Source organism: Pelmatolapia mariae, linkage group LG7, assembly GCF_036321145.2.
Source record: "Pelmatolapia mariae isolate MD_Pm_ZW linkage group LG7, Pm_UMD_F_2, whole genome shotgun sequence".
NCBI lineage: Eukaryota > Metazoa > Chordata > Actinopteri > Cichliformes > Cichlidae > Pelmatolapia > Pelmatolapia mariae.
Window position 1 is genome coordinate 30696898 of NC_086233.1, and position 143770 is coordinate 30840667.

Below are 143770 nucleotides of genomic sequence, written 5' to 3' on the forward strand. Positions count from 1 at the left end.
GTAGTCTCATATTCTCCATTTCTTCCCAGCTCCTTCTTTTCCTACCCCCCGTTCCTCCCCTCTAGGCAAACACCAGTGTGGTTGTTATTGTGATTTCATATTTTCTTCTCATCCCTGCCTCTGCAGCCTCTGGACATTGACTACAAAATCCATTATCATTTGTATATTTTAATTATGCAAATGAGGATAGCTCAGCTGGCCTGTTGGAGGCTGCAGGGGAGAAAGCAGGAACTCCATTGCGGGTGATTACAATTCATCCGCTCGTCTCGCTTTAATTGTAACAAGCTAATTACCTTGTTTCCATTTAGTTTGAACAATGCCGAAAAGAAAAGGGAACATTGATAGCTTTGGCTAACTTACTTGGTAAAGCTAGCTGACAGGCGTGGAAAGGCTAGAGGGAGGAAGGGGAAAGAGGAAGCAAAGGAAGACAAAAAGATAGGAAGGAAGACACTGAAACTATTCTTAGCATGTTCTGAAATGTCAAAAAAAGCTGAATTTTTCTGCATTTCTTTGGCAAGCACCATTAATATCTCTACTAATACACACAGGTTTGTGCCCCAATTTTGTACTGTAGAGTGAAATTGTACTAAACTGTTACTAATTAGCAATGCAAAAATACAATCAACGGAGTTTTACAACCAAGCGTGTAAGCATTAGCTACTACCTTTGGACTCCAACCTTTTTTCCAACATCTGGCTTAAACAAAAAAGTCTTTACAGCCAAAATCCTAAAATGACAGTATCAAAATGCCAGTCCTCAAACCAATAGGTGACATCATATTGGATCCCTCTATGGTTGACATAATGGTGTCAGTCTCTGGCCACATGTTAAAGCGATAAGAGGCTTTTTCCATCTTAAACAAATAGCCAAATGATGAAAAAAAGTGATAGCTGATTACTTCTAAATACTATGTTATTAAAGAGTCTTAATTTTTCTAACTGATTAAAATGTACACAGGTAAAAATGATACTAGATGGTAGTAGATATGTGTTCAGATATTCTCTTGCTCTTTTTTATGTTTAGGCATACTTCTTTAAATTGTAAAATGTACACCATCTCACAAAGAAAGCTTGTCTCCTGAAAAAAGTTGGGTTTTTTGTTGTTGTTGTTGTTGTTTTTTAAGTACCCTCATTGCAGATATCAAAGACTATCATCTTGGACTTTCATAGGTTTAAAATCCCTCTGATGCCAAGCTTGCCAGAGGTGCTCAGTTTCGTATTCACTCTGTTCAGAGGTTTGTCACTGAAATGAGTCCAGGGCTTCTGGGGATCAAGACCAGGCCTCAACTGAACAAGATCTCATTATCTCTCCCTCACACAGACCCATGCGTACACATACAAAGGCACAGACTGTAAAAAGACATAGACACACACGCGTTTATGTATTCACACATGCACACACCTTGTCATGCCACACTGAGCAGCATGTCACAGTGAGGGACCATGTATGTATGTCACCGTGAACAAGATACTGAAGTATATCACATATTTAATTGAGATTATACATTCTGCTAAAGGAGCTCAAAGGCCCAATTTGTTCTTACACTGTGTCTCTTACACACACAAACACACACACACACACTTGCACTACAGGTGAAAATGTAGATTGGTATACTTGCAACCACAAGTAAATGAACCTGAACACACTTATCTGGAGAGACTTGTTTCCTCTAATTACTAATGGGCACTCCCATGCACGAACAACCAGCATGACTCTTAGAGATGTAGAGAAACACCTGTACCCGCACATCCACATCTATACACTCAGTATTCACCTTTTCTGCTGTCTCTACCAGGCAGACTGGCATACTCCTCACCGACTCCCACATTCTCCATGCCCACCTACTTTGCAGTGCCATCAGGGAGAGATTTGAAAGGTATTTGAAACTGTCTTCCTTAATCATTTCCCGGATCCCGCAGGACACTGCGTGACGCGATGGAGGAAGGACTAGGAGAAGAGGAGGAAGAACGAGAGGAGAGAAAGTGATGCCAGACATCAGTCAAGCCTTCTCTAAGGGTTCAAGAGGAACGCCCACTGACACAGTTGAGTGATTGAGTGAGTGAGTGAGTGAGTCTATTATTGACCAGAAAAATGTAATGTTTTGCACATTTCTAAAGGGAAAGAATTATGAATTCAAAATATTTTTAACATCAGTCATAATCCTTTTGCAATGAGAAATAAGCCAGGCCATAAACCCCCTTCAGCCATCACCTCCATCTCCTCCAGTTCCGTAACACAACTAATTATATTTCAAATAGATAACGCATCCTGTTGTGGGAAGCTGAATTTACTCCATGACCATTAAAAATTTAATAATTCATGCTTTTTGTTCACCTTGGTATACCTCCTCCTGATTTATTGTTCTTCAGGCACATTTCAGCCAAACACTCAAACAGGCACTCATTGATCCAAAGTAATTATAACACACGCCAAGTGACCTCCCCATGTAATTTCAAGATTATAAGCTTGAGGAAAAAGTTCTCAAAATGAAGCCCTCCCTTTGTGGTACATCGTGGTGAGAGTGGAGGAGAATTTGCATCCAGGTGACCATTCGTCCATTTTCTTAACCGCTTCTTCAATTTGTGGGTGCGGGAGAGGTGGAGCCTATCACAGCTGTCATACACCCTACACAGGTTGCCAGTCTACCACAGGGCTAACACACGGAAAAAGAAATATGTGAAGATATTTAAAATCACCAGTTAATCTAACGTGCATGTCTTTAGACTGTGGGTGGGCAGCACACAGGCACATCAGATAAATTAGAATTTTAATTGTCATTATACAACAAGAACAAGGAAATTGTACGCAGTCCCATTCAGTGAAAAGAAAACAATGTAAATTTCACATTAAACATGTTTTCTAAATAAGGGGAAAAAAAGGAAAGAGGTTGAAGCTGGTCAGTAGATTTGAGCCCAGGACATTTCTGCCAAACATCATACCACCCACCATCCCTGGGTGGGGATGGTGATCATCCCTGTGATCATTCAACCTTTATCAAGAGGACTTTTGTTAGGGACACTTTTGTGGTTCAGAAACTTCATTAAAAAAACAAAAACAAAAATAAAGACAGAGAAAAAAAGTATACTGGTACATCCCCAGATGGGTGTCTGGGTGCTTTTTGGCATATGGACTTCGCTGGCGCTGAAGGAGCTGTGAATCGGGGTAGAGAAAATTGAATTCTCTATTTACCAACCTTTTCTGAATCTCTCACTTGTTGAGCTTTGGGAAGTCACTAAAGATATATGATCACTCAGTTGCTCAAGAGCATGGAAAATTACTTTCACAGGATGTCTGGGCCTAGCTTAAGACAGAGTATGAAGCTGGGTCGGCTGATCCAGTGTAATCACAGAGCATGCATTCTTCTTAAATATGTCAGACATTTTGGGCTTGCTTGTTTTAATTTTATTATTTTTAATGCATTTCCTATATTCTGAAAAAAAAAATGAAAGCGCAACCAGAGCATGCTTTGCATGTAATGTCTTTCTAGCACTAAAGCATATCTTTGTGATCTAGTCTTTGTAGCTTGTAACTATGCTACAACAACTGTTAACAACTGTTTGAAATGAACATACAGTGTTTAGAAAATTTGCCACTATCAGTTGCCAGCAGATGAGCTGAACATGTCCTATAATATATGTCACAAAGGGATAAGGCTATAATAGACACCAGGACCATTCTTTTCCTTCTTACATGACGAGAGCTTTCTTGACCAATCACATTTGAGCAGGCTTTGGTGGCATGCAAAAACAACAACCAGTGGACTAATGTCCTGTAAAGTCCTGAAAAATGACCCATCGACCTAGAGGCTAGGTTAATGGGTTGCTGAATACTGGTTTCGCCTATTAACTATTTAAACATTGAAAATCAAATACTACAATCCAAACCTGAACACCATTTATGAACGGAAACTGCCAATTTACTAATCAAATCAAATGTGAAATACCAAAACAGGAAAATATTGCTTCTGTACTTTTTTTTAAAAAAATGAGGGGAATAAAGGAGAGATTATTTACATCTTGGAAGATCAGGGAGTATGTTTGACTATAAAACCCTGCATGGTCTATACAAACCTCTGTTGCTCTTATGATCCTCAATCACTTCAACGTACAGATGTCATACTAAAAGTTAGAGAAGATGTAAATACCAAAAAGTCTGTGCAGAGATGGAAATAGAGAGCATGTATTATCCTTGGCAAACAGAAAGCCATCACAGCCAGTAAAGCAGTTAAATGACTTGATGTCTATTTGACCTGAATAAAAGTTTTAACTGTAAAACACCATATGTCTAAATCTGCTGTCATCTTAAAAAAAAAAACCCACATGCACTGACATTTTTCATACACAAGTGTCAGTGCTGTTACAGTGTTTGGACAGTTGTTTGAAAACTACGACTTATTAATTACACATTATTCACTAGACTGGCTGCTTGTAAAGCAAAATAATACCTTACCCATTTTCTCCACTAATAGAATTGGATTAAGTCATGAGTTCAAACAGAGAACTCGTCTCTGTTTTTAGGCGCGCACTATGCGTGGGTGTTTATAAATTGAGGGCAAAGCACTGAGGGCGGCAAAAACACTTATTAATGAGGCAGTATATTACTCTCAGATATATTAATCAACTGAGAAATAATCAGGAATGAAATCTTTGTCATTTAATTAATAAGGTTTTGATTAGTTGCAGTTAATGTCACAATGCTGCATCAACATATTAACTAGATTCAAGGTGTGATATTATTAGATGCTGGGCTACATTTGCACACTCTGCATAGTGTGCATGATGTGAAACACATATGAAAGTAAAGCTCAGAAAAATATTTGGCCTCTGGCTGAGGATGAACTACAGACTGTACAAGCGTGTCATGTATAAAAAAGACAGGTGCGACAAGAAGGATTTGTCAGTCGATTAAGGTTGAAAGATGCGCAAAACAAAGTCGTTGTCATGCAGCAGTTTAGACATCGCTTGGGAAATTATATTTTCTGACAATTTTTTAATGCTTCAGGCTTTAAAAGGTTAAATCTAATAAGCAAAGTCATAGATAAAATTGGGATCTTGCGGTGATCAGTGGCTGAGTAGACGAGTTGGTTCCACTAAATAGCCCTAAGCCAAAGGATAATCTATAAATCCAACGTGAAACTTTTTGAATGCTCCTCATTTTAGAACTAAGCAAGAAATAAAGACGTGAAGATTGTTTCATTTTCAAAGTTCTGATCTGCGTAAGACTGACATCATTTTGGGATTTACACTTTTCACTTAGAAAAATCAACAAAATTGTATTTTCTGACTGTTACATCCAGGTTACCTATTTTATTTTTATAGGCTCATACCAGCATCTCTTCAACTAGAACACCACAATTGTATAGTTATCAACTCAGAACGCTACTACAGTGAAATACTTACTGTATCAGCATCCTTATAATGCTTTTAAAGGCTATACTGAGTGTATGTACTTTAGGTTTCAAGTGACTTTCAAAGGTTTATTGTAGTTTATCTGTGTCTCAATAAGACTGACCGTAAGTCTTGTTCTTAGCATTCAGCACACATCAACTTAATATTATTAATATTCAGGTTAGATTTATTTATTTATTTATTCAGTTTTATTCAACTTAATAAACAAGGTCAGCGCACAAGGTTCAGCTGGACACTCTCTGATGAATCTGGTGAACTGAACTGTTGATGCTTCTCAGGATCATACCAAAATATTTTTTTGTTAATGGACATGGTTTAAAACAATTTGTTGAGCAGCTTAAATACTTAGGCTTTCTCACACACAAATAAATTGCATAAGAACAACACAAAAATGCAACGACAAATATTTAAAGTCTCGTGGTTCCATTTGCAGCCTTAAATCTCTTACCAAAGAGAAGAGCGGCATAGAGTGCATTTAAAGATCTGCTTTTTCTTAAATATCTTATTTGTGGCCTCTGTTTTTCAAATACAGCTTAGAGGTTGAGCTTAAAGAGAGAGCAAAGCAGGAATGTAGAAAGAGTGAGAGAAATATTTAAATCTGTAATATTCACGTAGAGATCAGATACTGAAAGAGGATCAATTTAAAGCCGTGTCTCACATTTCCCTCCTGCACTCTTGGTTGAATATGAAACAAAAGAGTCACCTGAACTGTCACTTTGCCTTTTTTTAAAAGTTTTTATTTATTTACTCTATAATGAACAATGCTGCTGCATTATGCAAGTTCTAACATGTGTGTGTCACGTTTTTTGTCCTGGTGCACTGAGCACTAAAAATGTGCCTTTAATGCACCGCATTAACCATCTCATGATTAAAGTTCTGGGCCAATCAGATCAGCAGAAGGCCTGGGATTACACCAGCAACATCTGGGGACCATGCTAATGGACTGCATATGTTTTCAATTTTAAGAGTTTGAAGTCAACATGTTGCTCTTGATTTCATGTAAAAGTAGGGGAGTGAGGATGGTGGGTGTGGGTGGAGCTGAACGATAACTCTCCCTCACTTTCTTTCTTTTAAAATAAGTCAATCACGACTGAGTGCAGCTGTCATCATTAACCAAAGTACCGTTGATGACAAGAGACCCTCCTAAAGTGTGTGAGTGTCCCTGAGCACTAACAGAAACCCAAATAGCCCCATCTGTCAATTTTACACTCTATGATTTTTACTCAGTGCACATGGCTTCTGTAAGTGTAATATGCTGCTGGGATTTTATAAAAAGCAAATACACATGCTGAAGAATATTTACGCTCTCAGCTATGTTTTTAATCCACATTTTAGAGCGGAAGCAGAGTATTTTAAGAGTCAAACGCAGGTCAGCAGGGCCATTTCAAGGCAACTGGTATTATACTTTTTGATTTGGGGTGAATAGAAAAGTCCAGTTCTTACTAACAATCCACTCTGGTGTGTTTATGAAGCCATGAGCTTAAAATTTTAAACAAAGATGGTCTGGCAACTGATAACTTTTTTTCTTTTTAGAAAGGGATGAAAAATAATGTTTAATTACAGCTGTGTATGCAAAGCTGTGTATAAAATGCCAGTTTAGGGGGTATTTCCTTTTCACTTTTGCTCATGCAAATAAATCTTCCGAAGCTGGTGCTGCATAAATGTTCTTAAGTCTTTCTCTGGCTTATTGGTGCACTGAAGGAAGCTGTGCCACAATAATTAGAATGTAAGTTTTATAATAAAGTTAAACAACGAGGTCAAGAGTCACAAACAGAAACGGTTCTCCTTGAAAGTAATAGTTACATATTTTAAAGAACGTCAGCTGCAACAATGAATGATGTGGGACTCAAGTGGGACTGCCGCTAAAATGCTCCAAAATGTGCAAATTTTATTCTAAAGGCAAAATGTTTCAGCTTTTCTTAAAACTTGCCATGAGTACACAACAAACATGCTTCACTTTTTACTGGAATACAACCGAGCCAAAATAAATAAATAAATAAATAAAAAATTTTAATGATTTTTTGATAAACAGGAAATGTCAAACACGGCTATCCATGCATATGTAAAGTCAGCTTTAACCAAATTTCATAAACCAAATATAAAGATGAAAAAAATATAGAAATACATATTATGCTTCAAAACGGTGAATTATCTGTGATATGAGTGAGTGGTTTCACAGTCAGACATGGCACTCCATGTCATATCCAATTTTCTGAAACGAAAACGGCAACAGCGTGAATGCTCAACCTTAGACTTCAGAAATCAGTGGGTGATGACACAGTAGCTACTTCTATACTGTGGATGTTGTACAATTGTTAAGTCATGATTTAATGACCACTTGATGAGAATCTGTTTAGCTTTTTAGCAAAACTAAAGCTCAGTGTCCCAAACGCCAAATAGTTCAAGGAAACAATCACACTCAGGTCATAAAAAGTTGATCCTGTTCATCTGGATGTAACGTTTCATCATTTCACCCCCAACCTTATAAACGGCACATTTGCATAATGACTGAAACTAGCACCACTGACTGACAATGATCAATAATATGCAAACTGATCACTGGCCAACTGATCAGTTGTAAATGGCCATTGATCAATGATGTTCAGTGATGATCAATGATGAAGGGAGTTTTTCCTTCCCACTGTCGCCAAAGTGCTTGCTCATAGGGGTCATATGTTTGTTGGGTTTTTCTCTGTATGTATTATTGTAGGGTCTACCTTACAAGCACCTTGAGGTGACTGTTGTTGTGATTTGGTGCTATATAAATAAAATTGAATTGAACTGAATTGATGTCCAGATGAACAGAATCAACTTTTAGGGATTTCCTTACCTGGATGATTGAGCAACACCAAGATAAATCACTCTCAGGCTGAGTAAGATTTTAGGGTGCATATTAAGAACTGAAGGACTTTTGTCATGCATAATATTAATAACCTACTGCAATGCATGGGGTAATTTCAGGTGCTGTTTTGATTAAGCTTTTCTGTGTTTTCAGTATCTTCTTCTAGATTATCTGTATTGAGAACAATTTACCCCTCATCCTACATCTTACCTGTGTGTCTATATTACTCAAATACTGGCACTATATCTAGTGACAGAGTAGCAGATCATTATGTGAATGTGACAAGTCTTCACTAATCATCTATATGCCACACATATTTAGGTCCAAGTTTATAGAAGCGTGGAATACTTCAGGCCAGGTGCCAGATTAGCTCACAGGGTGAAAAAGCAGCCAAATGCCCGAAGGCTGAAATGCAGCAGCCTGAGTTTGAGTCAAACCCGAGGCCCATTCCTCTTTCCCCACTCTCTCACCCTCCTGTCAGTTTCCACTATCTAATAAAGGTGAAGGCCCAATAATAATTAAAAATTCGGAATCAGTCAGTAACTGGCATCTTAATCTAACTTACTGCTAACTTCTCATTTTGCACAACCTTGCAAATCCTCTATCATCATTGTCTGGACACTTCTCTTTATTATAATGCCTAGTAGAACAACCACATTGATCATTTTATTGGTGCTGATCGAATCTGGGTAGTTTTAAACTGTCAGCTGTGCCTCTGCATTTTTGCTTTGGGGAATTGAAAGGGAACTTTGGATGTGGAAATGGCTATGACATCATACTTAACAATCAGATAACAACATGTTCTCATCCCAGTATGACTAATACTCTTGTTTTATAAGAAGCCACTGCTGCCATCATAGAGATATGCACCAGGCGTCCTTTGGTGCTGGTGCCTTGGTACACTGATGGCAACAAGACTGGATGCAGAATTTTAAAATGTATGCATAGCAGTGGCATGAATCAAATGTTTGTCTACTAAAAGACTTTGCTGCTTGGATGCCTTCAGGGGTCTCCAATTTTAATTGCTGATTTTCTTTCTTTATTTTCAAGTTTAAACTACCAAGTTACAATTGGGATCAAAAACCTCATATACATCATACAGCACTATACACTGATTAACTCTCCCAAACCTAATCAAAACTTTTGTAAGTCTTGTAATTATGTGACAATAATGAACTACATATGAATGACCCTTAGTAGGTGACAAGTATAGCTGTTTTTATTATCTTCTTTCTGTATAACATCTGTCTGTAGGTATTGAAATATCCTAAAGATTATATCAGTGTTTGGGGCAATATAATCCATCAAAAATAGAGGTGGAAAAACATCTTGTTGGATCTCATGTTTGGCACTGTGTTTTGGGGGATACTTAAGTCAATGAGCATATCCTGTGGTGTGTGTGTGTGTGTGTGTGTGTGTGTGTGTGTGTGTGTGTGTGTGTGTGTGTGTGTGTGTGTGTGTGTGTGTGTGTGTGTGTGTAAATGTGCACATGTGGCACATGAGCTTGTTTGGATGTCATCATCGAAAACAACAAAGGCTTATGTTTCTGTCATCATTAACGCCCTTAACTCTGTCAGATCACTGCCATGCGTCCCTAATGTCTCTCAGTTAATCCCTCAGTTCACACAATGTTGTACAAGGGTATTAGTGCATCGGTGGTACGAGATCAGGCACAATAATAATAACAATAATAGCAAGAAAAACTGTTTTTGATGCTGAGCTTTAATATGGGGGGGATCAGGACATCACATACAATACAGATGTAAAATTGATCCATATGTGGCACGCTTGATCTCATTTAGGGGGGAGAGAAGAAGTTGTTGGTCTGTCATTAAAAAAAAGTGTTTTGATCGAGCGATTAAATGTGAATTTGTCATTTTTAGTGTAGTTGCATATTAGCTATATCATTAGTTGTGCTGAAATCGTCACATTGTTTTACTTTAAATACATTTTCCTTGAAACTAAATTTTGGGACAAGTTAATTAGAAAGTTACCAAAAAGTTATTAAAATATTTGAGCCTGAATAATTTACTTTGTAATAAAGAAAGAGTTTTCAGGAAATAACAGGCTGTACATGTTATTTCTTATCTTTAAAACCCGCTGTGTGAGTTTTAATCTCTGGCTGCATGTGTACGTACAGTACGTGTGTCACATTGCCCGCCTATCTGTGTCCTGCATATGCGATTCAACTTAAGCCAACCTCTTTCACACACACACACACACACACACACACACAGACATATACAGAGGGAGAGAGAGGGAGAAAGGCAGCTAATATTCATTGTTATTTAAACACCAGAGCAGATAAGCAGCTGAACAATAATTATTTTCTGGAACAATAATTATTACCATTTAATTCTGTTGTTTACCATTTTGCCCAGTGGCCCATCTTTAAAAGCCAGCCTCTATCTATAATGACAAGCCCTTGAGCAGAACTACATTTAACACAAATATCAAATAATTAAAAATCAAATAATTGAAAAGTAAAAGTGTGGCTTTTTTTTTTTTAACATTAATTGTCTAAGAATTTGCAGGCTGGTTCTTCTCAGTAGACTGCTTTTGTTCTTGTTTGTTTTTCCATAGTTTGCAGTGCAGTGAGTGCGATGAGCATTGCTGGAATCGCTTTGTGTGAACTCATATTTGTGTTTTGTCAAAAAAAAAATCCATAGAAGTTGGATTGTTATTTTAGTAAATGTTTAAGTAACAGGGCTTCTAGTTATTAAAATGACTTGTATCTGCTCCAAAGTTAGTTGACTGGTTTATATTTTATCTAAGACTTATGGCACTTGATCCATAAGTGCAGACTGATTTATATTTTTAAATTTATTGAGACTTGCTGCATTATGACCAATTACAAAAAGCTCTTTCTAGCACATGACTTGACAAAAAAGCAGCAAAACAACATAAATAAAACTATTATAAATAATAATGTTTGTGATCATGGCTGATTTTGATTTTACTGCCTCAGTTTCAGTCCTCATATTCTGCATTCTGCCTCATTGTCACACTGCTTACTGTGGAGTAGCAAACAAAGCTGAAGAGATGCAGGTAAAACAGCTTGTCGAAAGGAATAAACATTTGTATTTGTGAAGGATTGCTGTATTTCTGCTTTGAGGCCTATCCTGTTTACTTTCTCTTTTTTTTTTTTTTCAATAAAAGCAAGAGCAAAATCTGTTGTTTCCACTTTAATCTGTGATGTGAAGTTGTGTTTGTGAGTGCCTATGGATATGATCACCCCTGTACTGTATGTTTGAAAGGATTACAAGCCGGATCAGAGGATTACACAATTAAAGCTTGCCTGGGGTGAGGGAGGCACACAAATGTGATATTATGACAAGACGAACTGAGGTAAACTCACACAAACACATGGGCTTAGACTTATGTATTTGTTTCAAGTCATGCAAACACATGCCATTCCCCAAAAACATACAGTGTAGGTGTGTGGAAACAATAAGTGTCATAAAGATACTGTTAAATGTACCATATGTAAGTGCCACGTAAAGCTAAAAAATATATATCTTTTTTCTTTATGTTTACTATTTGAATGTGTCCCTGATATGCCTGTCCTAGCAACATCTTTATCTGATGCACTTTGAACTTTGCCCATCTATTGCATGGGACCTTAGTAAGTGCAGCGCAGAGTTTTTGGTATTTAAAAGTCATTTCTTTGTGACCTGTTTTCACAAGCTTGGCTGCTGCCATACTTTGTGTGTAGAGTTTGTCTTTGTTTAAACTCAGGCATGTATCTGTATGTGATGAGCGAGGAGTGAGACCAGGATAGAATGGCACTGTTGAAGCACATATTTGATTTCATTTGACATGCAGTGAGGCAGCTCAGCAAAGGGCAGTATATTCAAGTATATGCAATATTAAGCTAAATGAATTTTGTATTGAATAGCGTTCAAAACAATTATGCAAAGCATGTGAAAAGAAAGTGGGTGATAAGCTGGGCCAGAGTAAGCTCAGTTTATTCAGCAAAACCAAATTGTCAAGGTGTGGCTGTGTGGCAAGCAGAGGTTGGGCCCAAATGCAGAACTCCAGAGGCAAAACATGAACTTAAACAGCTTTATTGCTGATGTAACACTTCTGGAGTCGTTACAGTATGCTAGGACCAGTTAGGTTCGACTACTAGAGTAGTAATGAGTGTAGTGTGTGATAAAGACCACAGACCAGAAAATACGTTTAAATTGCCGGCTTGTTATTTTGAAAAAGACAGAGAAAAGACAGTTATAGACACATTACATAAAACATTCAAATTCACATTTAAGGAAGACAAGATATTTTCTTTCCCCTTTTTAGTTCAGTAACTTCTGTTAATTTATCCTATTTATTTCAAAACCTTTTATTTGGCTTTAAAGGGATGTTAATTTCAACCTAGGCTATTGTTTTATTCATTCCAAGTTCTAAGTTCAAGTTTATCTTTTGATCTATTGTCATTAACACTGTGTTATTTTAAATCAAGTTTAGTTCTTTTAAGCCCAAGATTTAATTTAATCTTGGTCTAAGTTCAACCTTTAAATTTCAACCATTCCTTATTTTGTTTTAACCCAACAAAATTATTTACATCTCCAATAACACCATTACAGCATTAAAATTGGTTGTCCAAAATAAATTACAAAAACATGTAAAAACTGAAAACAATTCAGCAAAAGGCTGAACAAATCCCTTAAACGAACAAATAAACAAAAGAAAATTGTCTCTGTGTCCTTTAACTATAAATCCTGGAATTGCTCTGAATGATTATCCAGTGCTTTGAAAGTCCACTGTTCTTTTGCAGAGGTGTATGGATTAATCCTACCAGTTTTTTAGTGAAAGAGTTCAACGTCCAGCAGGGGGCGGTTTTCCTTTTTCCTGCTCGGTACAGTTCAATGGGTCTCTGGGTGGCTCGCCATCTTGTTTCTCGCTCAGCGGATCAAACTCCGATTCTAGCTCGGCATTTCCCGATCCAAACCTTAATGGCCTACCATAACAACAAAGCAATATGCATAAACATTTGAAAATAACACACGGGTAGCCCTTAAATAATAGTAAAAGTCCGTTTTTTCCAGCTTATTCAGTCTTAAATGAGGTGACGCCAATATGGCGCGCTGAAACACCGTCAAAGGCCTTTGAACTGCAGCCTGTGTGTCAGTTAAGCACCAATCCACCGTTTTTTTAACATAAAACAACATAAATCTGCTACCTTGACTTTCCATTTGCATGAAATGAGCAATATAATACAACAAAACATTTCTTGCATGAAATAAAATACAATTTCTGAACTCACCAAGTCCCGTTCGGTTACGTTCACAACGTCACCAAGGCAAAGACAGGTCGGAAAAACAAAAATATATTCTCCAGAGTACAAAAATGGATTTATGTAGACTTCTAGCTTGTTTTTTTTAATATTTTTCCACTCGTTTAGGCAGCAGCTCCACAAGGACTGTCTGCATTTCTCCCTCTCCAGCTTCAAAAAGAAGGAACAACCCGATTGGGTGTGGCTATCACAGGAGTCACGCTACAGCGTACCCTTTCACAATAAGAGTCTGAACACATATTTTAGCCATTTTACCTGAATTAACATAAAAACACCATAAATTAGCAAGTTTTTTAACCTTTTAACATATGTTTAAACACAAATGAAATCCTATACCATGAATTATATCATTGCTGATGTTTTTAATGAATTTTCTAACCATTATGTTCTATTTATTGACTATTTATCACCTGTAATATGTTTCTTATGACTGTTTTTACTAACAGGCTTTTGTTTATTGACAACTATGTTAACCAGGGTTACACCCTCCCCTCTTAAATGTATGCAAGCCCCTTTGCATAATGCATAGATCAGACTACCTGGATATCATGGATTTCAATAGAGCCTGTCACAGCTTCACTTAAGCTTTGGAACAAAGATTGAACTATGCCAACAAGAGGGTTGCCTAATTGAGGGTATGTTAAGTGCTTGGGCTTTGTTCTCTCTCGGGATGATCTTCTGACCAATTGCTCTGCTTCAGGGTCATTTCTTTCAGTTTCATTGTTTACAGGTTCAGTTCCATTCACCTGAGTTTGAGTTGCTTCCTCATCATTAGTTTTCGCTGAATCCGATGCATCGTCCATTTCATTTTGTTGAGTCATTTGAGCTGTTTCCTTTGCAGGTTCAGGCACGTTTTCCATTTCAGGTGGTTTCTCCATTTCAGGTATTTTGTCATTTTCAGGTAAGTTTACAGTTTCCGTCATGTCCATGTGCTCTTGAGCAATATCAGGCACTGTCACATGTTCTGAGACTTGAGAATTGTCTGATTTGGGTTGCTCATTAGCATAGTTTGACTTAGCCTTGGGAGGAAAGACTACTTTGTATTCCTCAATCGACCTTGAGATCTCCTTGGGAGGAGGTGGAGGGTAATACAGAGGGTAGTTATCCTCCTCAGAGTGGTATTCAAGTTCAGGTTCATCAGGATCAGTTGTTGGGTGTTGACGTGTGCTTGGCCGATGAGGCTTTACTTGGACTGCTGGAGGATCTCCAGGGGCCGTTGGCAAGAACCCACAAGGTAACAAAAGGTCTCTGTGGAGAGTTCTAGTGGGACCATGGTGATGCTCGGGTTTGACTGTGTATACTGGGAGGTTGTCTTTTTGACTTACAACCACGTGGACGATGGACTCCCACTTATCGGCCAATTTGTGTTTTCCCCTAATCCGAACATTCCTTACAAGCACGCGATCTCCAACACCTAGGACAGATTCGGTTACATGTTTGTCATATCTAGCTTTGTTACGTTCAGCAACTTTGCTAACATTTTTGGTAGCCAGTTGGTAGCTCTCCTGAAGGTGAGATTTGAGGGCTTTAACATACTGTGAGTGAGATTGCTGCTGGCGATGGTTCAGGGGGACATTGAAGGCAAGATCAATGGGTAACCTAGGCTGCCTGCCAAACATTAACTCGTACGGCGTAAACCCTGTACTTTCATGTTTGGTGCAGTTATACGCGTGAACGAGTGGCTTAACAAAGTCACGCCAATGTTTCTTGTCTTCGTCTTTGAGTGTACCTAGCATGTTTAGCAAGGTTCTATTGAACCTCTCCACAGGGTTTCCCCTGGGATGGTAGGGTGAAGTTCTGACTTTTTGAATCCCAGCTAGGTCGCATAACTCTTTGATAGTTTTTGACTCAAAGTCTGCTCCCTGATCGCTATGCAACTTCTCGGGAAAACCGTAGTGGATTATAAAGTTTTCCCACAGGGCCTTGGCTACAGTTTTAGCCTTTTGGTTGGGAGTAGTCATTGCTACAGCATACTTCGTAAAGAAATCTGTAATAACTAAGACATCTTTAGTGTTGCTGCGATCTGGTTCAATTGTCAAGAAATCAATACACACCAACTCTAGAGGTCTGGTGACTTGAATGTTTACTAGGGGCGCCGCCCTCTCTGGCAGGGTCTTTCTGCAAACACACCTGCTGCAGCTTTTGATCTTTTGCTCTATGTCTGAGGCCATTTTTGTCCAGAAAAATCTGGTTCTGGCTAAATCAAGGGTCCGGTCAAGACCAAAATGACCCATGTCATCATGAAGGCTTTTGAACACCATAGGTCTTAGACTTTCAGGAAGAACCAGCTGGTACTGGGCCTCTTCATCTACTTGCCTTTTTCTGTACAAAATCCCATTCTGCAACTCAAGTTTGTTTAGCTCACGCAGAAGGATGCTAAGTTGTGGGATCTCGTTGCGTACAGTAGGAGGAGATGTTTCACCTGTTTCAAGCTGGTGTATGATTTCACTGATAGCAGGATCGTTTCTTTGACTTTGTCTTAACTCTTCTTCTGACAAGCTTGGAATGACAGGAAAAGCATCACACTGGTCGAAACTGTCGGGAACAGCATCAACGGACGTAGACAGAGATGTCACGAGTGGGCAGGCGAGAGCATGGTCTGTGTCAAGAGACTGAAGGACTAGATGTTTCTCACAGATTGCACTGACAGCTTGAGTGGGAACGTGAGTGAAAGGATCGGTGCCAGGCAAGTGGTGTTGCACAAACTGACGGATCCGCTCCTGTTCCTTCAGGGAGACAAGGTCATTTAATGGCTCGAGATGCGGACGACGAGACAAGCCATCTGCGTCCATGTTTTGTTTGCCTGCTCTGTACCTAAGCTGGAACTCGAAAGAGGACAGGGCGGACAACCAGCGATAGCTCGTCGCGTCTAACTTAGCGGTGGTCAAAATGTAAGTTAGAGGGTTACTGTCAGTTATTACTGTGAAAGGACTGCCATACAAGTAATCGCAAAACTTTTCCGTTACAGCCCATTTGAGGGCAAGAAACTCAAGCTTATGAGCAGGATAACGGCTTTCGCTTTTCGATAGTCCTCTACTTGCGTATGCAATTACTCGCAACTCTCCCTCCTGCTCTTGATAAAGAGCTGCCCCTAACCCAGTTGTGCTTGCATCTGTGTGTAATACATAAGGCAACTTGGGGTTGGCAAAGCCTAAAATTGGGGCAGAAGTCAGTTTGTCTATAATCGCCTCAAACGCTTTCTGACAACTCTCTGTCCATCTCTCCCCAAAAGGAGCTTTTGGCTGAAAGTATTGGATGTAGTTGGACTTAGAGCCATTGCTTTTCCGCAGTGGGGGGTATCCGGCAGTTAGGTTGGTAAGGGGTTTTACGATCTTAGAAAAGTCCTTAATAAACCGCCTGTAATACCCCGCAAACCCTAAGAAGGAGCGGAGTTCTTTCAAGTTCTTGGGACTTGGCCATGTTTTTAACGCTGCTACTTTTTCAGGGTCTGTTTCGACACCATTTTGGGAGACAATGTGCCCTAAGTACCGAACTGACGTCTGAAAAAACATACATTTTTCAGGCGATAGCTTCAGACCGTATTCTTTGAGACGATTAAGCACGTGGAGAAGGCGGGTCTCATGTTGTTCGAGGGTCTCGGAGTAAACTATAAGGTCGTCTAGATAGACCAGGACTTCCTTAAGGTTGATGTCGCCCATACATTTCTCCATCAGCCTTTGAAACGTGCTGGGAGCGTTCGTTATGCCTTGGGGCATCCGGTTGAACTCGAAGAACCCCATCGGACATACGAAGGCTGTTTTGTGCTTATCTGTCTCATCGACCTCGATCTGGTAGTACCCGCTTTTGAGGTCAAGGACCGAGAACCACTTCGATCCTGTCAAGGCGGAGAACGCTTCTTCCAAATTAGGAAGTGCGTAGGCGTCTTTGATGGTGTTCAGATTCAACTTGCGGTAATCTACACAAAGTCTTACGTCTCCATTTTTCTTCCTTACCACCACTATCGGTGAGGAAAATGGCGACTCGGATTCGCGAATGACACCTGCATCGCTTAGCTCCTGCAAATGCCTCCGTACAGCGTCAAGATCTTGTGGTCGTACGGGGCGAGGTCTGTGTTTAAAGGGGGTTTCATCGCTCAGTTTGATTTGGTGTTTTACTTTGTTAGTGCAACCAAAGTCTGTATCGTGTAGTGCGAAAACCTCCGACATAGCACTTAACTTTTGTGTGATTCGTTCTTTCCACTCAGCAGGGACTGGAGAATCAGCAAAGTTAAGATTAAGCTCAGCAGGGTTTGAGCTGGGAGTCTGTTTAGACTGCTCTGTGATCTGACTGTTTGGTATGATCTCTTGAATAGCATGCATTTCAGCAATGACACTTTTCGCAGGGATAACTATGTCATGCTTACTTTCATTTCGCAGGATCACTGGAAGCTTTTGTGAGGGTTTCTCAGCAAGGGTAAGTAGACAGTTGGTGACCAAGACACCACCTGGCAAGGACGATGCAGAGGGGGTCTCGACCACTACCCACCTGCCTGAGGGTTCAGTTTTTGCGTGGACTAAACCCTCTAAGACTCGACTTTGGCCTGCAGGAATGACTTCAGGCTCTTTCCCTGACAGAGTGACAAGACCAAGGCTGTCGTCCTCTTTTTGCTTGTGTCTTTGTTGTAACACGCTCAGCACTACTCTATAACCATAGGGCAGGATACTGAGGTTTGTATCAGCCAGGGAGAGACTTTCAAAGACAAGGTCAAGAGTGTTAGTGCCAATTAAGAGAGAAGACTGAACACTAGAGCGTGTGTCTGGAACAATTAATGCAAGAGAGGACACGGTAAGTTCAGTACCAAAACAGCTCTTTGGAAAGGTAATGTCGACACAAATATAGCCTGAATATGGGACATTCTGACCATTTGCAGCTTTGACTTCTAGCAGGTCCTGTATTGGATGGATTTCAAGGTCTGCAAGATTCTTTTCATAGAACGACCGGGACACTGTGGTCACTTGGGATCCGGTATCAAGAAGGCAGTTGCAAGCTTGAGCATTGATTTTTACTTGAGCAGTGTACTTAGCTCCAATTAGACCTTTGGGTAGTTTCACAGTGGCTGATTTACTGTTTGAGAATCGGTTTTTGGGCTTATCTGAAGGTTCGGTGGGACTGGTTTTATCCGTAGCACCCATTTGTCCCGCAATGAGGGCTCCCTTTAGTTTAAAGGCTGTGTTTGCTTGTTTTGTCTATCCCACTGTAACTGTTTTTCTTTCAACTGTTTCCTTTTGTCAGTGACTAAAGACGGGTTTGGGTCATTTGGGCACACAGAGGCAATATGGCCGTCTTCGCCACACTGGAAGCAGTATCCAGGCTTGGGCCTACTCTTCGCAGCTTGGGATGTCAAGGAGGTTCGTTCTGATACTTTAGAGTTGGTCTTGGCATTAGCTTTTGAAGGGTTGGACTTTTTCCTAGGAGGGTTCGGGGTTAATGTTGCAAGATGGCTTTGAAGCTGACTGATTTGTGTCTTTAGTTCTGTGACCAGATCTTTTTGAGCATCTACTGGTGGGTCTACTCTCTGGGGTTTCAATCTTGTCAGTTCACTCTGCAGCGCAGTTATTTGTGTTCGCATTTCAGTGAGATCATTTTGCATGTTGAGCGCAGGAATGTCAGCATTTGCAGCAATAGAGTGAGAGGCTACTTTTGGTCTGGTGGCAGCAAAATGTTTTTTCATTCGGCTTTCTTTTGCAATATGCTTGTCCTCTTCCACTCTCAACTGTAGCAGCAGCTCGGTGAATGAGGGGGGTTTGTCTTTTTTCCTTTCGAGCTGAAGATCTGTTAACAAGGCATTATCCCAACACCCCCGACAGAATTGACGCAGAAGGTGTCGGTCTGCTTCACCAGCTAAGACACCACCTCTTTTCAGAGCTTCTGAGAGAGCTGTTTGCAAGCGATGGAGGTAGTGTGAAGGCTTTTCACCTGCATCTTGCAATGTGTTGAGAAATTTGGCGAAAAGCTCATCGCCATCCTCCACAGTGCCAAAAGCTGAATGGAGTAGTTCAAGATAAGCTGAAGGCAAAGCTTCAGGGCCCAGAGGTTTCACCACGTTGGCAGCAGGCGGTACAAGACTGTCTAAGATTTTCCGCGAGCGTTGCAAGTCAGACAGATTGGGATCTTGAAGTAGGAGCTCTACACTGTGGCGCCATGTATCAAAGTCCACCTCATGACTAGGACAGGGTAGTTTACCTGAAAAATTTCTGAGGCGGAAAGAGGCATTCACTGGTGAGACAAGAGCTTCACTTCGCACAATGTGCTCTACTACAACCTTTTGCACCTCAGGGTGTGTCATAAAGCTCTGTGGAATGGTAGTTTGTAGATCTGGTTGTGTCTGGTTGACTGACTCAGAATCGCTGATGCGTTCGTTAGCTTTGATTGGTTCTGGAGTTTCACTCTGGATTGGTTGGTCACTTGCCCGTACCTGGGTTGTTGGTTCACTTTGTGCGTCTGGGGTAGGAGATTCTGTGCTGTGTGTGACTGATTGAGCACATTGGGAAAAGTGTTCATGTAAAACAGCTTCAAAAGATTTGCCACTAAGTTTAGCAATGCTTTGCAGTTCATTGAAAAAACTGTTGGTGGCGACGTTGGTAACAGCTGCGATGTACTCAGGTGACAGGGCTCGTATCTGATAAGTGACTTCATTCGGACATTCAAGTGTGTAAGGTAGTAAGGGTTCAAGTGTTGACAGAGCAGCTCCACTCTCATACTCCACAATAACATTTTTGTGGTAAGAAGACTTGGGATCATCTATCTTAAGGGTTCTTGCTGTTCGACCATATCTGTTTAAAAAGTCTTTTAAAGCTTCATCAGCGTCTGTGCCTGTAATCCCACTAACAATAACTGAGTTTGGGATTTTAACATTCTCTCTGTCAACTATTTCCATTTTGCCGGACTTGGCCTATTTTTGAGGTCTGGGTCAGGAAAACAACCTTGAGGAATCAATTACTACTCCTGGCTGGCTCGCCACTTCTGTAACACTTCTGGAGTCGTTACAGTATGCTAGGACCAGTTAGGTTCGACTACTAGAGTAGTAATGAGTGTAGTGTGTGATAAAGACCACAGACCAGAAAATACGTTTAAATTGCCGGCTTGTTATTTTGAAAAAGACAGAGAAAAGACAGTTATAGACACATTACATAAAACATTCAAATTCACATTTAAGGAAGACAAGATATTTTCTTTCCCCTTTTTAGTTCAGTAACTTCTGTTAATTTATCCTATTTATTTCAAAACCTTTTATTTGGCTTTAAAGGGATGTTAATTTCAACCTAGGCTATTGTTTTATTCATTCCAAGTTCTAAGTTCAAGTTTATCTTTTGATCTATTGTCATTAACACTGTGTTATTTTAAATCAAGTTTAGTTCTTTTAAGCCCAAGATTTAATTTAATCTTGGTCTAAGTTCAACCTTTAAATTTCAACCATTCCTTATTTTGTTTTAACCCAACAAAATTATTTACATCTCCAATAACACCATTACAGCATTAAAATTGGTTGTCCAAAATAAATTACAAAAACATGTAAAAACTGAAAACAATTCAGCAAAAGGCTGAACAAATCCCTTAAACGAACAAATAAACAAAAGAAAATTGTCTCTGTGTCCTTTAACTATAAATCCTGGAATTGCTCTGAATGATTATCCAGTGCTTTGAAAGTCCACTGTTCTTTTGCAGAGGTGTATGGATTAATCCTACCAGTTTTTTAGTGAAAGAGTTCAACGTCCAGCAGGGGGCGGTTTTCCTTTTTCCTGCTCGGTACAGTTCAATGGGTCTCTGGGTGGCTCGCCATCTTGTTTCTCGCTCAGCGGATCAAACTCCGATTCTAGCTCGGCATTTCCCGATCCAAACCTTAATGGCCTACCATAACAACAAAGCAATATGCATAAACATTTGAAAATAACACACGGGTAGCCCTTAAATAATAGTAAAAGTCCGTTTTTTCCAGCTTATTCAGTCTTAAATGAGGTGACGCCAATATGGCGCGCTGAAACACCGTCAAAGGCCTTTGAACTGCAGCCTGTGTGTCAGTTAAGCACCAATCCACCGTTTTTTTAACATAAAACAACATAAATCTGCTACCTTGACTTTCCATTTGCATGAAATGAGCAATATAATACAACAAAACATTTCTTGCATGAAATAAAATACAATTTCTGAACTCACCAAGTCCCGTTCGGTTACGTTCACAACGTCACCAAGGCAAAGACAGGTCGGAAAAACAAAAATATATTCTCCAGAGTACAAAAATGGATTTATGTAGACTTCTAGCTTGTTTTTTTTAATATTTTTCCACTCGTTTAGGCAGCAGCTCCACAAGGACTGTCTGCATTTCTCCCTCTCCAGCTTCAAAAAGAAGGAACAACCCGATTGGGTGTGGCTATCACAGGAGTCACGCTACAGCGTACCCTTTCACAATAAGAGTCTGAACACATATTTTAGCCATTTTACCTGAATTAACATAAAAACACCATAAATTAGCAAGTTTTTTAACCTTTTAACATATGTTTAAACACAAATGAAATCCTATACCATGAATTATATCATTGCTGATGTTTTTAATGAATTTTCTAACCATTATGTTCTATTTATTGACTATTTATCACCTGTAATATGTTTCTTATGACTGTTTTTACTAACAGGCTTTTGTTTATTGACAACTATGTTAACCAGGGTTACACTGAGAACTACAAACTCAATCACAAAACAATAAACTTCGGGCGTGGTAACTAAACCGCAAAACATGAAGCACACAGCACAGGGGGGAAACATGGTGGAAGGACATGAAGACTGACTACACGGCATAACGAGAGGATGGGCAACAGGTGGAAACACAGCAGGAACAAATCTGACTAACTGAACAGGGGAAGCAAAACAACATAACACACGAGATACGGTAGCTTCAAAATAAAACAGGAAGTAAATGGTAAATGGCCTGTATTTATATAGCGCTTTACTAGTCCCTAAGGACCCCAAAGCGCTTTACATATCCAGTCATCCACCCATTCACGCACACATTCACACACTGGTGATGGCAAGCTACGTTGTAGCCACAGCCACCCTGGGGCGCACTGACAGAGGCGAGGCTGCCGGACACTGGCGCCACCGGTCCCTCTGACCACCACCAGTAGGCAACGGGTGAAGTGTCTTGCCCAAGGACACAACGACCGAGACTGTCCAAGTCGGGGCTCGAACCGGCAACCTTCCGATTACAAGGCGAACTCCCAACTCTTGAGCCACGAGCCACGAGGAAGTGACACCCACTGTGAGACCCAGACAAAGACACGCGAGCTTAACACTAGGAGAGGGACACAAAGATGGCAAGAGAGAGCGACAGAGGGAGAGAGACACTAAGGAGTGTGCTAAAGACAGAACACAGAGACAATGAACGTGAAATGACAACAAGACTGACAAACACAGGAAACACTGTGGACAACAGACAAGGAAAACACTGAGGGAGCTAAACCAGCACCAATAGGGATAAACAAGAAAAACTAATAAATATAAGAAATACTAAACTAGGAAATATGAGTCTAGAAACACCATAATGATTAGTCAAGAAATCCATAAACACAAAGCAATTGATCAATGACCCAGAACCATGACAGAAATTGCTTTTAAAATTATTTTTAAAATTAATTTTCCTTGTGTTTTTCCATGTAGTATTTTTTTCTCATAAGGAACTGTTTCAAGGAGGATCAAATATTTACATTTCTTTCAAAATGACTCTTAATGTACGAAAAAGTCCAACTACACCACAATGGGATGATTTGATCTTTTACTTACAGAGATGATTAAATATTTGTGGGCAAATGCATGCTGATCGAGAACGCTGATGAGGTCAATGATGGCTGTTTCCCTTTATTTTTTCTTTATTTCACTTACTCTGTTTGATTTCCCTTCTTTCTTTTCTCGTCTTTTATTTATCCCCTCCATCCTCGTATCCCTCTCTATGTTGTCTGGTGATTAAGAGGTAGTTTAACCTCCAGTCCTCATTAATTATAGATGAATAGAAAAAGCCTGGGTTGTTCCACTTCCTGTCTGTAGCACTAATAGAGCCCTTAACATTCACATTAACATAGCTCTTGTTTACTCAGGGAGATGGACAGACAAGTCAGAAACATGGCCGAGTGGAAAGATGAGACACATAAATGCACCATGCCAATAGCGTAATGCATGCAAACTGCATGAACAAGCCTATGTGGGCACCTGAGTATTACACCCACATGTGTGCGATAACGCATTTAAAAATGCTCCTTACAGCAGCCTCCACTTCTCTTCACTTCTGGGATACTGGATGTGACCATGGGCAGACTCCTAATTGTTATCTGTAAGTTGCAGCATATGAGCTAAAAGGAATGTGTAAACACGCCCGCCCACACACACACAAGGCAAAGATAATCATGATGTTAATCATGCCTTTTATTTTTAAATGCACTCATATCATTTTGGAATTAAGCTCTTGTACAAGGTTAAATGAGCAATCTCAATCTAAAAAAAAAAAGAAGATCTCCCCCTCTCTGTGTCTTTCTTTCTCAAACACACACACACACACACACACACACACACACCTCTTTCTCTCATGCACGCACAGCAAGAAAATACTGTTTGCAGGCCTTATGGGACGACATTTGTGGTAATTCATTCAGAATCCATTTTAACACATTGTGCAGACCTAAGTGCCAATCTTCCTTTTTGGTGAGTTTCCATGATTTTATGTCCCATATAAAACGATGCAGTTTGCTCCACAATGGCCTATTTAAGTTACATTACTGCCGAATATCCCCCAGTAAAGAAAATTAAGCCGTGATACTGAGAGATCATCTTGGTTAGTTATCTTCTCCCCGCCGAGATGTGTCGCTTTGACACCCCACAGAGAGAGCTGAATGATTCTCTTGGACGAAAGATAATAGTCTTGTAGTGCGTTACTTGCCTAAGACCTCTCTTTCTCTTTCCCTCCCTCTCTCTCTCTCTGCTTCTTTTCTACCTTTTAACAAACCTAATCCAAAAGCTTTTATAATTTAAGTTGCATAATGCTGTTATAATAATTATCTAACACATCTATGGGTTACACAAGACAAACAATATTGCAACTTTACATAGTAACCTCTAAGAATCATAAAACAAATTTGTCAGTAGTGTGATAATGAAGCTGGGTCAAGTCACTGTTACTTCCTTTTGTCTTTTCTTTTTGTTTTTCCACTTTTAACTTGCACTGCTTAACATCATGAGAAAAATCCCCCAAATGCTCCAGTGTAAAAAAATCCACTCAGGAAGGGTGTTTCTAAATCCTGTTTCTGGATTATATTCGTAAACACACACAAACGATCTAAATGTACCATTAGTTCTACTGACTTGCTACTGCTTCAAAAGCAGCCTGCATCGCATCAATCTGAGCTATATTCAGAAGATAAAACATTTAAAGAACAATACCGGTGGTTTTACATGTTTTAGCTCGTTAACCACAAAACGTATTATGAGCACTGCATTACTGCAGACAGCTTTCTATAGCATAAGTTTTTAATAGATTTCCCAGCTTAGAATGGTATCCACGCTTCCCATGAGGGCGAAAGACTTTTATCAAAACAGTCCCACTTCTCCAGTCCATTATGATGCGATGATAATGCAGCTTTGACCACAAAAATAAAACCAGCTAAACGGCCAATAAAATACATTTCCCATGTCAACAAGCTCTTAAAGTCATCCTTTTGGTGGAAAGTGCACGTACCATTGTGCTCTAGCTTGTGCACAAATGTGTCAAACAAACCGAGAAAACGATAACATCAAGCCTGCAGATGGACACATACACACACACACACCAACACACACTCACACACACACACAAGCGTGCACGCACACACAGCCCAGCCCCTTCTGACCTTGCAGGCTCTCTGCTTGGCTTTAAAGCGCACTGTAGCGCCCAGCAGTCTGCCTGCACTGCAGAGCTAATTGGCTTCAGCTCAGTGTTCACTGTTAACGTCTCATTACTCATTCCACTTAAAATAACTTACACGAGTTTGCTTGTGTTCAGGGGTCATTAAAAGTCAAGCAAGCCTTTAATTATGGATCTGAGTCATTCAGTAAATAAAACTGTATCTTCCTACAGCTCCAAATTGTACAGTATCCTTTTTTTAGTCCTTCCTAACACACCTGTTCACACAGTGAATGCTCTGAAGGACCAAACATCGGTGAAACTTGAGATGATCATGGAAAAACTGATAAGGCTGATAAGTTGATAAAATATTAAATGAAGGAACTCCAGGTGGGACTTCCACAAACGTACGTCAAAACTTAGGTCACACTCGCAGATGAGTAAAAGCTAACAAAGAGCAGCGTAACAAATTAACACCGGAAGTGGTCAACTTCTTCTCATAAAACAACCTCTTTTTAAATAAACATACATTCATATGGAGACTCAAATCAGCAAGAATTATATTGTGAAAGATTATAGAGAGTATATTTGAACACACTCTGCTGTCTCAGAGAAAGGTTTGTCTGTACTTCCTTAATTAATTAAATTAACAGTGCAAGGGTTGTTTTGTTACAAGCTGTACTTGAACACAATGAGGGCCTCTGCACATATCTGAAGCAGGTAAAACATAGCATTGGTTACTTACACCTGCATTTGCCTGAAATGAATCTGCAACTTGAAGGACCATGTAATTATGCAGATTCATGTCAGGAATAATATTTCTAGGACTTAGAAAGCTACAGTATAGACACACTAAATTAAATTGTGTTTTGGGACTTTCTTTACTTAAACATTTGCACTAAATTGAACACCTTTTTGGGACTAAGTTTTATTGCTATGTCAGAGCAACGTTCACACACACACAAATCTCTGCAGAGCAGCACACAAAATATGATCAGATGAATGAGTATAAGGTTAGACTGGAAAAGAAGGTGGTGAATGTCTAAAAGGTGAAAACAAACCAGCGAGAACGTACATTATTTTCAAACGATTTAAAAGAGCGATGTGCCTTTTTGCTTGATTAAAAATTATTTTCTGTGAACACTGAGTCACGTGAATTTGGCACAATTATCATTTCTCAATAATTCACTGGCTAATGTTCCAGATCTTCGATGAAATATGGGAACCTTTAGTTGTTGGTCTGTTCTGCTAATTGGTACAAGCGCCTCGGGCAAGCTCACATCTAACAAACTGAGGACAGCATCACTCACAGGGCTGAGTCTTGATACGGGAGCAGTTTAAAAATAGAACCATGACAAATAAAATCTAAATTAGAACAGATGGCACCTGGAGTTGATGATTTACACCCACATATGAGAGCACTTGAAACATTAAGATTCCCACAGAAAAGAGAAAAAAAAATCGTGTAATACGTAAAAAGAAAAACTGTTTTTGGCCCACGGCTTTAAATAGGCGTTAAGATTCAGTGTAATAATGTAACCTAATAGGCTGTGACAGGGCAGCACTAATGCTGTAAATAGACCAGCACTGTTTCGGTATTCTTTCATTCTAGTCATTTATTTAAACTGGCAAAAAAATAAAAAAGTTAAACAAATTAAAAAATATATATAGAAAAAAAGCCAATATAATATTAAACTTAATTACTTTTTCGTATTCATTTAACATGTGTGTTAATTGTAATGCACTGTAAATCTTCACTGCAGAACTCAGTAGAAGGATTCAGTAGAAGACGCGAGGCATTAAGTGAGGATTTAAACTGGGGAGTGCAGGACGAGTGTGCGCCATATTGTAGCCTACATCTGCCTCTAAATCCGCAATAAATTAATATAAGCTCTGGTGAGTTGTTACAGAACCAACGTGAATATATTTTGTGGTTAAATATCACTTTTGTTTTAGATGCTGTCTCGTTTAAAAACATAAATAAATAAAATATTCGAACAGCTTGAAGTAGGATGGATCTGAATGGCAGTTTTAAAATGTATAAAATACATTTTGTTCTTGTTCTGTAAGTTGCATGTGTGCAACTGTTTCAAGAGAATGAGGGTTACTAATAAAATAATGAAAATCAAATCGATGCTGTGGGGTAATTCAGTCTTGATCCAGTGCCTTTTGAAAAAAGGAGGTGATGCATCTCAGTATGGTAATCACTCACCCGGGGCATGTTTCACTTATTGACAGATTTGATGTTAAATGTCTCAAGATCACTTAGTGTTGTAGCTCTTAATTTATTATGTTTTGGACGTGCAGCACTCGCTCTCCTTTTTTTTCATCCAGCTTTGACCCTCCGAGGTCACACAAGCATTTTTTTTCCTTTAACCGCAAGATTAATTTCTCAGTAGGGCGACCGACTAATGCATTACGAAAAAAAGTGAAATGTATTCCAACGGGACTAATAGCTCTATTGTATTCCAATACGTCTTTTCCTGCTTCACATGGTTTAGTCATGCTCGGATTTTGATAACATGTCAGAGACATCTCTGTCCTGGAGAAGGAAAGTTAACCCAACAAACGAGTAGCCATTCATTTACTTCATTGCTGTTTATCTACGCATTATTAGTGAGACCAATAGAAAACAAATACATCCACATATAAAAGTTATTTCATATTCTACATTATTTCACATTCTGCAGCAAATTGCCACATATTTATTTTAAATATCTGGTAACCACGTGGTAAACATAGATAATATAATCATATCTAAATTTTTATTATTTTAAATAGGCCACTTCGGGATAGAGTGTTACGTAAGTGTTTGCCAAAACGCATTTCTGAAGCAAGATTGGGTATCAGCTCTTGAAGGTAGGCCTACTTTACCTGGTTTTTACACTCTTTTATTCCTCTCGCCCTCTATTGTGACGTCACCAAGCACCATAACTGCGGCCCGTGCGTGACTCCGCTCTTTGCCCCCCTTTCCTACCAGCCCCAACCCACCTCTTGTCCCATTGCAGAGTGTTCCCGTGGCGTCCGTCCGCGAGACAAAAGCACGCGCAGTGACATCCTAAATTGGTTTGAAAAGGAGCAGATGGGGCTCTCGCTCTCCTCTGTGTCGCACACACACACAGGCGAGCACAGATTTAAAGCAGAGCCTAAAAGCGATTCTGTCATGTTTATCAAGATGCTATTGAGAAAAGATTGGGCGAGAATAAATTACAGGCAATCTCAATATCCGGCAGCCTTTTAACCAGACTGACAGTTGCTCAGACAGATGAATGCGTAATTTGAAACTCGCAAGGAAGAAGTTGGATTAAAAGCGGGTTTTCCAAAACTTTCAGTGTTGATGACTTTTATGAAGAATCTGATGGTGTGCAAGGAAATTAATGGGTGACATGAAAGTAAAAATCTAGGGACTGGATGTCTCTCGACTATGTTAAGATATGTCGAACGTTACAACATTTTATGTGTAATTTAGACAAAATAAAATATTAGTCCGCACTGCAGCTTTTATTTATTCAGGCAATTCGGAGCAAATAAAGATCCCTGCGTGTTTTGCCCCCGTGGTAATTATTTATTTCACCTTCCGACAACTAAGATAATAATAAAAGTGGGGATAAAATGCATAATTTATTCCAACCTTCGTGTCTTTTCAAAAACATTCTGCTAAAAAGTTCCTTAGAAGTTGAGGATTTTACTGTAAAGCGATACCTCAGTTATAATTTTCAGTTCAGAGACAAACACACCTGTGTTGATGTTTAACATGTGTGCAGTTTGCTTTCTGAGACTGGTCTCTTTCTTATTTCCTACATAAAGTTTCCATCCTGCCCCACGACGAGCCACAGAAGAATCTGTCCTGAGAGCAACTTTGTTATCAACGTGTCTTAATTAACAAGGACGATCAGTATTTGGAACTAGGACTTCCCCATGAGTGCACTCGCATGAAGAGTTAAACGAGATCGTTTTGCGGATAACTTCAGATAAATGTGAGGCCGCTAGTATCTGGGTTATGGACTTCATATTTAGGTCTTCGCTTCACATGTGTAATTTGCCTACATATTTTTAGTGGAAGGAGTAATTCAGCAGTTGCAAAAACACCTGCTTCGGAGCTTGGAGTAAGGGTTTGGTAACAAATGCTCTGAACCCCTCCCCCGGGAACACTTATCCGATCCCTCTGCTGAAATTTTTTAAGGGCCTTTATCAGGTGAATTGCACCTTTTATAGCATCGTGTGTTAGCTGGGTGCATCGCTGAGCCTCGGTTACAACATATGATATAGTTTGCAGTGTGCTTCCTGCTGCCGTTTAAAAGTCCTGGAAACGACCTGCACATGTTTAGACAGTCATATTTCCAAAAGCCTGCTCAGCGTTGAATGTGGGTATCAGCTGCCCTGACAGATATTATTCTGATCCTCAGACTGTCTGCCGGCCTGTCTGTCTGCTGTCTCAGCTTTTATTTTTCCTTTCTTCGGCCCCCACGGCCAAGCTAGTGTTTTACTCCACATCATGTCTGTGTTTAAAAGCCATATTTCCAATTCAAGTCTCTTCGGCTGACCGTGTGTGCTGCCAGCAGTCTCTTTTAACATCAGTTTGGTGGTAATTAATTTGCAACTCGGGGTGTGCGTCCCGCGGACCAACAGCAGACAACCATCTGATGGCAACAGCTTGCAGCGTAGTTATGGTTGGTTCTGTGTGGAAATAACCACTTAAGTTGAAATTAATATTCATTAGGCCGATGATATGGTAAGTAAAATAGCTAAAAAGATTTAAATCCTGGGTTTGTCGTTTTTTAGTGTAGGTGGCTGTTTAAAGTTTGAAGGCGCACGCTCTGGACGCATTCCAGTGTCGTGCGTATGTTACCCTGGACCTCTGTGGCGTTAATTTGAGTTTTCCAGCGTTTCGCTGACAGTTAGGGAGACGTCATTTTAGCTGTTCACTTGGACAGAGCGGCGCAGTGAGGGAAGGCGGGAGGTGGGAGGTCTGTGTGCGCGCGTGAAGGTGTGCGGGTGTCTGTCCCGGATGGTGGGCTGAGCTCGCGCCACACGCCAATCAAACTCGAGGCAGGTGTGCTGCCGGGTGAGAGAGAGAGAGAGCGCGAGAGAAAGAGAGAGAGAGGGAGAGAGAGAGGAGGGGGGATTAGGACTGCGCGAGGTGTCTCAGAAAAGGGAATAAAGCCGGCGCGAGCGCCGCAGTTTACTCACATCATGAGCAGGCTCTCTCCACAGTTAAAAAGTAAATAAATAAAAAATAGCCGGTGCCGCTTCCACGTGTTTCCCGGATACAATTCAGGTTTCTCGTTTGTTTGTTTTTTTACGTGATAAAATGAGTCTTTTAAAGCTGCGCAGGATAAATCGATTTCTCTCGTGACGGGGATATTTTTGACGCGTTTTGGGATTTTCCCCAGAAGTCGAAGGTAAGGACTGCTGATCATTCCCGAGCTTACTCTGGTTAAAGTGTTGTAAAAGTGTAGACTGTTATCGATTTGTGTTACATGAACAGTGGGGACAGAGAACAAGCTTGTAAAAATGATTCAAAAATGCGATGCATGTATAACTCACAGTCCTCTAGATTTCCTTTAAATATATTGTTATTATTATTGCTTTTGTTGTTGTTGTTATTATTGTTATTATTTTGTTGTTGTTGTTGTTATTGTTGTTGTTTTAATTTTGTTCTACCGAAGTTAAACGTGAAACCCACTTGTGAAAACTTTAATGGAAGCATATGTGTTTTCGGCGAAAAAAAAAGGAACAAACAGCATAAAAAAAGAAAAGTAAATGTAAAGAAAAATTTTAATATAGTAAAAATTAAAGACGGACTGAATTCTTGAGTTAAAGTTCTGATATACGGAGTCCTGCGTGTCGTCTTTATGCTGTACCTATGAGTAGTTAAATCAAATAGAAGAAGAAGGGAAAAAACGCAGTTGTTTTACATTCTTGGACCCAGTGTCCTTTTTCTGTAATACGCAATGTAATAATTAAATTTCTTAGAATGTATAAATGTATTGTAATTTCTTAGCAACTATCTCTTTAATTTAAAATTTCGTGAAATGTTCGTAAAATATTATACCGGTTTTTAAAATATATCACAACTGTGTGTGAATGCAGAACCAATATAAGATAGATGCGCTGTAAGTGAATTATGGAAATTTCTGACATGCAAATTTGCTGTTTCTAAAAAAAGTTAAATCAAAACATTTATAATACATTTACAAAAAATAACTTTTATTCTCAAGAAGCTCATATAAATCTCTTATTTTACACTATTCGTTATATTCAGTAATTATCATACTTAAAATATATGCAAAAATATAAGGTATATTAAAATAAACACAATAAATAAACACAATAAAAAGTATATGAAGTAACGCACGAATGGGACATCTGAAGTGCCACAGTTCTATTAAAGGTAATAAGATTGGCATCATATAAGCAAAGCCTTGTGAATGGTACAGAAATAATAATAATAACTATATGCAACCTTATTAAAATACCGTATGTGCTACTGGTGATATTTAAATTATTTTATTTTAAATTATTTTTAAATGATTCTTTTTTTAAAGTACACTTCACAGCAGTGCTTATGAAAGAGTTTCTCATCCTCCTGAATCATTTTTCCTATTTGATAATTCAAAAATTCACAGGAGCCACATCAAGATATACCCCCTAAGCATTAAAAAATTATATTTGCTGTCATCAAAACAAGTAACAGCAATAATGTTCCATCTGCACAATTCAGCTTCGTTTTCTGTGCCCCTTATGAAATTGCAAGAATAGTCAGAAATTAAAATACATTAAAAATCTTAAAATAAGCATTTAGCTGTGATGTCAAAATATTTCTAAATTAATTGTTAACTTTCTTAAAAAACAGACTTTAAAAGGGTAATCAGATACATTTAATTCAAAATATTACATTTCACTGGATTTTTTATTTATTCTCTTTGCTCTACCTTATCCACTTCTCTGTTATTTATTATTTTGAGGAATATTTATTTGGTCGAAGTCTATATTAGGTAATCAAAAAAACCTAATTTCATATTGCTGATAATACAGGTAGAGAAGCGCTCGTAAACTGTTTTAAAAGGTTATTTATGAATTAATAAATGTTGAACTTCCTTTCTTTCTTTCTTTCTTTCTTTCTTTCTTTCTTTCTTTCTTTCTTTCTTTCCAGGTTTTTTTTTACTTTTCATCCGAGCATGGACAAGACTCATCTTTCAAGCCCTACTGATATCATAATGACAAGCTCAACAGGCCCCTACCAACAGGAACCCCTGACTCCACCCAGGCCCAGCCATCTCCACTCTTCATCCTCTTCCTTATCGTCACCCTCTCCTTCTTCTTCCTCATCACCACTCAAACCCAACCAGGTTGGCCAGGTCTTCCTTTATGGCGTTCCCATTGTATCACTGGTCATAGATAACACAGAGAGACTTTGCTTGGCGCAGATTTCCAACACACTCCTCAAGAATTACAGTTATAATGAGATTCACAATCGTCGGGTGGCACTGGGCATCACCTGTGTTCAGTGCACGCCAGTTCAGCTGGAGATACTCCGAAGGGCTGGCGCCATGCCCATCTCGTCACGACGCTGTGGCATGATCACCAAGCGTGAAGCTGAGCGTCTGTGCAAGTCCTTTCTCGGAGAGAACTCGCCGCCGAAACTGCCCGACAACTTTGCCTTCGATGTAACGCATGAGTGCGCCTGGGGTTGCCGTGGTAACTTCATTCCTGCACGCTACAATAGTTCAAGGGCCAAATGCATCAAGTGTTCCTTCTGCAACATGTACTTCTCCCCAAATAAGTTTATTTTCCATTCCCACCGCTCAACACCAGAAGCCAAGTATACCCAGCCTGATGCTGCCAACTTTAATTCCTGGCGACGACACCTCAAACTAACCGACAAACATCCACCAGAGGAGTTAATTTATGCGTGGGAAGATGTCAAAGCTATGTTCAATGGAGGCAGCCGAAAGAGAGCCTTGCCCTCGTCTGCCCAGTGTTCTGCTATGGGTCCCATGAAGAGTCTGTCGGGTTCGGTGGTACCTCACGTAATGGGACCTGAGCTGGGTGCTCAGAAAAGAACCCGCTTTGAAGATGAGGACGATCTGGATGGAGGGAGTCTTTCTCCTCGTAAGACACCACGTAGTTACCCTGTCATTCCTGTCCCAAGCAAAGGTTTCGGCATGCTGCAGAAGTTCCCTCCTACATCACTCTTCCCCTCCCCTTATCCCTTTCCAGCATTTGGCCTCTGCCAGCAGAAAAAAGAGGACAGTGATGTGCCAGCTGGACAGAAAGGGGCAGGGTTGTCTGGTCTTTTATGGCCCGGTCGAAAAGACTCTTTTTATCCTCCTTTCTGCATGTTTTGGCCACCAAGAGCAGCAGGAGGAATCCCTGTCCCCACTTACATCCATCCTCAGCCCAGCACCCTCTCCTCCCTGACAGACAACCCCTCACTCAGGCAGGCCTTTCTGGATCTCTCAGACCCCAGTGAATCTGGGGCTGTGAGTGCAAATGGAAGTGGGATCAATGCAACTATGACTCCCAGTGGCAGGTCCACCACACCCAAATCTGGGCTGTTTGACACAGAGTGTACAACAGTTACCACCGACCCTCGCCCTGTCACCTCAGAGGGCTGGCTCAAACTACTGGAGAACCCAACTCTCCAGTCAAGGAAGTCAAGCTATGGCTCTGCGTTCCGACCTGTCATCAAAGATGCAGAAAGCATTGCCAAGCTCCACAGCAATGGCGGAGGGGTCACTGGAGCAACAGATGAGGACTTTGTAGTCACCAGATCAGACCAACACCCGCGGCTATCACCAACTAGCAGTTGCAGCTATGGAAGTGAAAGCGGAGGTGATGGGGAACCAGAGGGAGCAGAAAGCGAGGAGGAGGGGGAAGTGGATGTGGAGTCATCAAAGCAAGATGATGAAGAGGAGGGAAGCTTTACAAACAGACCACCACAGACTCAAACCAACCTGTACCTCTCTGCGCTGAGTGACAGTGCTGGAGAGGATAGGGGGAAAGATAGAGGGAGTGGCGCAATGTATCCCGGTACGTCCCCTCGATCCTCCTCAGATCCAATCCAGCAGGAGTCTCCCAGCCTGCCCACCTCCCCTCCTGCCAGCTTACCTCTCTCAAGCTCCACCCCACCTCACCGGGAGGACACAGCTTACAAAAACGTAAATATCCCCACAGGCCACTTTAGCTAATTATTATTTAAATGGTGCCGCAGTCAGGCAGTGGTGTGATCTGCATAAGCAGATTGATAGGCTGGTTTCTCCCCGTAGACATGAAAACAGTCACCTCACTCTGATACTAGCTAATAGGCCCAGGTGTGGCTTGTTTAATGGCCACATTGTGTTTGTTCTCCCTCTGTCACCCCAGCTTGTTAGGGCAACTCTAATCTTTAACCTGTCGACTCCCATGTTAACCAGACCTCCAAGAGGAGGAGGAAGTAGAGGTTCAATTTTGACGATGGTTTTCTTTGGGGGGGTTAAACTATCATCTAGCAACATACTGCAGATTTATCTCAGTATTCCTTTTGAGGAATAAAAGCATAGTCTCCAGTATATTGCAGATTAAATTATTAGTAGTATTAGTATTATCAGTAATCAGAATCAGACTGCCCTGCCTCAGTGCATGTTCCAGTTTTTTAAATTTATTGTCTTATGCAACATGTAAATTAAATATTTATCAACTATATTTGATTTCCAGGTTCACAAAAACAGAGACGAAGGACTTCCTGCATATGCAACCAAAGATAATTCCAGCATTTCCGGTAAGCGCAAACGTTTTAATCTTTTGGAACAGTTTCTCATTTTAAAGTCTCCACAGCACAGAACGCGGCATTGCAGAAATCTAATTAAATGCATTAGTTTTGAAACTGAAAAATAGTTGTTGACACAAAAGTTAAAAAGCACATTAAACATCATCCTTTTTTTTCTCCATCAAATTTGCAACAGCAAATAATCTTTCATATATAATCTCCAGAAATCACTATATTGGTTGCATGGTTTGTTGGACGCTACATCTTCCACCCTGCAGTTGTTTTACGATGTCTCAGTTTCATCAAATGTTTTTTACACTGTTTCATCAAATAGCATTACACAATCTATTTCAGCAAACTGTTACTATTTGCTTCATCAGATGTCCGAGTCTGTTGTATTATAGCATCTTTGTTTCATTTATTGTCTGAGTGAGTGGTTTTATAGTGTCCCTGTGTTCCTGTGAGGCTCATATTCCTGTGACGTTTCATTTGCTCCTCTCATCTCCCACTCTGACCCTTTTCCCGAAGAAAATGTCTTCCCCGTGTTTTCTCGCAGTGCGTTGACAAACACACATGCGTACGCTCGACCATAGCTCCCAAATGCATACACACAAAGGAGACGCACACATCATGCGTACACTTAGTTATCTCCATGTGTCCGGATAACCAGCTCAGCCAATGGCCCTTACTGAATCTCTCTTCCTGTCTGTCTTCCTGTCTTTCGCTCTCATCTTTTCTCAGATGAAACAAAAGAACAGAATAGTTTCTTTGTACCAGAGACTGAGACGTCGGCCCCGGACTACTGGAGGGAGAACTCAGGTATAAAAACTCACGTTTTTGTATTTATTCTTTTTTTATAAGTGGTTGGAAAACAGCTACATTCAGATAGAACACAGAAAATAAACTAAAGGCAAAAGTTGAAACTGGCAAATCAGACACTGAAAGTATAATTATGGGATGGAATGGGTACCGTCTGCTTATATTTGGTGTTTGATGACACTGATTATTATTTATATTAGGAAATAAACCTACTTGTGATTAAAATGCTGATTAAAAACTGACACTTTATGACTTTATTTGCAAAATGACACTGATTTCTTACACAAATGACATTCAGAACAGTTCAGTCAGTGAGGGAAAGCCTTTGACTCTTAAGCTTTATCCATCTCCATCTCCATGTCCTCTCAGATGGCAAGTTAAGGGATTCATATAAATACACACAGAGATGAAACAGCAGTGCAAAGCTGCCTCTTTCGCCGCTCTGCCACGGCTCCTCTCTTTAGTGGCGTTGTCGCTAGGGCTGTTACTCTTAGGGGGGCCGTTATAGTTCAACAAGAAAACATCAGCTCAGAGATAAGCAGCCGCGCTGGCAATCTCCATCCCAGACCCATATCGCCCCCGACATAATTGCCTTTTTTCCCCTTTCTCAGCGCAAAAAAACCTTTCCCGTTTGAAAAAGATCACAGCTTATTACCTTTTTATATCTGTCAGGAAGACATTAAAAGTGCTTTATGACATCTGTGCCAACATTTATATCTACCCCCCCATTCCCTCAACCCCTACACGCACACACATCGTAATGATCCCTGTGCATAATGTATAATGTATTTCGAAAAATTACACGAAACAAATTAAATGAGACCACCTTTCCCCTGATTGCCAAACGTCTCCCTGGGCGGTGGGAAGCTCTACGTGATTAGAAGGCCTGATTCCTCCGAGTCCCTCCACCCCCCTCCACTGTCTTTAAACTCTCCCTCTGTTTCTAGGGAGAAAAAATAATCTAATTTTCCATTTATGTAATGCAAACCGCCTTGGCTTTGACTATTCACGGTTAATTGACTGTCAAACGAGGTTGTTATCCTCGGGCACTGTCTGCAAATTTGCTTGTCAAATGAGACAGAGAGAGGAGAGGAAAGGAGAGAGGAGAGGAGGAGAGAGGAGAGCTCTCTCTGTTCTAAATGAGAGAGAGAGAGAGAGAGAGAAGCATAGGGAGGCTTAAGGAGCCAGGACATGAAATGACTGGAGGAGGATACACATATCGAGGGTGCTCACTTGCTTCATTAAGGCGTTCAATGCCTCATTGTCACAATTCAGACATTAGCTCAAACACACACATGCATGCTTACCATGACAGACACTGGAAATCTGAAGGAAAAACACAGCATGTAATGGAGATATTTGTTCTTAGGATGGCAGACTTTTAAAGCAACAAGTAGATTTATCCTCCAGGAGTTAAAAAAAAAGACAAAACAGACAAAACATATATTTTATAAAACATTCACACTATTAACTGTGAGAATGTTTTTTTAACCATATTTATGGCTTTTAAATCCTGCTTTAGTTTGCAGGAACCACTTGTATTGGTCAAAAAACCTTAACTTTTGTAGTAAAATCAAAACTTTCCACATCCCCGCCCTTCTTCAGCTTTAACAGCCACCAGATGATTGACTCAAATCTCTCTGACTAGATTGGACGAAGCATGATATTACAATAAGAGGCGAGAACAGTAAAGCTCGTCATAGTCTCCGGTCATTATAAGTAGTTTCCATGAACTTGTACTGACACCTAGAGGCCAGAACATGAATTGCAATGCTTCACTTACAGCTGACGGGAGAAAATTCACAACTTAAGACGTGATGCATACAAGAGAGGAGGAAACTAAATTAGTCCATGACAAAATAAAAACCAAGTAGTTCTGTTCAAATAATGGAGACTGCAGTTAAGCTGTTTTTGCAATACTTCACTTTACACTTACACTTAACTTTCTGCACACAAAGTCAGCTGACTTCTTTTAGTTTCTGAAGGGTTATCACTCTCTTTTTGATCAGTCTTTTGATCAGAAAATTTTATTGTATTTTTCTATTTTTTCTTTGTTATTCATACTGATTTATTAAATGTTTATGGACATTGTTTCTCCTAATTTTTCCTCACACTTTTGCCATCCAGTCTGTTGTTTTTCTTGTTGAGTCTCACCGTGCACATTCTGTTTTCACCCTTATCTTGATCTAACAAACAGACCTAACCTCCTTTGGGCGATCAAATGATGCCTGATGCTTTCACTTAACTTTACTTACATTTGTAGCTTTTCCGGTTGCTTTTGAATAACTGATTTCAAGATCATTTATAGTTTATGAGCATGTCCTTAAATTCATTATTTTTATTTGTTTGTTTTGTACTCATTTCCTGTTCATGGATCAAATCCCAGTTTAGTTAACAATTAATTTCAAAGTTTGAAATTAAGTCTCTTCATGTTTTCAGGCGATCAAAGCCAGGGTGCTGCTTCTCCTGTGCAGCTGAAAAAGGATGTTGAGAGCATGGAGAAAGGTAAGGGCTGTTTGAGCACATCTCAGCTGCATTGACCATAGAAAACTAGTAATCTATACTAGATGGACATTAGTGGACATTTGTGAGATTGTGAGAGAATATTTTAATGCAACCACTCTCATATTTTCCTTCTGCTTTCTTCTGTCCTTCTGTAGAAGAGCTCCAGAAGGTTCTGCTGGAACAGATCGACTTCAGGAGGAGACTGGAGCAAGAGTTTCACGCTTTGAAGGGCACCTCACCATTTCCTGTCTTCCGTAAGTCAGTTTTTTTCCCCCTTACCCTGATTTCCTTTTAGTTTCCATACTCTGAAGGGCAACTTCTCCTTTTCTGTCTTTCTTGCGGTCTCTTACACCTTTACCTTTATCCCCATTTTTACCTTTCAGTTTTTTATTTTCCCCAATTTTTTTGCTCAACCCTTTTCTGTCATCAGCTGTCTTTATCACTCCAATTTTCCAAAATGACAATACATGCGCCACCTAATCAAGGTTTGTTTTTATTGTACGCTAATTTCAGACAATTTTCAAGATCAGATGAAACGAGAGCTCGCCTACAGAGAGGAGATGGTCCAACAGTTACAGATGGTAAGACTACTAATGTTAGTGCTTAACACTAATGGAAATATGCTTTTAAATGACAAATTAAACACCCTTTTTTAGATACACAAATTAAAAGAAAATCTTCATGATTGCCTTAAAAAATGTCTGCAAGGATTTTGAGAAAAAATATAATTAAGACTAATTATGCAGTACTTACTAAAGTACAGTGACATCACATCAACCGAAACAAAAAAAAATCAAAAACCGATGAGGAAATATGCCAGTCAATTCTCTGACTACTGCTAGAGATTGTATGCATACTTGGGAAATCCTTGCCATGGGTTAAAACAAAAACAAAAATTAAATGATGAATAAATGAAGCCATCACTAGGACTTGACCGGACACGTGCGTTTGCTTATTTGTCCATCAAAAGACAGAGCCAATCATCTAGTTTGTCTTTCACGGGTGAGAAGTTCCTTTGCAGCCATCTGAGTGTTTCCGTCGACATCAATCACTGGAGCAGCTGGCAGACAGGCTGACAGACGCTGTTTGTCTTTGTTTTCTGACACATGCCACCACTGTACACGCTTGTGTGCACACAGTGGCAAGGCGTGCGCCAAAACGCACACAAGAACATGCTGCATTCATGTAATCACAAAGGCAGGCGATTATGAATATGGGTTCAAGCTAATTTATAAGCCTGTATGTGCACACCAAATGCACATACTCACGTAAACAATTGACAAATGTGTCTAGAACCAGCAGATGGATCTGTCTGAGAGTAATGACACATTAATTTCACACAGACATGCAAATGAACTCCAAAGAATGTTTAATTTGTGTTGCCGTGTGATAGAATTTTACTTTCACCAGCTTGGCTAGAGTTTTGGATTTTCATATTTCCACCAATGATAAAATCATAATAGTAAAGTTTACTTTAGAGAACCTTTTTCATTGTTAAATGTATTTCTTTAGGAAGAATGTAACGTTTTATGTCTTGTTTTTGCCTTTCAGATTCCCTACGCAAACATCATCAGAAAAGAAAAGATCAGCTCCCATCTCAACAAGTAGCAAAGAGGTGAATATTTTTCAGTAAATTTAAAATGAAGCTTGAAGAAATGTAAAAATAAATAGTTATCACATAAAAAGCTTTTGACAAGCTACACATTATTAAGCCTCATATTTACATCATAATAGAGATAATGGCAAGACAGTGAAATATACTTAATTTTCATTTGATTGATAATAAACTGTCTTATAGCGTTAACACATTTGGCATTACTGGCTAAATTTTATTATAATTTTCTGGGGTGATTCTAAACAATCAGTTAAATCAGTATGGAAAAACTCTTACCCTGAATGTAAAACTAATGTAATTTCCCTTTTTTTTTAGGATTAGCACACAGAAAACTGACAGAGTCCATCACCGACAGAGAGGATGTGAAACTATATCATACATTATATTACTTTTCGCAGGACAGCAATTATTCTGCTGCTTCTTCGATATCGCCTCTGTTAGTTGCTCTCTACACACTGCCTGCTAAGAACTCATGTGAGGCTGTGGGACATCATACTGGTAAAAGATTTCTAAAGTTTTTCCTCTTCTTCCCTGGTTCAAGTTCCCTAACTGAACTTAATTGACTGAAACCTGTGACACTGCGAGTGTGTTGGCAGTCACGTTCAAAGCATTAACCAACCGGGACCAAAGCAACCTCGGCCTTTGAGGACCACCAGGAAGGCAGATGTAGATGTCAGAAAACTAATTTCCAGGCATAAAAAAAAAAAAAAAGATTGGATGTTTTTATCTGCCCGTGGGCTCAACTGTACATTGGCCAAACTCTGGATGAAAAAAGACTAAGATAGGTTGTATTTGTATCACCAAGTGATGGCCCTGAAGAGAAACAAGCACGACAACATTTATTTATTATCAACATTTGATCCCAAAGGGACTTCATCATGTTCAACTCTAATCCTTCCCTGTCAACACGAGCCACCACCACCAGTTTGTCAGTGGCTGGACACACACAACCTTGGTTTAGTATGTCAGATGAATTAAAATAAATAAATAAAGCACTTGAATTTACAATGGTACTATTACAACATGGTACCACAAAAAAAGTCCATATATATATATATTCATAAATTTTGCAGTTTACAACTCTATTAACAGCATTTCAAAACCACCGTTTTTACCTTGTCCTTAATTAATGTCACATCTGATTATATTTAATACTTTATTTATAAAGTCAAAGTTACCTGAAATGATATCCTGTGTCACATTAACTGCAGACTGTGTACCATATGGAACTGAGCAGCTGTAAGACAGTGAAGGTATGGTTCATTCTCCTGCCAGACGTTTTCCAGTTGTAACGTCTTATGATTATCACTAAATAAATATTGCTGCCATCAGCTGCAGAATCTGCCTCGTTGTTTTGGAAATGAAAAACTCTGTACACGTGCTTTCTCTCCACAAAGAGCATCCGAGAGCAAAGGCCTGAAGTTTGTCAGTGTTGTATATTTATATGTAAATTATTTCACCTTATTGTATAAAATGTCATACATGTGAATACTGATCTTCACAGTCATTCTACCTATCTCTGTGTGTGTGTGGGTTTTTTGTTTTTTTTGCTTTTTTTTGTTTATTTATTTGAGTATCAACTCCTGAGACCCCAATTGTGATAATACTATTTATTATAATGTGAAATGAAAAAGAAAGAGACACAGGGGTGGTGGCGATGATGGTGATGTTTGAGCAAAATCAAAAAGAGCAAAAATGACAACCCATTCATCTTGTTTATAAAATAAATGGACAAAGTTGTCATTTACTGAGAAAATGTTATCATTAGAAGCTGTTATTGCAGATGTATTTCAGAATGTTCTTGTAGTTTCTCTACTATTTATGTGTAAATTAAAAGTCTATATGAAAAACTGAATGTGGAGGACTAGTTCATGTTTGTGTGGATGGAGTCCCTTTACCCAGAGCATATTTACATGCCTGAAGTTCTTTCTGAAACTAAAAGCAGGCTGTTAAGAAGATCCCGGTTATTATATTAAAATGCAAACTTATGTTTTATGGGAGGTGTGGTTCAGAAGATGAAGTGGGCTGTTGACTAGTCAGAAGTAAGTGTTTTTCTATATGTCAAAGTGTCCTTCAGCAAGATACTGAATGCTCAGTGCATCCATCAGAGTGTGAGTGTGGGACTGTTCAGTTAAACTTGCTTAGCCATAGAAAAAGGTGCTTGTGTAAATGTATGTGTGAATGAGTGAATCAAGTTTGCAATAAGCAAGCACTTAAGGATCTGCATGCATGCTTGTGTTGCCTCTTAAAGATGCTGTAGAAAAAAAAAAGAAAAAAAAAGCTAAGAGTGAAGCCAAACTGATTTATAAGACCAATTCAAAACAACAGCTGAACAGCTAAAATGACATAAAACAACAGGGCAGGTAAATCAAATGAAAATAGGATGGAAAAACACCAATAAAACAATATAAGAAAAGAGTAATTGAGTGATGTGGTCACTTAATATTAATTGTGTGTGTGTGTGTGTGTGTGTGTGTGTGTGTGTGTGTGTGTGTGTGTGTGTGTGTGTGTGTGTGTGTGTGTGTTTTAAAAATATAATTTGGTGTTCAAAAAGAGAAAAAAAATCAAAGTTTATAGAAAAAAGAATTTAAAAGGTACCTTGTTATCTTGCTGTTATTCTTTTCAGGATTTTAGTATTGAATGAATGGAACTAAAAGTCCCCTTTTTGATTTACGAGACAAAAAAAATCTGGCTACCTCTGTTGCACGACGTCGGCATGCCTGTTTACGGCAGCAGCATCTCTGGGAGTGGCGGTAGAAGAAGGAGGAGGAGAAGAAGAAGTTGCCAGCATGGCGTTTACTCTTTACTCTCTCATCCAGACCGCTATTCTGTGTACCAATGCAATCGCTGTGTTGCATGAGGAGAGATTTCTCAGCAAGAGTAAGTGTTTAAGTGTATTTTATGTCACGTACATCATATAGTGAAATAACTGGTTAAAAGCAGCTAGCTACGCGTATACACTTAGCTGGCTGCCTCTTGGTTAATGGAGAGGCTCCTGTTTGGGATTTATAAGGAAGAATTAAGGCTTGAGCATTACAGGTAAAAAAATGCAATGTTTTGAATAACATTAAAGCTGCTGGTCTTTTTTTTTAAACTGGAAAATAAACACGTATACATGCATCTGCTATCTCGTTTACTGGTGTTTCTCATCTTTCTTCCCATCTGTCTCCTGTACTTTCTCTTCTCCTTTATTTCTCCGTGTGTCTGCAGTTGGTTGGGGTGTTGACCAGGGAGTTGGAGGTTTTGGAGATGATCCAGGAATCAAAGCCCAGATTCTCAATCTCATCCGCTCAGTCCGGACTGTCATGAGAGGTCGGTAGGCTGCATTGTTCATAAATCCTTAGCAGATCTTAAAAATAGGTAAATGTACTCTCAGATTAACTGTAACTGTGAAGCTACAACAGAGTAGAGGTAGTGAAGGCTTGAGGTTAAAAACCTGGGGCAGTGCACAAGAGAGGTGAAGAAGAGAGGAGAGACGGGGTGGAGATAAGTGTTAAGAGTGATTTATGGCAGGAAGAGTGAAGGGGAATGTTTAAAAGACAGTAGTGAGACCTGCTGTTATATATGGTTTAGAGACAGAGGTGGCACAGTTGAAGCTGAGATTTTCATTGGAAGTGACCAGAGTAGCCAGGATTTATGAGTTTCATGTAGTGAAAGAGGACATTAAGAGGGTTGGTGTGTCAGAGGAGGATGTCACGGATAGGGTGCATGACTTACTTTGGACAGACAAGACCAAAGTGGGGATTTGGGCTTGTTTTGCACCCACCGGACCTGGTCACGGCCAACATCGGGTCAATCAGGATGACAATGATCCCAATCCCAGCAGCAAATCTACTACAGAATGGCTGAAAAAGGATAAGAATTCAAATGCTTCAGTGGCCCAGTCGAAGTCCAAAACTCAACTCCAATGAAATGCTGTGGCAGGACCTTAAGAGAACTGTGTGCACATGAATGACCACAAATATCAATGAACTGAAGCAACCCTGAAAAGAAGAGTGGGCCGATCCACAATCACGTTAGAGACTGATGAAAGGTGATTTTACAAGTTAGTGAATCGTGGGATGCAATTAGTTTTTCACACACTGCTTCTGCATTTTGGCTTAGCTTTCATTAAATAAATAATGACACACTGTAATATGTCATATGTAATTATTCATTTGCAGTTGCATTTGCCTATTTTTAAGATCTGCTAAGGATTTTTTGTTTAATACACAAAATCTTAAAAATGAAAGAGGGTGGACTTTAAGTTTATCATGACTGTAAACAAACATGTTTTTCTGATGTTAACAAAATCAAATAACTTTTTCCTAAATAACCCAGTATGAAATGAGCTAAATTGCTGGTGTGCTCTTCAATTTTTAATTCACTCTGCAACAGATGTATTTGAGTCAAGAATTAGCAGCTGTAATATTTCTGAGGTTGCTGATGGAATCAGTTTGATTATTTTGTGTTTTGTACTCTTTTGTTTTTACAGTGCCTTTGATAATAGTGAATTCTGCCTGCATCGTCCTGTTGCTGCTGTTTGGTTGATCTTCGCCTACCAAACTTAGGTGGAGGACCACAAACATGCCAATGAAAAGCCACTCGCACAAAATCCTGAACTCTTTGCCATTTAGAGACTTCTGCCACTGTCAGTTATTGGGAGGGCAGAAATGTTTTTCAACTGACCGGCGCTGAAATAGAAGATCAACTGCAGATTTTTAAATGCAAAGAGAAGAAGAACTGAAAATTAGCTGGTGCAGACTTCCTGTTGTGTTTTATCACCACTAAAAGGACAAAATTGATGTAATTTTGTCGAAGTCATGACCACACAGGATGATGGTTTATCTTGATCCCCGATATCATATCATTTGCAAATGTTTTTTTTTTTTAAATCAGTATTTAAATAACCTGTTGGTACAGACAGATTTGTTGACACTTCTTACTGTAAAATGGGCCTGCAAAGTTGTTGGTTTTTTTCAAACATTTATGGGGCAACTCACAGCAGGTTCAAAGAGGAACACAATTCACAAATCTCTTCATATATATGTGCTGAATTGATTTGTAATTGGCCCATGTCTGAGAACTGAAAAGGCTAAATGGTGTAGATGTAAATTTTAAGCAATGCTGCCAAATGCAGCTCCGACCAATGTATTTTGAACTGTTTACACTTCAGTGCCACAAAAATTGAGATACTGTCTTGAAATAAATGTATCACTCAGTGTTGTGGAATTCCTTATATTATGTTGCTTTCTGTGTGTGACAGCAGACAAACGGAAACAAATGACATTTCGATAAAACTTCCAGCTGTTTTGTTGATGAATGAAATATTAGATGTGTAGCAAGTAATGAAGATAAATGTTGCCTGTCCACTCTGTCAGGTTGGTGCCGATTTACATTGGTGAACAATGTGAAACTGAATTTAAAAATCCGGTAGTTTATGGTTACCTGGTGGCTTTACACATTCACATACAGTATTGTGCAGAAGTCTTGACACTTCCTGTTTTGTTTTGTTTTTGCTGTTGTTTGTTTTTATGTTTCTAAAGTGGTCGTGAACAATAGTTCTTCTTGAATTCTGAAGGTCTTTAAGTATGAATGCTTTTGCTCTCATTTCAGTGCATTCCTTACACTTTATTTTTTTATTTTCAGAAGAATGGTTTTGTTTGTTAAGCCCATCATAAGAAATGCACCTAACTCAAGCTCTAAACCAGTGTTATATCTACTTATAACAACTTAGCAAAGAACCCATTTTAAACTGTATCTTTAAGCTGTTGTTACTAGCAGCCTGTCAAAAACACACAATTTGTTCCCATTTTTAGTTGAATATAAGAAAAATACCAGAGATTCGAGTGTTATAAAATAGTACTTGTACCAACAAGGTGATTCCCAAAGAGCAATTAGCCAAACCCTTGGCAAAGAATATTCTGGCACAGCATGCAATGTGTCCTTAAAAGTACTGAGGAAACTGGACAAGGTGGAGGACCCAAGACAGATAAACCGTATCTGAAAGTCATGTCCTTAAGGAACAGGAAAAACATCATCAGAAATTGTCTCAGTGGAAGGGTGGCTGTCAAGAAGCAGTGTTAAGCAAGGAAAACGGTGAGAAAGGACTGAGATATACCAAATTGCACAAGAACTGAACCAAAAACAGCAGCAATGGGTCTCATGGAGTGATAGTGCTCAGTATGTAAGGAGGAGATCAGGAAAGAGGTGAAATGGTGAGTGTTTACAGTCATCTGTAGAACAAATGGAGGTTGGGGGCTTCATTTCAGTCTCTGGTTTTGGGGATCTCATCAAAATGGAATTATGAATGCAGAAAATCTTATTTTACGAGTTCCCTTCACACAACTAAATAAACTTAACTCTATTTATTATTTTCTGTGCTCACAGTGGAGATTTGTTAGTTAGTTGTTTACTTAGTTGTGTGAAGGGAACTCGCAAAGTAAGAATTTCATTGCAGCGTAACCATTTGTGTTTTGCAGTGTATATGACAATAAACTTCTTGAATCTTGAAAAGTACCATTGGATTTTGACTCTCCTTGCAATACCATCTGGAAAGCTGAATAGCAACAGATGTATTTTTCAGTTTTTTCAATGATTCCATGCACTGCCAGTGCAGTAAAAGCATACCTAGAATTAAAATAAATAAATAAATCACTCAGTCATGGATTGCCCTTCCCAGAGCCCAGGCATCTGTATTATTGAAGCAGCTAACATCCAAAGAAGAGCTTTGAATGTCCTTCATGATGCCTGGAGAACTATTCCTGAAGACTATAGAAAAATTAAAAGAAAGCTACAGTATTACATACACATAATAAGGAATTTAAAATTTTGAGTATTTGTATATATCTTAGCTGGATACACATAATAAATAGCAACTTTGTGTTTGGATTTACTGGGGAACAAAGGTCACATGCATCACTCTTTATTAAAAGTATTTTTAACAAACTTAAAAACTTTAAAATTTTACTCTCACTTGACCAAAAGCGAGCACTTGTGCCTGGATAAAGGAAATCACTGTGTAAATATTGACATACACTATTTCTCTCAACTTCCTTTTTCTCTGTCTGTCCAGCTCCACATCATTAATAATCTCCATATGCAGTGAATTATCACCATTCTCTATCCAGCTAAGCTCCACTTTTATTAACATTAGATGGAGGAGGGTGCGGGGGAAAAAAGGGGATCTGCTGGAATTACAAGCATATGTTTATCAGAGAGATTTGTGCTGTAAAGCCACTTTGATATGTGATTCGTTTAGCTTGGAGGTCAGGAAAAAAACTATAAGCTAGCACGCAATTATATCTGAATATGTGTCTGCAATTCACAGGTCAGGATGTGTGGTGTTTTGATCTGCGGGCGCTTAATAATAAATCACACAAATATTTTTTGAGAGAATTGTGGTGAGTCATTGTGCTTACTTTAGAGTTTAATTTGAAAAGTATTCATATTGAATATAATTTACTGTAGCTATAATGGAAAAATACCCATTCTGTGAAACAATACAAAATATATACAACAGAGTTTAAAGAAAAACAAAATACAACACAGATCAAATCACTGATTACAGTTTTTAAAATACATATTAGATGGAAAAAAGTGCAGGGAAGAGAGAAGGCTACAGGTGTTACAGGTGAAATTATAATTTAATAACAACAGAGCAATAGCAAGAGCCAGAGGAAGTGTAAAAAGAAAGAGCTACTGAAAATAAACCAGAATTAAAATCAGAAACAGATCAACACATTAAAGTTGTGTTTTTGTAGGAAGGACCTTAAGACATTGTACTGAATTAATAAATTTACATTGTGAGATTAGCTTATGTTTTCATGTTTTCCACATCTATCGTGTGCGCTTCAAAATATTTATGCAAAAAATAAAACCAGAAAGCTAAAAAAACAACAGTTGTTATTCACTATGTGGAGGTAACATGCAAAGAGGATTTGATCAGCGGCCTCTGGCATCCTGTAGAGAGAAGGTCTTTATCGCTGCGTTAATACCTCCCACCATATTAAATCTATCCGAATGCACTGAGCGACCCACTAATGCGATACATCTGTTACTTGTTAGTGTGATGGGACACATATGTTTTTTATTATTCTAATGAGTGATTAAGTGGTTAAGGATAACCCTCTTAACTGATTACAAATACAGAAATTGAAAAAACATAAGTTATAATAACACGACAAAAAGAGATTGATATTGACAGGAGAGAGTGATATTAAACATATGGTACTAAGATTTTTTTTTTCTCCACAAAAATGTAGAACACAAGTTTTTTTCTGTTTTGAAAATATAATCCTGTACTTCATTTGAGCTGCAGGGGTCAGCAGTGACCACATAACAAACCCGTTTTAAATCTACGAAGAAGAAAACGTCAACAGGAAGTAGGAGGGTTGCTGCTGATGCTGTTGAAGGTTAGCTGTATTGGCTGTTTACGCTCTCAGTAGGTCAGTTTTTAGCGCTTTTGTACCTTTTATATAAATGGAAACTTTTATTATTAATTCTCTCATTTGGGAATTAATAATAAAGGTTTTTTAAATTATTGTGCCATTTATATAATTCCGAAAACATTCGAACCATTTTCTGTCTCATCACAATGAGTTTGAAAATAATTCATGCACAAAATACTAAAGCTTACTTATTGTTATTGTGTACATTACACCTCTCCTGATACAGCATGTAAACCCGGTTTTTGAAAGAGTGGTTCAAAAATATTATTTAAAATACTAAATAGCTTTCGAAAAAAACCTTCCCCCCTTGTGTTTTTGTCTATCTCCCAATTTTTTGACAACTAAAGTGGTCAAAAGAAGAAGAAAACCTGCTCCTTACTGTTCACGATTTTTAATTTCTCAAAGCAGAAAGTTTTAGGACCAAACCTGTTTTTGCTTCAAAGTTTTGTCATGAGGTGTTTTAATGCGAATTCTATTCAAAGATGTATTAACAGTTTTATGTATGCTTTTATTCGATTCAATTATCATACGGATAGTACACATTAAAGTTGTCAAACAGACAACACATCAGTTTATACACCTTTTCTCAAAAACCAGCCATTACAATGTTTAGTACAATTATGCACGCATCGTAAGTGCTGAAAGCTTTAAATATGGAACGACAAATGTACGAGATACGAATATGTGTTAGATTTTATTCTTTTCCTGCCTGTTTCCCACTTCACTGTACGCACACTACAAGTGTGCCAGATATTAAATAAACATACAAAGTGGAGTAATGTTGTACAATACATCAGGCCTGAATGTAAGAGACTTGTCAAGCCTGTTAAGTTACATCTTTAGGTTATGATTTAGTACCTTTAGTCTGTAGAGATGACTGCAGATGTTAGATACGTAGCCTTACACGCTCTGCGTTTGTGTGTGTGTGGTTTTAGGTGGGTATTAAGAGCATTAATTGTACCCTTGCACTGATAACTACACGACGGAAATCCAAGTATGTCTAAATAATAGGGACTCATAGCCTGAAATCAAATACCTACAGATCCATAAATCTGTATTCTCGGCAGAAACCCATAACAGAAACTGGTGAGTAATCCTCTCAGTTTGGCCAGTAATCTGACAGATTCTGCCACCACCACTGTGAATTATGATTATAAACATATAATCTCCAAAATAATAAATTGTTATCAAAGAATAAGCTTTTTTTTAAAAAACCAACTAAAGCTCCATTTACAGTGGACGATGGTCATATGTAGCGGTTTAGAAATCGTAATCAGATACTGCGTTCCAAACAGGTCTTATCTAATGTGTTATCTAAAATGTTAAGAACATCCTGTATTTGTGGTCTTTCAGATTAGTTCACAACAAGTGAAAACATTGTAAAGAGGATTTTGATCATTAGTTTAAGCAACAACAAAAAGGAAATGTCCCAAATTCCCCAGTTCTGACTTTGTAAATACTACGATTTTTTTCTGTAAATCTGAATAAATGTAGATAAATTTAGATTACAGAATATCATTCACCTTATATTGCAATTTTTAGTGTTTCCTTACGAAAATAACAGATTAATTTATTAAGAAAATGACTGCTCGTGACATCATTGCCTTTCTTTCCTGTGCAGGCCTCCAGGATGGCAGGCAGACGAGCGCTGAAGGCTGTGCTCATTGACCTGAGTGGAACTCTGCATATAGAAGACACAGCAGTGCCCGGGGCGCAGGATGCCCTTAATAGGTGGATGGCAGGAGGGAAAAAATCAGACATAAAATGGTGCATTGAGAGTCAGGATGTTACTCTATGAATGAAAAGAAAGACTGAAAATTATTTTTTTATATTACTTGAACACTACTCAAAAACCTTTTTCTGTCTTGTGCTTGCTGCATATCTTTATCTTGGATCAGTTCTTTTCCTATGATAGAGTGCTGTGAATTGTAAACATGGTTTGAATTACTAGATGTTTTCTTTTGTGTTTTTGTGCATTATCAGGTTACGTCAGGCGTCTGTAGCTGTCAAGTTTGTGACCAACACAACCAAGGAGAGTAAGAGGATCTTATTTGAAAGGCTGCAACGCCTCAATTTTAACCTCCAGGTGAAATAGCCACACCCTTTCTTATAGCAGAAACTTTTACTGCAATACCAAAAGAAATCAAAATGACCTTTAGAAGGGGAACCGCTGTGATCTTGTTTTGTAATGTCTGTTTTTTTCCCAAAAGTAAAGTGATGAAAAAAATGTTAGTGCAGAAGTCAAAATTAGGCGACGAAAAGCAAAACTGGTGATTTACTTAATAAATCAACAAACTGAAAGGACTGTAATGTCATTTTGACCTCTAGAGTGCTGCCTTATGTGATCTTGAAAAATGGCCTTTACTGTACAGGAAAATGAGATCTTCACTTCTCTGAGTGCAGCAAGGAGTTTGTTAGAGCAGAAACAACACAGACCCCTGCTGCTGGTGGAAGACAGCGCCCTGGAAGATTTCACTGGTACGAAGTTGAGAGTGTGTGGTGGTGTGTGTGTGTGTGTGTGTGTGAGTGACAGAGAGGTAGACCTGAATTTATGTTGTTTTACTTATCATTTGTTTCAGTAACCAAATAGGATAAACTATTTATGTTTAAGACATTATAGCTTTATAAAAAATTCTAATTGTCTACAAGCATTTTGTTAAAAATGAAGCACAAAGAATTCATAAATCTATATCTCTTTAGCAGTTACTATAAAATTATATAAATGAATAATAATTTATTAAAAAACCTCCAGTTATATATTTTTTTCTTCCTTTTGCAGGGATTGAGACGTCAGAGCCGAATGCTGTCGTCATTGGACTTGCTCCTGATCACTTCAACTACTCCACACTCAACAAGGCTTTCAGGTGTTAAACTTGGTCATAAGTTTAGCAGCTGACATATATATCAGCAAAATCTTCAGTGTGTCTGATATTTTTACTCAAAAATATCAGATACTTAGTATTATTTATTTATTTTTTTGATATACAGTAGTAGCAAAGCAAGCGTTTTATTTGGGCATATTTGTGCAGTTATGTCTTATTTCTTGAAAAGTGAGACCATATACTAAACTTGGTGTTTGTGATTTTGCTTTCTAAAATGTCATTGTTTTAAATGTGTATTTCTTTCAAGAATGATTCTGGATGGAGCTCCTCTCATCGCCATCCATAAAGCTCGCTACTACAAACGTAAGGATGGTTTGGCCCTCGGACCCGGGCCTTTCGTGACGGGACTGGAGTATGCCACCGACTGTAAAGCTACTGTAGTTGGAAAGCCTGAAAAGACATTTTTTACACAGGTGTGGAATTTATTTTGATATTTTTTTTCCTCATGTAATAAGACGATTGTTGATTTTATAACAGATACGTCAGATACTTACTTGACATTATAGCATCTATACAATCTTTTTGTGTTTAGTATTTGAATTTTTTTTTAATGCTTTTTGGTACTAACAACCATTGAAGCCTCTTCTCATTTCTTCAAATAGGCTCTGTCTGATTTAGGATGTAGCCCCAGTGAAGCTGTCATGATAGGCGATGTAAGTATATTATCATTTTTGACAGAAAGTGAGTTTTTGGCTTTCTCTTGTATACAGTATAACCATTTTTTGTAATGTTATTGTTGCTGTTGACAGTTTTAGTACCTCTTACAAGATATACTAATTTTAAAAATTCTTTTTTTTTCTTCCTAGTGGTAACATTAAAATAAAATGGTGGTCTTTACACCTGTGATATCTATTTCTTCACCAGCCTGTGACTGATTAACACCCTCACAATTTACTAAAAGTAGGTCTGTGCCCTTTTTTGTTTGTTTGTTTGTTTTCTCCAACAGGACGCCAGAGATGATGTAGGCGGGGCTCAAAATTCAGGAATGTTGGGTATTCTTGTCAGAACTGGTGAGCTGAGAAACAGTCAGCTTCTCATTTCATCTTCAGCTGATCCCTTCAGCTTTCTCTTCCATTGTGGTGTCTTTATTAGAAGCTACATTTCTAGCTACTTCATGTGTCATAATTTTCTTTTCTTGTTGCTAACCATCTTCTCTCCTGTTATGTTGTAGGTAAATACAGAGAAGGCGATGAGAATAAAATAAGCCCAGCTCCCCACCTGACATGTGACAGTTTCCCAGATGCTGTTGAACACATCCTGCAGAATCTGCTTTGAGCGCCAAGTAAAAATAAACTTCCAGTTTCATTTGCACAAGTAACACTGCTAGTGTTTCAACAGTGGAGAGACTTAAGATATGAAATTATTTTCCTCAGAACATCCCGATAAATCGAAAACAGTCATGCTATAGTAGTTTGACTCAAAGTACCAGTCACCATAACAAAAGTTTCGTTGTATTAGGTTGTATATTTTTTTCAGATAATAAAATCTATCAGGTTTCGTGCTGAGTGTTTGGTGTGTTCAATCACATTCAGGAAATCAGCCGTTGTTACAGTTTCCAGTTGGATGGCAGGCTGTGTCATCTGTAAAAGAGAATCAAAGTAAGACAGAGAAGATGGCTGTTGTAGGGGTCAATCTTGACTTTCAGAATCAGAGAAACTTTATTAATCCCAGAGGGAAATTGAGTTGTCATAGCAGCAAATATACAACAAGCACTCATATAAAATGAGTAGAAACAGAGATACTGGTAGATAAATATTAAGATAAATATAGAGATATAAGTATAAATATAAAAGGACAAGTATGTTTGCAAATATGTGTCGTGGTGTACAAAAGTGACAGGGTGCACTGAGGTGTGATTAATTCTGTTCCACATTTGTGGACCTGACCCAAGTGGATGAATTAAAGAGTCTGATTGCAGCGGGAAGGAACAACCTCCTGTAACTTTCCCTCAGACAGCGAGGTTGAAGGAACCTGTTGCTGAAACTGCTCTTCAGATTGTCCAGTGTGTTATGGAGGGGGTGGGAGTCATTGTCCATGATTGCCAGCAGTCTTGCCAGCATTCTGACACTGATCACCTCCTCCAGGGTGGCAAGCTTCATGCCAGCAACAGACTCGGCCTTCCTGATGAATTTCTTCAGTCTGTTTGCATCCTTTGCTTTGATGCCTGCACCCCAGCATGCTACAGCAAAAAAGATGGTGCTCACAACAAAAGACTTATAAAACATATAGAGCAGCCTGCTGCATACATTGAAGGATCTGAGGCTTCATAGAAAGTAAAGCGCGCTCAGACCCCTTTTGTAGGAAGCATCCTTGCTGGCAGACCACTCCAGCTTGTGATCCAGTTGAACTCCCAGATACTTATAGGATGTGACTATTTCGACATCAGTCCCACCAATGCAGACAGGGGAGGGTTGGGATCTGTTTCTACCACCAGCTCATTTGTTATAGCTACATTCAGCTGCAGGTTGTGTGTGTGTGTGTGTTGTCCTACCATCCTGATGTGACTCCAGAGCATCAAAGATTTTTCCAACTGGTCTCATGGCAGCTTCCTTACATGCCATCTTATATCTGAGCCAGAGTAGCCCTCCATCTCCTGGAAATAAAACACAGAAGCACATGAATGAACACATTTCCTTCTAGATAACATATATAATTTCATGAAATCAAATATGGTAATTGAAAAATGTGAAGCATAATGATTAAACGCCTTTGCCAATGCTTCGTACTCCAGTACAGTGCATACCTCAATGCCTCCTGTGCAGCTGAGAGGAGGCAGCCAGTGAGACGTCATGGCTTGGCGAGCTGGTGAAGAGGTAAGACTCATCCATCTGAACCAGTAACTCGGTCTTTATCCTGCGACTCCCCTTGTGCTCACCTCTGAAAGCAGTGAACAGAGTTTTTGTGGACAGCAGCAGTGGCACATCTACATTTTACTGCAATTAGTGGTTAAGGTCACCCATGCTGCTCTCTGGCCCATCACTGACTCAAGCTCATCCAGGAAGATGGTGGATGGAGCGTGGTACCTGGCCAGCTCAAATAGAACCTGCAGACACATGTATTAAATCATTTACACCACATACATGGTCAACATATTTGTACAAAAGTCATGTTACTGAAATAAAATGAGTCATTTCTTATCAGTTTTTATGTACTCAAAACGAATATGACAGTCAAAATGCAAAATTGGCTCTAGTTTATTTGTAATCTGCAATATTTATTGTTTACATCACAGAATGTATGCCATGTAACCACTATAAAAGCTGTGTTGTACATGTAGCATAGCATATATGCGGGGCCCAAGGCTTGTCTTGATCGCCAATCTTGCATCCAAAGTAAAGACGATATGCCTTCTTCACTTGAGAAGTGATACTTTCTTCTGGTTGGCAAATGTCATTTCCCCACAAATATAGCTAAAATTGTCCACAATATTAACACACTTTTGAGGCATTAGTGTTCTGTATTGTAACTAAATGGATAGAATAATGACAGTTTTATGTAACAGTAGCTTAAACTGTATCCCCTGAAGTCTGAAATATTCCTCAAATTTTCCAACTAGGCTTTGTATAGTACACTGCTGATCTCAGCTTACTTCAGCAGCTGCCTGGCAGTAGTACTGCATTGCTTCAGGAAATAATGGAATAAACTCTGGATGATGTGTACATGATGGTATTATCCAATGTGATGCAATATTACATCATTCTGTGCTTATTTAGGATGTTGTTACAGTCCTGCTAGATAAATGTACACAGTGAAACATAGGAAAAAAAAACTATATGAAATATCTTCCAAACGAGAGCAAATACAATATTTTCATGCTCATATTTGTGTTCAGCACACCAAGACACTACAGATTAGGACCTTTTTAGGTCAGTAACAATTTCAGTGTTGACCAGTGTAATCAGACCTAAAAAAATGAAACACAAAACACAAAGTATAGTATACAAACATGTTTTTGTAAAATTCTTCCTATAGCTGAATGACAACCTACCCTGACCAGTTTCTCAGAGTCTCCCCTCCACTTGCTGACAATGCTGGAAGCTGAGATGTTGAAGATGGTTGTCTTACACTCTGTAGCTACGGCCTTGGCCAGCAACGTCTTACCTGTACCTGCGTGTGTGAGGCAGTGTAAGGTAAGTTTTCATAGTGAGCCCCTGACATTTTTTAATATCCTACACTTGAGTAGTTACCTGGAGGACCATAGAGCAGTAAACCCTTCCATGGAGACAGGATGCCTGTAAAGAGTTGGGGATACTGAGGAGGAGAGACTGAGTCAAAGAATGAGGGGGAAACATGAATAAAACAGTATAGATACAACTTGAGTAAATCACATCCTAGCTCAGTATGAGAACACACCACATTTTCATTTTCAGCACACCAATAGCAAACTGAGCTCTGTGCAAAGAAACCTGATAAGTCTGATTTATAGCTGATCAGTGCTGCAAATACCACACACAACAAATTAGTTTAAATTTTAGGTGGCAAACACAGGCTGGCTGAAATGACCAAACTGACCTATAGCTCAGAGAATGAATAATAATGGAAGCAAAAGTTTAGGATTGTGGGAAGGCAGAGAGACGATGTTCAATAAAACAGGCCAGCAGAATATATACAAGGAGATGGACACATCAGTCCTCATCTTCGTCTGTAAATGTCAAGAGGATGCAGACAACCTGATTTGTTGTCGTCATATCCATGAGAAAGGTCTGGGCGATGATGACAAAAGTGTGTGCATCTATTTCTGTGTGTGTGCGGGTTTTTATCTATTTGCAGAAGCACAAATTGTGTGATTGTGGCTGTGTATAATAAATTCTACATGGCATGCCACATGTGTCTTCCTATCCATCTCTGTATCTGTGTTACCATAATATCCCAGGTATAGATTTAATGTCACTCTAATAGACTGGCCTGACCCCACTGCCCTCCTTCTCTTTAAGCCCTTTAAAAGAGATGTATTCAGAATCGAAGATGGGCGACCAGAGCTAAAATACCAACATGCTCGGGTAGCGGCCGCACCTTAATGGGATAAACGACGGCCTCTTTGACTAATCGCTTGGCATCCTCCAGACCGATGATGTCCTTCCATCGCACATTGGGGCTGTGCAAATAGATGTCCTTTGGAAAAACATACACACACAAACACAACAGAGAATGAGTGATGCATGTGGAAGACATAAGCCAGAAATTGGCCCCCACACACATCCCGGTTGCGTAAATAGGTGTCTTTTAGAATGAAACATCGGGTAAGGGAAATGGATAGAGCCTGGGCCTTCATTAATACAAAAGATCAATTCATTCAAAACAAAGCCCTCTGGTACTCTGTAGTGGACACATTCAGCAAGAGTCATATGGAGGATTTTCATATTTTTACATTATATTCCAAGGAACAAATTAAGATAAAATCAGCTTCTCCCCAGGCTTGTTTATTAATGTGTGTGTGTGTGTGTGTACATCAACCAGTTGAGGGTGTCTCTAGGCAACCAGTGGATGCCGCCACTTAAATGTGGCTATGAGTGCATGCAGAACTTAGCTTATTAGGTCAATGGCTAACTACCACACTTGTGAAAGCAACAGTATAGAAATCCCATTACATGTGTAAAATAAAACGACTAAATAGAGGCTGTCAGGTGTTGCTTGCAACACTCGCAATGTGATGAAGCACAGAAACAGGAGTGACTGACTTAGTACACAAAATAGTACATTTCAGAGTACTCTGCTTCCTCAGTCTCAAAGTAAAGTTTAGAGGAAAGGCAATGTGCACAAAGACAAAAAGGCTGCATAGAAGGAAAAAAGAAGGTGAGAAAAGAGTCGAAAAACATGCGTGCCAATGAAAATAAGGTGAGAGAATGAAAACAAAAGGAGGAAAGAACAGAATAAATGACACAGAGTTACCCGAAGGAACAATGAGAGCCTTCTACACTGCAATAAGCATTTAATTTCATTGCATACACACTGCTAATGCAGTTTTTTGGGAGAATAGGATCAAACAAAGGAAGATGCAGTTAAAACATAATAGAAAGACAATGAAGAGGACGTTATTATGAATTATCATGAATAAACTGAAAATAATCTGAAAAAGAGCATTCTGCTTGAAAACTGAAAAGTCATTTAGTCAGGCCCTAGTCAAACAGGCCTAGACAGTGCTTGCAATCACTGGTTGCTAGGAGGACAATATTATTCTCTGTCTGGTTGCAAGTGGTTGCTGGCAGTCACTGTGAATCTGATTGCTAAACCAGCAGCGGGGAATCTGATAGACTAGCATTCCCATCCTGTTTCCCGATAATAATAATTCCCTACTGCAACTTCATCTGTCATAATTTTCTTTTCTTGTTGCTAACCATCTTCTCTCCTGTTATGTTGTAGGTAAATACAGAGAAGGCGATGAGAATAAAATAAGCCCAGCTCCCCACCTGACATGTGACAGTTTCCCAGATGCTGTTGAACACATCCTGCAGAATCTGCTTTGAGCGCCAAGTAAAAATAAACTTCCAGTTTCATTTGCACAAGTAAACACTGCTAGTGTTTCAACAGTGGAGAGACTTAAGATTTGAAATTATTCTCCGCAGAACATCCTGATAAATCGAAAATAGTCATGCTATAGTAGTTTGACTCAAAGTACCAGTCACCAAAGTTTTATTGTATTAGGTTGTATACTTTTTGTTTTCAAATAATAAAAAAGAAAACAAATGATCAATGAACAAATATTTTCTCCATGTCAAAAAGAGTTTTTCAAAGCTCCACAGTTATTAAAATGTACACCGTTCCAACCTGCAGTAGCTTGTCACAAATATCCAAAGTATAGGAAACATTTTATGCTAATATATAGTCATTAGTGTAAATTATTAGTATAGTGCAGGATATAAATTTGTAACAGTAAAAACAAGTTATCGCATTTAGTGGCATTAGTATGAAAGTCTTTACATTCATGTTATGTGTACTAGTGTCAGACAGATTGGTACTCTCTCTCCCAGTCTGTGTATCTGTCCATTAGGTTTCGCGCTGAGGGTTTGGTGTGTTCAATCACATTCAGGAAATCAGCTGTTGTTACAGTTTCCAGTTGGATGGCGGGCATGTCTGTGTCATCTGTAAAAGAGAATAACAGTAAGACAGAGAAGATGGCTGTTGTAGGGGTCAATCTTGACATTGTGTGTGTGTGTTGTCCTACCATCCTGATGTGACTCCAGAGCATCAAAGATCTTTCGAACTGGTCTCATGGCAGCTTCCTTACATGCCAATCTTATATCTGAGCCAGAGTAGCCCTCCATCTCCTGGAAATAAAACACACAAATGTACAGATGCACATGAGTGAACACATTTCCTTCCAGATAACATATATGATTTATGAAATTATATTAATTACAGAAAAATTGTTAAGGATAATGATTAAACACTTGACAAACTCCATACACACTTTTGCCAGTGCTTCGTAGTCTAGCACAGTGCGTAGCTCCACCCCTCCTGTGCAGCTGAGAGGAGGCAGCCAATGAGAAATCATGGCTTGGCGAGCTGGTGAAGAGGGAAGACTCACTAGAATCCGCTTCTCTAACCTCCTGAGCATTGCGTGGTCCAGTTCCCTGAGAGAAGATTTATTAGAAACAAACAAAGGCAGATTTAACTGTCATAATTTTATAGCTGTCTTAGTAGTCATCTTTTTTTATTTATACAGCTGTGACTTTGACATCATAACATCATATTCTTGTGTTTGTCAAGAAAATGAAGGGTCTCTTTTCAAATGCATTCAATGCAAGAAAATGAATGAATGTTAAAATCAGGCTGAGATGATGCTGGCAATAAATGTACGAGGAGGGTTGAAACAGCAAAAATAGTGAGTTGTATTTTTCTGTCTTCCTATTCATTTGTAAATGCAACAGAAGGCCAGTAAGTCCAAATGTGCATGTGATTAATCTACCAAGGTAGGTTGGAGGCAGCAAGTACAAAAACCAGGTCATCTGATCTGGCTAGTCCATCCATCTGAACCAGTAACTCAGTCTTCATCCTGCGACTCCCCTCGTGCTCGCCCCTGAAAGCAGTAAACAGAGGTTTTGTGGACAGCAGCAGTGGCACATCTACATTTTACTGCACTTCGTGGTTGAGCTCACCCCATGCTGCTTCCTCTCTGACCCATCACTGACTCAAGCTCATCCAGGAAGATGGTGGATGGAGCGTGGTACCTGGCCAGCTCAAATAGAACCTGCAGACACATGTATTAAATCATTTACACTAATTAGAACCCCCCCCCCCTCCTCAGAGAATAGCATTCAAAAATGTTTTTGTAAAATTCTTCCTATAGCTGAATGACAACCTACCCTGACCAGTTTCTCAGAGTCTCCCCTCCACTTGCTGACAATGCTGGAAGCTGAGATGTTGAAGAAGGTTGTCTTACACTCTGTAGCTACGGCCTTGGCCAGCAACGTCTTACCTGTACCTGCGTGGGTAAGGGAATGTGTAGGGCAAGTTTTCATAGTGAGCCCCTGACATTTTTTAATATCCTGCACTTGAGTCCTTACCTGGGGGACCATAGAGCAGTAAACCCTTCCATGGAGACAGGATGCCTGTAAAGAGTTGGGGATACTGAGGAGGAGAGACTGAGTCAAAGAATGAGGGGGAAACATGAATAAAACAGTATAGATACAACTTGAGTAAATCACATCCTAGCTCAGTATGAGAACACACCACATTTCCATTTTCAGCACACCAATAGCAAATTGAGCTCTGTGCAAAGAAACCTGATAAGTCTGATGATGCAGTTTTTATCTACTTGCAGAAGCACAACTTGTGTGATTGTAGCAGTATAATAAATTCTACATGGCATGCCACATGTGTCTTTCTATCCATTTCTGTATCTGTGTTGCCATAATATCCCAGGTATAGATTTAATATTAGTCTAATAGACTGGCCTGACCCCACTGCCCAACCTCTCTTTAAGCCCTTTAAAAGATGTATTCAGAATCGAAGATGGGCGACCGGAGCTGAAATACCAGCATGCTCGGGTAGCAGCCGCACCTTAATAGGATAAACAACGGCCTCTTTGACTAATCGCTTGGCATCCTCCAGACCGATGATGTCCTCCCATCGCACATTGGGGCTGTGCAAATAGATGTCCTTTGGAAAAACATACACACACAAACACAACAGAGAGTGAGTGATGCATGTGGAAGACATAAGCCAGAAATTGGCCCGGTTGCGTAAATAGGTGTCTTTTAGAATGAAACATCGGGTAAGGGAAGTGGATAGAGCCTGGGCCTTCATTAATACAAAAGATCAATTCATTCAAAACAAAGCCCTCTGGTATTCTGTAGTGGACACATTCAGCAAGAGTCATATGGAGGATTTTCATATTTTTACATTATATTCCAAGGAACAAATTAAGATAAAATCAGCTTCTCCCCAGGCTTGTTTATTAAGGTGTGTGTGTTTTACCCTGCTGACGATCGTAGCTAGTTCCCTCATCTCACCACTGATTCCAGAAAAGCCACTCAGTGGCTTCAGTAGGCGTTCCTGCAGCATAGACTTTTTATTATTATCAGTAGACATTTTGTACTTTTTGTAGCCTTCAAATTGTTTTTATTTTAACAATTTTGGACAATTCAGACTGTTACCAAAGTATATTTTTACAAGTTTCACAGTTGTTTGAAGCTTGTCTGAATATTATGACCTTTTTTTATAACTCAGTTTAGCTCAAAGGCTCCAGCATAATTACCATATGGTCTGAATCAATCCCAGCTCCTCTGACAGCATCCTGGATTGCACCTTTGGCATCAGTCATCTGCCCCCAAGATACATAAGAGAACATAATAGTTTAAATATACATGATGTATGTGTGGAGGATGTCCATGTGAGTGACCATAGCTGCATATTCTTTAATTTGTCATTTTACGTGGATCCTTCACCTCCTAAATTGATGATCCAAAGGCGGATTATAAACCAGGATGCTGCTGGAAGGTTCTCTGCCATGTTTGACCCTCGCATGGCTCAAGATGATATGGATTCACTTATTTTGTCTTTTAACAATCAATGTAAATCTATTTTAGATACGGTGGCACCTCTGAAACTAACTGTTGTCCATTCTTCAAATTTCTGTCCTTGGATAAATGAAAATATTCGAAATTTTAGGAGATATTGTCGCAAATTAGAACGTTTATGGAAGGCTTCCAAGCTTGAGGTCCATAGGGTACATCTCAAGGAATCAATTTTCTTACTTAATGACATGATAAAAAATGCCAGAACTGAATATTTTGCTAATCTAATAGCTTCAAAAAAGAAAAATCCCAGAGTATTGTTTGATACAATTAAGAACATTGTCTCTCCTGATGTTCCTCATGTACCAGTCTATACTAAATCTGATTGTAATGACTTTTTAAACTATTTTGTTAGTAAGGTCGCTGCCATCAGGTCTAATATTTCTCCATCATCCTCTCAGTATCACACTGACACGTTGCTTACCTCTGACACCTGGTCCTCTTTTACTCCTGTCACCTTGCAGGACATCAGGGCTCTACTTGGTCGAATGAAACTGACTTCAAGCCACCTTGATGTACTTCCTCCATCATTTTTCATTAGTGTGTTTGACTCTATTGGCCACTGTATTCTGGAAATAATTAATACTTCTCTTTATACTGGCTCCCAGTTCCCAGCTATTTTAAACAAGCTATTGTTGAACCAATATTAAAGAAACCAAATTTGGACCCATCTCTTCCAAGCAGTTACAGGCCAATATCAAAATTACCATTGGTGTCAAAGATCTTGGAAAAAACAGTTGCAGAACAACTTAACAACTTTTTGGAGAAGAACAATGTTCTGGACATTTTCCAGTCTGGTTTCCGCAAATTGCACTCCACTGAAACCGCTTTGCTTAAAGTGTCTAGTGACATTTTGATGGCAGCAGACTCTGGAGAGTACACCGTTCTGGTTCTGTTGGATCTCAGCTCTGCTTTTGATACTGTTGATCACAGCATCATGATAAATAGGCTGAAGGACTTGTTTGGGATTACTGGTATTGTTTTAAAATGGTTTATGTCGTATCTGTCTGAGAGATCCTTTACTGTCTGTATCAATCATGTGTTGTCTGAAACGTCAGTTCTGCCTTCTGGGGTACCTCAAGGATCTGTTTTAGGTCCTATTCTCTTTTTGCTGTATATACTCCCTCTAGGCCAAATTATCAAACGTTACAGTAATATTTCTTATCATCTCTATGCTGATGACATTCAGTTATACTGTTCTTTCAAAGCTTCTGAGTTTTATAAATTGTCTTGTTTAAATAATTGTCTGTCAGAAATCAAACAATGGTTAAATGACAATTTCCTCCAGTTAAATGCAGATAAAACAGAAACCTTGATTATTGCACCTGATCACATGCTCTCAGAAATTCAGCAGCATATCAGTTTTTTAAACCCTTCATTTCAGTCGAGTCTCAGAAACTTAGGTGTTATATTTGACAGTTCAATGTCTCTTGAGAAACACTCTAAACAACTTGTCCGGAACTGTTTTTATCATTTAAGAAACATTTCTAAACTCAGACTACTGGCGTCAAAGACAGAACTTGAGATGATTATTCATGCTTTTATCTCTTCTCGTTTGGATTATTGTAACGGTCTTTTTACGTGTCTCAACAAATCAGCTCTGGATCGCCTTCAGTCTGTACAGAATGCAGCGGCAAGACTTTTAACTGGTACAAACAAGAGGTCACACATTACTCCAGTTTTGGCTTCTCTTCATTGGTTGCCAGTAAATGTTAGGGTTCATTTTAAAATTTTAGTTGTAACTTTTAGAGCTCTGTACGGTGAAGCTCCCCAGTATATCTCTGACCTGTTGAAACCTCATGCTTCATCCCGAGCACTTAGGTCTTCAGGTCAGAGGCTACTGGTGGTCCCACGTACTAGGTTTAAAACACGTGGGGATCGGGCTTTTCAGGCACTGGCACCTAGGCTGTGGAACTCCTTGCCGTTGTCTTTACGCTGTCTAGACTCTACTGACTCTTTTAAAAAGCAGCTGAAGACATTTTTATACAAACGGGCTTTTAATTAATTTTAACTTCTATGTCTGATCTTATTGTGAAGCACTTTGTGATTTTTATCTGTGAAATGTGCTATATAAATAAATTTTACTTACTTACTTACTTACTAACAAAAGTGACAGTGGTAATTTTGTTTTAAAAAGGGTGAGGACTTCTTTTTTTATGTTTTTGCGTTTGGCACGGCCAAATCAACCCCAAATCATAAAGGTGCTGGTTTATGTTGTAATGAATTAAACATAAACAATTTTGTTAGCATCCTGCTGCAGCATCATCGTAAAATGAAAACCGTCTCATAAAAGTCATACTAGACAAAATTGTGATTAACTTCAATTGGGACGATGAGGTTTGCTTCTGTTCTCAGAGTATTAACTTCTCCAGTACCTTCCTGTTTGTGGCACACTCGCCAGCTGGTCGATTTTTGATGGAGGATACGCTGAGACCAAAGTCCGATGACTGTGGAGCAAGATAGGTGCCATTCTCCTAGGAAATTAACACAAATGTCAGAATAATTGCTAGCTAGAGTACAGAGTTGTTTTGATTTGACTTCATTTTTCCACATTTGCTCGTACACTAGTGGCTGGCTTCTTTGCTCCAGTTCCTGTGTTTGTGTTCCGGGATGGGTTGATTTCTGGGAGAGGTTTGACAGCTGAACAGGGACTCCTGGGGACAAATAAAAAAGAAAACACATGTATTTTTTGTTTTTTTAACTGTCATGCATGGACTAGCAGCATGGCAGACTCACTATTATTGTTATATATTCAGGTGGGAATCACCAGACACACCCATGATACAATATTATCACAATACTTCACTCATAATTATTATTGTGATTTTTAACATTTTGTGACATGCTGAGTTTTGCAATAACATATTTGCAATTTATCACCCATTTCAACTACAAATTATCTCCTCAAAGTTCAACTTGTCAATATCTGTTTTATGCAATAAGTTTTTTGTTTTTGCTGCCCTAACGCCATAAGACAGAGTCTGTGTTGCTTTATCAATACAGTATTGCCACAGAAAATACTGAGATTCGATGTTGTATCGATTTTTCCCCACCTCTACTGTGAGCATGTATGGACAGCATACTTGGTCCATGACTGACTCACCTCTTAGTTGCACTACGTGTTGGATATTTTCTTTCACCTGGACAGAAAAAAATATCAGAAAAAAACATGCTAAGACTATAAGTTAGTTTTTAATAATTTTACAGAACATGAGATATAATTTTCATTGCTTCTCAGTGTTTCAGCAGAGTTCTTGTACCTGCTTCTGCTATTCTTCTGATAAGTTTGGGATACTTCTGGAATTTGACGTAGTGGTAGCTCTCGTACTCCATCAACACCATCTCCAGATCGATGTTATCGCTAACCTCGAACCTCCTAGCACCACCATTTGTCTCTTGGTCTAAGGCCACTGCTGCAGCTACATAGCTGGTGGACAGACACATTGCAAGGAACAGATTTTTGATGTGCTTGTCTTGATGAATTGCACTTCACTTTTTCTATACAGACATACAAATATGACCTTTTGGTTGGTTTGTTACCATTTATCCAATAATAAACCAGCAATGCCATTTTGCATTATGCCATTGTGTTCTGAAGTAACAAAGAGTGAATTTATGTATTCTACCTGCTCTGATTAAAGAAACTCAGCCACCTGTTTTAAAAGTCCATATCTAAACCTGATGCTAAAAACGTACTTAAAAGAAAAGTTCATCTTTTTGATCACCACTTGATGCATCCACACACACACAATTTTATACTGACCCTTGCCCTAGCAGGTGGTGATAGATGAGGATGAGGAGACTTTTCTTCCTCATCTCGGTCCTCTGCTCATCCTGTTGGACAGCAACAGGAACAGCAGCAACAAGAGGACAAAAGGGGAATTCAAATGGAGCTGTTATATGAGAAATAACTACCAAATAATATTGTTCAATTTGTCACAGGTGTCATGAAGAACAGATATGGTCTAATAAAGACCAATACAATCCCCCCAAAAGCAAAACATTTTAGAAGAATATCCAGATTTTTTTAACTGAAGGATATGAAGTGTCACAACTTATGGATAAACAAAACTTTAAAGTGAATCACTGAAATGCAAAGACATTAGCTACTCTATATACAGGTTATAGCAAGATATAACATTTTACAGTATTATTTTAGGCCATGATGCTATGCATAATAACAAAAGCATTACACAAGCGAGCCACAGCACTCAAAAAATACTGGTTGGAACTCCATTCATTCATCCTTTTACTTCGCCATATCCAATTCAGGGTCACCATTAGGCTGGAGTCTGTACCAGCTGTCATATAGCGAGAGGCATGGTACACCGTGGACATGCTGCCAACCTAACGCAGGGCTAACACATTCCTATCTTATGAGCAAGTTTAGAGTCACTGATTAAACTAATGTCCATGTGTTTGAATTGTGGGAGGAAGCCAGAGTAGCTGAAGAGAACCCACACAGACACGAGGAGAACATCCAAACTCCACACAGAGACACTCCAGCTGGTCTGTGGATAGACCTCTTTGGGAGGCAAAACTCTTTACCACTGTGCTACCCACGGGCTTGAACTGTATGCCTAATTTCAGTAAAGATGGAAGTCTCAAGAACTGTACTTCTTTAAGCTTGTGAAAATTCCCACTATTGGTTTAATACCTTGCACCCTCCACCTGTTGTTTTTAGAACTTAAGAAACCTCTTGGGTGAAAGATGAAAAACATCATCAAACTTAAAGAAGTCCAACTGCTTTTTTTTTTTTTTTACAAGTTCTTAAAGACTGCCATGACCTGGATGACTAAGAACCTGCACAGACAATAAAGATGGAAATGACACTCCCTAAAGTATTTATTTATGTCTGTGGTCTAACTAAAAGTATCCACTAATTATCAGCTAACGAGTTAGCCTGTGCTCGTTAATGCTTCAGTTCTCTTCTCTTCCCTGGTTCAAACATGTGGAGGAGGAATATTTTATATTGGGCTGGAAATACAGGGAAAACACAGTTGCCAGCAGAGGGGGCCAGCCAACCACAAACAACAACCAGTTGACGCTGTCTCTAGGCAACCAGTGGACGCAGCCGCTTTACTGTGGCACGAGCGCATGCAGAACTTAACGATTAGCTCGACGGCTAACTACCACGCTCGTGAAAGCGACAATATAGAAATCCCATTACATGTGCAAAGTAAATCGACCAACACCTGGATACATATGCCTTTAGCTTAACACTGCTTGCAGTACCAGACAGTTCAGTGCCCATCTGTTCACTGCCACTGCTAGTTAGATAGCCACAAGCTGATATCTGAAAACAGTTGTGCGTCAAATTTGCGTAAAACAACAAGAAACAAAAGCCCGTGTTCACTCACCGCCTCTCGGGCCTGGTGGGCGACTTTCATTGACTGATAATTGAGCTCCATTACTGTTGTAAAAATTTCGTAAGGTCGGTATTATTCGTTAGGTGATGGTGAAGTTGATCCACCGTGTAGTTCTGTCGGGTCTTATGTTCCCCTCGGGGCTACCGTACTTAGGAGTATGCCTCTTCTGTGAAGCAGCAACGGGTGGTAAAGAAAAACATCATCTATGCTTACTTTTAGATTTAGAAAAATCTCAATGACAAAATATTTCATTGACTTAAAGTTTTGCAAAAATGAGATGTTAAAAGCTCTTTAAGAGCTAGAATGCTAAAGTTTTTTTAATTTTATTTTATTATTGTTAGGTTTCATTAAAACGCAATATCTTAACTGCCTATATTGTACTTTTGTACTCAATCACAAATGTTTTCCAAGTTTGACATGTAGCCTACTACCTTTTACTCTGATGTTATTATCTTTTGAAAGCCTCGTGTAGAGCTCATATTAGATTTCTTTTCAGGTTGAAACTGATCAGTTGATGTATGTGATCCTGATTATCTCCACTAGAGAGCAGAAGAGATCTATATAACATGCAAGTCACAGCGGTACTATCAAAGGACACCCTTTTAAGCTACTTTAATTTATCAGAATGTGTGTGAGTGTTTTGTAAATGTGAATATGGGTGATGAATAGATCCGTTTTGGCTGTCTGGTTTTTGAGGGCATGTTTGTGTCCATCCTTAGTAACTATTGTGCTCTAACTCTTTGTGTGCCTCCAGGGGTAGACATACACACAGAGACATCTATTTGCACAACTCCAGCAACCAGTGGGAGGACATAAACACCCTGGAATAAGCCAAACAATTAGTCAAAGAGAGCGTTGTCTATCCCATTAGGTGCAGCTCCTGCTCAATCACGTTGGTATTTCAGCACTGGTTGCCCAGCTTCGATTCTGAATATTTCTCCCCCAAAGAGCTTAAAGAGCAAAATGGTAATGAGGTCAAGCCAGTCCGTTAGGCTGACATTAAACCTATATTTAAGATAACACGGTAACACACACATAATGGACTAGCAGGAATAAGGGAATATTCAAGTATATGCATTTGTTGAAAACTTGAATAGGTACACCTGTTCAGTTGATTGGTAGTGCAATTATCTAATCAGACATTGACATGTCAGCAGCTCATGGCATCTAGGCATTTAGATGCCATCAAGATGACATGTCAAGGTCACAAGCAGATGGTAGTCAGAATTTGCAATAAACAACATGAAAGGGTGCCGGTGGTGTAAAGTTGTGTGGGATATTTTCTTGGCACAATTTGGACACTTCAGTACCAACTGAGCGTTGTTGATGCCCATGTCCATCCCTTTGTGAGTACAGTGTACCCATCTTCTAATGACTGTTTCCAACAGGATAGCACACCATGTCACAAAGCAGCTCAGATAAAAGAATTCTTGAACATAACAATCAGTTCACTTTACTAAAATGGACTCTACAGTCACAGGTCTCAATCCAGTAGAGCACCTTTTGGGATATGCTGTGATGGGAGGTTTGTGTCACAGATGTGCACGTAATACATTTGAAGCAACTGTGTGATGCTCTAATGCCAGTATGGACCAAAATCACTGAGGAATACTTCAGAAGGCAAAAGGGGGTCCAACCCAGTACTAGCAAGAAGTACCTAATTGTCTAATGAGTATATAATATATAGAGTATATATAAATAGGTGAACAAGCAACAGCAAGGGTATTCTACAGCTTTAAGCAAATGTACAACACAAATGTCTATCACACTTCCACCTCTGCGTATGTGAAACACAACCAGGTTGCCTGGGACATTTACAGACAGAGATGAGGACTGATATGTTTGTCTTCTTATCTGATGACCAGATTTATTAAATACCATCTGACCATGCAGTATTTATAATAAAGTGTATGATGTGTGAAAGTGTATGATTTGGAGTGTATGATGTCAAGCTTGAGATTTCACTCATCTTGTGTTTAGCATTGGAGCATCATGGCAAAGGCACTTTTATGGATTCAATAACATTGTAATAGTGTGCAATGAAATATTAAATGTCATTTCACAATTCTATTATGAATAAGGCAGCCAAGATCAAATATTGACAGCTACTGTTTATATGCCAGTCGTCCTCTCATTGCCTTGATTAAATACACAGTATAGACAGAAATAAGAAAACACACTTCTATTAAGTTCAAAGACATTTATTTCTTTTGGCACCGTCAGTTTCATTCTTAACCCCGAGTAAATTGCACATCTGGTACAGTATTACAATTCATCTGAGAATGCACTGCTACTGATGCTGCTTCTAATTAACATCAGTTAGGGTAGTAACAGCACATTTTCACTAGACTAGAAACCCTACATAGCTCTTAGTAAGTTCAGCCATTAGCCTGAAAATAAGGCTGTTTTACATGAAAAGATACAAACTGAGAACACGATCAGCAGCAGTGTAAAACACCACAATTACATTTATCCACAGTGCTACAATAGGATGTAGATATGTACCCCTCCAGTGGGCCAGTGCAAAATTCAAGACCAGGAACGGAAGTTGCAGATACTGATGCCAAGTAGCTTGGTCAGAGTCCAGTATTATTCAAGTTAATTTATAGGCTATTTGAGCTCAGAACTTTTTTGACAAAAAAGTAATCAAGTTTACATAATTAAACCATTCTGTAAAATTAGAAAATGAGAGAATTACAGGTAAACCTAGCAGAGGTCTGTAGTATGATACAACCGTGTTTTCTCATTTTCTTACCTTACATGACTTGCACAAACATTTTAAAGAGTTTCTCCAAATAACATCATTGGGTGTCCTACCACAGTATGTACAGTATGTGATGTAAATGTTTTGCTTTATAGTTTGAAAGGATTTCAGTTTTCCATCTTAATCTCCACAGTTCTGAGATAAAAAAAAAAAATGTCAAAACCACACACATCTAGTCAAAAAATTTGGTGGTTGCCACAATGCTGTAGCTCTGAAGATGAGCTCATGCAGAGACAGGTTAACAGAAAAATAAAACCACCAAGGTTCACACAGCTGACAAGACGAGAGCTTTCATTAGCATATCCTCCCAGGTTTTTAACACCTTCAAAAGACACACGGTACACAAAAGGTGAGCTTTGAATCGGTAAATGGTGGCCAATGCCAAGAGAAGCTTTAAAAGCAAAGAACAGAATTTCTCTTTTTTGCATCTTCTCACCGACAGTAGCTTAGGGAGCCTGAATCCTAATGCAGCTACATTTACAATAGACCTCATCTGCAGAGAATCTGCACAAAGTGGAAATTGGCATCTAATAAGAAAATAGTGACTTTAGCTGTGCATTATATACATTACTGTAGGTTTTACAATCCAGATTAAGCATTGCATATTTGTTTTGAAAGATTTTTCTTGGCCTGCAAAAAAACACTTTGAATATCAGTATTTATTTGTAAAAATCATTGGTTATGAAGAAGTGAATACAACCAAACCTGGTTGCATATATTGCCTTATTTTTATTAGAAGAATGATAGATTTGGCAAAAGAAGCTTTAAGGCTTTTATCTTTAAATTGGATCCTAATAATATGGATTTTTTTTTCCTTTTATTAGTCATTCTGACTCTGGAGGCAGTCTGAGCTCTCAGTGGAATGTTTAATGACCTGATGCTTAGTTTCACTGTTAAAATTGAGGTAAAGTAAGGAAGGCTGCCATTCAGAATGAAATGTTTGTTTGGGTGATTTGGCTCTGTTTGAAATCTCATGCCAAATGTTAGGACTACAAGGTGAAATGGAGTAAGACATTTTCTTTTGCATAGGCTTTATGAGGGTCAAGAGCATCAATGAAGATGATCAACTGTACCAATGTAAATTTGGATTGTCTATAATTTCATATAAAAATATTAAATGTCAGCTCTCTGAATTATCAGCAAGACTCTCCTCTACCAGATTTTAGTGGTTGGGAAGAAAATGTCACAGCACAAGTTTTGATGGTAATGTCCATGTGCAATCATCTAGGACTCTATTTTGCCTTATAAAACTCCAGCTTCTGTAAGTAGTGTACCAGCCTCAAGTAGCAAACCCTTCATGTAGGCATTAAAAGTGTAGTACATTGTGAGGAAGTCCTGGGTGCTGAAAAAGGTGTCTGCTAAAGCAAAGCCCAGCGTGGAAGGGATGAAACCTCTGCCATACTCCACCATCCAAGTCCCAGCACTCCACTGGACTGACGTAGCCTCTCCTACAGCATGCACAATGGTGTCACCTGTGGGTAAAGAATATGAAAGAACAGGGGAAAAAAAAAATTACTACTACTACTACTACTACTACTACTACCACCACCACCCAATAATACTACAGGAGTTTAGCTAATAACATACTGTGCTGTGAAAACTTATTTACCAACATCCTGATGTTTTTTCTCTTTTGCATATTTGTTACACTTACATGTTTCAGGTAATCAAATTTTAACATTAGACAAAGATAATTCAAGTAAATAAAAATGTGGTTTAAATTATTTTATTTAAAATGGGAAGCTATCCAGAGCTACCTGGCCCGATGTAACAAAAATAAATGCCCCCTCTTGTTAAATCATAAGAGGGTAATTAACCAGTTTAATTTCAGTAGTCACACGCAGGCCTGATTTCTGCCAGACCTGATGAATCAAGAATCACTTAAACAGAATCTGTTTCACAAAGTGAAGTCCTCTAAAAGATCTCAAAAAGCAACATATCAGGCCACAATCTAAAGAAATTCAAGAACAGATGAGAAACAAAGTCATTGACATCTATTAGTGTGGAAAGGGTACAAAGCCTTTAAGACTTTGGAACTCCAAAGTACGAGCCATTATCCATGAATGGAGAAAACTTGAAATCTGAATCTTCCCAAGAGTGGGCAGGCTACCAAAATTACTGCAAGATGACTCGTGCCTCAATGACTATTCCCGGAGGTCACAAAAGAACCCAGAACAACATTTTTCAAAAACATCTTGATCCTCAAGCCTTTTGGGAAAATATTTTAGTGAAGTTTTGAAGAAGTTTAACATTTTGGAGGGTTTACGTCCCATTACATCTGTTTAACCCCCCCCCCCCCCACCATTTCATAAAAAGAACATCATCCTAACAGTCAAACATGGTGGTTGTACTGTGATGGTCTGGGGCTGCTTTAGGAACTGAACAACTTGCCATAATTAAAATCATCATTCCTGTTCTCTATCAAAAAATCCTGAAAGTAAATGACCAGCCGACTTGTGCAAAAACAAAACAAAAAACAAACAAACATTAAAAAAAAACTATTATAGTTATTGAGATACATTAAAGTTTCCAATGTGTATAAATGCAAAATTGAATATTGTAATGAGTTAATGCATTACCAGGATAGTATATTTCACTCTTGGTTGTCCCCTCTTTCCACTGTCTGAAGGTTCCAGAAATGATGGTATCAGAAATCTCAGCCCAATAACGACCTGAGAGAAACAGCAAGGTGCAAAGAGTCAAAATGATAAAATTCAGAGTATTTATAGTTTTCTAAACATACAATTCCAATAGTCTTCTGTAAATCATCTCACAAATCAAATATTATTGTTGGGACCAAGAATGGGACTATATATCAGCATCTCCTAGATTGCAAGGATCAAGTTGTAGCCCATTGTGCAACATTGTAAGGACTTGGACTGGAATGGGGGTGCTTCAGACTGACTTTACTTTAGATCATAAGAGGAGCAATTCATTCCTTGATATCTGACACCATACTGTAAATAACTCCAGCAGATTTCAAATTTGAGATCAGAGTATCCTGCTCTAGAGTAACTTGTACCCCAAACAGACACTTTCCACAACCATTATGTCTGCAGATGTTTACTTCAACTTACACAAAAAACTTTTTTTTGGAGCTGATCTATCTATGTATCTCTCTTTAACTGCTCTCCTTCCTCACCTGAGTGTCCTCCAGTGTCCACCGCAGTGCCAAACAGTATCAAGTACTCTGTGAGAGAGGCATGGAGGACACACATGGAGCCCATCCAGCCTCCAGCATTCACAAACACCCACTGCAAGTCCTCATCAGGGAGGATGTGTCCAGGATACCTAGTTCAAATATACATTGTTAGCCATTTATTTAACGTTAAAAAACTGATTAATAATCTAAATACGAAGTGAGAGTTTTCAGTGCAAATTTACCAGTTTTGAGTTTTAGTAGGAAAATCGGAGGAAAGTACCTCAAGGTCAAAGAAATCATTATGGACAGCTTTCACTCTGGCTTTATTTTGGACTACACCAATTTTTGATATAGTATTAAAAAAATGAAAGTGAATAAGACATCCATACCATACCAAGAAAGAATGAAGTGAAATGAGCACATGCTGAAGAGATAAGTTGCATCGTGCTGCAGCTAATAAGTAGCTTAAACATCCTAATAGTGGTGGAAATTGTACAGAAGCAACCACAAGCTGCCTGATACATGCAAGCCTGCATGTAACGGTATCGTCACCTTTTTCTCAGCTCCACCACCACTTTGGAGAAAGCCTGCTCATGGTCCTGTCCTGAGAACAGACACATTTAAAATACACAGGGTATGCAGATATGGCAGTTCAGGCAACCAAAATTAGCTTCGCTTTAAATATAAACAAAATGAAGTGAAGGAGCAACTTTTTTTCACATGCAAACCCAAACTCACCTGCATACTGTTTGGCCAATTTGGCGACGTCTTCTCTGTTGAACACATACTGCTTGCTGGCCAACCAATGCCGCAACAACAGCACGGTCAGGACGGTGACTCCGGCGAACACCAGAAGTCTTGAAATGATTTTGAGCAGGGACATGGCTGAAACAAAACGCACAGACACACACAGACAGGTTTGGCTACATGCATACAGGGAGGCAGACTGGCGTGGTGCTCCGCTCACAGCCTCTTCCTGGTCAGGTGAGGGAGGGAACTTTACGCTTAGCCAATCATGGGCCGAGTCAGCAGCGTAGGCAGCGCGCGACTCCAGGGTTGCCAGCACAATACAAAACCGTCTTTTTCTAGTTTACATTAAAATATCATATTTTAAAAAAACAGTTGACCAAAGCTAAACATTTCAGGCTGCTGTGTTGGGTGGTAACAGCCTAATGACCAATTATCCTTAGTTTGAGGTTTTCAGTCTTATTTACTTACTTATTTGTTTAGATTTTTAGAAGTGTGCCATTGCATACCGGCATGTGCACAATAGCAACCTTTCGCTTGTCAACAAAACAGGAAGTAGGCCAAGGTTTATTGTGGACCGTGTTGATTTAGCATCATATGCTAAAGTCCAGAGAAAGCTCATGGTTAAAAAAAAAAGAACACCGGGGAGGAGACAGCTGTGAAACATCAGTGAGTTACCGACATGAGCGGGAAGCAAGACGTCAGTTTTGACCCAAAAGGTACGCATTTGTTGTGAATTTACAAACGTTAAAAAGCTAATTTCAATCACTCACTATGTCCAATGACAGGCACTGGATAATGAGTAGGACTTCTTAAATTTGTCAGTTTGCCTTATTGTTTAAGCGTCGAAATGACTTCTGTAATTTCCCGAGTTCTTCATTACTGTTTACCAAAAAGGTACTGCACTGGAAACAGTTAAAGCTAAAATGCATTCAGTCATGCTTCGGGGCTTGTTTACTACTCGAATTCACTGGTAGGTTATAGGAGTTTACACAAAGTCTTTAGTTATGTTGTACCCTGCACTTTTTCCCCTGTCGGCCTGACAGACATGCTGACTCTGCCAGCTGTCTTGTGACTGTAGTTCCTGTAGTTCAAGTTGTAGCTACAAAACCTGCTCCTGAATGCTTTTTGAGGTGTTTCTTATAAGTAATAGTAAATGTTTAAATCGGGGATGTCAAACTTATTTTACATCGTGGGTAAGATACACCCCACTTTGATCTGTCACTGTAAAGAAGTTTGATACACAAATTAAACCTAGAGATATTTTAATATAAGAAAAAAGTGCAGTTTCAAAAGGAAATCACAGTTTTTCTACATGGTAAATAACTTTTTCTGTAGTGAATTAAAGAAATTGTAAGAAATAAATGTGTAAAATTACAGAAAAAGTATAAAACACAAAGTTTTTTGTTTTGTTTTGTTTTTTTACGGAAAATGTCCTTTTTTGTGTACCCATTGTAAAAAATACCCAGACATTTCTATTGAATAAAAAGGAACTTCCTGTTGTTTAATTTAATTTTCTATCTGTTACCTAATTCCTTTGGTGTAGCATGGCCCATAGGGGAGGTTTTTTGTTATTAAAGCTGTGAAACGTATGAAAATAAAGTTAAAAGTCCAAGATTTATGCCTTCCTTCATGCTTTCCAAAGCTGTCCAGTGGGGCCAGATTGGAGTCTTTGCCAGGCCAATTTTTGCCCCCGGGCCTTATGTTTGATGCCTGTGGTTTCAATAATGTGTGTGTGTTATTACATTGTCTTGTTACATTTTATCACTTGTCTTGTGTAACTTTAGAGCACCAGCACTTGCGTTACAACCCTCTTAGGGACAGCTGGGTTCTTGTGTCCGCCCACCGCATGAAGAGACCTTGGGCAGGTCAAGTTGAAAGACCACCTGAGGAGCACATACCAAGATATGACCCAAATAACCCACTCTGTCCTGGGAACAAAAGGGCAAATGGAGAGGTGAGAAGAGGCATTGAACAGCATTCTTTGGTTCTGATCACAAGTAGTAAATCCACAAACAAGGCATCCATTGGAAAACATATTGATAATGTCATGGATAGTTCATCTATTCTTCTCTCCATTTATTATTGATGTTGTGGACATTAACAATCATACATAATGCTAAATTGCACTGTAACATTGCCAGCAGTTCCAAATAAGAGGTTTCTTCACTCCTCATTCTGCTTGGGTTTTGAAAGCAAAATGTTCTCTGTCTGCTGTTTTCTAATATCTCTCCAACTGTCTGTTTTTCTCCAGGGGAATCCAGATTATGACAGTACCTTTGTGTTTGAGAATGACTTCCCCGCTCTTCAGCCTGACGCTCCAGACCCTGGTGAGTTCTAGTGCAGCCTAAATACTGTAAGGAAAAGGAGAAGTAACTGCAGTACCTTTTTAATAAAATATTTAAGCAAGTAACTGCAATTCTTTCTTTCTTGCAAACTCGACTTTCGTGTAGCTCTTTATTTTGGTTATAATACTTAAATATGATAAAGTATATATTGTTGTATTGTTCTTCAGGTTCAGACCAAGATCCATTATTTCAGTCTAAAGCTGCAAGGGGTGTCTGGTAAGAACAAATCTTAATATCTCAATCTATATGTGTATGAAATGCAGTGCTCATAATGAAATGTATAATACATAGTATAAATTAATATGCAGTTGGTAAGTTATAATTTAATCTAGGACACGATGCATCTTAATCAGTGTTCCTTTTCAAAATTATGATGCATTCAAATGTATGACTAATTAAATCTAAGCTGATGACTGCAATCAGAGCAGTCATGCTGAGGCAACTCTTAATTCGTTGTTGTCATCATCTTCATCATAATCAGCTATTAGATGACGCTAATTTTGTTCATCAACGCACTGCATGCTTCCTGTTTTCAGGACATCTTGAACTTGAGCAAAACAAAATCACCAAGCCACCGTACATACATTAGAAAGTGATGTTATTTTGTGCAACCAGCAGATGGAGATGTTTTATCAGTACTCTATTTTGTAGCTCCTTGGTGCATGAGTGATATTTTCCTAAATCCATCCACACTGATAAATAACAAAGTTTTATAACAGGAGTCAGCTCAATAAACACTGGCTGCTGGATTTATACATCTCCAGAGAAGCTTAAAAAAGACCTAAATCCTTTGTTAGTGCACACTTCTATAATACAATACACAGCATTTTCTATTTCAAAAATTCACAGATTACATTTTCCCCTCTCTGGGTACTTGGCCACACATGATTCTTGCTATGCTATGAATCAAAGATATATAATTGTCAAATTGGTTTAAGGAGCGCTTTCAGGGTAAAATATTAAAAAACTAACCTAAAACTCCAACAGGTTGTGGCATATAGGCCTTTATAAGAGACAAAATGAGTGGTTGAACATTTTTAAGTGGTGTTTTACTAGTAGCAAACTTCAAGGTGAAAGTGGAAAATTCCACAAGTAAAAGTCAACCAATAAGAGTGGACAGATGTAAGAGCCCAGAAATCAACAAAATCACCAAAAATTCACCAAAGTCAATTCAAATCAGACAAAAAAGACCACCCAGATAATATAAATGCATCTTCAAAGGCAAATTAAGTCTATAAGAACAAAGTAAAATTTTTCTTAAAAAATACATTTTACTACTTTGTTATAAACTTTATTTGCCTTTGAAGGTTAAATCTAACCGTGCCACGAGAATAAAGGGATTTAAATTTTATATGAATAGAGAGTGCTTTGGAGTTTTTTGATATTTTTGCATAAATAATTTTCAGTCTGAAGGTAACATTCCTGAACAATCCTGTGCTCTGGGAATTCTTGCTTGATTCTGTCTGACAGCAGAGTTGCATAACTACTGAATAATAGATTTAATCAAAAAATATTGTGCTGGTTGAAAACTGAAGACTGTTTTTTTGGGGTTTTTTTTTTAAATCCCATGTGCTGGCAGATGTAGAGGCCGTCAGGTGTTGCTTGCCACACTCGCAATGTGATGAAGCACAGAAACAGCAGTGACTGACTTAAAAAATACAGTACATTTTAGGGTACTTTTCTTCCTCCGTCTCACTTTAGGTGAGAGTGTGTGATTTTTCTCGCAGTGTGAGGTTGTATTCATATTTGTTCACACATCCAGCATGCTGCTGCTTTCCTTTTAGTGTATCTGTGATCAGTATATGCTTTTGTGGCCATATTAACAGGATAATAAACTTGAAAAATAAACTAGATCTTTGTACCCTGCAGCAAAGTTCAGTGCCAATTAGAGGGGAGCGCAGAATTGGAAATGTAATTTAGGGGATCTGGGTCACGGAAGACAATAGAAAGTTGTAGTGCAACAAAAGAAATGAGAACGTTTTTAACACTTTATCATAGTACCCCTCTCAGCACTGTGGTGACAAAAAATTGGTCTCACTTTATTTTACAGATCTGACAGTGTCTTGTTTTCCTAGAAAGGAAAACTAAGTATAGCTGCTCAGGAATTTTTCTAAGAAGGACTCTGAAATTTGCTAAAAATTTTAGTAAAAGCAATGTCAGTTGACACCTTACAATAATTATAGTTATTTAATGGTGTAATTTACTGTCAGTACAGGTGTCTTTTTGTCTTAAATTTAACTTCAAGCAAAAGGAAGACTCAAGAGATAATTAGGTGTTTTGGTTTTGTTGCTGTGTCAGATTTAAGGTAACTTAAGCTTATATTTCTTGAAAAAAATGTCTCTGGAAATCAACAATTTCCATCTAATTACTCATTTACTTTAAAGCTAGCTTGTGTATACAGTAATATGACAAAAAACAACAACAAAAAACCCCTCAATTTTGTTTATGCACAGCTCTGTGAAAGTCATGCTACAGCATTTCATTTGGGTTTGTACTTTGATTGGACCATTACATCCACCTTGAGTCTTGTCTTTCATTTGCTAATGTCCTGTTATGTGACCCCTTTTCGCCCAAGCTTTAGATGTCCGACACATGCCCTCAGATTGGACTCTAGATTGCTCTGATATACAGAGGAGTTCAAGGTCAGCTCAGTGACTGCCATGTACCCAGGTCCTGTGGCTGCAAAGCAAACCGTGCTTGACAGTTGTTGTGTTGATTGTTGGTTTTTACACTTCTATATATTCCTGTATGCTATACTGCTATATTTTTTAAAGAGAAGAGGCTTTCTCATAGCAACCCTTCCTAACAAGCCAGACTTGTTCAGTCTTTTTGTAATTCTGCTGTAATGAACATTTAACATGTAGACTAGTCTGATAAGTACCCCTTGGTTTTTTTTTTTGCAATTTGTCTCAACATTGCACGGTCTGACCTTAGGGTGAACTTGCTGGAACATCCACTCCTGGGAACATTATTGCATTGTGTTAACAAACACCTGAATGCTTCAGGCCAGTAATCTGCCCAAACATCTGCTTTTATAGAGGTGATTACATTTGCTGAAGATCAATTAATCAAGCGCGTTTTATTAGCAGCACCTGGCTGTTACTCACCCCCTTAATTCCTATAGAAGCAATACGGATGTATTTAATTTTTCACAGGACCTCATGCATTAAAAAAGTATTTTTGACATTCTAAAACAGAGCCCAAAGTAAAGTGTTTTAAAAGAGAAAGCTCACAGTTGCTTGATGTTGTGTTAGCTGCGCTACATGGTTTGGTGAGCTGATCAAACTGGTGCACAGTAAAAACTGCTGTTGGAGATGTAAAAAAAACATTTATATAAATAAAATTTCTGCTCTTCTCATAGCAAGTGCTGATACCTTCAGTGATCCTCTGACTTATTGCTTTCTATCAGCTTCATTGTGTCAGATGTTTAATTTGTGCTGTTTGTTTACAAAAGTTGGTTAAAATGCCTAAACAACCCCCTACCTGCGACCCTGAAGAGGATGGATGGATGGTTTTGTATGGCGATCTAAAAGCAACCGCACACCATACCACATTAATGTAAAATTAAACTAGTCTTAACCCCAACTACTATTTTCCTAAACTTAACTATACACTTTAAAGATGTTTTGACCTCAAACTTGAATCATTCAGTTTTAGGGTTAGCTGCCCTCATATATCTGTGTAAACACTTTGGTCAAAATATGAGTCATGTTGGAAACACCCGGCTTCCATCTCCTCTATTAGCCTTCTCATGAACAATGTATAAACCAGCATTCAGTTTTGCTCAGAGCGTAAACACCAAAGTCGTGTTCAATTATTGATCACACACTAGCTGCTTGGGCCCAAGAAGAGCCTGCCTGTTGATAGAAATTTCATTATTCTCACTCTGACAGTCAAGTTGATTTTCCTTGCTACTATAGATAAGCCTGAAAGCAAACACATGGAGATATGTCTTCTTGAAGTCGTGAAGACGTAGGGATTTGAGTTACCACTACTACATGCGCGGACACACACACACACACACACACACACACACACACACACACAACTAACATCTGTGCAAAGTTGATAAAGCATTGTTAACCAAGCTCATGCTTTTAGTTTTTTGCTTTTTATTCTTAGCTGAATAATCCTTTATTATCGTTAGGAGTCTGGCTCATTAAACGTAACATACGATGTTATAGTTGTGACAACTATTTTGGTTCCTTAAAAAAGTTGTTTTGTTTGGTTGCACAAAGAAAGACAAATAGTTGTCAACAGCTGTCATAGAATTCACACATATATATATATACAGTTAAGCCCATAATTATTCATACCCCTGCCAAATTTTGACTTAAAGTTACTTTTGTTCAACAAGCAAGTTCTTTTTTGAGCAGAAATGACACAGGTGTCTCCCCAAAGATAATAAGACGATGTACAAGAGGCATCATTGTGGAAAAAAATATTTCTCAGGTTTTATTCATATTTTAGCAAAAAGTATCATGTCCAGAATTATTCATACCCTTTTCAATAATCAATAGAAAAAAGCCTTTATTGGCTATTACAGCAATCAAACGCTTCCTATAATTGCAGACCAGCTTTTTGCATGTCTCCACAGGCATTTTTGCCCATTCATCTTTAGCAATGAGCTCCAAATCTTTCAGGTTGGAGGGTCTTCTTGCCATCACCCTGATCTTTAGCTCCCTCCACAGATTTTCAATTGGATTCAAGTCAGGACTCTGGCTAGGCCACTGCAAAACGTTAATGTTGTTGTCTGCTAACCATTTCTTCACCACGTTTGCTGTATGTTTTGGGTCATTGTCGTGCTAAAATGTCCACTGGTTCCCAAGGCCAAGTTTTTCTGCAGACTGCCTGATGTTGTTGTTGAGAATCTTCATGTATTGCTCTTTTTTCATGGTGCTGTTTACTGTGATTAGGTTCCATGGTCCATTGGCTAAAAAACACCCCCAAAGCATTAGGTTCCCACCACCATGTTTGACAGTGGGGATGGTGTTCTTTGGGTTGAAGGCTTCTCCATTTTTATGCCAAATGAAGGCAACATCATTGTGACCAAATAATTCAGTTTTTGTTTCATCTGACCATAACACTGAAGACCAGAAACCTTCTTCTTTGTCCAGATGAGCATTTGCAAAGGTCAAATGAGCTTTTGCATGCCTTAGAAGTGCCTGGAGAAGTGGCGTTTTCCTTGGTCTGCATCGGTGGAACCCAACAGTGTCCGTTGGACTGTCTGCCTTGAGACATTGCCACCAGCAGAGCCCAGATTCACCAGAATGGCCTTGGTGGTGATCCTTGGATTCTTTTTCACCTCTGTCACTATCCTCCTGGCCAGCACAGGTTTCACTTTTGGCTTCCGACAACATCCTCTGAGATTTTCCACAGTGCGGAACATCTTGTATTTTTTAATAATACTTTGCACTGTAGCCACTGGAACTTGAAAACATTTGGATATGGCCTTGCAGCCCATTCCTCACTTGTGAGGACCCACAATGCACAGCTGCAGGTCCTCAGTGAGTTCCTTTGTCTTAGCCATGAATGTCCACAGACCACCTGCAGAGAGCTGCTGTTTTTCACCTGTTGAGTTGATCAAAACAGCTATTTCCAATTAATCAGGGTAATTAGGATGCTTTAGAACAGCTTTGACTATTTGGAATGGTATGGAACTTTGGATTTTCCCAGAGACTGTGACAGTTTGTAAAGGGTATGAATAATTCTGGACATGATACTTTTTGCTCAAATGTAAATAAAAGCTGAGAAATATTTTTTTCCGCAATGATGCGTCTTGTACATCATCTTATTATCTTTTGTGAGACGCCTGTGTCATTTCCAGTCAAAAAATAACTTGCTAGTTGAATAAAAGTAACTTTAAGTCAAAATTTGGCAGGGGTATGAATAATTATGGGCTTAACTGTGTGTATATATATATATATATATATATATATATATATATATATATATTTTTTTTTTTTTTAACCGTAGTTTAAATCTAGACTTTAGACTTTATTGCCAGGTGAGGTAGTTTAACTTATATAGTGAACATGAAGAATACACAATTCATTAATGGCACCTTCACTTTCTCACATATCCATCAGCATTTGTTTCCATTCTCTTTTTTCCTGCAGACATTTTTTAGGGTTATTACTCTGTGTTCAGTTATTTGGCTCTATTTTTCATAGACCAATTCCATTCTGTTTCCCCCTGATTTTGTTTCCACTGACTATTTGACTTCACTTTTTATAATATTACCTCTTAAAAACAAGATTGAACTCAACCAGTAGTTGTAATCCATGTCTGTTTGTGACATTCATCTAAATCTAAAAGGAGCAAAATGTCAGCTTTGCTTTTATGTGCAGTAATTTTTCAACTGAACCCCAGAGCACTGCCAATGTGAGAGTCAACAGAAAATCAAAAGCAAAGGCTGTGTAGCTGTATTTGACAGGCAGTTTATGGGAAGTGCATAGCAATGACTTTTACCTTCCCCCAGATTATCACTTTGCTTTAATTAACCAGGGAATTCAAAAACAGAGCAAGGGTCTGTTTTATATTAAAACAAAGACAACAGTATCAGTCAATTCTTATTATTCACAAAAAGAGCAACAGCAACAATGTAATGCGTCATATTAAATGAACCTCTAACAACGAAAGGAACACATCACCCCAAATCCCTGCAAAACTAGTGACATTTCCACCGTCTTATCTGCATTTAATGCTACTGTAAGTGCGTAGACTGTTGCCTGGATAGAAGATGGATTAAGCCACTATGACATTACCCTAGGGTGTGCAGGCTCAATTTCTGAAGACTCAAATTTGGCATTATTATAGGCATCATAATAGGTTTTCTTGTTTTTTGGGTTTTTTTCTTTTCTTTTTGGTAGTGCAGTGTTAAGTTATTAATGTTAATTAATTATGAGAAGCTGATCCTGGTTAATTAATTCAGCAAGTGTTAGATTCTGTTTCAGTCTTTTAACACCAATAAACACCTTTCCTTCCTCTTTTTCTCTTTTTTTTTAATTTTTAAATGCCTTCCTCAGTAAGGTCATGTGTTTCCATCCCTGGTCGGACGTCACGCTCCCTCTCATGAAAAAAGAAGAGGTTGTAAAGGTGGTAGACAAGTGGGTGGAGCTTGTTGAAGAACTAGGCACTATTTACCCATGGGTTCAGGTATGCAATATTTTCACTTTCTCTGACACGTACGCACACACACACACAAACACACTCAGTCACATTATTGATTTTATTTTTTCCAGGGCTGAATACATCTAAAATTGTAACTGCTAACCTTTTTACCCTGTCACAGATCCTTCAGTTTTCTGCCGTCTCTAGTTTTTCACGCTAATATGTCTTTTATTGGATCACATAAAACTTTAATGACGCCTCCGGTCAAATTCACAAATTCAAACAGCTGTTTCAAAGAAAGCAGGACATGGGTAAGATGTCTAACTTCAAATGTGCCACATGCCAAATATTAAATAATATTTTTGGAAGCTTTTTTTGTTCATTTGTAGGATGTACACTTATTTGGACCCAGCTAAAAAAATACACCTTTTGTTTCAGTTCAGCATGTTGTCATAATTCCTTAGATATGGAAATTCATATAACACCTAATACTCAGATACTTATACTTGGTGTCAACCAATCCAGCCCAGAAAATGCATGCTGTTTAGATAAGAACAGCTATCTAAATCCTGTGTTAACTTCTGCTGCTTTGTTGTTGTTGTTGCTGCTGTTGTTTTTAGATCTTCGAGAATAAGGGTGCTATGATGGGTTGTTCAAATCCACATCCTCACTGCCAGGTAAGCGATGCACACATTACCTGATTTGGCATATGCACTGCAGTCATGGTGATGCTTGTTAGAATGCAAATGTTATAATGAGTTGAATCGACCATTAAACTGTCTTTAACCTGCCAGCTTCCTAGCAGAAAGTCTGTGTGATGTCTGATTGTGGCCATGTGAGAATAGTCTGTCCTTCCTTCTGCATGCTCTGCGTTGGCAGCGACCTCACATTTCAGTAGTAATCTCCTCTTGTGTGCGACATGTGAGAAAGGGCAAATTAAAACAGTGCTTGGATCTAATTTCCCACAAGCTTTTTATCTTCATTGATAAATGAAATGTCCTTACAGTGAGAATAAGTGCAAGAATATATACATACACTCATTCCAGCTACTTTCATGTTGCAGCATCAAAACCTTAAATTCTCTTATCACACATTTGCAATACAAATCTGTCTCGTTGGTCCAATTTGCACATCTGAGCGACCAGTTTATGACAATGAAGATGAGAAGTGATTTTTAAAAAAACAACAGCAAAGCTTTCATATAAAAGTTTTTGAGCCAGACAAGCCTCAGCACAGAAGCTGTTAATTGACTTTTCATCCAGAAATCATCAACAATTCTGTATTTGTGTGTCTGTCATTTCTTCCTTTATTACTTTTTCTAAAGACAAATCACAACTTACAGCTTTGCTATTTTCTTGTGCTCATGTTTTCCTGCCTTTTAATAAGGCAGAACTAAAACTTGAAATAGGGAGGCATTTCCTGTCAAACTGTCACCTCACTGTGTGATGTTGAACAAACAACAGAGACAAAATCATAGAGATGTTTAGCTCTGATAAACACCGCTGGGCTGATTTTCTTATGTTTTTTTTAAAAGCATAGTTAAAATAATGTGTTGAAAACAAAGCTGATGTCACCCTCTTAACTCTTAAGCTGTATTAAAAGGATTTCTATTGGCTTAGTTGATTAGTTTCTTCCCTTTTGGCAGTCAATGAAAAATAATAAATAAAATCAATATTATGCTCATCACTACACAGATAGAAGCAAAACCATAATAGAATCTGAATCAGCTGCTATTTTCTGGAATATAGAAATGACCAACAGATGGCAGTACGCAACCTCAAAATAACAGGGTTGTAATAGAAATAATTCAAGTTTGTTGAAGATACTCTACTTTCTATACACCAAATGTCTATAATACACTTGCATTACTGTAAATAGATAAAAAGGACACATATGTATTTGGTTTTTCATGTCTGTTATAAAGATCAAGAATCAAACCTGGATCCAGTCTTTGGTGGGGCTTTTTGAAAATGTTTATTATTTATTTATTTAGGATTTTCCTGCAGACTAGATTTCCCTTGCTTTAGACATCAAAGTCCAAGAAAAGAGTGGTTTAAACGTGTGTTCGTCTATGTGTACAGCCAGGCAACCCCTCCAGGCCAACACGTACGAAGGATAGATCTAAGACTTTGAAGAATAATCAACAGAAAATGTTAATCATGTTCTGGAGGCAGCATTGCTTCTGATAACTTTGGTCTCAAAGGAAAAGAGCTTTATGTATTTTTATGTAAGTGGAGGAAGGAAAACATATGCCTCTGGAATAGTAATATTTTTTTTTTATGTAAGCAGTCCGAAGAATATAGAAAATTAATTTTGCAAAGTGCAACGAATAGACTTAGAAAAAAATTGACCGTGAGGACCAGATATTCATTGAGTTAATATTTATTTCCAGGGTATATATTTTATTTCAAATTTTATACTTGGAAGCTGAAGTAAAAGCCATGATGATGTTGTTATTTGCAGTAAAAGATAATACCTTTTTTTCAGAAGTTTTATCTTGCCAGAGTAATTACATTCTTTGTTTTTCTTGTCTGTGTTCTCTTTAATTTTCTCTCTTTGAGAATTAGCAGTCTCCTGTTGGCCATTAATTAATGTACACAAAACACAGGTGTACAAATAGACCCCAAACTGCAGATGTTGGCAGGCATGTATGTAGCTACACGTACCGGGAAGTATGAAGATAAATAGCATTTGCACGTTTAATAAAAACACAACAAAGTCTGTTTCTTTCTGCCTTCCCAGGGTCATGCTTGAAAAAGCATGGTGCAGCCTTTAGCCAAAAGCCATTAATATGAACATAAATCTAGTTTCTACAACAGTGATTATGGAAAGGGTCTTATCGCAGCTTGAGGCAACATGCCAGGAAACATTAATAACTTCCAGCTGCTTAAAAGTATTACTTTATTGCATTTGTTTTATTACATGCTAAGTATTATTCATAAATCCAAACCCATGTTAATATGACAACTATTGGGCAAGGCCAGCAGAACTCATGCACTGACTGAAAGGGAAGAAGAAAATCTTGATTATCATCCATCTATTTCCTTCCACATACCCAATTCAGAGTTGTGAGGGCTATGGAACCTATCCCAGGATCCTATCCTGGATAGATCGCCAGTCTGTTGCAGGTCTAACACAGAGAGACAGACAAGCATTTGTGCTCACATTCACCCCTACAGTTAATTTAAATCACCAGTTAACCTAACATGCATGTCTTTGAACTGTGGGAGGAAGCTGGAATACTCAGAGAGAAGCCACGTAGGCACCGTGAGAACCTGAAAGCTCCAGCCTGCACTCAGTAGGAACCATTTTGCATTTCCACCTAAAATTTCTGTATTAAAAGCAGGAAAGGTTGATAGGTTCAAATCTGTCACTGTGTTATCCCTGCACTACATTATGGGTTAAAAAAAAAAAAAAGAAGTCTGAAATCAGAAAGCAATCTCCAACACAGTGTAAAGCGGTGGTGTTTAAAGCATCAGAGGATGCCTCGGGTTATTACTCTGTTCATCATATAGTGGAATGATTTAACTGGAAAATCTACTCCTGATGCCTGACACAAATATGCTATTTTCAATTTCAGAACACTATGGAAGACCTAAAAGATTCCATTAAAATTGACAAATATTAAAAAAGACATCCCAGTAGAAAGCAAGATCACCGTAGTAGAAAGAAATACCTTAAAAGAACAGACGCATGCACACAAAGCAGCCGCATACTCAATACCTAATCAATATTCTGGTGAAGTTTTCAGTCTTCAGAGGATGAATATACAATGCATTGCCTACTCTGCATCCACACTAATGAGCACAAGTATATGTAGGGAGGCAGTGATGTTCTTAACAAACCCCAAATTAAATACAGTGCCTCATTCAAAACCTCAGTAACAGTTGTCTTAGGCAATCATTTAACGTGCACTGTCAAGTTGAGTTATTTGGCAATGCTTTTACAGCCATTAAAATCCTATATTTTGCATGGGTAATGCAAATGTCTGGTCTGATGCTCACTATTATCCATATAAAGCTTCCCAGAATGCAGCTGAACTATATTGTGAAACCAAAAAAATACTTTTGTTTCATAAATCTGCATGAATATGTTGCAGCATCATTTTCTCCAGGGATGCTCACTTTCTCAATCAGAGATAATACCATTGTTTCATTTAGAGTAAACATAGCCTGGTGGGGAATGCCAGTTGGTGGTTGATGAGAGCAAAGTTTGAACAATTTATTTGTCTCTGTTAACGATCAAGACAGTTGTTTTATTTTTTTTTCTTGCCAGGTGCAATTATCACAAGAATTTAATTTTGTGTGTGTATGGACAAAGCAAAAAAAGAAACTCCCTTTGAATAGGAAGACACCTCTGGGAGAACCAGTATTGGGTTTGGTTGGTCTGGAACATTAACACAGTGCCTCAATTTTCCCAGGAATGGATGTCAGATGTCAGACCGTGCAGTGCCCAGTGAACCTGCCCCCCCCCCAAAAATTTTTTAAATTAAAAGCTACATCTCAAACTCATCTACAGGCTTCAGTTAGCATGTTAAACATTAAAATTCCCAAGGGCACAAATAGAAAAGTACCAAATAAGCATGGCTTGTTTGGAAGACAAACAAGCCATGCTTGTTCTTAAAATAACACGACAGCACATCTTAGATTTGCAAAGTTGCATTTGTGCAAACCACAAAACTTTAGATTTTTCAGTCATTGAGTCGACCACGAACTCTTCTGTATTTTAAAATATTCAAGAGTCAAATGTGAGGCCAGCTGTCTGAGAGCTAAGGCTTGCCCAAAACTGGGTAATGTAACAGGGCAGTGATCCCAAGCACAGTAGAGTAGACAAAAAATAAATAAAATGCAGGTGTCGCAATGACAGAGATTTGTCATTTTTGCTAACTTTAAATTATTTTCCTGGAGTATTTTCACTATGCGTTTCCTTATAATTCACTTTCTTATTTACTTCCTTACTCACTAGAGAGTTTATTCACATGAGTCTTAAACCTTAGAGCTCCAATTCTTGATTGGTAGTTGTCGACAAATTAAGCAAAAAGCCCAACAAATGTCAATAGATTATAATTAGCTTATTTGCAAAATCTGGCACAGAAGCATTTGGCACCATATTTGGAACACAGCCTTGGTCAATTTGATTAGTTGCGTGTGATGAGCTTAGACAGTAGCAGAACAGCAGATTTCTAATGTGTAACAACTGTTTCAACTTCAATAGATAATTTTGAGCCCATGTGCAATAGGATCTTATGACTTGCAAGTAATTCTTTTCCAACAGAAACTTTCTGGACCCACCTGAGTGCCTCAGATGAAGACCCAGGTGTCAGCCAGATTTCATTAAGAATAGACAAGAACTTTATTGGAGGCAGAGGGAAGGGTGTCACAATAGTCCAAATCTATTTTTGTGAACCAAACCGGGCAGGTTCTGACTGGGGAGCACATCGAGAAAATACATTCTCAGGGCCAGTCAGTGCTTTTCACATTGATAAAGTACCTGTCTTAATTAGGTTTTAGTGTCTAGGAACTGATTTTTACTTTGTATTGAAATAAATGAAAGCCTGTGGCTGCAGGGGAAAACCCATTTATCAATATGAGAAGTCTGAAAGAAAAGAAAGTGTTTCGAAAGCTTGAATTCTGCATCTGTAAAACATTTATTGATTGAGTGATATTGATAAATCACCCTATTAAATAGCAAATGTAATGTGGTCATTTGGAATCAGGGCAGTGGGGAAAAAGTGGGTAGATTCACTTAATAACCCTTTGATTATCTAAACAGACTGTAGTGTAACTGCATGCACACACACACACAAACATATATATTAAGTTATTCTAGATTCTATGTTTTTCCATCTGTCATCACCACCACCATCGTCATCATCATGATCATAATCAGCTTTCTGCTTTCATATAGGTGTGGGCCAGCAACTTTCTTCCTAATGAGCCGGCCCTGTCAGACCGCTGTCAGAGAGCATACTATCAGAAACACGGAGAGCCAATGCTGCTGCAATATGCCAAACGGGAGGCTGAGAAAAAGGTACGGCTCACATATAAACACATTGTTTTGGTAACCTTTAAAACATATGAACATTTTTGAAATAGTAATTTGTAATCTGTAATTTAATACATTTTAATTCACAAAATAAACAAACAAAATATATCATTAATAATGTTTCTGAATGACTAGTTACGCCATCAGTTGTTTATTCAATAATTACATTTGGGTAATTTAAAATAATTATATTATTAATTGTATATGGAATTATAACAGCAAGACTTTCTTTTGCCGTGTGTCTAAAACTGTTGGACACAGAGATGGATGAAGGTGTACTGTGGTATCTGTGCCATGGCAGGACCCCATTTTAATATAGTATGCAACCTTTAAGCAAAATTTTCCATTGTCCAGTTTTAAGGTTGTGGATGAGTAGATTTTAAGCATGGTTTGTTAAATCCTACACTGTAGTTTTGGTGCATAAACCTAACTCATTCCATTGTGTAATTTTGTAATTATCTTTTAAGAGAAGTTTAATTACCTGTCAAGTTGCTATTTAATAACAGTGGCTATTATAAAGTGTTCCCAAAGCTTGTATTTTACTCTTCCTGTGAGGTCAGGTTATTATCAGATTCAAAATTTCTAAAGTCATGAATTATGGAAAGTGTATCCAGTGTATTATCCAGAAATTGATGTCTTGTCTAATGTGTGCTCCACAAGGAGATGTACAAGAGATGCAGTCTCCCAGGTCAAATATGCAACTCAAACCATAATACATGATTCCGAAGGCCTTTTTAATCAATAATTTGCTTAATATATTACTTCAGTGATTTTTTTGATATAATGTTGATGGAAATTCCTCGAAATGCAGGATGCCTGCAAACCTCTGCCGTAGTGTTTTTCTCACCATGACTGCCCTCTTTATCTGTCTACTTTACTACACTTTTCTGCCATGCTGCTCTTTTCCTCTCTCTTACTTATACCTCACCATTTTCTTTTGATTTCCCATCCACATCCTCTGCCTGTCTCTTGGTCAGTGAAGCGTGTGATTGGACAGCAGAGATGCTCATTAGCATAATGCTGCAGCATCAATCTTCAACCTGCCAGAAGATCAGGAAAACTCAGTGTGGGTGTATTTGAGTGATCTTTCAGCCATGTGTACAGCATCAGCAGCAGTAACCACTGAAGACAGCACTGAGTACATTTAGCAGGTTGGCAAATGTCTTATTAGTGAGCATACACTTAGCAGAAACCCAGAACGAACTGGGAGTGAATTTTTACATCTCTATCTGAAACCATGGAGAACTGGCTTACTTATGCCACTTTAATATACTTAACCTCAGGTTATATTCACAGCTAAAACCCTTTTTTTGGAAACCTGCTTCACTTTTGTTTATCCACCCATAAGCTACCCAAATACCGTATTTTTTGGACCATAAGGCACACCGGATTATAAAGCGCATTAAACGAAAAAAAATCTGATCAAACTTTACTCAACTCATTCTTCTTGCTTCCTCCACTTCCGTACCATTGATTAATCAATGTTGAATTCTCTCGCAGCTCCTCCATTCCTGTGTTGTTGCAGTATATTAATGACTAACCTTGTATTGTGGATTAATTATCTCAGTTCTCCTCCTGACTGAAGTTTGGTCTGTTTACAGCATTGGGAACTTTTATCGAGTGGAAAAAAGTTAGCGTTCACCCTCCAGCTTCACTGTGTTTATGTTATGCTAACATAGCTGTGTCGCGTAGCACATCATTATATACCAGCTAGCCGAACTTCAGTAACCCTACAAACGTCACTACTGTTTACTTTCCTGTCTACATTTATGTTGGAAGTGACAGCAGAGCTGTACGTTTTAATTTTTTCAGAAATCTCTCAGTCAGAACATGCTATATAATGTTTAGGTAGAAACTAGTGAGCTAACTTCCTGCTAACTTCTAACTCTGTTAAATTTAATAAATTCTGTTTTCATGGATGCCTGGATGTTAAATTGAATTGTTACACCTGGTAAAGCAGCAACGCTGATCATTTTATTAAAGATGAAAGAATTTAGACAGTGTTTAACTCTCAGTGATGCCGCAGTGTTCGTTTGACTTTGGGACCTGAAGCTGACGGAGTTTTGGACCCAGATTACTCCACGAGGCTCCTGACTATGGTAGCCGTAATGCTCCGACAATCCATCAAGCGGTGCGGCTTCGTAGCTTACCAAAGTCATACTAAAACATTTCTTGACAGATTTTTGAGCGCCGTGTACCACATAAAATCGGTTCGAGGTCAGTAAGCACCTTCAGAATTCATACATAAGGCGTACCGGATTATAAGGCGCACTGTTGATTTTTGACAAAATTAAGGGATTTTAAGTGCGCCTTATAGTGCGGAAAATACAGTATGCTACCAGTTGATCTTGTTGTAATGAGATTACCTAGCTGTGCCTTCAGTTTTAGACTTCCATCTGTAAGATGTTCTTGTAGTTTGATGTAAATTTACTGGGGCAACTATTCCCAATTAAAGTAATGATATCACATTACTAATATCACAAACTATATTTTCTACCAAGATGACAAGAATGACTACACTCTCATGTCTACATTGTAAATTGATATTAAAACCTGCAGACAATAAAGTCAGAATTCTGACTTTTTTCATAATTCTGAGAAAGAAGACAGAAAATCAGGACTTTCTAAATAAATGTCTTTCTTTTGTTAATTCCTGCCTGCATCCTGTGTAAGGATCTTGGACCCTCTTCATCACATTTCTCACACTATGTATAACCTACACACCGTGACAGTTAATTGGCTTGACTTCACTTTTTTCTATATATTAAAGAAGGGAAGTGCACAACAATAAATATACAACATTATTAAATAGTGATGATCATGGTAGTTAGTTTTTGTTTTTGTTTTTGTTTTTTTTACCAGAGTAGCCAGAGTAGCTCTTCCTTTTAATCAGCAGTGTTTGGGCAAAGTCAGACTGATGAGCACCACCTGCATACTTAATGCACAGGCCTCGAAAGACTGATACCAATCATTTTATATAAGTATTTGCAAGAAAGGAAATCATTTTTTATCCATAATGTTGAACTTTTTTATTTTACTTTTTAGTTAGGATGATTCATCAGTTAACATTTATGAACGCACACATACACACGTGCACATGCACGCATAGACTCAAATAAGCCTTTTAAATATAAAAAGACCCTTAACTTCTTTTCTGTTAGTTGCTAAAGTTTCACTTTTGGTTTGTAAACTGTTCATTTTCCTGCTCATTTACCGTAAATTGTGGTCATTATTATTTTGATTAGATATTAAAAATGCAGCTGAAAATCACATACAAGTAGACAGTGATAGTTTTCTACTTGTAGCCTACTCTTGAATTGAAAGCGTTTTTGTTTTTTTGTTTTTTTTGTAGTTGTTTTTTTTTTTTAATGCCAAAAAAGTATTTCAAGTTTAAGAATGGGTGAAGAGCGTGTCAGATTAACTGCAAGGAGTAAAGTAAGATGAAGGCAGAGAAGCAAGTAGATGGAACGAGAGACAGAAAGAACAAAAGAAGCCTGCAGGAGTCGAGTGGAGAGAGAGAGAGAGAGGAGTGAAGGCACAAACAGAGATGCAAAGTCACAAAGAGAGAAAGACGTGCAGGTGAGAGGAAAAAGGAGAAAATCAGACAGCCTCTGATTCATTCAGGGAATGAGCGGACCTGTTCTACTGGGAGTGTGTGTCTGTGTGTGAGGGAGATAGAGAGGATAGCATTAAGGCTTTGAGAAGAGCAGAGTAGACACTTGAATCTCCTAGACAGGTACTCATGGGGACTGACCTTTATAAAATCAGTGTGAAAGTAGAAGTGTGTGTGCAAAAAAGCCTTGTCGTCTTCTAACGTCTCTCTCCTTCTCTCCCTCTCGCTGGCTCCTTGCTCCTGTCTCTCTGACCTCGTGGTTAGGACCTTAAATTGGCACACTGCCGTGTTTAGAGGAGTCTGAATTGGTCTTTGGCTCCCAGGTGACACTCTTGACTTTGAAACAAAAACTTTTTAAGCTAATTGAATAAAACTCTTTGGGATTTGCTGTCCGTGAAGTGTCTGTTTTACGCCACCCTTCGCTTCCTCTCTGTCATTTAATAGCACCTCCTCTTCAATCTTTCCTCACCATTCTGGCTCTCAGTTTTCCATCTTCATTGTGTTTCTCTGTAATTCTGTTGAAAGCACTGAAGACAAAAGAACTTGAGTAGGCTTGAGAATAAAGAATAAAAAAAACTGAGTGTTAATAGAACAAAAATAGAAGAAACTATGTAGATATATGTAGTGTAAGTGTTTTTAGGTTAAAAAGAATTTAATGGTCAACAGCATAAAATGTGAGTCATGCTGATTTGATTAAATAATTTGCATTATAAAGTATTATACAATTTTCTTTACAGTGTTTCTCTACATCATCCCTTTTAAAAGATAAATAAATAAAGCGTATGTGGTGAAACAGAAGCCATGGTCTCTGTGGTATTACTCCAGGCACTAAGTAGAATTCTATACAGCAAATTCACTTGATTAGGAGAACTGAACATTTTGTGATTCTGTTAGATTACTTTGTGTTTTCCCCCCACAGTTATTTAACAGCACATTATTCCCTGTAGATCCATTAATTATGCACTAATGCCTTTCTGGGCAAGCTTGTTCAAACCTGTGGAAGAATTATAGCTCCGACTCTTATCTGGCTAGAAGTGTGATTACTGATAATTAGGTTTATAGTAGTATTGCACAACAACTCTAGTTCTGGGGTTAGAAACACAGTGATGGGAAATGACAGAATGAGTCACAATACATTATTTTCTGCTGGTGTGGGGGATGTCTTGAATACCTGGAGGAAATCCAGGGTCCAAAACTCGGCAATCACTACACAGAAGGTGCAACAAGGGTGAACAACATGCTGGTAGAAACATGTTCAGTATTTAAACCTTTGAACTATTGTTAATTGTTTTCTGTTAGTCTAACTCCCTTTGCTCAGGTTGGATTGTAGGTATGTTGCTAGACTCTGATAAGTTATGATTTCTGATGTGCAAATGGTTGCAAATAAAAGGAGTGAGGGAAATCAAAAATTAGGCAAACTAGGTGTACACTGAATAAATAAAGCACCGTTCAAAAACAGAATTTGCAAAGTACTTTCAGAGGCAAGTACAAGTAGAAATTTGAAAAGAAAGCCAGAGGTTATGGCCAGAAAGAAAACTGTAAAATTAAACTGAGGTTAAGAGACAGAAAAACACTGCATACAAAATACACAAGACAGTCAAAAAAGATACACAAATAACAACAAAATAAAGAACAAGAAAGAGAGCGCAAACATCACATAAAAGCAAGTTTATGAAAATGTGCTTTTTGGAATTAATTTGAGACAAGTCACAGATTTTCCAAGACGTATATACTCAGGTGGGTTATTCAAAAGGATATTCTAAGCCTTGACTTTGGAAACACCAGGAGGGCAACACTTGAGGATCTAAAGCTGTAAGATGGCTGATATCGGGGTAACACATCTGCTATGTAGCCCGGAGCCAGATCAAAACATGCTTTAAAAGTGATAAGTAAAATTTAAAAACAATCTCAAAATTACAAGAAGCCAGTATAGAGAAGGTATGTGTATTTATTTCCTTTGACAATGCATTGTGTTGAGTTGTTGATCTGTGTATTATTTTATTCTTGTCTCTTACAAACCTTATGATTATACACAGCACACTATAAAATCATTTTAGTACCATTTTGAGAGATGTGATTCACTGAGTGCTCCATTCAGCATTATCAATTTAACACAAACTTTACTTTTGCAGTTAGAAGAAAGGATTTACCAGAGCCTATCAGTGATCCTTGGATTGTTTCTGCTCGTTGACTTGTTCTTATTCGAGACTTTCCAAATGTACTGCTGCTACGTCTTTTTAGGCAAGCGAAATCACACATCATACAAGCCTGTGTGCAGTGTGTCAATTAGGTGCTATGGATGATGGAAACCAAGAAGTGCAGTTGTACAGCTCATGATTTTGGCTTTCTGCCACAGTTCTTTTCAGTCTCAATACACTCACAGATCATGTTTCAGATTTCCAGCAGGCAGATTTTTCCATCAAACGAGCTCTTATAAATTCACTCTTCACCTGGTAGTACTAAGCAACAGACAGGCATCTTAGCTTCATATCTTTGGTTAAAGAACCCTTTGAGGTGTTAATTTATCAGGTCTGTGCTTTGATAACACTAAGCAGTGAGTTCTGTTAGGAAATACATGCAAACAAACAGAACCTGGAAGTAAAATGCAAAGAGAAAAAAAGATTGCATGTATTCTGTTGGGATTACTATGAAGCCAAGTTGCATCAGATTCATGCTAGTGATTTAACACACACACAAGCACGTGCACACACTTATCTATTTTTGATGGATTGTAATAGCAAGGTCAGGGCTTGTTTGTGCCCATTCATCAGCTTGTTAATTCTTGGCTTCAGACACATTTTGCATATAAACAATTTATGATAATTAGGCTACTTGCTGCGAACAGCCAAACCTGACTGACCCATTATATTACCATTTTGAACCCACTTTGTTAAAGCATGCTCTTTTCTTTTTCTTTTTTTTTTAACTTTATGGCTCCTTTTTCTAGTGTAATAAGCTAAAGGGATCAAATTACTACTTTCAACATGTGTAGGGTAATTTTAGTTTAGCAAACATAAGTGTGAATGTTTCTGTGTAGCATCGGGTATATCTTTATGTATCATGGAAATTTTTTTTTCTCTTTTTTTTCTGTTTGCATAATATAAGACAGCAAAACCATATACAGGTATACAGTATCTGTATGACACATACCATAAGAGGTATAATTACAGTATATAATAATGTGGAGGGGTTTTTTTGTTAGGAAAATGGGAAATGGGTGCGGTGCAAAACATGAAACAAATGGAGATGCACAATATAAGGCAAAAACTAAGTTTGTACAATTTAATGGGCTTGAAAAATCAACATTTGGTATGATCCCCTTTTATTATCCAGCATAGCATGAACTATCTTCATAGCTTCTTGAAGGACTAGTGCCTGAAATGCAGCCCCAAACCATGACAGAGCCTCTATTGTATTTTACAGTCAGCTGCAGACTTTTACTGTTTACCTTTCTCAAATTTCAAATTTGGATTTATCACTCCATAAGACCTGTTGCCACTGATCTTTCTCGTCAGTTCTTGTGTAATTTGGCAAACCTCAATTTTTGTCTCCTTGTTTTTCTTGCTTACGAATAGCTTCTTGACAACCAATCTTCCACTGAGACCATTTCTGATGAGGTATCAGTAGATGTGTCAGATGCACCTCTCAGATCCTGTGTCAGGTCTTTGCTGCACTTTTTCCTATTTCTTAAGGAAATGACTTTCAGATACTGTTTATCTGTTGTAGGTCAATTTTGTAGCCCTGTTCCTTTTTTTTGTCGTCCATTTGTTTGATTTCCTCAAAATTCTTAAGGACACACTTAACATCCTGGTGAGATATCCCGAGCTTTTTGATAACAGCTCTTTGGGAATCACCTTGTTGATATGAAAATACTATTTTATGCCTGTCAAAGTGTTATCTTTGGCTTTTTCATAAATTCAAGGAAAGCACGTGACCAAAAATACCTAAAGATACAATTAAATGTTGCTTCTTTGCTTTGTTGTCTGTTAGGTGTACATGGGACACTGTTGAGTCATCCCTTGAGTCAGGTGTCTTTTTTATGCTTGAATGATTCATAGGTTAGTGTTAGGTGTCTCAATAAATAAACACACATTCCTATGAAAATGGTCGGGTACAAGGACTGGAGTGAAAATGAATGTAAATCAGCCAATGTACAAAGAAAAGCTTATTAAGTTATTCAGAAAGGCTGAAGAAACTATTGCTAAGGCAACTTTAAAAATATAAAAAAGTCTGGCTTATTGGAACTGAGATTTAAATAAAACCTTGGAGGCTAAAGACTTTTGCACAGCAGAAGTAATTTTGGTTTGTAAAAATGGTAATGTGATGACCTCATAAAGTATCTGGGAAGCCACTTTAGCTTTATATCAGCAATTTAGACTTCATATTATTGATATGTAATACATAATTCTGCTTCTTTGCACACTTTAAAACATGTTAATGTGTATCCTCTTAGGAACGTGTTGTGGTGGAGAGTTCTGATTGGCTGGCAGTGGTTCCATATTGGGCAACTTGGCCCTATCAGACATTGTTGTTGCCAAGACGACATGTCCTCCGAATCAGTGACTTGACAACAGAGGAAAGAGAGGGTAAGTGTGTGTGTTTTAAGACTGTCTGTGTGTAAGGATACTTACAGAGTTAGTGACTGAGAGAGTGATACGGCAATTTAGAGTTCTCTGAGGTGAAACTGTGATTGAGTGAAGAACCTGCAGCTTTGATTTCTGATATGTATCATCTTCAAAGTAGAAAAAGTATATAATTTTAGACCCTTTTACACACTTTAAGTTCAAAAAGTGTTGTCTAAGCTGTTTAAGTACTATGTAACTACAGAAGAGTATTGCCTTTTAATACATTTGTCAAATCCTCCACTATGTGAAATTGTTGTAACTGATTACTTAATTTTTTGTTATTGTTAGGCAATTTCTTTTTGTAAAATAATGATTAACTTTATCTTTCGGTTTTTGTGTTAACACTATTCCAAATAATTAATCATTGTTAAAGTATGGTTTAATGGTTTACATGCATTTAAGGTTAAAGACATTATAGACATTATATACTTGATTAAAATTGCAAATACATCACCTTTTCTCCAGCATATAGGCCAATGACAGAATGTTTTTGAACTGTGTATTACAAATATTTTAGCTCTCAAAGATAAAGATAGATAAAGATAAAATTAAAGAAGAGATCATATTTTAGATATTAGAAGTGAAACTAATGATTAATTGTGACAGATTACTTTGAATCATTTTTTTTCTTTTTATCTGTCGTGTGTGTGTGCGCGCGCGTGCGTGCGTGTGTGTGTGTGTTTGTAATTGTTTGTATACTAATAGTTATGGACTTTTTTCTGAGTTTTATATTCCAGTTTCCCTCCAAAATACAGATTTTTATTTTTTAACTTTTCAGTTGAAAGCTTTTTTGCTTGCACATTTGTTTCTCATTTCACATTTAAAGTTTTTTTTTCACTCTTACATCCTTGCTTCAGCTTCCCTTCCTCATGTAGTTAATTTTTAACTATGCGCACAGGTATATAAGTATATGTAAATGTATTCATGCTCCCTATTTTCCACACTATTTGCCTTTAGTCATTATATCTATGTCTGTGTTACTGTTTGTCAGGTCTGGCTGCCATTATGAAGCAACTACTGACCAAATATGACAATCTGTTCGAAGTCTCTTTTCCATACTCCATGGGCTGGCATGGTAAGACAAAAAGTGGGATGGTCAGGGGGGAATTAAAAAGAAACAGTTCTGGCATAAATATTTTTATGATATTTTAAGAGAGTGAAAGAAATGTGAGAGACAGATGGCAGAAAACTTTCAAGATAATTTTAGTTTAAATAAATAGATGGATGTATCACATGTAGACTACTACAAAATATTGTAATATATCCATATAATAATATTTGGAAAATGACACAGATATCTTATCTTAAAGATATATCTTTGCCTCTGTGAACTGTCACAGTGAATTTTAAATCAGTCAATCAAGGTGTGATTGAAGTGCAGACTCTCAGCTTTAAATGAAGGGGTTTACTAAACGTATTGCCTTGACTGTTCGGCAATTATAGCCATTTTTATACAGTGCCCCATTTTCAAAATTAACTGAACAAACTAACAATTTTAAATATTAGGAGGTTTTCACTACTTTGCAGTCAATTACTGCCTGACATCTAAAACCCATGGGCATCACCAAATGATGCATTTTCTCCTTTGAGATGCTTTGCTAGGCCTTTACTGCAATCACTTTGCTTTTGCTTTGTCCATCTCTCGTTCTTTGGTTTTGTCTTTAGCAACCGAAGTGCATGCTCTATTGCAGTGGTTCTTAACCTTGTTGGAGGTACCGAACCCCACCAGTTTCATATGCGCATCCACTGAACCCCTCTTTAGTGAAAAATAAAATAGGATTGTTTTTCAAATTAAAGACATACATATGTTTTTTACTGGTGCACAAAATGAGCCGTGCATATCACGGCTGAGGCTCTGCTAAACCCCTGAGACCGACTCACCGAACCCCTAGGGTTCGATCGAATCCAGGTTAAGAACCACTGCTCTATTGGTTGAGATCAGGTGAATGACTTGGCCGTTGAAGGATGTCCAATTCCTTTTCCTTGAGAACCTCTTTGTTCGCTTTTGCACTGTGCTTTGGGTCATTATCAATTTATACTGTAAAGTTCCATCTAATCAATTTTGCATGATTTGACTGAATCTGAGTGATCAGCTAGTGCAGTTATTATACAGGGTGTGCCATTTATATGGATACACCATAATAACATGGGAATGGTTGGTGATATTAAAGTCCTGTCTGTGGCACATTAGTATATGTGAGGGGGCAAACTCCTCAAGATGGGTGGTGACCATGGTGGCCATTTAGAAGTCGGCCATCTTGGATGCAACTTTTGTTTTTTCAATAGGAAGAGGGCCATGTGACACATCAAACTTATTGGTAATGTCACAAGAAAAACAATGGTGTGCTTGGTTTCAACGTAACTTATTATTCCTGTAGAATAATCTATAAAAATGTGTGTTTTCAAGTGTTTTCATAGTCAGTATTTAAATGATTTCTCATACCACACCAAACTGGCACCAATGAGAAGTCATATGGAAGGAGGGTGATTAAAATTCTGTCACACCTTGTGTTTTTGACAGCCCCGCAGATTTGTAATACTGAAAATCGACCCCACTTTGACTTCATATGCATTATATTTTCTGCAACACAAGATTAAGGATGCCACTTCTTGCCTTTTTCCTTACATCCTTCTCTCGCATATGGTTTTTCTTTGAGCTTTCAATTGCTTTTCTCCACCTCTTGTTATATTTAATTATTTGTGCCACCCTTTCTCCATTAAGTCAACGTTCACCCTGTGACATGCTTTTTTAATAATGGCAGATCGGCATAATTAACATGCAGAGGACTTCTCATCCCCAGTCTTCCACCTATCTCCTTGATCGGTCTTTTCTCCCCAACATAATTTTGCAAAGGCACTTCATCATACACCAACACAAAATGAACATATGAATATTGATCAGCTCGTCCAATGTCACTGGAAAGATATATGTTCGTTAAGGTGCAACACACGTTTTCTGATGTTTAGATAGCTCTTGCTGCAATTGCATCATCTCTGCTGTAATAAATTGGTTGATAAAGTCTCAGCTTTGACATCAGCCACTTACTGTGTTACCACTTTAGTGTGCACTCAGACACATTGAAATATTTACATTTTTAAAACTTCTACAAAAGATACAACCTTTTTGTCTCTTACGTAAAACAGGAGATCTTACAGATAAAGAGGACTCACACATGGTGTAATTTATACTCTTCCAGTCTGGCATATGTTAAATGATGAAGCTTTTTAAATTTCTTTTTTTTAATAAAGGCATACTGACTGAATGTTATCATATACAACATTTAGTTTTGATTTGAGATTCTACTTAAACACATTTGATTGTTTTCTAATTGTCTTTTTGGCCAGGTAGGGTAGGAATAAGATGTAATCACCTCAGAATCCTAGTTTCCTTGCAATCAGTGTTTTCCATATTTACTCTCTTTTAGCTCTGTTTTGGTTCCCTTTGGAGAAATATCAGCATGCTTTGCAGTTAACTTTGTCTGTTTACCATTTTATGCAGGGATGAAAGTGTTGAGACACACCTCTTAATCATGTTTTATTCAGTTTCTTGCCACGGGTGTATAAAGTCATGCTCCCAGACTGTCTTTACAAACAATTATGAAAGAATGGTTTGTTCTTAAGAGCTCACTGAGCACGGTACTGCAATAGGATGCCACCACTGCAGCAAGTCGTTACTGCAGCAAGTCGTTCTGTGTAATTCCATTCCTTATATATATTCGTTGATTTGACCAAATTCCACCAAAATAAGGCTTGGCGACCTCCAAAATCAAATGTTATTCTCAACCATTTAGTGCCTAAAATTGCACTGGTATACTCATTTAAATTGACTATTGAATACTTTTTTTTCTACTTTGAATACAAAAAATCAGACTGAACTGAAATGTTTTATTTTAACGAATTTTTTAACCATTGGTTGCACACAGAGATATTTCACAAATGACTATACTGTTACCGCATTTTTTTTGACATTCTCCTTGTGAAATCCAAACGACATCGAGTCTCATTCCCTTGCTTGTTTGAAACTCCCACTGTCGCCATATTTTTCCCTATAGTAGTATATAAAAACACATGCTAGGTAGAAAGTGTTCCAGTTGGGAAGGGGAATTAATGATGCATTCGCAGTGTGTGGGAGAAAACGCCCCCACGGTGAATTACACGCAGACTGGCTTAATTTTATTATTATTAATAGGCAGTTTATACTCAGTGGTTACAATATAGCCTTTTGAACCATCGTACGTGGAAAAACTTGCGATACATAGAGTATATTTGATATATCGCCCACCCCTACACCAAAATGGACCACCTCCATACACCCCCTGCCACCTGCTCCTGCATCAAAGAGTTCCTCAAAAACCAGCCTCAATCAATCCGACTCAATCCCCACCCCTCGCCCCCACTGTCACTCAGCACCAGATACCCTGTACACATATGACTGCACACCTACCCACCTAACCAACCTCATCGTCAAGTATGCCAAAGACACCACTGTGGTTGGGCTCATCTCTGACGGAGATAAGACAGCGTATATGAAGTACAGAACTTCAGAAAATAACCCAAAGCTGAACATCCTTAAAACAAAAACACTCGTAATGGACAGATAGGTCTACTCTCCTCTCATTATAATTGGAGAATGGGTGAAATCTGTCTCCACCTTCAGGTTTCTGGTCACCCACCAGTGGCTGCACTTCCTCTGTGTCCTGAGGAAGAATAACCTGGACCAGATGCTGCTGTCCTTCTACTGCTCCTCAGTAGAGATTGTGCTCTCCTACTGCCTGGGTGTTTTTACGCAGGGACTACAACTGAGAACAGGAAGGCTGCACAGAGGGTAATTAACAATGCCACCACAAAAAATCATTGGCTGCCTTCCGCTACCCCTGGAGACCATTGCTGGATTCTCCTGTCTCGTGAAAACCAAGGCCATCACAGGTGACCCCTTGCACCCCGCCCACCAACTGTTTGACCCGCTGCCCTCTGGTTGGTGCCTCAGGTCAATCAGGTCCCACACCTCCAGACTCACAAATAGCTTCTTCCCGTGGGCCATTCGGATTGTCAGCAAACACTATCTTCCCACACCCTACCCCTCGCCCACCAGCATTGCCTCATCAATCTGAGCTATGGTCTAAGTAACCTTAACCACTCAGGCCACTCACACGCAGTCTCTTTTCAGACCAAGTCTTTTCTTTGCACTGCCTTCAAGCACTTTGCAACGATTTTGTTCTCCAATGTGTGCCTTTCTCTTATTTTTGTATATATCCCTCTTGATTGTATATATTTCTCCTGTTTGCTATTTATTCCTACTGTCTACTATTTATATTTTATTCTGCCACAGTTGGTGTGAAGCACCTACAATTTTGTTGTACATGTACAATAACAAATAAAGGACTATTCTACTCTATTCTATGCTATGCTATGCTATTGTGAAGTGGACATGTTTAGGAACTGCAATAATTTAGTCAAGACCATGTACAGATACAGAGTAGGGTCGCTGAGTGCTGATAGCATTGTGCATAACAGCCACCAATATTATGGTGTTACAACAATTGCAGAGTTGCAAACCTCCTTTGGCATTAACATTAGAACAATGGCTAGAGCTTCATGACATGGGTTTCCATGGCCAAGCAGCTGGATGAAAGTTTTACATTATGGAGTGGTTTAATGCACTCCATCCACCATTGGACCCTTGAGCAATGGAAGTATGTTCTCTTTGGATTAATTGTGCATCTAGGGCTGCAGTTTTAATCTTAATCATGATTTTGGCTTCTTACAATTAAATGACAATGTTCAAGTGATGTTTAAATTGCCTACTCCACCAACAGAACACGAAGCAAAAGCAAATAAAGTGTCCCCTAAATATTCACTGCCGGAATATTTCCCTGAGTATACCAGCCAGTTTTTTTTCCTGTGCCATGCAGCTTGAAGTTTCCTGCACCAGTCTAGAAAAGTAACAATACATTAAAAAGAAAAAGATGTACAACAAAGTTCAAATGTCTGCCACAGCAGAAGTTTAAGAACTTTCCCTTGAAGTGGATCAACATCCATTATTTATAAGTGCTTTGGATTGAGCAAAAGTGATGTTAACCAAGAACGAATCATATGCAAAGAGTTCACTGCAAAGTTACACAACTGCCTGGAAACACAAATGACAAAACTACAGTATAACTAATGCTTGAAGGCCAAGAAAAGCAATGCAGCTGCTGCTAATATAAATTGTCCAGCATTAACAATCCATCCAAATCAAAAAGATCCACTGAAGATGTGAAAATAGTGTTCTGTTTACAGATGCAATGAACAAATTCTGTCAGTAAAATCAATGAATAGTCATGACAAATAATCATGATCTCAATATTGATCAAAAATAATCACGATAATCCTTTTGACCATGACTAAGCAACCCTTGTGTCAGCTATAACGTTTGGCAGAGGAGGGATGCTATTTTGTTTGGGGTTTTTTTTGTTTTGTTTTGTTGTTTTTTTTGTTCTGGGTTGGGCTGTCCTCCTAAATTCCAGTGAAGGTAAATCTCAAAACTTTAGTTTACAATTTTAGACAATTCTGTGCTTCCAAATTTGGATGAAACATGGTTGAATGTCTTTGGTGAGAAAGAACTTTGCTGGCTTACAAAGAGCCCTGACCTTAACCACACAGAACACCTTTGGGATAAATTGGAACAGAGATTGTTGTTGGACGGTAGGATTTCGCTTGCAGTGACTGACCTCATGAGTTGTTTTCCTGGATGAATGGGCAAAGATTCCCATAAACATACTCTAAAATATTGTGTAATTCCTTCCCAAAAGAGTGGAAGCAGTCAAATCAATAGACTTAGAATGAGATATCATAAAAGCCCCTTTAGGTGTAGGAGGCCCATTACTTATTTATTTTTTCATCCATGTAATGTCTTTATAGCATTTTTTGCTAAAAAAAAAAAAAAAAAGAAAAAGAAAAAAAAAGCGTGAAGTCAGAAAAGGTGTTTGAATTTACATTTCAGGTTGAACCGATCAAGTCATATCCTCTGAGGAAAGCTGAATTTGTTGTTGAGTTACAAGTCATTGCGAATTGAATACATGACAGTGGTTTGGCATGCAACTGAAGACACTTTTTGACTTTGTGATGAAATAAATTTACATATTTATAAAATGGTGCAGGTGGCTCTTCAAAATGTTTTGCTGCTCTTTTATATTTTCAGTTTAACAAATGTTTATTTGCCGTCATGTATTTCAATGCTGCACCCATTTTTCTTGTACCTCCCCGTAATTTATAACTCATAAGGGAAATGAAAGAGCAGCAAAGTGAAAAAGCAAATAAACTTGTGGGAACTGTAGAAAAATATCACTTTTGCAATTTATATTGGATATCAAATATCAGCCCAAAATAAGTTTTCTGAGGTGAAGAAGCAACTTGTACACAAAAACAAGATTTCAAACTTTATCCAGAAAGTTCTCTGCTTTTTACGGAGGTGCTTCGTGAATGTACTGGCTGATAGTAACCTGTGCTTTAGAAAGTAAAGGAAATACATTACATACTGTGAGTCAAACCACAGAAATGTCCTTGCATCGTGTTCAAGCTGGGGCAGAGGTTAGCAGAGTGCAGTGATGCGATGAGGTGATGAATGACAGAAAGGACTGTAGTGCTATCATGGCTGAGTGGACAGAGTGATCCTTGTATAAGCTAAAGGTTGTCGGTTCAATCCTTGCAGCACCTGTGTCCTGTGAGTTGTTTTACTGAAAGGAAATCTCACTGCTCACTGACTGTATGTACGAAGGCAAAATCAATATTTTATTAATGATGACCAAAACTACTGTATTCCCATCAGTCTCATCTGGTCTTTGCATTTAGTAAGTAACTAAGTAACACATTAAATTAATACTGAGACACAGTACCTGTCAGACATCAGATTTTTTTTCTCAATACATGAAATTATAAAGTTGGCATTGTCCTTGTGAGCATATCAGTATGCTAAATTTAGCATTTAGCTTAAAGGTCAACTGTCTACTGCTATTTGGTCTGTTGTAATTCCCCATTTTTTTTTATTTTTGTTGTGACTTGTGTCTTCTTCCATTAGCATCCTCAGACCAGGGAAGGGTTTGATAGCAATCTGACTGGAAATAATAAACACAAGGTTAAAATGTATTATTTTGATTAGTCAAGAAAGAATTCAGAAATCTGTTATGTTCCAGAGAGCCAGTTTTTGGTCCATAAATATCTCTTGACAGATCAGTTTCAGAAAATGAAATCCTGTATTTTTAAGACCTACCACCTGAGTTGTCATGCTATCATTTTTTTCTAAAGGAGGTCACTAGGAACAAGGCAGCCCACATGAAAGATAGTTTTAAAAGGCGAGATGAAACACTCCCACCCAAACTGCAGTGTGGTGAAAAGGACAGAGGGCACCAGAGGACACAGTCATCGAATCACTTTCTTCTTTTTATTTTATTTGATATCAAATCTTTGAAGCACTCTAAAGTTGCCTATGGTGAAAGATCCCACAGATCTTGTGTTAAGTTTTGACTTTAATCTTCTAGTCTGTTTCATTTCTTAGAGTCTAAAAGACTCAGGTCAAGTTAAAGCAATGTGTTGAAGGTTGTAAGCAGGGACTCAGTAGCTGCACCTTTATTTTTTAGCAAACAGAATGACTTTGATACATTGGAGAATTGTCTCAGTTTAACAATTAAGACACAGTATTTCAAAATTAGGCCTTTAAATATTAGAATATTAAGCTAATACATATTTTGTTCGGTTTTGTAGTGTGCACTTAGCCAAAAACCTATAGCCAGGTTTTTATTGACACATTCTGTACTTGCAGATGATTAGGGGATTAAATGCCTGCCTGTTTTCTGCTACGTTTTGTATGTCTTGAAAGATTTCAGAGAGTTATGAATGCTTTGTCAGCATGGTGCGTTGTACTTTTTTCCACATGTCATTCACATCAGCATACTTTTAACTTTTGTTCTATGCAAAATTGCTTCAGTTTAAACATATTTAAAATAGACAGCTCATTTCAGATCAATGACATTTCAATTAAATTTAAACCTGGACTTTTTCCCCCCTTACCCTCAATTTCCTATGTTTGCGCAGTTCTTTGGTGGATTATTTTAAGCATTATATGATTTAAAACATATAGTTAAATCACTGACCCCAAGCTTTCTAGTCCCATAGGCAACAACTTTACTTTAAACTTTGTTTACTTTAAACACACCGACCTCTCACTCTATATATACAACACATAGCTTACATATCAGTTTCTACCTGTTTCTTTATTTTAGTTAATTTGGCAGAAGCCAGCTCTTATTATTTAGTGCTGGGCTTATTAGTGTCAGAGTGGTGACACAGAAAGATGGAGGACTGGGTGGATTCTGTTTGATTCACCTGGGAAATAATACATTATATTAAACTACCTTTCTGTTCCTTCAAGAGGCTTGCAGAGAGATGTGCAGCACATCACAGACAATATTACCAGGCTGAGTAAAGGACTTGAACACAGATTGAGGCAGACACAGTATGCAGGGTAACAGTGATGTATGGTAGTCGTAAAACATCTGTCAGATATATAGTGTTATTGCTTGTCTTTGAAAATTACACTGCTAACTGTTCTGATTTGTGGCCCCATATCCAGGAATATCTGTAACTTTGTTAACTGTGAAATAATGCACCCAGTAATATACTGAAACACATGCCAGCAGAGCAAACACACCCAAAGACGATTTAAAACTAGGTAATTGTCTTCTAATAGGAACATCTGTCTCTATTCATTCTTTATCTGACTGCTTCAGGCTTTTCTTTGTTCCTCCTTTTTTTCTCCCCCATCCATTAGTTTTCTTTATGTCGCCCTCCTGTCATCTGTATCTGTGTCTGATCAGACCCCGTTGTCAGGAAACTCACTCAAAAGGAGAAGCTTTCCTTGCGAATACAGTGTCCCAAGGGATATTTCATACTTCTTTTGCAAAGATATGTGCCACTGCATTTTTTTCTTCCCTGATCACTTAATTAGCTTGCAGTAAGATACAAAAAGTTATTTAAATGCTTCACTCATAAATCAGTGAGTATGTATTGTTGGTCTTGGCACTTAGGGGATTTAGAGACTCGATGTAATAACGCAAATGTTTTTGGAATTTTCTGCAAGTTTTATGAATTTACATATGCAGATGGTAGCAAATTAAAGGCAAAAGGCAGAATTAAATGGCAGACAAACATGATGAGTGCAAATGATTGAATGATCATGAAAGTTATGGTAATTATAGGCTATTGCTTTTGTGAGTCACCAGATCTCAACAGGAAGCACATTTGCACACTTTTTTCTTTAAATCAGAAAGCATGTCCTCACAAAAGCCCAAGTTGGAGGGAAGTTTTTGTTTCTGTTACACTACATCATGGGTTATTCTTTAATTTACCATGTTAGTTAACTGATTGTTAAGCTTGTTGTGAGCTGGCTGTGCATATTTTTACCCTTTAGTGTTCTTGATTGTGCTCTCGTCAATGTGTGAGTGTGCTTGTGTATTTATTTGTTTCGTAGTTTCACAGGCACACTGAGGAAATAAATAATAAGATACTTTGCTAGGTACACATGATCCACTGGTGGTCTGTTTCAGAAACTCATGATCTCCTGGGATTTTTCCACACATCTCTAGAGGTTACAGAGGATGGTATGAAAAAGAGAAAATATCTAAACAAAAACGCCAAATGAAATGACCAAACTGGCTGCTCATCCTGTCGGCTAAGAACAGGACACTAATGCTACATTTTGCACAGGCTCATTAAATTAGATGGTGGAAAATTGGAAAAATGGTCACTGGTCAAATGAGTCTCGATTTTTGCTGCAGCATTTGTATATTAGGGTCTTAGGAATTTGGTATAAGCAACATGAAAGCATAGATCCACCCATCTTGTATCAATTGTTCAGGCTGTTGGTGTTGATGGACTGCTTTCAATAACACATCATGTCACAAAGCTCATCGTTACTGGTTTCTTGACAATAACAGTGAGTTCAGTGTACTCACATGGCCTCCACAGTCACCAAATCTGAAACCAATGCAGTACTTTTGGTACGTGCTGGATAGGGCTGCCACAAACGATTATTTTGATAGTCGACTAATCAGATCATTCATCCATTGGACGTACAACTACAGCTTATTGTGCCAGCATGCATCTGCTCTTATATATCATTAGCTTACAGCTTTAAGTGTTTAAGGTATGTGCTAACTAAAAATAAAGACAAGATGACAGTTTATTAAAGTTTAATGAAATTTGCAGATTATTTGTTGGAGTTTAATAAACTCAGCCGTCTGCTCCTTGCTATCTAAAATATAACAGGACACCGGAGTATATTCTCGAGCATCTCACACTTCTGATAATCAGTTGTCTGCTTGACGTTTATTCAGCTGTGTAAAAACTAACTTTAATCTCAGCCAAACCTATTTCCTCAGGAGCAAATAAAATACTGAAAAAAAGCCAAACAATAACATTTTTAAGTTATCTAAGTGACTTATATATCATGTTTAACCTGAGTAGCGAAAGACGGCGGTGGGTTTGAAAACGATTTGCCGGGACTCCGGTGTTCTCACCGGCTCTAGTGAGCCTTGAACTCCGGCTAGCTATCGAGCTGGTGGGTAACAGACGGCTCCCAAAACGTCGGGGCGCTTTTGAAAATATGTGGTGTCTTGATAAACTGAGCAGATATTTGAAGTTTACACAGCTACATTCTCGCCTGAAAATATGTTAAATGTTTATTTTGTGACCCAGTAACAATAATAAGAGTAATATTAAAACCAACTAGCTACCGCCATTGTTGGAAACTGAGCAGGGCCGCGCTGGACCGCGCTATGAATTCTGGGACACAGCTTCTTCTTCTTCGGGGTTTAACGGCAGCTGGCATCCTTGTACATGCAGTGCTGCCATCTTCTGTCCGTTATTACACTCTTAAATCCTACTACTTATTCCTGCGTCTTTTGGGATTTTACAAAGCTTCAAACGACACGTCGACTATTAAATTAGTCGTCGACAATTTTGGTAGTCGACGTAATCGTGACTAGTCGACTAATCGTGGCAGCCTCAGTGCTGGACTCAGACATTCACATCACGGACCAAAATATTTGAGGATCTTGTGGAATCAGTGCCACAGAGGCAGTCCTGAAGGGAAGGGGTCCAACCCCTACTAACAAGTTGTACATGACAAAGAGGCCAGTGAGTGTATTTTAACATGCAGTGTCATACTGTCCTTCGAAAATTACAGTTCTTAGACTTGAAACATGGTGTCTTAACATGAAAATATGAAGGTGCAGGCATTCATGACTCTTCCACCAAGCCCTTGATGTGATATGTCAGATATATTTTTCATGGCTGCTTAGCATAGGCATCCTTTTTGTCCTTTGATTTGCCTTCTTGATTTTCCATGTCACTGCTAGACCAGACTGGCTCTCACAGAAACGAGCATAAACAATTTCACCACAACAGACCAACAGTTTAACATTATATTGTCACTGAAAACTCAGGTCCCATGTATGGCTTTCATTCTTATTCTGCAGATTGATCCTACACAAGGTTCTTCAGGATCTGTGGACCTATCAATATGAAAGCATCAGTATGCATATATAGAAAGTCTCAGGTCTCTAGGGTTGTGGAAAAAGTTGAACATTAGCAACCTTAATCTTTCTGAAGAATCTGTAGTCTCAGTCTGTAGCAGGGGTGTGGTCTCTGGCTCCGCTGCTGTGGAGGGGTGGTGCAGTGGGCTCGAGGGTCAGTGCCACTGTGGTTAGCAGGGCAGCTGCTGCCACTCAGTAATCAGTTTCTCCCTATTTCAGTGATGCAGGGGCTCGAGAGAGGAGCTGAGTCTGGAGTGGAGAAGCAGCTGAAAGCTGACCTCCCAACATAAGGAAAAAGAAAAGATGTATTGTGCAAATAAAACACGACAAAACTGTCACCTGAGGCTGCGCGGGGTCCATTCATTTCACACAATCCAACTCAAGATTCTCTTCTGTCTTCTTTTTTTCCAGGAGCGCCTACTGGCCCATATTTAAAAGAAGAAAACTCCCACTGGCAGCTTCATGCTCACTACTACCCACCTCTGCTGCGTTCAGCAACAGTTAAGAAGTTTATGGTGGGTTATGAGATGCTCGCCCAGGAGCAAAGAGATCTCACCCCTGAACAGGTAATACATTTATGCACATGCATTTATACCGAGCAGAGAACATGAACTTTTGATTTTTCTCATCTCCATTGAGCCTATCCAGACTACAGTCAAATGTCATAGTAACTATTTTTTACTCAAAGCTTCCTATAGTGAGTAACTACTGCAAGGAGAAGCTCAGCATCATAAACTGAATAATATTCAATTAAAAGTCAAAGTTGTGACTGTTATTATGGGACTGACACCTTAATTTTTGATTTACAAATATGTTTACAAATATTAATTTTGGAGATAAAAAGCTAATGTCTTTGAATCAAAAAAAGAAAAAAACATAAGTACAGGATTCCACTGATTCATGCTGTTGCTTTGAAAATGCATAAAACTCCATAAAATTGCATAAAAACTATGTCAAACTGCATAATAACTTTGTGTTTGTTGCCTTAGGCTGCCGAGAAGCTAAGAAACCTGCCAGATGAGCACTATAAAACCAGATAGATCCATGAAAACCAGAGCAAGAAAGGCATTGAATTGTAACAAACTGTGTGAAGGTTGGAAGACGTGTATTTAAAAGATTTGTTATTTTAAAAAAACAAAACGCATTTGCAAGAGACAAAAACCTCGTCTCAGAGTTACATGTTTAAGTACCATTTCTGACACAGGGCCGAAAGCTTTTTCTACTTGCACCGATCAAAGGAATATGTGAATATTTTCTATTTTCAGTACACATGTACAATATTTGGTACTGGATTTTTGACTGTAATAAAGGACTTTAAATAAAATGTGTGTGAAACCTCTCCTTTATACTTCAAAGAAGATAAAGAGCAAACAGTATTCTCCCCTTCCTCACATCCCTTCTGTTAAATACTTACAAACATTTGTTTGGTTATATTGGAAAGTGTTCAGCTACAAAGGCATTTCCTCAACAAAAACACACAGTGTTTTGTTAGTCAAATGAACGTCTTCACTAGAATATTGAAAAACTGGGCTAGGTCTAAGACTGTGCTACTCTTATTTTCATTATTATTATTTTTTCTTTTTTTTTTTAATCATAACGTCTTAACATTCAACACTGAAAAGTTATCCTTTTTTCTGATACTAAATCTATGGTCAGTGGTGATGTGGAACAAATTTCCAGTGAGCTGTTAGAGGACTCGTGAAATAAAATGTTCTACCTGCTACTGAACGAAACACAAGAGTAAGTACTGTACTCTTCACATGTTAAATGAGGTGTGCTCTCACTATGATAACAGTAGATGGTACTGTTGTTTAAAAAGTAAGGGGGTGATTTGGTTTAGGCTGAGACTTTGACAAGGCTTTAGTTAAAAACCACTACCTTCCCAGTCTCCTTTTCTGGTTTTGATGTAGCCAAAACCTTTACAGTAGTGAACATTGCCTTTACCAACAGTGAGTATGACTTTGCTAAAGTCATTCTTTGATCCCTTTTTATTATTAATGATTGATTAAAAATGGGGGCTGTAGGTCTTTTTCAGTTGTGGAGAAGAAAGAATGGCACAGTGTGTAGCTACAGAACATTAGAGCAGGGTATTCGTATTCATACCATAGTGCTGCACACGATAATTCCCATTGCAGACATTCATTATTCAGCTTCTTAAAAAATTACTGCAGTGTCACAACGGGACTTGCTCATCTTTACTTCCTAAACACGTTTCTTTTTATTGGGATAATCAGCGCTGCCTTAAAACAGAGCCAAATAGCTGATAATTAGAAAACCACACAAATTGCCACATGCTGTGTTCTGGGGAAAGTGTTGTTTCATGATCATGCCGCGTTCCCCCTTCATTATGCAGTAAGCAAGCGGAGTTTGTCTGTGCCTGCAAATCCACAAGGGGATGAACCCAACAGTGTCAGAAAGCATCGCCGGTACTCATAGAGGTTAAAATAATTGTTTTTCCCTAGTAAATGTAAATCTTTTTAGGTGTTATCTGGTGCTTAGAACTGATTAGATATTAAACTAGAGCGGTGGAAAATCAGTATATTTTAAGATTTTAGCATCATAGATAAAACAATTCTTTATCTGTTTAAAGTCACTTTAGCAAATGTATCAGTTTCACTAAAACTTAGCATGCAATCATGTTGTATTCCTCAACAGCCGCTATGAAAATCCAACAGTATGAAACTGTAACAGCATGAAAATCCAAACAAAATATGGTTTGACAGAATGAATCTTTCAAAGCAAGACAAAAGGGGTCATACTTGCTTAACAAGTTGCACAAACATTTAAAAGAAATTAAAAAAGAAACAGACGAAACCTGCAGAAGCACAGCAAACACACGGTGGATCGCTGTTTTCCTTTGTTTTTTAAGCTCCTCGAACTCATTTACTTTAATTAGAATGTACCATGTACATAGGTGAGCACACGTTGTACTAAACCCATAGGGGAACATTAGCCAAGAGTTCTCAAAGCCTGCTGGAATCCAAATTTGGCTACAGAAACACAAACATACACTTTAAAGCATCAACACAGGAGTAAATAAATTTGCTTCAAAACAGTTTTCCTTCCTTCCCCCACTTGTCAGCAGTCAGCAAGTGACTTCCTGTCACTTGCTGCTAAGAAAAACTGATGATGTGCAACCGTTTTCATCATGGCTGAGTTAAGCAAAAGCAAATATCATCACACATTACCAGAGTGGTACCTTTAAGGACATCATAACCTGTTAATGTTATGTTAATGAGTTACTTATCTCCTTTTCCACACACTGTGCAGCATTTTTGTCTGTAGGCTGGCAGCCGGAATATGCTGTTGCATTTAAGAGGAAACATCAAACATGAATCCAGCAATGTCAGTGTCAATTAGATAAAATAAAATCATCTTTCCATCAGCTTTTCTTTCCATCAATAGAGCAGCTACTTCCCCCTCAGTCAAGCATAGAAGTGGATTTCAGGCATGCACAAAAACATTGGCTATATTTGCACACGCAATGTCAAATAAGCAATATCAGCTACAGACACACATCACTTTCATTATTTGTACTGCTTCCACTCAACCTCAGCTTCAGTTTTTCTATAAATATTAATGTCAATTCCAGGTTTTCTTAAATTTTATGGTTGAGCAGTAGAGATGTAGATGCAGTTTATAAACAGAGAGGTTCTTTGGAGTCATGGTTGCTGGTGAGCTTGTGTGTGAGTGTATAACCCTTTTTATGTACTGTGACAGACCTCATTCATTCAGGTCAATATTTATCCAGTCCTCCAGGCTCACCATGGATCCCCTTCTCATCTCTTTCATCACTCCTTTGAGACTCTCTGAGTGTGTGTGTGTGTGTTTGTTGACAATATATATTTTCTATCTCCACACACAAAGAGGAGTCTGTGTTTGTGTCTTACCCTTGTGAATCTCCTTACTGGCAGAGGAAAGAGGATAGGTTGGCTTCTGTGCCAAATTGTTGTCGCTTGTCTTTTGCAGGCGTTCTGGTAGAGAATTGTTCTTCCAGTGCTAGCTATTGATGCCAAGCGAAATCTGGTTAGTAGGCTGTAATTTGCATGGCCCTGTTGTATCAACATTTTTGTGTGTTTTTAAAAGGCAAAATAATTATTGATTAAAAGACTGTATGTGATATCAGGAAGATGTGCATGACTTCCCAGTAGAATACAGTGAAACGGCATTCATAGTTTACACAGAACTGTGTTGATTTGGTTTAATGTTCAAGGTTCAAGGTTCTTTATTCATCACATGCATGTCAAGTTTGTGATGCTTGCAGTCAATCGGGTGCATGTCTTTACCAGATTTTTAGGAAAATTACAAAAATGTCAAGCTGTTAGCACTAAAGGGGTCACCAAATCAACAAAATTCATCTCATGGAAATAAAAAATGTGTGTGCAACTGGTCACAGGTTGATAGTCCAACAAAAAGAGCTCGTGAACAGATCCAGCCATCATATTTGGCATTCTAATGTGATCCCGCTTTCCTTTGGCTAAAGCACCAGTCAATTTAGGATGCAAATTCAGGTTGGCAAAAGAGTTTATTTCAAAAGATTTTATTGAAGAATTTGGAACCCACTCCCCACTCATCTGCTGGCTGACCAGAGAGAGTGAAATAAATCCAGGCATCGCTAACAGCTCAGCAGACTCCAATTAGAGGGCAGCGTGAGCAGGTCTCTCACCTGCTAATCTGTCACCTCACTGGGTGCTGTAGATCCTGAGATGAAACAGAAGAAGGGGATGCAGGGGGATAGAAAGGTAAGGAGGAGAGCACACACACACACAAAACATAAGAAGGATGAGGAGGAGGTTGTGGCAACAGTTTCTGAGGACACCGCAGTGTTACTTAATTAGATTTTGGAAAAAAAAATGAAATAAATAAAACTAAAAATTCACTTCCCACAGGCTGCAGCCTAAAAAAAAATATATCACAATTTCAATTTATTGTTACATAAGGTTGTTTATTTTTATTGGCTATTGAATTTGATTTTGTTATATTGCAGGATGTTCCTGCAATTTGTTCCATTTTATAGTCTGAGTCCCTTTTTTTTCTTTTATGGGGCTCTGACATGTCACCCTCCCACTCATCTGTGCCTGACCACATCAGCTGTGTTTCCTTTGCACTTAGCTCAGCACAGCTCTGACATATTATTGCCTTATAAATGTGCTTTCATTATAACAGTTTCCTGCATGACCAGCAAACACTGGGATTCATTTGGAGTCATGTTTCTGCAAGCAGTTTCTACGTTGCTGTGGGATGCTTGTTGCTAACATGGTCTCAGCTGGGTTGTGGAGATCAAGGAGTACAATGTAAAGGTTATTAAACCAAAATGATAGTACTACAGTATGTTTCACCACGGCGGGGAGGGGGCGGGGGGGTCTACACTGTTTTTTGATTTACTGGTAGTTGTATGTGTTGAACTTAAGTTATGTGGAAATGATTTGTTGATGCCTTTGCACAGCTTTTTTATTCTTGCAGCTTCTGGCAGCAGCAGCAGCAGCTTGTGGTGTTTCTGACTGACCATGCAAATTAATTTTGAGAATAAACACCAGTGACAGTTGTTAGTTATCCTTTTTTAAAGCTCCTGCAGTGCCAGAGGAGACAAATGATAGAACGTGGTAGTCTTTTGTGCCCATAAGCTACAAGAAAAAAAGATAAATCTCTCAAAGACAAAATGGACTTTGGTTTTAGCAGTTTTGACAAAGCTGGGAAAGTGGTCAAACTTGGGCACCTTGGATAAATATGGATCCTCTTTTTCATGCCTTTCATCACTTTGTTGAGTCTTTTGTTGTGCATATTTCTGTATTACAGATGTATTAAAAGGTCGCCCTTACTGCACTACCGAGAAGCTTTTGTTTTAGATAAAGGAAAGTCAAGACATAAGGGATATGTCTGTTAACTGAAAAGGAATTTCTTATAATTACACTTTTCATTGTGTTTTCACCTTTATTTATTTATTTATTGTTCCTTGGAGCTTAATTTTAAATCAGGTCAGCAACAAAGCTGAGAACTTTCACAGCTGGTTCCTAAACCCATGCAGTTCTTCTTTTTTTATTGCCTAAGATTTGCAGTGTTAAAAAAAATGCTATTTGAATAAATATGATGAAAAGAAACATGGGAAAGATCACAACAGAAAGACTGTTGTGTGTCCATCTCATTTAAGTTTCTTAATAATAATTCTGAATTAATAATTCTAGCTAATTCTGCTCTGTCAAAGTTATTCAGACATACAGTGACTTATCTCTGCCTTAGAGGTCTTAAAAAATACAGAAATGAATAAATAAATAAACGATTAACTAAATGAAATAAATACATAGATCAGACCAGCAACAGAATTCGGACAGAGCTGAAAACTTTCACAGTTGGGTCCCGGAGCCATGCAGAGCTGCCATAATAAAAATGAACAAAGAGTGATGGCTTCTACAGCATGCAGGGAGTTTCTAGTGTGACAATGAAAACACTGCTTTGAAAAGATGCAGCAGAATCAGTGTACAAAAGTACATAAATAAATAAAATAAACAAACAAGAGAGACGGGAGTCGTGACAGAAAAGCCAATCAGCTGATCGTTGATCAGTTTCATGATTGAAGTAGCAACAGGAGAGGAAGGGAGAGAGACGAGGCAGTCGCTCCATATATCGGTTGTTAAGCTTAACGTGGGAATGCTTTACGAACATTCAGAGATGAACTTACACACTTGCTTTACTTCTCTGGGATAGCTTTCTCCGAGATGAAATGCTGGTTTGGAAGCACGTAGCAAGGCTCCAAATGCTCAACCAGACCACCGACAGGTCTTGCACGCCACAGCTGCTCTATCACGAGAGGCACACTGCTCCTATGTGCTAAGGTCATGAGCTGGGTTACGCTGTGTCGCTAGTTTTGTGAGGCGCTTTTGTGATATTTAATGGATCGGATTACATTTTTTATTTCTTATCCGATATCCGATCCAGTAATTTAGGTCAGTATCGGACTGATACCGATACGTAATATCGGATCGGTCCATCTCTAGTTTTTACATCTAATTGTCTACTCTTTATATAGATGAACTGTTAATGAACAACAGGGGGCAGTAAGAGATTTTAAAACAATGTTGGTAAACCACATGACAGACTAAGATTATAAACAAAAATTCTGGGTAATACTCATCTGAAATAAATTCCCAATATATGCGGCTATGAGTGGAGAGTCAGGAAGATCACAGCTGCTTATCTCAGATTAGATCTGAGACTTTTTGAATGGAAAAATGTTGTTATAACTCTGGGTGATACCCGGTGTGGTCTTCTGCTGCTGTAGCCCAACCTCAGGAAATCACATGATAGGGTGGGGCCTTGGCTGATTGTGACCTACACCCATTTTAACACCTTGGCTCGTCTGATTAGGTAGAGGATCATTAGGGGGTCCATGGCCCTCTTGGGGGGGCACTCCACTATTTGACCCTAGAACTGAAGAAGCTTCTCAGATGAGAGGTGAAACGTCTTCAAGCAACTTAAAGAAGTCCAGACGTTTTTCTTTCCAAGCTCCTTTGACTCCTTAGACTACCTGGATGACTGAGAACCTTCACAGACTGTAGCCCATCTGCTAAAAGGTTTGATATGTTGTGCATTCAGAGATGCTCTTCCACATTCTTGGTTTTAACAAGAGGTTATTTAAGTTGCTGTAGCCTTCCTATCAGCAATCTGTCCATTCTCCTCTGACCTCAACAAGGTGTTATTTTCCCCAGAAAACTGACTCTGACTGACTGTGTAGGAAAATCCCAAATGATCAACAGTGTCTGAAGTACTCAGACAAACCCCCTTAACAACAATGCCACATTCAAAAGGACTTTCCATTGCACAAAGTGACGTCTTTTATAAGTAATTTTGGGCAGTCCAAATTGTATAGACATTGTATAGATATACAGAATTGGTCGTGGACCAGCGGACCCAACGATCTGATCTGCACGTCTATCAGACATCCAGTGTTTAGTGGGTTACATCACCTTTCTTGTTTGGTTTAAACTTTAGCTTTCCCCTGTCTATATGCCTAAATATGGCCATTTGGCTGATTATATATATGAATTAACAAGCACTTGAACAGTTGCACCTAATAAAGTAACCAGTGAGTGCACTTGCACTTTATTTTTTAGCTTTATTGGACAGTGGAGAGAAGATAGGAAAACAGGGAAGAAGAAGATACACCAAGAGGCCTTGGAGAAGATTCCAATTCCAGGCTCTGCATTAGCTTTTTTGACATTTGGTGAGCTACCTGCACCCAGTTACTTTGCATTTTATGCTACAAACTGATGATGATTCAGCCTTTGGTTGCATTCACAATAGTAAACTACTGGAAAACACCATTAATCACTTTTTAGGCTGAATCTAAAGGTGTTACATAACGTTTTAATTTTTATTTTACTTATTCATTTATTGATTTTTTTTAATATATGACCACAATATGGGGCAACATTAGCACTGTTGCCTCATAGGAAGAAAGTCCAGAGTCCACTCCTGGGCACTTCTGTCTGGAGTTTGCATGTTCACGTTGCGTCTGCATAGGTTCTCTCTGGGTGCTCCGGCTTCCTTCCACAGTGTTAGCTTTGTAATAGGCTGGTGGCCTGTTCAGTTCAATTAAGTTTAATTTATATAGCACCAAATAATCACAACAACAGTTGCGTCAGGGATCTAGGAGTACTCTGCCTCCCGCCCACTGGCAGCTGGGATAGGCTCTAGTACCCCCTTGGACTCTGAATTTGATAAGTGGAATAAAATGGATGGATGGATGTCAACAATATACTATACCCTTATTATTAAAGGTTATTGTGGGTGGTGTTATAAAAATCACAAGTCTCATTTGTTCTCTTTCCAGTTAATTTTGCTTTTTCTTCCCTAACTTTAGACTTTTCACTTTCTTTCTTTCATTTTCCTTGATCATCACCTTCATCCTTTTATCCTCCTTTTCCTTATACTTGCCTTTGTCCTTTCCTTCCACACACATAGATAATTCATCTGTATGAGAGCTGACTAAGCAGCTGTTTGTGTTATTGTTGTTTTTTTTATTTTAACATTGACAAGAGAAACAGATACGATCAATAGCCCCACTTGGCTCTGGAGGAGTTTCATAGCTGCCATGAGAATTAACAAGCAGATGGATTTCAGAAACTGAATATTAGCTGCTGCAGCTCAGCACAGACCCAGTCTCCCTTAACTCCACTTCATAAAGCCATAGAGATGGGCGTTGGATTATAAAGTTCATTTGTGTGTGCAAGATTAACTGGATAAATCCACTACTATATTCCTAAATCTTTACACTCACTTTAGTCCTTATTCTACCCACATATTTAATGTACACAGACTTTCTGACCATCTCTAGGGACCCGAAAACATGAAGCAGAAAAAACAATGTGGGATTATTAAGAACAAATTGATCGACAAAGTGATAAATAAAACTGGAACGATAGATAAAACAAACAAACAAAAAAAAAAACACCTGTGAGATATGGCAAAAACATATACCACTAGGGGGTAGGAGGTGGGCAATGGAGGGTTGGTTAGATCTAAAGAGGAGGCAGGTATGTCTCCTCCAACATCAGATCCTACAAAAAAGTTACTTTAATAGATAATGAAATACAAACACACACACACACACACACACACACACACACACACACACACACACACACACACACACACACACACACACACACACTGATAGGCTGCAAGTAATAACCTGAGCTCTAGTTAAATCAAGATAGGAAATATTGAACGCTGTATGACTTCTTGTATCAGCCTCTGTGCCTCTGGGCTACAAGAAAACAAAACAAACTAAGTATTTTATCCTGGTTTTCCAAGCACTGTTAAACAAATACTTGTTGACCTGTGTTGCCCACTGCTGCTACAGTTTGTGGATGTTATCTCACTGGCCACTCCATGTTGTTTATTGTCTCGTTTATTGTCTTGTAGAGTTTGTTTTATTACCAAAGCGAGTTACTGAAATCTAATTTAAGCCTCTCTAGGGGGCTGATTTACTTCCTAAATATAAATCAGTTCTCATTATCAGCTCTGGAAAGTTTGTGAAAGGATCTGACCTTCTTACATTGTAGGAGGATGGGCTGTCCTGTGTCTCTATGTTGCTCACACTTAAACCTTTGAAGCATGTTTCCACCTAACATCTAGCCTTCACTATGTGAAATTGCCACTGGGATATTAGGCAAACATTTGACCTGCTGAATAATGTCAACACAGTATTTTCACACAGCCACAGATGATGTTAGAGAGAAAAACACATCTGTGCACATGGTGATCTTCACCTTGATACCTTCCTAATGTTATTCTTTTTCATAACTTATCAGAGATGTACAAGATAGAGAGATGAAGTATGATGGTCTTGTGAAGTGAAAAAGTGAAGAAGATTCACCCTGAAACAATTTAACACCCCTGTTTATTGCTGGTATTTTGATATTCCAGTGATCCCAGTCAAATTCAGAATGTGTGACATTATGTCGCCAATTACTGATTTTGATAGAACTACGTATTTCTGCTTTATACAACAGCTGTAAATGTCAAATTCTCATGTGACTTGCATTAAAATCAAATAATTGTTGTTTTCTGTCTAGACAGACCAACACCAGTACAGGGTGACACTAATTGGAGGTGAGGCAAGTATATTTCATCTAAAAGCTTTACATGACTAATTCTGATTGTTTTTTGAATGTATTTAAGAAAAAAAACATAATGAAAGTAATGCAATAACTGATCTACCTGCAGTTATGAAGGACATTTATTTAAAATGTAAGAGATTTATATATCTTAATATATAGTAAATATTATACTTATTATAGTATAATGTATGTAGCATAGTATGAAGAAGAAACAGATACAGCTCTGTGTACTTTATTTAGAGGCTGTTTGAAAGATGGTCCATATGTGAGGCCAAAAAAACCCCCCAAAAAGAGAAAACAGAGGAGGCAATTACAACAAGGAGAAGCTTTATATGCCAGAGAATGTGGAGGACAACAGACAGAAGAACAAAGGGACGGAAACTAAAAAGAAAATTAGGAGAACAGAGAAGGAAGAACAAGAAGAAGGACAGAAAGGGAACTACAGCAACAAAGAGGGTGAATAGACATCAGTGATTAGTACAGGACAGAGTGGCAGACCTTGGGGACCGTGTATGCCTGTGCATTCGCCTCCGAACAAAGCATCAACACAGCTGCAGCATTAGAAACATCCAATGCTGCCACAAAGATGCACGCATACACACTTTTACAATAACATTTTACCATTGTTGTAAATTGCCAGTTATTTTCATTCTTTCAGCTTTTTTTTCCTTCCTTTCAGCTTTTCCATTTAGGGGTCGCCACAGTGGATCATCTGCCTCCATCTCACCCTATGTCTTGCATCCTTTTCTGTTACACCAACCTTCTGCATGCCGGCAGATAATTATTTAAGCTAAATTCTGACACTAATAATGTATAATATTTAACATTTTCACGTCTTAAGAGTATTTGAACACATTTCCATTTGCTGAAAATAAAGCAAAGCTGAGTCTGATTAAAATGTGATTAGGTTTCTGTTTGATCATAACCCAAAAAAGCCTTAGATCAACTGACGTTTTGGCCAGACGATGGCTCTGTGACACATCAAGGAAAAACTGACTGCCAAATGATTTTTAGCATCATCTGCCTCAGCATTGACCAGGCCCTTCTTTTTCAAGCACATTTCATATGCAAACTGTTGTTGGAATCTAGATCCACAGCATCTTCATCTGCTCGCTTCATATCACTGACTACTGGCAGACTTTGAGTGTGTACTTGCCTTAAAACCAAAAGACTACTCTGAGTATGCAAGTTATCCTTAGCCAAATTGTGATTTCACTTCACAGAAGAGAAACTAAGTTGCCCGACAGAGTGAAGCTGCAGCTTCCAGTGATTCAGCCAGGTGCTGCTCTAGTTGCTGTGGATGCTGCTGCTGCTTTAGCTGGCTCAAGTCCAATCTCTCTGCCCCAGCACTCTTCTGTTTGTTTTCTGGTGTCATTGTCATTGCCCATTGGATGGATATTATCACAAATATACTGAAAACTGAAGTAACCATGTCCTCTACTCTGCAGTAATTACAACAGACAGACTGTTGTCAACAGATACAGTTAATGTTAATATTTTTGACCTCTGAAGTCTGGATTGGACTTCTTTATGTTAATGTTTCTGGCTTATCAAACATTAACATCAGCACTGCAACAGCTACTTTATTGCCACAAATGCACAGCAGCTCATTCAGAATATGATTTGCTGAATTATTTAATAAAAATTACTGTGTTTACTGTGTGGGTTACCATGGGAAATTAATAGAGATATTTAGTAAACATCTACAGGATAATTTAGAGTGTCCTCATCAATCCTGTAGTAAAAGTTATGATAATGTTGCCTTCATGTCTGCAGTTTATCTCTACTATTATTTTGCTGCTTCTCATCAAATGTAACTTAATAATATGACACCTGAATGTAATTATTTTTCTTGTTAAAAATGAGCCTTGAGTGAACATAGTTTCTATAGTTTGTATTGACACAATCCCAACAAGTTAGTGTGCAGAGGTGGCCATGAAACAACTTATTTTCCAGTGTCTGACTCTGACTTTTGCACAGCCAGTACAATCCCTCAACAGAAGAACAAGCCAATCAATGTACTAGGAGCAAGTCTGCATCCACAGCAGCCTGGCAACAGCAGGTAACTAGCCACATAGTCAGACAGTAGCTGATGGCTGCACAGAGAGTCAGCCAACAGCCAGTTAGCAGCCATCTGGCCTGCCAGCAGCTTGTAACTAACTACTGAACTCCATCAGGCTGTTACCAATCAATCACAAGCCAACTGGAAAAAGCCATAAGATAAGGTTCACAAAAACAACCTCACTGAGTCAGAGGTGAGGAAAATTGAAGCATTACAGTAGCTAAGTAGTTTAAGTCACCGTATGTTGTTCATAACTGATCATGATCTTCATCTGGCTCATTCTTTGAGCCTATTTATGGTCTCACCAAAATGCCAGAGGGTGAGAACAACAAGCATAAAGAGAGAATTTGCTAAGATTTCAAACGGTAAAGCATTGTTACTTGGGAAAGTTTGCATATGTGCAAGCGTGTTATGTAATATGGGGCTGGAGTTTGGTGTTCTAGATACAATTTCAAGGAAGCAAAAATAAGTTCATAAATATGTTCCTTTCAGTGGCCAAAATGAAGCAAAAAAAATAAAATCATACAAATGACAAAAGAAAAACAAAAAACAACTAAGCAATGGCCAGTGAATTAATCCTTAATGTGAATAGTTTGTTACACTGATCTGACTTCAAAAGAAGTTACTGGACTCAACTTTGATGCATGCATTAATCATATCCCTTAAATACATCATATTCATTGCACAGATACAATTTTGTACATGTTTCACAGTACAATCACAGACATAACCCCCACATCCAATGCATCCAGCACAGTTAACAGGTTATTGCCTGTAAAATGACAAATATCACCTTCAAACCTTCAGCTGAATGAGCTAAAAAAAAAAATAAAAATAAACAGGCTATAGTTTTACATTACTGATATATTACTGCATATTTATATGGTTTCACATTGCAACTTCACCTTTGTTGGAGGTTAAGTGCTGTGCAAAGTCCAAACAGAAATTAAAATTTAGATGCCTTGTAAAAAACACGTTTTTATATATCAGTAAAAAGTGGTTGAAAAAACAAAACAGACAAACATGACCTTTAGTCTGTTCAGTAGTGTCTCACACCAGACTTCACATATCTCTGTGAACTGTATACGACACCGCTAGCTAACATTTATCCCAGACAGCTGAAAAAAAAAATGGCAGCCTGTATATCTTTTTTCATATCAATAGCGCACTGTGCCAGGGAAAATGTCCACAGATAATAGGCATGCTTGGTAGTAGTGATACTGTACATGGCACATAGCACAGAAATACTAAGTAATATTGCCTGACACAGCACTCTAAATCTCCATGCACTGCATCCAAGTGTCTGAATTTTCTCTTTGACAATATAATCCAATCATAGACCAGCCATCTGTTGACAATGCTGTAAAAATTAGCACTTGAGTTTACATGTAATTTAATCTTGGCAGTAAGATTGAACATTTCAACAGTAATAAAAGAATAGCTTAATAAAACTGATTAACATCAATAAAAATGATTTTTTTCCCCAACAGAGAAACTGTTAATGTTATTCCTTCTGGTACAACACATGTAAACACACTGTGGACCCCTTTGATTTGGTCTTCAGCAGTATTCCTTTAGATTTTTGTTTAAAACACTGAAGAAGAATCACTTACAGTATATAAAAGCAGCCCATATTCTGTCACCTGATGCCCCAGTTCCACTTTTATAGACCTCTAGAGAGCTTGTTACTATATTTCTCAGTCTGTGGGAAAATGGGTTTAATCTAATAAAACTGTTCTCCTAAGAAAGCATGACTGCAAACCACTTACTGCACATGCTACACATGGATTTAAAGAACAAGAAAAACACAGAGGAAACACAGGTATCATTTGCTGAAACAGCTGCCTGCTGCAAAACTAATATGGTTAGTGAGAGTATTTAGAAGCCACATTTCCCATTTTTTAATATTTTGTAAGTTCAGTTATTCAAGTGCAGCTGTGCTGCACTTCTATCTATCTATCTATCTATCTATCTATCTATCTATCTATCTATCTATCTATCTATCTATCTATCTATCTATCTATCTATCTATGCATTAGTTTTTTTTAAAGCTTTCAAAGCTCAAAAGATACATCTGTGTTTTATTTTTTTATATGATATGTCTGGATTTACACGATATAGCGGATGGTCCATGACATCCTACGGTGTGAGAGTTTAAGCCAATGTGACTTGAGACACTAATGTCAACTCAAAACTGGAGAGTTTAGAGATCTGTCTACATCTATCTATGATAAGCTCTTTGTCTTTCAGATGACAGAAGCAACTTTTGAGTTTATCACCACCTTTTTTCTGGAATAAATTCCAAATATTGAGCTGTCAGCCCTAAAACACTCAATCTTTACAGCAGCTGTTTAGGGATTTTGAAGCCGGGATATTACCACCCTGATGTCCAAGATAATCAACCAGCAACTGCTGGTAACCACAATCTTCCATAGATTTCATAGGCAATTTTAAAGGTGCCTTTGGTAGAGCTGAGGAATAATGCACACCAGAAACCCCATATGATCTGTATTAATATTCTCAAAGTAAGAGAATATTACTATAAACTGTTAAAGTGCTCTATATAAGATATAAGCAACGCTTTGTAAAATATTTATTATTTGACTGAATTAATCTAATACATAGTGATGATAATAATAGCTCAGAAAGAAGGACAATTAAGAGCTATGCACATTGTAATATAGTAGCCACAAGTTACCCCATTTACTTTAACTTCACAGTAATGGCACTTCACAGCATGTGCTATGAGTGTACATGTCTTACAACAATGTAAATCACACAAATCAGTTTTTACCTGGTATTTTCAAGAATTACTAATTTACAGTAGCCACTGATGCTGATACCAATTTACAAATTTACAGTAAAATTTACAATAATATTTTAAATATTAAAAATATCAAAATGTTATTTAGAGTAACTTCATATAGCCTACCAAAACTGATAGATGGAACTTAGGTTTTAGTTGAAATAACATTTCTCAGTTTGATCTTCTGTACACAGCACAGGACCATGTTAAGTATCTTTTAAAAATCTTTAAAAAAACTTGTTACTTTACAGATATGTGCATACATGGTCCTGCTAGTGTGACCACCTATATAAAAACATAGGTTTTGGCTGTTTGCTGGTCAATAACACTGCCAAGGAGGAAAGACATCACCACTGGTCTTGAAGCTCATTATTCTATATTGAGAAAGACTATTCGCAAGTGGAAAACAGTTGCCAACCTTTCCATCCTAAGGTCAGACTATGCATTGCTTAGAAAAACTGGAAAACAAACAGACAAAAAAACATCTCAGATGCTACAGTCCTCATTTAATGCATATTCAATGCTGAAGTTCGTGACAGTGCAATTAGAAAAAGACTGAACAAGTGTGGCTTGTTTGGAAGGGTTGCCAGGAAAAAACAGCATGGCTTAGGTATGCAAAGTTGCATCTGAACAAACAACAAGACTTTTGGAACAATGTCCTTTGGACAGACTAGGCTAAAAGCTTTAGCAGTCTAGCTGCTGTTGTTTTGAAATTCTAGCACCGATGTCATTCTTTTCCTTCATGGCCCACCAGTAATGTGGAGCTGTTGTACTAAGTTTGCAGGTGTGTATGATCAAATCTGAAGTGGGGCTCCTGGCAGCCGACAGATACCTCTTATCAGCAAGACCCAATTTACATTGAACTGCTTTTTTTCGGTTCTATTTTGTGTTGTTTTGTTGCTGCAAACTGTAGAGGGTAATAAAGAAGAATTAAAAAAAAAAATCTAAATAAAATGCAGAACAAAACAACAAGTACCCTGCGATGCATACCATATTTTGATGACTTACAGTTTATGGTGTTTGATTCCTTTTTAATTACTCCAGTAATAAAATGCTGAAATGAAGAATGTGGTGGGTCAAAAATTAAAAAAAGAAAAAGAAAAAGAAAGAGTTAAGCTTGAAGTTTACATTAGATTTGTTGTGCTTCAGTGTGTAAGCATCAGTGCTGTTAGACACAATAGACCCAAAAGGAAATACACTGCCTGAAAACATGGCTATCAATCATCGGCTCTGTGGAAAACAAGACCATAGTTGCTTATAATAAGCAGACAGGGGAAATATAAGGATGGCAGCAAAACAAAAGTAGCAGATTGAGGTGAAAAAATGATGGAGTGGATACGAGGGGTGAAGGCAGAGGAGAGTGGAAAACTGACAGAAAGAGTGGTGAGAAGAGAATTATAACTACTGTATGTAATTACTGCAATAACAACCTATTTACCCTGTGTGACCAATTTTAGTTGGTCGATATGACAAGGGGGAAAGATGGTAATTGGTGTCCTAAGAACAATGCAGATTGAAAAAAAAAATGATGAGCCCATCAACTCAGATGAAGGCAAAGCGCGTGTATGTGTTTCTGTTTAATTGGGTGCTCATTACAAAGACTCTGCAGAGAGTCAAGGAAAAGGTGTGTGTATTCATAACAAGCTATATTAGCGTGTTCTAGAAAGTTAAGTTCTGTGTGTTTAGAGTGGCAGTATTTAATTTATTTATTTAGGTTCTTTTGTGTGTGTGTGTGTGTGTGTGTGTGTGTGTGTGTGTGTGTGTGTGGTGTGTGTGTGTGTGTGTTTTGTAGATGACAGAAAATGACAGCTGCTGGGTTATACTGGATCTCACAGCTTGGTGAACACTGACCGAGGATAATGAAGTAAGGCTGCTTGCTGTTCATACTGTCTCACTTTATGAACACTCACTATGCCAGCTTCTGTTAAAATTTCTAATCATTTCTACTCCACTTATTTTCAGGCTTTTGTCCAAAGTTGTTTTATTGGTGCTGATCATCACAAGTTGAAACCATGTGCAAGTGTTTGTGTGTGAGTAAGTACCAGCTCTTGTACGTTTATTTTTGTGCAGACCAATTTGAATTTTTATCAGTTTTAGAAAGACAAAACCCCCCAAAGCATTTTGCTTATAACACTGTTAGATAAGGGGAGGTAGAAAAATTAGGTTTATGACTAGATTTAGGTTATCTTAGGGTTATATGGCGTTCAAGTGGATAAACACAGTAAATGAACAAAATCTTAAAAAGGCTGTAATTAAATTTAATTAAATTATATTAATTTAATTATGAATTATGTTGTTTGTGGCAACAAGGACAATTAAAAAATGCATATTGAATGAATATGGCCCCGCATGTGGTTATACCAAAAAGTCATTAGTGAAAAACACACTTACCATAATATCTTCTTGCGATGAAAATATATCAGTGTTGTGTTCTGAGGTTGTTTTTGACTACAGTTACAGAAAACATTTCCCAGGTCAAAACTGGTTGTGTCAAAAACTGAACTGCAGATTGAGAGATGTGACACTATTTGAATGCAGAATAAAGGTCTGTGAGGTGTATTATGAAGCAAGGTTAATACCTTAATGAACCGTGTTGAGCTTAAAGTCAGAGTTTAAGACGTACCTTACTAAAATCACAGAATGAAGCGCATACTATGTGTCGCATTGTCAATGGAATGTAAATGTATTAATCTGGTGATTAATTGATCTTATCATTAGAAGACATAGCATACATTTCACTGCTATGCTGATGACACCCAGCTCTATCTATCCATGAAGCCAGATAACACACACCATTTAGTTAAACTGCAGGAATGTCTTAAAGACATAAAGACCTGGATGGCCGCCAACTTTCTGCTTCTTAATTCAGATAAAACTGAGGTTATATTACTCGGCCCTGAAAATCTTAGAAATATGGTATCTAACCAGATTCCTACTCTGGATGGCATTACCTTGGCCTCCAGTAACACTGTGAGGAACCTTGGAGTCATTTTTGACCAAGACATGTCCTTCAATGCACATATTAAACAAATATGTAAGACTGCTTTCTTCCATTTGTGCAACATCTCTAAAATTAGAAAAATCCTGTCTCAGGGTGACGCTGAAAAACTAGTTCATGCATTTATTACTTCCAGGCTGGACTACTGTAATTCATTATTATCAGGAAGTCCTAAAAACTCCCTGAAAAGCCTTCAGCTAATCCAAAATGCTGCAGCAAGAGTACTGACAGGGACTAGAAAGAGAGAGCATATTTCTCCTGTATTGGCTTCCCTTCATTGGCTTCCTGTTAAATCCAGAATTGAATTCAAAATCAAGCTCCTCACCAGTGTTGGGTAAGTTACTTTAAAAAAGTAATTAATTACTAATTACTAATTACTTAGTCAATATTGTATTTAAAATACTTATCTAATTACTGTGTCAGAAAAGTAACTTAATTACTAAATAAGTAATTAAACTAAATACTTCTTAAAATCCCTATAAATCTTGAGTGGACAAACAATAGAAATTAAACTCTTTAAATAATAAATAATTTTTTTTAAAGACGGAGACTCTACAGTACGCAGCGGTAGCATGTCTTCCGCAGTGTAGCCTGCAATCATTTTTTAAGCTCACCTTTTTAAGCACCTTCTGTGCTGCTGAAGTAAAATCAAGTTTTGCCTGCTTAGCAGGAGTTGCCGCGGTGTTATCCATGGATGATGAACAAGGATCACTCAGAAGTGTTCGTCTATGCTCTCGTGTCAGGCGCTTCAGTAGATTACTCGCGCTATTAACAGCAGCCGATAGTTTTTTCTCCCCAGGACATAGCTTACATATTACTGTAATATTCTTGTCTGCTTATTTCAGAAAAGTGAAGAGACGGGAATATGTCCATTTCAAAAAACAGCCACTCGCTTCAGCCGAGTCTGACAGCTTCCGCTTTAGAATACGACTATGCAGCAAACTGGCGCGAAATGACGTTCCAGTTTGGAGCTTCCAGTTTGGATTCGGGAGACAGACACTAACTCTACTTTTAAGATTAGGCTTAAAACTTTCCTTTTTGCTAAAGCATATAGTTAGGGCTGGACCAGGTGACCCTGAATCCTCCCTTAGTTGTGCTGCAATAGACGTAGGCTGCCGGGGATTCCCATGATGCATTGAGTTTTTCCTTTCCAGTCACCTTTCTCACTCACTATGTGTTAATAGACCTTTCTGCATTGGATCATATCTGTTATTGATCTCTGTCTCTCTTCCACAGCATGTCTTTATCCTGTCTTCTTTCTCTCACCCCAGCCGGTCGCAGCAGATGGCCCCGCCCCTCCCTGAGCCTGGTTCTGCTGGAGGTTTCTTCCTGTTAAAAGGGAGTTTTTCCTTCCCACTGTCGCCAAAGTGCTTGCTCATAGGGGGTCATATGATTGTTGGGTTTTTCTCTGTATCTATTATTGTACGATCTACTGTGCAATATAAAGCACCTTGAGGCGACTGTTGTTGTGATTTGGCGCTATATAAATAAAATTGAATTGAATTGAATTGATGCAGAACATGTGTAATTGTTGTTATACTTGATTTCAATCTACTGATAAGTCTGTTTTACTCTGCTGGAATTGCTGAAATGAAATTGCAGTCTAGTAGCTGCAGTTCCAGCAGTGTAAAGGAGACTTAGCAACAGATTAGAATCAAGTATAGAAACATACATTTTGTGAATTACCAAATAAATAATGCACATTTCCATGGCAATGTGATGCACAGTTTGTGCTTTTCATTCAGTGGTTTTAGTAAGGTATGGCTTAACAACTTGCTCATAGAAAATGTAGTCCCGCAGCAGAGAATCTATAATGCACTTAAACAATGTGTAAATCAAAGAGTCAGTGAAAATACCACTTCCAGCCAATTTTAAATAGAAACTGACCAAATTCTGTGTTCAGCATAAGTTATCACAGTGATTTAGCCAAGTAAAAAGAGATGGAAAACTCTACCTTTCTGAGCTTGACATAGCTTGCTGAGCCAATAATCTCATTTTGTAGCACACCCACAGAGCCTGATGCACTGGACTGTTACAAATATCACTTCTTTCTTCTAGATGCCAGCATCATAAAACAGGGGATGGGTTTAGTGGATACTGAGGTCTATATCCCAGAAGGAAAAAAAACAAACAAAAAAAACAGGCTTGAACATGTGAGATCCTGGATTCAAGTCACTATTTAGCTGTATTTCTTTCTTCACATTCTTGCTATTTAATTTTTTATTTATTTCATTTTATTATATTTAATTAAGCAATAGAAGGTATGCAGAAAGTAGGTCTTGAACACAAATCTTTTGGAAAGTCTAACTTTCCTTTAAAGTCTAAAGTCTAACACTGAAGACGTACCTAAAAATTGAAGTAAAAAAGATAGAGAGTGTCAAGGTCTGGCAGCCCTTGCCAGTTGACCTGCTCATTGTGTCCATGTATTATTATTATTATCTTTTTTTGTCTGGGCTCCCCTCCCAGTCCCCTATTTCCCCGTTTGTGTGTATTTGTGTTTGGACATGTGTTTCAAGAGTCATCAGAGTGGGAAGAGTTCCCGCGCTGAAGTCAGCCACACCTGCTGCTCATCAGCCCTCGCCAGCTGCAGCTGATTGTCATCACGGGCAGTCTCCCTACTTAACTGTGTGGCTGAGTTTCAGTCGACGCTGGATCGTTGAGCTTACTCGTCAGTGCAGTCTGGGCTCGATAGTGAAAACTTTGTGTGTGTGATGCTCACCAGACTAATCTATGCGTTTTGTCTTGCTAGGATTTGGGAACAGAGTTTGTCACGGGAGCAGAGCCACTGTACAGATTGGGATTTGGAATTTCACGATTCACGCCACAGACACGAGCACTGTGTGGGATTTCGGCCCTAAATGGGTCCCACCTAGCCGACATTACTCACTGCACTCAGGTGATTTAGCAAACGTTGTCTGGCAATCATGTGGAGGAGGTCAGCTTGTTTCTGTTTTGGGCACCTAGTACTCCTTCGCTGTTAGGTTATCCTTGGCTTTACTGGCATAATCCCCAGATTGAGTGGGACCAAGGGCCACGTCTCTGGGTGGAGTACTTGGTGCCACGACAACTGTGCCTAGCATTGCAGTATCCAAACCTCCCGAGCAGTTAACTAAACCTGACCTCATCGTCGTTCCTGAGATGTATCACAATCTGGCCAAGGTCAATAAAGATCTGGCTCTATCACTTCCACCACACTGACCTTATGACTGGAGCATAGATCTGTTTCCCGGTGCTCCTCTGGCTACTAGCTGGCTGTACTGCCTGTCTAAACCCAAAAGAGAAACGACGGAGCACTACATCACAGACTCCTTAATCATTCGGCCTTCCACATCCCCGGTCGGTGCGGGCTTTTTCTTTGTCGAAAAGAAGGACAAGACCCTCCGTCCCTGCAAAGACTTCTGTGACCTAAACAAAATCACCCTAAGGAATAAATATCCCTTATCTCTGCTGTCTTCTGCATCCAAGTTACTGCAGGGAGCCACCATATTTTCCATACTCATCCTCCGCAGTGCTTACCAATTGGTTAGTATCTGAAAGGGTGACAAGTGGAAACCTGTGTTCCATATTGGTGGAACACAGGTTGTGGGCAGACCTGGCCAAATCAGGGCTGTGGTGGAGTGGCCTGAGCCAAAGAATCAGAAGGAGCTGCAAAGATTCCTGTGGTTCACAAACTTCTACAGACAGTATATCAGAGACTTCAACAAGGTGGTAACACCCCTAACCCAACTCAAGTCACCAAAAATTATGTTTCAGTGGTCTCCCTGCTCAGCAGGCTTTTAACCGGCTCAAGCAGCTGTTCTCCTCCGCATCCACTCTGATCCCGGTGGAGCTCAACAATTGGGTAGAATAAGGTAAATTAAGTATATCAACAAAGTTAAATTGCATCCCTATGCTTTTTTCTCTTGACGTATCTCTCAGGCCGAACAAAACTAACGTGGGCGATCGCGAGCTGCTGGTCATCAAATTGGCCTTAGAAGAATGGAGGCATTGGTTGGAGGGAAGTGAGCACCTCATGCTCATCTAGACGGACCACAAAAACCTGGTGCACCTGCAAACTGCCAAGCACCTGAATGCCCGTCAAGCTAGGTGGGCACTGTTTTTTTTTTTTTTTCAAGTTTTACCTTACTATCATCTACAGGCTTGGATCTCGAAATAAGAAGCTGGACGCTCTTTCATGCCAGTTTGAACCGCATCAAGAAGCTTCAGACAGAGAGAAGCCCATCCTACCCATCATGTGCATAGTAGGCTCCCTCACCTGGGAGATCGAAAAGCTGATTCAGGAGGCTCAAAAGAATGAACCAGATCAGGGGTCAGGACCCAACGGCCCACTGTACGTCCCCACTGTGGGCCGAGGCAAGGTCATCCACTGGGCAAACATGCCCCAATTTGCCTGCCACCCCAGTAAGAACTGCACGATTCAGTTTCTTCAACATCTGTTTTGGTGGCCGTCTTAAGTGAAAGACGCACAAGAATACATGGCCGCCTGCTCTGTTTGCACACAAAATAAGGTGCCAAACACTCCTCCAGGTGGCCTGCTTCGACCACTACCTACGCCCAAGAGGCCATGGTCTCACATTGCCATGGACTTTGTCACAGGAACTGCCTCCTTCATCAGGTAACACAACCATCCTCACCATCATTGACTGCTTCTCCAAAGCCATCCACTTTACTGTTCTACCCTAAGGTGCACACTGCCCTCGAAACTGTTAAACTGCTTCTGTGCAGCATCACAAGTGCCGCTGCCACGACTTGTGGAGGACCACACGGGCAGCTCTCCTCAGGTCAGTGGAACAGAACAAACATCTCGTAGATCGACATCGTTCCAGCTCCCACCTACTAAGTTGGCCAGAGAGTATGGCTCTCTATCAAGTAAGTACCTATGTGAACCGAATCAAAAAAACTCGCACCCCGGTTCTATGGAGGACCACATTTTTGAATTCCAATTTAATAAACTGATTTTCAAAATGCTTTTTTAAAATTTCATTTGAAAAACCTTTTTCGAATTCCAATTTAATAAACTGATTTTCAAAATGCTTTTTAAAATGGCGATTCCACTCCTCGTTTCAAAATCCATTTCCCTTTTCTGTTCGCTCACGGATTAGCTCAGGGATTAACATTTGGATTAGCAGCTGGATTAGCAACTTCATTTTAAAAATCCTGCTGCTATTCAAATTAGCCAAACTGTGGGATGTAAGGAGCTCTCTGATTGGTTGGACAGACACAGGCTGGCTGCCTGGATTTTTCTATGCTGCCGTTTGTGCTCATAGCTTTGCCCTGCTAAGAAAGCGTGTCTGCTTGTCCAAAGGCTGTTGAGCCTCGGGATTTGCACTAGGCTCGAAATTTTATGTCGCAGCTGTACAAGCTAGACGTAAAATTTTCATAAGCTAAAATGACCTTAAAATAACGGGGCTACGTGTGGTGATGCTAGCGTTAGCCATGTTAGCACGTTACCTTCAACAGGTGGTCGGACTGAGTAAACAGGCACACAGTCAGCGGTCCAGCTCTCCGTTTCACTGCAGGGTTCCTTCATTCTTCACATATTTGTGTCGAGCCGAGTGTAAATCCCGAGGCTGAACGGCCTTTGGACAAGAAGACACGCTTCTTAGCAGGGCAAAGCTATGAGCACAAACAGCAGCATAGTAAAATCCAGGCAGCCAGCCTGTGTCTGTCCAACCAATCAGAGAGCTCCTTACATCCCATGGTTTGGCTAATTTAAATAGCAGCAGGATTTTTAAAATGAAGTTGCTAATCCAGCTGCTAATCCAAATGTTAATCCCTGAGCTAATCCGTGAGCGAACAGGAAAGGGAAATGGATTTTGAAATGAGGAATGGAATCACCATTTTAAAAAGCATTTTGAAAATCAGTTTATTAAATTGGAATTCAAAAATGGTTTTTGAAATGAAGTTTTTAAAAAGCATTTTGAAAATCAGTTTATTAAATTGGAATTCAAAAATGAATTTACAAATGCAGAATTTATTCTACAATTCATTATTTAAAAACAGAATTCTTTATTTCGATGCGCATGGCTCTTGTGGTCCTCCATAAGCCACAGTGTGGGGATTGTCACATTGTTATTCACTTTTGTTCACTGTAAATTCACTGTCTCCTTTTGGAAAAGACCTACGTTTGGGTCTTATTTTTACCACAGACGTGACAGAGAGAGAAAGAGATCTGCACCATGGAACTGTTTCATAGTGTAAGGCAGTGACTGGAATAAGTCACAAGGTGTTGCTGTTGAGCTGCATATGTATGTATGGTAGATCTAAGCAATTTTGACCATTTGTCCTCTGCAGGACACCGTAGTTCAGATTTCTCGTTCGCGCGGGCGCCATCTTGGTTCAGTGTTTACTGTGATTTGCAAAGGTAAGCACTGTCAGTGGTGTACTGCATTGGTTTTTTGTTTAAAAATAAGTGTTCCACTGTGTAAAATGGCGGTTTGCTAAGCATATATTGTGTTTGTTGAGAGGTTCATGTACTGTCTGATGAGAGTATGAGCAGTTTGTGTGCATGTTGCATTTTGTAATATCTGCCGCAATTTCGGGCTACATTCCCGCTAGTTAGCAGAGCACTCATTCGGGCAAAGTAATGCAAGATGAAGCATTAGCTTTTCAGCTACAGTTTGCTGGTAGTTCTGCTATGTTAGTTTTGTGTCATAGACATTCCTGAGACCGAGGAATTTTGTAAAGACATGATTATTTTTATTTAATGTGTTTTTTATATATTTGTTGTCGGCTTTCATGTGTTTCATATGTGTTGATAATCACGCAATGTGTTTATTGTGATTTGCAAAGGGCCAGCAGCAGAGTTGGAGTGGTGTTTGCCCCAGCATCTGAATAAACGGCGCGGTCCGAGCCACAAATTGAACGCCTGTGTCCGACTGGTCTCTCTACTGTGCGCCCCAATCCAACACAAAATTACACAACGCAGAGTCCGGGGTGTAGGGAGGCCCCTGCACTGGTTGGGTTACAATAGTATAACCTTCACATACTTTATCCAAAGCAGACTTTCTGCTGAATCACCCACAAGTTGTGTGTCTTTAGGGACTTGCTAGCTGGAGTAGCTTTTAGCTTAATTATTAGCATCATCCCACTTTAGACAGAGCAGCTCTCATTTCCAGAAATGGACAAATTTATTAAACCTCCCAAAATATGTCTATCCAGAGTTCAGTCGAGGAGGCAGAGTTGCAGTATTACACAACTCTCTGTAGCTTCTCTTCTTCTGTCTTCTCCCTCCCAAAAAGCCCATCTCCATCTGCTCCCAGACCACCAAAAAACACAAAATCAACAAAAAATGATTTAAGCATAAAAATTAACAAAGACAAAACAATACAGCATCCCCAGCTGGACCAAAGAGTAAAATAGAAGAGAGAGACCTAATTTTTACAACCCACATTTAAGTTCCCATTAGTAAATGATTTAATAATCAACCAACATATTGTTGATTAATTATAAAATCAATTAGAGAAACCTGGTCTCAGCAGGATGAATGTCAAAACAGTTTAAATGGATTATCACCTCAAAGTCCTACTAACTGTCAGAATCCTCGAAGCGCAGGCCAAGGAGGAGGACTAGCAGCAATCTTTCACTCCAGTTTATTTACCAACCAAAGACCCAGACAGAGTTGTAATTCATTTAAAAGCCTGACTCTTATCCTTGTACACCCTCATTGGAAAATTCAAAAAACAGCTTTAATTGGTGTTATCTATCATCCACCTGACCCTTTCACAGAGTTTCTATCTGATGTAGCACTCAGCTCTGGTAAAACAATTATAGTAGGTGATTTCAGCTGAAAACAACATCAGCACTGCCCCACCCGTCACTTATAACCACACTCAGGGTACTGTCCTGAAAGTGGTATAGAAACTGATCACTTACTGTGTTTACTTTGCATGTTCTCCTTGTGTTTGCATAGGTTCTCTCTAGGTTTCTCCCACAGTCCCAGTTACTGGATTTAGGGTATACTAAATTGCCCATAGGTCCAAGTTGCTGAAAGTTTTTCCTTCCCACTTTGCCAAATGATTGCTCATAGGAGGTTGTCTGATTGTTGGGGTCTTATCCTACAATGTAAAGCACTTTGAAGCAACATGAAGCAAGATTATATACCTTTAGAGCACTTCTTATACCATCCAAATGTCTCTCCAGTTATCTTTGGGGGTTTTTTTTCCTCAAAATTGTATGAGTATAGGAACATGTTTCTATAATGCAACAAATCCATATACTGTATATGTGAATGTGATAGCTGTGTGTTTGTGTGTCTGTGTGTGAGACTGTGGATGCAAAACAGAAATGGTGAGTAAATTTAATTTTTGAATAAACAGACCATGAAATAGTTTGTCAAGATCTGATGACACTCCAGCTGTCTCAGATGTTCTGTCTGGTTGAATTTAAAGCGTGTTTGAGGATTTATGTATGTTGTGAAATAATTTGCATGAGGTTGGTTGTACAAGATTGTGAAACCTGTAGTTTGTGACTCACTCCTTTCTCACTATATGTAATGATTTCACATAACTGCATGTATCTGTGTCAGTAGTTTGTTTTTGCTTTATGAAATTTGGAGAGAAATGTATATGCATCTTAGCACATGTGCATGTGAGCATTGAACAGTTTCCTATTTGATGGCTCATGTACAGGTGTGGTTACGTGAGTGTGTGTAATTGAGTTAGAGTTGACATTGCGTTTCATATGCATTTGAAGGCAGATGAACAAATATATAGTGTCTGTCTATATATTCCGGAGCACAGGAACTCCTGGATACTGGGAGCATACTCCTTTGGATTTTTGCAAGCAGTATTTCAGTGACATATCAACAGAGTAACATAGAGCCTTCCAAATAGCGCAAAGGGGGACATCAAAGCTGTTAGGAAACATCAAGTGTTCTGCAAAAAACCCTGAAATAAAATCTTCACTTGCTTTATTGCCTATTTCAGCTTGTTTTATTCCTACAGGACACCTGCTTTGAGTTTTTGATGTTGTTTTGAGATCTGACTTTTGTCATTTCAGCAGACCAGTATAAATGGTTGCAATGTTGTGATGATATCACAGTTCATATGCACAATGATGGGCTTTAGCTGTTCCCAGGATTGCATTTTTCTGGGCAGAGACCTCAAATGTGGAGCCTGGAATCTGCCAGAACCACTCTCCCACTTTGGGGGTTACAGCCTAAAATGTTTCAGTTGTGCTACTTTGGACTTCATATTTCACATCTGCTCCAGTTGTTCCTTCAGCCCCTTGTATTTCTGCCGAAGCTGCCATTTTATGCTCATCATCAACTACCACTGTGTCTGGTTGGTTGGCCAACAGCTGCTTGTCTGTCTCAAACTTGTAGTCTCACAGGATCTTAGCCCTGTGGGGGAACTTCTAATCCATAGGCAGCACAGATGTTCCTTTTCACCATCCCAGCTTGCATATTAAATCCTGCCACTATCTGTGGGACTGTTGCTGGGACATGTTTGCACAACCTGCAATTTGGGCACTGTCTGTTGTGGTAGACCTCTGTCTCTATGGCTCAGCTAAGAATAGGTGCTCACTGTAAAATATGTACTGACTATTTCCCTGAACAAAGTTAAAAAAAGGAGTTAAGCAATAACAGGAACAACTGAGTCCTGGTGTGCCCTATAGCTCACCTGTCTAAGCCCCAGCTGATATGCTCCTTGCCATCCCAAACACACGGTCTCCTTTCCTTCCAGTCATTCCACTGCCACTGTCTAATAAAAAAGGCAAAAACCTAGAGGTTATCCAAAAATTCTGTTTCAAGATGATTTCACGCCTCACGCTTCAGTATTGTTAAGATCTGAGATATGGGGTGGCCAGTTTATAACTGATAATGTCCAATTGTGCGTATTTCTACCAAGGTATGCTGAAAAATTAAACTGTTGCCAATCAGGTGTATTCTATAGTTTAATTTACAGTGGATCAAAATCTTTTCGGCATTCATAATTCCATCAATTTTGATGAGTTTCCAATATCCCTGGCTATAATGCAGCACCAAACCATGACAGAGCCTCCACCGTGTTTTATAGATGACTACAGAAACTCGCCACTTTCTCTCTTCTGACCTCCTATGTTTGAAGCACTGACACTGATTTTTAGTGCAGTTCTTTTTTAATTGGGTAAACCTCACCTTTTTCTCAAAGTTCCCTTTCTTTAGGAACAGCTTTTTCACAGCTACTCTTCCACTTAGACTATTTCTGATGAGCTTTCAGTGAATAGGAAATGAAAAAAGCTTTTTTTAAGCCTACCACTTCTTTTATCCTCCACTTGTCCAGTTTCCTCACCTTATTAAGGACATGCTGCAGAGTATACATTGTAAAAATATCTAAAAACATAAAAAAATAAATAGAAACATATGCTGTGATCCTCTAAGCCTTCTGAAGGCCTTTTTAGTTTTTATCAAATGTATGTTTTACAAATTTTATGGATTACTATACACTGTTAACCTCTACACAGAAACAATACAGGATTAAATTTGGCAAGAATAGACAGATTTGAAATAGCTAACCGATGATAATCGAACTGAAGTTCTTATCTAGCTTCTCTATGAGTACTCTACCATAATAGTGTACTCATAGTGCCCTCTGTGCACACACAACCATGATGATTTAAAATGTGATAGAATCCAACTTTCTTTATCCTTAATATGCCCCTCCATCCCTCTCCCCTGCGACAAACCTTGCCTTTGCATTTATATTCTTGACTGCCATCTCCCTCTCTTGATTTTGGCAACGGGCCTCTCCGGTGTCTGAGATTGTCCTGCAGTTATCTTCTGCCCAAGCTTTGACAGATTGCCTCCTGGCAGGACCTTGTCTCAATATCACTAAGGGATATCAGCTTGCATGTTTGTGTAAGAAGATGAAAGGCAAATTAACAAAATTTTAATTTCAAAGATGGAAACAGGGCGATTAGTGGGTGGAGGCGGGGCAAGTTTATTGTAAAACATTTTTAATAAACATAAATTTATAAATAATCTGCTGTCAACACCAAAACCAGATTGCTTCAGTGTAATTTTCTGGGAGCCACAGAATGAAAATATACATCAGACAAAATGTAGTTTCACATTTTTCTGGTTAAAAGGTCAGAGATTGACATTTGGTGGAGCTCTCCATGGTGCTGAAATACAGAAAGCGTGATCCGCAGTGAAGTAAAGGTTTTACAAAGTTAAATATAATAATATATTACTACATGACTGTATGGAATTAGTTTAAATTGTATTGTGTAGGATATTATAAGGTGCACACAATGCTAGTGAGTTAAAAGAGAGTCACAGACAGATAGATGTAATATGACTTAGTCAAAATTCAGTTAAATAAAACATTTGGTATAACTAATAAATTAAGTAACTTGTAAAAAGCAAGCAAAGAAACATAATCAGTTGAGACCTTGTCCCACAGAGCATGAGCAAACACAGAATCATTCCTGTTAAAGTTTAACTATATTAACACCATTTTTGGATAATATTTCAAGACAACTGTATGGCTAAGGTTATTAAGCTTAGGCAGTTTTAATTTATGCATGAAGGAAAAAATAGCACTTTTTGTATTAATTTGCTGAACGTGGGAGGCGATATGCTCATCATCCAACTCTAACACAATAACAATTTATTTTTTTATTTCTTCTTTTTTATTTTATTTTTTTCAAAATAGACAATTTGTTTTCTCATCTAGCTGATCCTAATTGAAATGATGTGTTTACCCTGAATTGTTAACACGGTAAACAAGTTTAAACACTCTTCTCTTATTCCCTTTCTCTGCCAACTTTTGTGTTGGCATTGGTTCAGCACTGAAATGAAGTGAGGAAAGATGTGAGACATAGCCTCCAGCACATTAAAAAGGTATTAATAGATTAGGACCAAATGACAACACTGCAATTGTTTTGACAGTTCAAAAATACAGCAGACACTTTTAGCTTTGACAATTATACAGTTATAACAAATTATAATAAAAAAAGGTCTATAATAAAATTATAATAAAGTGTGCAAAGAATACAATTTTTTCTTCATTGAAGTTAGCAATATAAAATGCACAACATTTGTACATAGCATTTTAGAAAATGCTATGTACAAATGTTGTGCATTTTATGTTGAAGAACAGAATTGACTTTTCAGGATTTCTTTACCTCGATGATTGAGCATGCATCAAGACAACATCAACACAGATTTTCCATGGTGCTGCATATAGCTTAATTAGACGTCATTTTTGAGAAAAAATTTTTTAATGCTAAATGATAGTGGGGTACACCCTGGACAGGTTGCCAGTCTGTTGTAGGGCTAACAGTTAAACTAATTGCATGTCTTTGGACTGTGGGAGGAAGCTAGAGTACCCAGAGAGAAAATGTAATCTTCTAACAGAAAGAAAGGCCCCAGACAGATGGTGGATTCAAACCCAGCACCTTGTTGCTGTGAGTCAACAATGCTAACACACAGTACCAACACACCCTGCCTCTCGCCCTATTGCAGCTGGCATATTCTCCAGCGCCAGAAGGATACTTATGTATTGAATGATGGATCAAATGACAATAAAGAAGAAAAGGTAATCTACTTAAATATTAAAATATTAGCGAGAAGAGGAAAGTATACGTACCTCCAGGATTAGAAATTAATATCAAAGTGTGATTATACTGCTTTCAATTTATGAAGTGTTAGAGGGCATCATGATGCAATTTAAACAGCAAACATCTGTCAAAGTCTGATCAAAAACATATTTGGATTCCAGCGATAGTGACACAAATCTGGCTGTAAAAGCTTACAAAAGCATCTCATTGATGGTTAAGCCGCTCCAGTCCACCATTAGACAAACTGTTTATGGGGATAACACAGAACAGCAATGATGTGCTTAGAGGAATATTAGAACAATATTTAGTGAACAGGTGAGCACCAAAGTAAGTTGAATAAAAAGTGTATTTGGGGAAAGAAAACAGCGCTTCAATCTGTTAAACATAGTGGTACCATCATAGTTAAAGCCTTTGTTGTTGTATCTATACAAAGACAAATTGATTTTTGCAAATTCTAAAAACCTGCGGACACCTTTCCATTAACGGAATCTCAAGACCTAGTGTCCCATATATGTCCTTTCACGAAAAGAATTTATTCAGTATGGTTCAAATTTTCTGCTTCTGCTCAAAAAGGTAATGAAATCTTATATTTATGTAAAACAGAGAAGATTCAAAAAGGGTTCACAGCATGTGATGCCGTTATAGTTCCCTGTGTATCGTAATACTGTATTTAAAATCACATAAAAGATCTGAGAGGAAAGACTGAACACACAGAATACCCTTCAGCTTCAACAAATAACCTGATTATAACCTGGTTATTATAAATGGTGATTGAGTAAATGGACAAAATAGTATGGAAAAAAGCTGTGCCACTCCATTTCACTATACACAATTTCAGTGTTAATCCAAGCTACAATAAACAATTAACTGTAGATATTTTTGAGAAGTGATTACCCTGCCACCCGTGACTGCCTGCTTCAGTTCAAACCACCCTCATGTCACACGTATCGAAAATCATTTACTAAGTAGCAGCCCTGAGGAATTCACACACTGAGAAAGAACAAACACAGACAAACATGCTGTGCATTGTCCTGCTGGCAGAGAGAAAGGAGGACACCAGGAGAAGTCTCCATCGACCAGCAGTCAAACTTTTAATAAACACGTTAAATCCTTATGGATCCTCCCACTGAGCTGCCACTAAATGGCACTCATGAGGAATTAGCACTAGGCAAGATTAATTGGCTGCCTGCAGAGGAGAGGAGGGAAGAGAAAAAAGAAGGAAGGAGAGGGAAATCTGAGCTGGATGAAAGGGAATAAAAGGAGAATTAATAAAAGACTACAAAACAATAGTAAAGGAAGAGGGGTAAGGAAACTGAAGAGGAAAGACAGAAAAAGACTGAGAGGTGACAAATAGAAAATTAGAGCAGGTAGGCAGTGGGATTAAGAGAGGAAGTGAAGAGTGGACAAAAAAAAGAGCAGATGAAAGCTCTAAGAGGGAGCAAATGCATGGCAAGACTTTCGATTCAGGGTCACCCCAAGGAAACCTGATGGAAAATTAATAACAAAATGTCCAAATTATCATTAAAGATGGATTAGAACATCTTTATGTTCAGTAGCCAGTCATTCATCAGCCTGCTACTGTGAAAAACTAATTATAAGTAATTCAAAAGTTTCTCAAGAGATATGTCATGTCAGACAAGACTTTTTATATAGGACCAAAAAAAGTAAAAAAAAAAAAGAAAGAGAGAAAATCTTTTATTTATGATTCCTTCATGTCTAAAATAGGAGTATCACATGAGTAAGCTTTAATTTCCTTCAAAGTAGAGAGGAGAGCACGTTTTTAGATGGTAGATTTTACTAAAAGTGTCCATCAATGTGCCCCCGACCCCCCACCCCATTTATTTTTTTAACCACAGTAGAAAGCATTTTAGATTTTTGAAGTGGTATTGGATTTTCCTAAACAAAAACAAACTGTCTTGTAGATCCCATTGTTTTTGCAGGTAATAGAAACAGACAATACATTTCCCAAATGCTTTGTACTCTACGTGGTGCAAAAGCATTGCAAATGCTCATTTTTTGTGGTTCCAAAAACAAACACACATCAGTTGCTCAAATTTAATAAAACAAGTCTGTTTACTGCTGTGGGTTTGCATTTCTGATTTAGTCATTTTCTGTTTTATTTTGAACTCTCACTTCGTTTATTCACTTTGTTTATTTCAGTGTGAACTTTCTGTCTTTTTTTGTCCCTCCACTTATGTGTATTTTCATCGTTCAATATTCCAATCAATCATCTTGGTTTACCCCACAGACCACTAGAATATCAGCAGCCGGGTGCCCAATTGTCCTTGTAGTTAAGCCTTCCAGCTATTTTCAACAATGTTTTTCTTCTTGTTTTCATGTTTCAAGTTGATGTCCTTCTGTAGTACATTTGTGCCTGTTTCCTAGATTTTTGCCTCAGGCTTATCCCTTGTTAATCTTGCCTTGTTATGTTTCTGGATTCTTGCCAGTTTGGGGATTTTGCCTCTCATTTGATTCCTGCCATAATTGTTTGACATGCTGACTGACTACCCATGCATGACCTCAAGCTTGTTAAGTTTTTGGATTTTGACTTTGCCTCCCTGTGGTGTTTGGGACATCTCCTCTTGGTAATGCTCCCAAATGCAAATGGCTCTGTGAGTCAGTCAAAATGTGATATATTTTGCTCATCTTGTACTCATTACCAATCTTATCAAACTTAATGTCACAGCTGATCTAGCTGGACATGATTCACTTTTTTCCTGACTTAAGAGATTGTACATTAGCTTTCAGCTGGTTATATTCTTAACAGCAGTCCTCTCTGAAACTAACCACCCAAAAGAAAAGGCAAATTGGATTCCTTGAAACTGACACACAGTGTGCTCCATAACGTTTGGGACAAAGACACAGTTTTTGTAGTTTTGCTTTTGTACACAACCACAGTGGATTGTAGGTTAAACAATTAATATATGATTGAAGTGCGGACTTTTTAAAATTTTTATCCCTCATTTTGAAGGTCTAGCGTT

General features: G+C 38.5%; 8 protein-coding genes across 12 annotated transcripts; 4 read left to right on the forward strand and 4 right to left on the reverse strand.

Annotated features, from left to right (window-relative positions):
- Window positions 1–18514: 18514 nt before the first annotated feature.
- LOC134630962 (zinc finger CCHC domain-containing protein 12) lies at window positions 18515–22190 on the reverse strand. The gene is made up of 2 exons (XM_063478803.1): window positions 21701–22190; window positions 18515–21394 (listed from the first exon to the last, which is right to left on the reverse strand). Exon 2 carries the CDS (start codon window positions 20421–20423, stop codon window positions 18702–18704), a length of 1722 nt encoding a protein of 573 aa, XP_063334873.1. The 5' UTR covers window positions 20424–21394; window positions 21701–22190; the 3' UTR covers window positions 18515–18701.
- Window positions 22191–30570: 8380 nt separating this feature from the next.
- Window positions 30571–41946, forward strand: skor2 (SKI family transcriptional corepressor 2). Its single transcript, XM_063478804.1, has 9 exons — window positions 30571–30808; window positions 32563–34570; window positions 35106–35169; window positions 35899–35976; window positions 38416–38481; window positions 38637–38735; window positions 38995–39062; window positions 40033–40096; window positions 40412–41946. Exons 2-8 carry the CDS (start codon window positions 32588–32590, stop codon window positions 40087–40089), a joined length of 2415 nt encoding a protein of 804 aa, XP_063334874.1. The 5' UTR covers window positions 30571–30808; window positions 32563–32587; the 3' UTR covers window positions 40090–40096; window positions 40412–41946.
- Window positions 41947–42843: 897 nt separating this feature from the next.
- Window positions 42844–45605, forward strand: ier3ip1 (immediate early response 3 interacting protein 1). Its single transcript, XM_063480825.1, has 3 exons — window positions 42844–42976; window positions 43307–43408; window positions 44571–45605. Exons 1-3 carry the CDS (start codon window positions 42886–42888, stop codon window positions 44624–44626), a joined length of 249 nt encoding a protein of 82 aa, XP_063336895.1. The 5' UTR covers window positions 42844–42885; the 3' UTR covers window positions 44627–45605.
- A 2836-nt stretch (window positions 45606–48441) lies between these two features.
- Window positions 48442–52857, forward strand: hdhd2 (haloacid dehalogenase-like hydrolase domain containing 2). 3 transcript variants are annotated; one of them, XM_063480826.1, is made up of 9 exons: window positions 48442–48489; window positions 50147–50292; window positions 50509–50611; window positions 50898–51003; window positions 51305–51389; window positions 51655–51820; window positions 52010–52060; window positions 52354–52417; window positions 52579–52857. In XM_063480826.1, exons 1-9 carry the CDS (start codon window positions 48478–48480, stop codon window positions 52680–52682), a joined length of 837 nt encoding a protein of 278 aa, XP_063336896.1. In that variant the 5' UTR covers window positions 48442–48477; the 3' UTR covers window positions 52683–52857. The 3 variants fall into 3 exon arrangements, with proteins under 3 accessions (XP_063336896.1, XP_063336898.1, XP_063336897.1); XM_063480828.1 differs by having other exon boundaries at window positions 50147–50256; window positions 52579–52853; XM_063480827.1 differs by having other exon boundaries at window positions 48443–48522; window positions 52579–52856.
- A 28-nt stretch (window positions 52858–52885) lies between these two features.
- On the reverse strand, window positions 52886–56752 carry LOC134631734 (katanin p60 ATPase-containing subunit A-like 2). Its single transcript, XM_063480290.1, has 8 exons — window positions 56723–56752; window positions 56421–56519; window positions 55595–55658; window positions 55396–55514; window positions 54368–54450; window positions 54151–54293; window positions 53899–54000; window positions 52886–52987 (listed from the first exon to the last, which is right to left on the reverse strand). The coding sequence occupies exons 1-6, from the start codon at window positions 56750–56752 to the stop codon at window positions 54152–54154; spliced, it is 537 nt and encodes a 178-aa protein (XP_063336360.1). The 3' UTR covers window positions 52886–52987; window positions 53899–54000; window position 54151.
- A 471-nt stretch (window positions 56753–57223) lies between these two features.
- Window positions 57224–66920, reverse strand: LOC134630964 (katanin p60 ATPase-containing subunit A-like 2). 3 transcript variants are annotated; one of them, XM_063478805.1, is made up of 16 exons: window positions 66784–66920; window positions 65187–65257; window positions 64684–64850; window positions 64527–64563; window positions 63987–64077; window positions 63799–63897; window positions 61105–61170; window positions 60825–60902; window positions 60408–60506; window positions 59912–59975; window positions 59711–59829; window positions 59504–59595; window positions 59314–59424; window positions 58816–58978; window positions 58570–58672; window positions 57226–58487 (listed from the first exon to the last, which is right to left on the reverse strand). In XM_063478805.1, exons 1-16 carry the CDS (start codon window positions 66832–66834, stop codon window positions 58348–58350), a joined length of 1551 nt encoding a protein of 516 aa, XP_063334875.1. In that variant the 5' UTR covers window positions 66835–66920; the 3' UTR covers window positions 57226–58347. The 3 variants fall into 3 exon arrangements, with proteins under 3 accessions (XP_063334876.1, XP_063334875.1, XP_063334877.1); XM_063478807.2 differs by lacking the exon at window positions 65187–65257 and having other exon boundaries at window positions 66784–66899; XM_063478806.1 differs by lacking the exons at window positions 60825–60902; window positions 61105–61170 and having other exon boundaries at window positions 57224–58487.
- Window positions 66921–68990: 2070 nt separating this feature from the next.
- sigmar1 (sigma non-opioid intracellular receptor 1) lies at window positions 68991–73669 on the reverse strand. The gene is made up of 5 exons (XM_063480829.1): window positions 73437–73669; window positions 73251–73302; window positions 72699–72847; window positions 72136–72228; window positions 68991–71028 (listed from the first exon to the last, which is right to left on the reverse strand). The coding sequence occupies exons 1-5, from the start codon at window positions 73579–73581 to the stop codon at window positions 70799–70801; spliced, it is 669 nt and encodes a 222-aa protein (XP_063336899.1). The 5' UTR covers window positions 73582–73669; the 3' UTR covers window positions 68991–70798.
- A 222-nt stretch (window positions 73670–73891) lies between these two features.
- On the forward strand, window positions 73892–111065 carry galt (galactose-1-phosphate uridylyltransferase). The gene is made up of 11 exons (XM_063480830.1): window positions 73892–74164; window positions 75233–75402; window positions 75700–75775; window positions 75961–76009; window positions 82822–82951; window positions 83527–83583; window positions 88814–88936; window positions 97018–97150; window positions 98181–98264; window positions 110170–110324; window positions 110748–111065. The coding sequence occupies exons 1-11, from the start codon at window positions 74128–74130 to the stop codon at window positions 110796–110798; spliced, it is 1065 nt and encodes a 354-aa protein (XP_063336900.1). The 5' UTR covers window positions 73892–74127; the 3' UTR covers window positions 110799–111065.
- Window positions 111066–143770: the final 32705 nt, after the last annotated feature.

Excerpts from the sequence above, each read along its gene's own strand:
- LOC134630962 (XM_063478803.1), bottom strand. The coding sequence starts at position 20,423 with ATGGAAATAGTTGACAGAGAGAATGTTAAAATCCCAAACTCAGTTATT.
- skor2 (XM_063478804.1), top strand. The coding sequence starts at position 32,588 with ATGGACAAGACTCATCTTTCAAGCCCTACTGATATCATAATGACAAGC. Across the intron at positions 38,482-38,636 it reads TGTTGAGAGCATGGAGAAAG|AAGAGCTCCAGAAGGTTCTG; the intron begins GTAAGGGCTGTT and ends GTCCTTCTGTAG. Across the intron at positions 38,736-38,994 it reads CTCACCATTTCCTGTCTTCC|ACAATTTTCAAGATCAGATG; the intron begins GTAAGTCAGTTT and ends CGCTAATTTCAG.
- ier3ip1 (XM_063480825.1), top strand. The coding sequence starts at position 42,886 with ATGGCGTTTACTCTTTACTCTCTCATCCAGACCGCTATTCTGTGTACC. Across the intron at positions 42,977-43,306 it reads GGAGAGATTTCTCAGCAAGA|TTGGTTGGGGTGTTGACCAG; the intron begins GTAAGTGTTTAA and ends GTGTGTCTGCAG. Across the intron at positions 43,409-44,570 it reads AGTCCGGACTGTCATGAGAG|TGCCTTTGATAATAGTGAAT; the intron begins GTCGGTAGGCTG and ends TTGTTTTTACAG.
- hdhd2 (XM_063480826.1), top strand. Across the intron at positions 50,293-50,508 it reads AAAAAATCAGACATAAAATG|GTTACGTCAGGCGTCTGTAG; the intron begins GTGCATTGAGAG and ends GTGCATTATCAG. Across the intron at positions 52,061-52,353 it reads AAGCTGTCATGATAGGCGAT|GACGCCAGAGATGATGTAGG; the intron begins GTAAGTATATTA and ends TTTCTCCAACAG.
- LOC134631734 (XM_063480290.1), bottom strand. The coding sequence starts at position 56,752 with ATGACTCTTGCTGAATGTGTCCACTACAGA. Across the intron at positions 55,515-55,594 it reads ACTGCTCTATGGTCCTCCAG|GTACAGGTAAGACGTTGCTG; the intron begins GTAACTACTCAA and ends TCACACACGCAG. Across the intron at positions 54,451-55,395 it reads ACTCTGAGAAACTGGTCAGG|GTTCTATTTGAGCTGGCCAG; the intron begins GTAGGTTGTCAT and ends ATGTGTCTGCAG.
- LOC134630964 (XM_063478805.1), bottom strand. The coding sequence starts at position 66,834 with ATGGAGCTCAATTATCAGTCAATGAAAGTCGCCCACCAGGCCCGAGAG. Across the intron at positions 65,258-66,783 it reads CCCACCAGGCCCGAGAGGCG|GATGAGCAGAGGACCGAGAT; the intron begins GTGAGTGAACAC and ends GCTGTCCAACAG. Across the intron at positions 61,171-63,798 it reads AGTGTGCCACAAACAGGAAG|ATGACTGATGCCAAAGGTGC; the intron begins GTACTGGAGAAG and ends TCTTGGGGGCAG.
- sigmar1 (XM_063480829.1), bottom strand. The coding sequence starts at position 73,581 with ATGTCCCTGCTCAAAATCATTTCAAGACTTCTGGTGTTCGCCGGAGTC. Across the intron at positions 73,303-73,436 it reads ATTGGCCAAACAGTATGCAG|GACAGGACCATGAGCAGGCT; the intron begins GTGAGTTTGGGT and ends GTCTGTTCTCAG. Across the intron at positions 72,229-72,698 it reads GGACACTGGAGGACACTCAG|GTCGTTATTGGGCTGAGATT; the intron begins GTGAGGAAGGAG and ends TGTTTCTCTCAG.
- galt (XM_063480830.1), top strand. The coding sequence starts at position 74,128 with ATGAGCGGGAAGCAAGACGTCAGTTTTGACCCAAAAG. Across the intron at positions 75,776-75,960 it reads GCCTGACGCTCCAGACCCTG|GTTCAGACCAAGATCCATTA; the intron begins GTGAGTTCTAGT and ends ATTGTTCTTCAG. Across the intron at positions 88,937-97,017 it reads AACGGGAGGCTGAGAAAAAG|GAACGTGTTGTGGTGGAGAG; the intron begins GTACGGCTCACA and ends GTATCCTCTTAG.